Source organism: Coregonus lavaretus (genome assembly GCF_964263955.1).
Source record: "Coregonus lavaretus genome assembly, chromosome: 14".
NCBI lineage: Eukaryota > Metazoa > Chordata > Actinopteri > Salmoniformes > Salmonidae > Coregonus > Coregonus lavaretus.
Genome location: NC_140001.1, coordinates 48,130,172 through 48,274,350, shown reverse-complemented (window position 1 = coordinate 48,274,350; position 144,179 = coordinate 48,130,172). Strand labels below are relative to the sequence as shown.

The window sequence follows — 144,179 nt, the reverse complement described above, 5'->3', positions numbered from 1 at the left end:
TTCTTGGTTGAGATGGAGATGTGAATCCAACATATAAATGATTAATTTGTACCCAAACTGAAATTTGTTGACAACCAAACAAATTCAATGTCACAGTATTTTGCGATACAGTAAAATTCAATGTATTTTGCGATACAGTAAATAGCCTATTAAATTGTCGACAAGTTAACAAATGATATTTTGGATTCCCGTCTCCAACTAAACCAAAATTACAAGTTAAATAATAGGATTAAGCCAGTGGCTCAGATGAAACTATCCAAACATTAGATATCCTTTAAATGTAGATATTTGGTTGCGTTGTCAACCAAACACAATTTAATAATATTTTTGTAATACAGTAAACAGCCTAAAGTTAAGGCTATCTTACAAACTAATGTAACAGTATTTATTCAACCTTAAAATGCGTAACACATCCTTGGCCACATTGAGGTTAGCCTACTGTAACTATAAATGTCTATTTATGTAATCATAGAAAACATGCATGTTCAAGATAGCATGCAAAGGTCTGTGGAGATCTTCACATTGGTGTAATCATCTGTGCAGAATCTTGAACAGCAGTGATCACTTGCACTATGTCTTTTTAATGTAATCTCAACTGCAATACATTGGTTGTGCCATTAGATGAAGCACATTGATAATAGATTAAGTTGTATAAATACAAAATATCTGACATTCTATTCCCAGTTTAACTTTGTTGTGCTTTTAGATGGTTGAAAGCATAGTGATAACATATTGGGAATTCAACAAACTTTTGGCTGTCTTTTTGAGTGGGTAAATAAAGGTTGAAATCACATTAATAAACATCTCAGCCAAACATTAACCAAATTTCCATGTTGAAATGACGTGGTGTGCCCAGTGGGATGAGTGTCATGTCAACAAGGAAGTGGACAGCATCATGCTCCACTAGCTGCTCCAACACCCACTGACCTGGTACTTGATGAGCATGTTGAAGAAGTCGTCGGTGGGCTCCTGGGGGGTGCAAGCGGCACACTGGTGTCCCAGGTTGTTGTGGGTTATCCTCAGCCCTGGGAAGTTGCTGACACTGGCCCTCTGGTCATTCAACCTGTGACTCTGAGAGCTGGCGATCAGGTCAAAGAACTCCTCTGTCTGGGCTGAGGTGAGGGTGGAGTCAGGTGCTGAGGTGGTGGTGGCCCCTCTGTCCACTGATAGGGGAAGGGGGAACGGGCAGTGCTGGTCAGCCATGCCACTACTCTGGAACTGACTGGAGACGTCCAAAGGCCTGTCCTCATCAGAAGGGTTCGAACCTCTGAGAGGATGGAGATACCACAAGTTAGGGCATATCAATTGACTGACAGGCGGTAATGGGCCAGTAATTGGTGCGAGTTGAGTACACATGGAGCACAAATAAGAAACAAAATGGAAAAAAAAGTAGACCTTTTTTTAAACAGAGCTGGTTGACACATCTTTCATAATAACTTGAAAGCTTAAATTACACGTGTAAAAGTTCGAACATCCAGTCCTTATTATGTTACATCTGAACACCAAGTATGCATTCGGCTGACAATAGTAGCCACACTTGCTTGAAATACACTTTAACTATCCTGAAGTATGCTACTTTCTGTCATTTTTTTGGAAATAATTTTTATTCTGTAAATAAAAAAAGTGGTACACATCTAGATTTTAATTCTATCCACATAACAGCAACAGTGCAAACTAGGTCACTATGCACACAAAGAGGTCCAACATAATGTGAAAGACCAAATCCAGCTTCTATACAAAACAGATAGCGCAAGAATTCTACTTTGTTCACCACTAACTCAGAATCAAATGACTTCATAAAGTGAAACCTTATTTTAATTAACAATGTCTCTCCATCTCTTTCTCTCTCTCTCTAGCAACTGTCATTAAAATTATTAAAAGGTTTTTAAAACAATTATAATAAATGCAACATTTGGACAATTGATGAAGATACTCCAAACTTTTCAATTTTTTACAAATCTATCAGATATTGACTGAATCATAGCACATAACACATTTTACTGGCAGAGACAAATAATGAATGGAGTACAGGGATTTTGGTGGTAATTCAGATATTCAATTTATTGTAACATTTCAAGGGTATCAGGTATTTTTTAAATATTTTTTGTGAAAATACAGAACATTATATGTGCATCATTTGCATAAATACACTAGGTGTATTTGCGTATATTAATATATTTACATAACGGGGTGGAGCAGTGCTGCAACCACCAAAAACTTGCTCTGTCTAGGCCTAAATGCACTCACCTGCACTGTCTAGACTGCCTCATTAATTACTGTTGTTATCACATTCTGTTGCATAATTCAACAAGTGTGTCAATAGCAGGATACCCTCGGATTAAAAATCAACACGCTTGGCTTTAGATTATATCTATACATACTTTGCATTGTTTACGAAATCATACATAATATCACTATAATCCGAGTGTACACATTTTCGGAAGTTGCTTACATTTCACCGCATCTCATTTGTAAACATTTCAACTGTAAATTATTAATTTTTTTCAATTCCACAAAAAATGAACACCCATTAAAATCAATTTCTCTTTCTTCTGATGTAAGTGTCGAAACGATGTGTTAAATCCCCGACGAAGCTTTAGCGTTCTTATAGATGCAATGGAAAGAAAATGTATTCCATTGAGCCCATTTCAGCCATTACCAGGTGTGTTTGACAGGTCATTACAAACATTTCTGCGGTCGTAATATTAACGGGAAAAAACGACAGGTACAAGCAAGAGTATGAAAGAGCCGCAGGAGTACAATGAAAGCAATTAATCTAGTGAGGTTTAAGTGACAATTGGATTTTGCACCCCTCCAACACAGGAAATAAATAGCTATAAAAGACAGATCCTCAAGTGGGCCGGCCAATTCGCGTTGCTTCTCACTCTCTCTCTCTCTCTCTCTCTCTATCTCTGCAGGGACCATATTCCCCTGAGGCTGCAGGTTTCACGCTGTAAGAATTGGGACCTTCCCCCTGTGCAGGGTTCCTGCTAGCTCTGGTCCAGGACCAGAAGTAGTTTCTGCCTACCACAGGAACCAATGCACAAACACTGAATGAACGTCTACAACATAATCCGAGTAGACACATTTGTTACTGCACCTTGCACTCCAGAAACACAAATGTAGAAGTCCAACGCTCCTCCTCTTCGTAAAAGTAAAATCTTGTTGTCGTTCTTTACAACCTGTCTCTCATTCTCACACACCCCTGAGTTCCGGACACTGTTTCATTCAACCAAATGCAAGAGAGAGAGCGAGAGAGGCAGAGAAAAAAAGAAAGGGAGGGGGGGAAATTGCTTCAATCATGGTTACTATAGGAACAAGAAAGTGGCACACACACACACACACACACACATTCCTGCATTGTTAAGTCCCATTCACTGCCTCCGAGAGAATCAGTTGCCTCCCTCTATCAAGAGGCACACAAAAGGAACTGGTGCACTTTGCTGGAGTAATAGATCACAAATACATTTATTGCAATATTTATGCTGTTTGCGTGTGACAATACAGTCAATTTGAGTAGCTAGACGAAAGGACTCCAGTGAGAGGTTATGGTGAAAATAGTGTAGAAAGAATTCAAATAACTCCACGCTGCCTAGGATCCCAACCATGAATGACTCTCTGTTCCTGCATCATTATGTGGGAATCAAGCCATCTCTATTGGCACTCCCCAGTCAATGTGTCCGCCAGCAGCCAGGGGATAGTGCAGTCCTACGTGTGTTTTTTGTGTTCCCATAAAGCAGATTGTTAGTGTCCTCATTACCCTAACACACATATTGCTGTCGCCTTAGGACAAAATATTATTTATTTGGTGAAAAAGTGCACCGCTCTCTACAAACAAATACCGTAAACATCATAATCTGGCAGCATGATTTAATTTGAAATATCCAATTCAAATCACATTTATTACCTGCGAGGGAACTTCATATCTGCTGATGATTGCTATGTAAAAGACGCGTAACATACATACAGTGGGGAGAACAAGTATTTGATACACTGGCGATTTTGCAGGTTTTCCTACTTGCAAAGCATGTAGAGGTCTGTAATTTTTATCATAGGTACACTTCAACTGTGAGAGACGGAATCTAAAACAAAAATACAGAAAATCACATTGTATGATTTTTAAGTAAATAATTTGCATTTTATTGCATGACATAAGTATTTGATACATCAGAAAAGCAGAACTTAATATTTGGTACAGAAACCTTTGTTTGCAATTACAGAGATCATACGTTTCCTGTAGGTCTAGACCAGGTTTGCACACACTGCAGCAGGGATTTTGGCCCACTCCTCCATACAGACCTTCTCCAGATCCTTCAGGTTTCGGGGCTGTCGCTGTGCAATACGGACTTTCAGCTCCCTCCAAAGATTTTCTATTGGGTTCAGGTCTGGAGACTGGCTAGGCCACTCCAGGACCTTGATATGCTTCTTACGGAGCCACTCCTTAGTTGCCCTGGCTGTGTGTTTCAGGTCGTTGTCATGCAGGAAGACCCAGCCACGACCCATCTTCAATGCTCTTACTGAGGGAAGGAGGTTGTTGGCCAAGATCTCGCGATACATGGCCCCATCCATCCTCCCCTCAATACGGTGCAGTCGTCCTGTCCCCTTTGCAGAAAAGCATGCCCAAAGAATGATGTTTCCACCTCCATGCTTCACGGTTGGGATGGTGTTCTTGGGATGGTACTCATCCTTCTTCTTCCTCCAAACACGGCGAGTGGAGTTTAGACCAAAAAGCTCTATTTTTGTCTCATCAGACCACATGACCTTCTCCCATTCCTCCTCTGGATCATCCAGATGGTCATTGGCAAACTTCAGACGGGCCTGGACATGCGCTGGCTTGAGCAGGGGGACCTTGCGTGCGCTGCAGGATTTTAATCCATGACGGCGTAGTGTGTTACTGATGGTTTTCTTTGAGACTGTGGTCCCAGCTCTCTTCAGGTCATTGACCAGGTCTACAATTGTATCCCTGATGTCCTTACACAGCTCTCTGGTCTTGGCCATTGTGGAGAGGTTGGAGTCTGTTTGATTGAGTGTGTGGACAGGTGTCTTTTATACAGGTAACGAGTTCAAACAGGTTCAGTTAATACAGGTAATGAGTGGAGAACAGGAGACTGTATGTATGTTACGCGTCTTTTACATAGCAATCATCAGCAGATATGAAGTTCCCTCGCAGGTAATAAATGTGATTTGAATTGGATGTTTCAAATTAAATCATGCTGCCAGATTATGATGTTTACTGTATTTGTTTGTAGAGAGCGGTGCACTTTTTCACCAAATAAATAATATTTTGTCCTAAGGCGACAGCAATATGTGTGTTAGGGTAATGAGGACACTAACCATCTGCTTTATGGGAACACAAAAAACACACGTAGGACTCTGCACTATCCCCTGGCTGCTGGCGGACACATTGACTGGGGAGTGTCAATAGAGAGGGCTTGATTCCCACATAATGATGCAGGAACAGAGAGTCATACATGGTTGGTAGGTGATCAAATACTTATGTCATGCAATAAAATGCAAATTCATTACTTAAAAATCATACAATGTGATTTTCTGGATTTTTGTTTTAGATTCCGTCTCTCACAGTTGAAGTGTACCTATGATAAAAATTACAGACCTCTACATGCTTTGTAAGTAGGAAAACCTGCAAAATCAGCAGTGTATCAAAAACTTGTTCTCCCCACTGTATACAGAACAGTCAAAAGTTTGGACACACCTACTCATTCAAGGGTTTTCTTTATTTTTACTATTTTCTACATTGTAGAATAATAGTGAAAACATCAAAACTATGAAATAACACATATCGAATATTGTAGTAACCAAACAAGTGTTAAACAAATCAATATAGATTTTAGATTTTAGATTCTTCAAAGTATCCACCCTTTGCCTTGATGACAGCTTTGCACACTCTTGGCATTCTCTCAACCAGCTTCATGAGGTAGTCACCTGGAATGCATTTCAATTTCAATTTAATTTGTGGAAATTCTTTCCTTTGAATGTGTTTGAGCCAATCAGTTGTGTTGTGAAAAGGTAGGGTTGGTATACAGAAGATAGCCCTATTTGGCAACATTAAATCATGCTGCCAGATTATCATGCTGGCAGAGGTTTACGGTTGATAAAGAAATGTGTGAGTAAGATATGACTAAAATGTCACACCCTCAGTTAAATTAATAATGTATGACTAATTAGTAGACTAGAGCTTAGAGAGTTAATCAAATGTGTTTATATCCCAGCAACAGAGTGTTTGTGTCTTGTAATTAGGCAAGCAGAAGTGCAAAACGATTTAAACCAATAACATGAGACTGGTTCCGCCTAAAGCGGGGTGGGATTTTTCCTCTGACGTGTGGGTATAAAAAGATTGTATGACCATTTTGTTACAGAGCGCTCTCATGAATAAACATGCTGACCATTGCAGAATTGGGTCTTTGTTTAATTTATTCAAACTAAGAGATTTACAACCTTTTGGGAATTATTCAAAGATTTAAGAAGTGTTTGACTTCAACCATTGAGATAACAAAATTCTCGTGACAGCTTGGTCCTTCGAGCCGGATATCAATACCCGTCCTCTATCGTTCATGGGGACACTGAAAACCGTGCACGGGCGGATGATACATCCGTATAGACAAAGACCTGCCCTCTGAGATTGGGGGATCAATACAGGCCAGTGACAACCTGGAAACGACAGGAACAGTGACGATATCCAAACAAAATTGAGCTGCAAGAATAAGGTCAGTGATCTTTATTCATTGGATTTTTGGGGAATTGAATCTGTAACCTGCAGTAAGGATTTATGGAGTTTAAATATACTGTAGTGAGGTTCCGTCAATAATCCAAAACGGGATCGACATCCCGGTAGCCCGTTTTTAGACGTTTATCTAGAGAAAACCCAATGCGCCAGGGGCGAGTGTAAGATCAAAAAAGGAAGGAAGTGGGTCCGCAATTGACCCAAGGTAATAGGCCACTACCAATATAAACTAGGAAATATTGAGATTGTACAAGATACAGTCTTTACAATATAGCAGGAAGGAAGGAAGTGAACTTCAGCGTTTTTAGATGTTTATCTAGAGCAGGGGTGTCAAACTCATTTTAGCTCAGGGGCCACATGGAGGAAAATCTATTCCCAAGTGGGCCGGACCGGTAAAATCATGGTATATATATAACTTAAAAACAACAACTTCAGATTGTTTTCTTTGTTTTAATACGATCAACATACAACATAAAGCTGGAGCCTGAGGACAGTGTGTCCAAAATAGTACAAGCACAACATCACTATTAATCATAAAACACGTCAAGTTTATTTGAAAATTCTAAAGAAAAACACACAATGCCTCAGTGATTAACAGAACTGTTTCACAGATCACAGAACTATATCAGGGTGTCATTTCTCAGGCAGAAATGTAGATAAAAATAATGAAATCCTGTTCCCCAAACAAGTGCAAGAACCACAGAGTCAAGAATAGGTTAAATATACAAATAAAATAAAATCAATTAAAAACAATAGCACATCAACATAAAAACATATAAACATAAAGCTGGAGCCTGAGGACAGTGTCCAAAAGCACAACATCACTATTAATCATAAAACACCTCAAGTTATTTGAAAGTTCTGAGGACAAAGAACACACAAACACACAATGCCTCAGTGATTCACAGAAGTATATCACAGATCACAGAACTATATCAGGGTGTCATTTCTCTCAGGCAGGAATGTAGATAAAAATAATGAAATCCTGTTCCCCAAACAAGTGCAAGAACCACAGAGTCAAGAATAGGTTAAATATACAAATAAAATCAATTAAAAACAATAGCACATCAACATAAAAACATAAACATAAATCTGAAAGCGTTGCTCAAACTCCCGTAACAGTCCCGTTATTTTATCTTTGAACCGCTTCATGTCTGCCACATGTTGGGTCGCGCACACATTTTTCAGACAGGGGAAGTGAGCTGCATCACCACCGGCAAGTTGCGTCTCCCACAATGACAGCTTCAACTTGAAAGAACGTATGCTGTCATAATACTGTGTGACAACTTTGTTGCGCCCTTGCAGCTGTTTGTTCAAGTTATTCAGGTGCTCTGTAACATCCACCATAAATGCAAGGTCCTGCATCCATTCTGCGGAATGAAATTCTAACACTGCCCTTTTCTTCCATGAACTGTTCAATTTCTTCTCGTAAATCAAAGAAACACCTCAGCACAGCACCTCGGCTTAACCATCTTACCTCAGTGTGGTATGGCAGGCCATAGATGTGGTCTTTCTCTCTGAGAAGGCTGTCAAACTGACGGTGATTCAGGCTTCTGGATCGGATGAAATTAACAGTTTGGATGACCACCTTCATGACGTTATCCATCTTTAATGACTTGCAACACAAAGCCTCCTGGTGCAAAATACAGTGAAAAGTCAAAAAATCACGTCCTCCATTTGCAGATTGCACTTTCTCTCTGAACTTTGTCACAACACCTGCTTTTTTCCCGATCATTGAGGGCGCACCATCTGTAGCCAGGCTGACAGCGCGGGACCAGTCCACTCCGACCCTGTCCAGCGTGCCGACGAGTGCGGTAAAAATATCAGCTGCTGTCGTTGTATCTGTCATCGGCACCAACTCCACGAACTCCTCGGTGACGGTCAATGTGTCATCAACTCCGCGGATGAAAATGGCCAGTTGTGCAACATCTGTAATGTCCGTACTTTCATCAATTGCAACCGAAAACGCAATAAATGACTTTACTTTTTGCTTCAACTGGCTGTCCAAATCCACTGAAAGATCGGAAATCCTGTCTGCAACTGTGTTTCTTGTCAGGCTGATATTTGCAAAAGCCTGCCGCTTTTCAGGGCACACAATCTCCGCTGCCTTCATCATGCATGTTTTTACAAATTCACCCTCACTAAATGGTTTTGAAGCCACTGCGATTTCATTAGCAATGAGGTAGCTAGCTTTCACTGCAGCGTCACTGATGTCTCGGCTGTGAGTAAACACAGACTGCTGTTTCATCAGACCCGCCAACAGTTCATTCACCTTCTCTCATCTCTGCTGTCCTTGAAAGTTGTCATATTTGTCGGCATGAAGACTCACATAGTGGCGACAAAGGTTATATTCTTTCAGCACTGCAACATGCTCTGAACACACCAAACATACAGCTTTCCCATTCAATTCCGTGAATAAATAGGATGACCATTTTTCTTGGAACACTCTGCACTCTGCGTCCACTTTTCTCTTTTTTGACAGAGACATATTGGGGCAATGAGGGTGCCAAAGCACATAATGTTAAAAGTAGAAGCGGTAATAAATATCGCGGGCAAAACAAAGTAGCTCATTGGCTGCACGTGCTTGACCTACTTGCTCTGCCCCGGTATAAACAGTTTGCTTGCTTAACACAATTGCTATTGCGCCATCCAGTGGACGCAATTGGAACAGCAGTTTATTTTCTTGAAGAATTGCAGCGCATTTTTATACTTTACAAATATATATATATATATATATATATTTATTTTTTTTATTTTTTTTTTAAATCATCTCGCGGGCCGGATTAATCCCGTTTGCGGGCCTTATCTGGCCCGCGGGCCGTACGTTTGACACCCCTGATCTAGAGAAAACCCAATGCGCCAGTATTCTAGATAAACTTAAAACGGGGGTGAAACTTCAAGGAAGGAATAATTATTGACTTGTGAAATAGATATATTAATCGCGATAATTAATTGTTTCAAGGAAGGAATATACGATAAAACATATGATTCATTAAAAGTGGTAAAATAATTTGACACCAAATAATTCATTAAAAGTGATCAAATAATTATTTGAGATTCTAAGTATAAGTTATCTATAAACCATACTTAGGTGTTTGTAAGAACACTATTAAAACATTAGTGAGACCTAATAATCTATCAACAGTCATAATATAATTATTCGAGGGAGGGAGGATTTCTTCGTTTTCTATTATGGGAAGCAAACTCTCCAAGGAGGTCCCGGAGAAAACCGGGGATGAGAGATTTATGGAGTCAAGGTATAGGAGAAACCTCCATTATGTGACCAGGTGAAGGGAGAGATATGGTTTTGAGGGACGTCTGGACGCAGACAATCTCGAATCCATTGTAAAACAGATGCACAAGGTGTGTAAAGGCAGAGCAGTGAGAGAGTGAGTGGAAGGGCTAGATACGGCCAGGGTGTGGCTCTTGGAGTCTCGAAAGAGAGAGGAGGGTGAGAGACAGAAAAACGATGAAGTAGTGGTGGTGAGGGGAAGGGTGCCACAGCAGGCTGCCGCTGTGGAGCCTCCACCTCCTTACCAGAACCAAGGGGAAGCTGAGGCAGAAAAGGAAGAAAGTACAGTTGTGGTTCTTAAGAAACTTTTGGAACAACAGCAGCAAAACCAATTGGAATTGCAGAAATTAGAAATTGAGAGAGCAGTAAGACAGATAGTGGGAAAGGATTGGGCTGCCATTAGAGGGCAGTGGGTTCCAGGGAATGCCCAGAGGGCACTTTTGCCATGGGCCGATCACGGAGAGTATGTTGGGAAAATAACTGAATTGTGTAATAGCCTCAGGGAACATTACCATCGTCATGCAGACTTCTCTAAAGTACATGAGTGTAAACAAGAGGATAGTGAGACTGTCAGCCAGTACTTAGAGAGGCTTAAAGATGTGTTCAACGCAAACAGTGGCATACCCGAGCCAGACCAGGCACTGGGGAATGATACGCCCTACCATCAGCAGTTAAAGATAGCGTTCCTCAGTGGAATGAGACCAGAGATAAGCAGAACCATTAAAAATACTTTGGTGGGGTGGGGAACGGCACCGGTAGCTGAGGTTAAAAGATATGCAATCCATCATGAGCAGAATAACAGACAGGACCGAGCCAAGAGAGAGCAGAAGGGAGCAGAGTACCTAATTGCCACTCTAGGATAAATAATGGGTAGAAGTAGAAACCTAGGAGAGAGAGGAGATAGGGCAGGAAAGAGTGAAGGCCACAGGGGGGAGAATAGGTGCTTTAACTATAGCCTGGAAGGGCATTTTGCCAAACAGTGTGAGGCCCCATGCAAGTACTGTAAGAAAACAGGCCACAACCATCGAGACTGTAGATATAAAGGAAAGGGCAAGAAGGATGACCGGGGAGGAAAGAGAGAGAAGCCTTACAGACGGCTTTGATATTGAAGAAGAGGAAGATGAGGCATGACTAGCCCTGGAGGGAGGGGGAGTAGATTCTAGTGAGGAAAATTAAATTCTTGTGTGAAACAGGGCCTTGCAGGACAGCAATCTGTTCAGCAGACAAACCAGAGGGAGTGAGGATTGATGGGGAGAAAATCATAGTGTGATCTGCCTCTGGTCATCAATTTATTGAAAGGTTATCAGCCCCACTAACACTAAAACATGACCAATCAGGAGGAGAGGCAACCATACCCATCCTATCTAAACTGTGTCCGGTAAACTTACTAGGACGTGATGTAATGGCTAAATTGAATGTGGCCGTCATTTCCACTTAGAAGGGAATGAAAGCACACATAGTCAGAGACAATATGGTGATCTGTGGGGAGGGGGAACCATGTTATTGGTATACTTGTTAAGTGGGGGGGGGAGCCAATTCAATTCCTGTGGTACATTTAGAGGAGGATAGAGATTGTACAGGGTTTCCTGCGTAAAAAAAAAGGGTAATAGAAATTGGGTGATGAGAAATATTGAATCGCATTGTTTAAGCAAGAATGGTATTAAATTCATGCTTTCTAGTTACTGTGAGGGAAAAAAGCATTTGATCCCCTGCTGATTTTGTACGTTTGCCCACTGACAAAGACATGATCAGTCTATAATTTTAATGGTAGGTTTATTTGAACAGTGAGAGACAGAATAACAACAAAAAAATCCAGAAAAATGCATGTCAAAAATGTTATAAATTGATTTGCATTTTAATGAGGGAAATAAGTATTTGATCAGCAGGGGATCAAATACTTTTTTCCATCACTGTATGGGTATGCAAGTTGTATTCGTTTTTGGTGGTGTGTGGATAGAATTGACTAATGCCAGGATTTAGTAAACGAAGCAGAGGGTAATGTGAAGCGGATGTCTGAATAGTTTGTTTATACAACAGTGAGTTATGCAGACAGTTCACGCTGAACAATGGGAGATCGTTTTTACTATTTTACATTTACATTTTAGTCATTTAGCAGACGCTCTTATCCAGAGCGACTTACAGTTAGTGAGTGCATACATTATTTTTTTACCAATTTTTTTCATACTGGCCCCCCGAGGGAATCGAACCCACAACCCTGGCATTGCAAATGCCATGCTCTACCAACTGAGCTACATCCCTGCCGGCCATTCCCTCCCCTACCCTGGACGATGCTGGGCCAATTGTGCGCCGCCCCATGGGTCTCCTGGTCGCGGCCGGCTACGACAGAGCCTAGATTCGAACCAGGATCTCTAGTGGCACAGCTAGCACTGCGATGCAGTGCCTTAGACCACTGCGCCACTGCACTACTATTAGGCTGATGGCATAGTAAACATTTTTCGAAGGTTCTGAATTTGTTAAACAATAGGTTTATATTTTAGGTTTAAATCAGTAGATTACCGAAATGTGGTTATGGGTTTGTTATTTATAGGTTTAGTGAATTTAATGAAACGTGGAGTTATCTGATGTATTCTGAGGGGGAGTTATATTTTTTATTTTTAAATTCAGGATTGAGGGAAATCCCCTACAGTATATGTTAAGGGACAGTAGAAGACAACGTATCAAATGTTTTTTTAAATAGATGCCTGGGAACAAAATATCACTGCTTACTTATACGAAGTAAGGGATTATATTGGCAAATGAGTGAAATATCACATTAAGAAGGGTGACAGGAACAATATACGGGGAAACAGATATTTCCTATGTTCTTGATTACATTTTGCATTTTGGTCATTTAGCAGACGCTCTTATCCGGAGCGACATACAGTTAGTGAGTGCATACATTTTCATACTGTAAAGACAGGATAAAGAATTGAACATGTGGAAAAAGAAAGGGGCAATCCTACGAGATAATGTCTAGCATAAGGATAAATTATTAATTTTATTAAAGTCACCGTTTTGATATGCGGAAATATTGACACATGAGTAAAGTCATGTGTCAAATGGGGGGTTGGTAGTGCAGGTTAGAAAACACTTTGGTAGAGCAGGAACAGGTTAGGAAACACTTAGGAAACACTTTGTGGCCTAGGGTATAACGAATTACCAGATTCGTGTGTCATCTGTGCACAGAATAATCACCAAGGTAGAGAGAGCACCCCAGGGGGAATATCCCCTGGCAAAATATCCAGTCCAGCAATTGGAAATTGATTTTATAGAGTTATCACGGAGTGAAGGGAAGCAATTGGGTACAATGTCTACCGATAGTATTAATGACGATTAGGGTAACACCAGATAAATTGGGTTATCCCCCTTTGAAAAAGTGTTTGGGAGACCATATAGAATGCCCGAGTTAGGTAGACTAGAACAGACAGACATAGAGGCAGAAGACACATTGGCAGAGCATATGAGGAGACTGTTCGTTAACCAAACCCTATGTCAAAGATTTTGTGTCCCACAGGAGAACTAAAGGAGAAGGTAACCCACTCTATCCAACCAGGTGACTGGGTGTGGATCCAATCCTTAAAGAAGAAAGACTGGAAGCAGCCCCGCTGGGAGGGACCATACCAAGTCCTATTGGTAACTGCCTTCGCTGTAAGAATAGTTGAGAGAGCCACTTGGGTCCACGTTACCCAAAAGTTACGCCCACATACCAGCACCGTTGAACACACACAGAGTTAAAGAGAAGAACTGCACCACTAGGGTTCGGGGGTAAACTCTGTTAACGAAGAAACCCTACCCCGACCTTTCATCACTGTGGGGTGTTCCTAGAGGTGTGGGTATAGGGATGTACCAGGCAGGTGGGTCAGGGACAGGATTGGGATGGCGGTTTTGGGGATTTTGGGGGACTCTGAGCTGCATCATCGTGTTAACCATATTATGGATTAATCCAAGTCAACCTAAACAGGGAAATGATGAACCAAATAATACCAAGGCACTGATTCGATCTCGGAGAAATACTGAAACCAAGAAAGACTATTGGGGAAATTATTATTTTATAGTTAAAGTCAGGTTATGACAAGATGGGGGATTCAAAGTACTATTCGACTTCTCCCATGAAGAGTTAGGAGGTTTTGGGGGCATTGGTAAGAGGGAGGCGTGTACAAGAAAGGAAGGTCCTAGAAGGTATGGTAAATACATTTGCACTGGGGATAGCATATGTCCTTGGGCAAAGGTGTTTAAACATACCTGGGGAACATACTATGAGAATGGGATGGACGCAGCACACCAATGAGGAATTAAACAAACCCATGATAAATGTAAAACGGAACTGGTGATAACGGTAAAGTCAATTATGCAAGATGACATAGCAAGGAACTATTGAGTCTGTGTTGATGATGTCGGGGAAGATACATGTGTGAAGCTCATTTTTCAGGAGAGAAATGAATCTTCCACCCCTGAGACAGAACAGCAGGTAGATCCAATGTTATCACTAGAGGTATCAAAAACTAGTCTAACACCCTTTGGAAGGCCCTCAGTGTCACGATCGTTAGAGGAAGCGGACCAAGGCGCAGCGTGATATGCGTACATCTTTTAATGAGTACTTTCTACAATACAACAAAACAACAAAACGATACGTGAAGTCCTAGGTAATAAACACACAAACCTACACGGAACAAGATCCCACAAATGACAAGTGCACAAAAGGCTGCCTAAGTATGGTTCCCAATCAGAGACAACAAGCAACAGCTGATTCACATTGCCTCTGATTGGGAACCACCCCGGCCAACACAGAAAACACATGAACTAGAAACTGAACATAGAACACAAAACATAGACCCTACACACCCTGGCTCAACATATGAGTCCCCAGAGCCAGGGCGTGACAGTACCCCCCCCCCCCCAAAGTCGCGGACTGCGACCGCGCCAACTAAACCCAACAGGGGAGGGGCCGGGTGGGCATTCCGCCTAGGAGGCGGATCCGGCTCCGGGCGTGACCACCACCCTCTAACTACCCCCCCATAGCGCCCCTGGTCTGGTCCCGCTGGCTGGAGCTGGACTGGACATCGGTGGAGCGGATTGCTTAGGCTCCGGTGTGGAGCAGCTGACCAGGCACCGGTGAAACAGGCACGGGCTGTGCCGGACTGACGACACGCACCACAGGCTTGGTGCGGGGAGCAGGAATGGGCCGGACCGGGCTGACGACGCGCACCACTGGCTTGGTGCGGGGAGCAGGAACGGGCCGGACCGGGCTGACGACGCGCACCACTGGCTTGGTGCGGGGAGCAGGAACGGGCCGGACCGGGCTGACGACGCGCACCACAGGCTTGGTGCGAGGGGCAGGAACAGGCCGGGCCGGACTGGGAACACGCACCACTAACTTAGTGCGGGGAGCAGGAACGGGTTGGGCCGTACTGGGAACACGCACCACTAACTTAGTGCGGGGAGCAGGCACGGGTTGGGCCGTACTGGGAACACGCACCACTAACTTAGTGCGGGGAGCAGGAACGGGTTGGGCCGTACTGGGAACACGCACCACTAACTTAGTGTGGGGAGCAGAGACGGGTCGGGCCGGACTGGGAACACGCACCACTAACTTAGTGCGGGGATCAGGAACGGGCCGGATGGACTGGTGACACACACCACTTGCTTGGTGCGAGGAGCGGGACTGGGTTTCCTCATAAACCTCCGCTCCCTCTGCTGCCTACTCAGTTCCTCTCACCGTGCCTCTACTCTCTCCTTCTCCCTTATCGCCTCCAGTAGCTCCTCCCTCTGACCAACTAACTCCTGCTCCCTCATGACCAATATCCCCCGTAACCTGGTGGCCTCCTCTCCTATTCTGCAGATACGCCCTGTAGCTGCCTCCAGCAGCCCCGTCGTCCATGCCGTGTGCCCCCCCCAAAAAATGTATTGGGGGTGCCTCTCGCCTGTCCGACGACACTGTAGGCGCCGTACCTCCTCTCTCGCCAGGGCTTTAACCTTTGCCCATGGCCCTTTGCCCGCGAACATGTCCTCCCAGGACCACCATTGGCCCACCTGGGCCATCGCCAACTTCTCCAGCTCCTTACCCGGCGTTTGCTCCGAAACACGCTGCTTGGTCCTGTTTTGGTGGGATCTTCTGTCATGATCGTTAGAGGAAGCGGACCAAGGCGCAGCGTGATATGCGTACATCTTTTAATGAGTACTTTCTACAATACAACAAAACAACAAAACGATACGTGAAGTCCTAGGTAATAAACACACAAACCTACACGGAACAAAGATCCCACAAATGACAAGTGCACAAAAGGCTGCCTAAGTATGGTTCCCAATCAGAGACAACAAGCAACAGCTGATTCACGTTGCCTCTGATTGGGAACCACCCCGGCCAACATAGAAAACACATGAACTAGAAACTGAACATAGAACACAAAACATAGACCCTACACACCCTGGCTCAACATATAAGAGTCCCCAGAGCCAGGGCGTGACACTCAGAAGGAATCCTAAATAGCACTAAACCTCCAAGGGTAGAAGATTTCCTCATGCAGGAAATGAACCAAGGAGAAGTAGAAGGAATTTCAAAAGAGAACTTCTGGGTAAAGTGGATGAACTACACAGCTAGGGCGTTGGGTCAAACTATGCCTTTTCAACAGGTAGGCCAACCCTTTTAACTGCACCTATGCCTCAGACCATGTTCTCTTGTATGATAGATTTGGGATCAAACAAAACCTCACCTAATTGTTCTGATATTAAAACATCCGCTTAAAAAAGAAGAGAATGTTAAACCACCCTAATTCACCATGACCCCCGGAGATTATCAATGTTATAGATACCAAAGTAATGCGAATCGCAGATCAAATTGGAGAAGGGTTTACAACAACGTTTTTCTGGTGGGTTACAATTAATAAAAATGTTGACTGGATTAATTACATCTATTACAATCAACAAAGGTTCATTAAAGGGAATCTCAGACCAACTATCCGCCACCTCACTCATGACCTGGCAGAATAGGTTGGCTCTCGATATGCTTTTAGCAGAGAAGGGCGGAATTTGCAAGATGGTGGGAGGTCATTGTACGTTTATCCCCAACAATACAGCCCCAGATGGTACAGTAACTAGAGCACTGGCAGGTCTCACTGCATTGAGTGAAGAATGGGCTGAGAACTGGGGGGTGAATACATAATTGACTGGATGGGCTGATGAAATGTTTGGTAAATGGAAAACTATTGTTGCAACTATTCTGGGTGCAGCTATAGCTTGTATGGGTATGCTTGTTCTTTGTGGATGTTGTCTTATTCCCTGTGTTAGAGGGTTGGTGAGCAAGGCGTTGGACGAAGCAGTAGCCCTGCAGATTGTGACCTATGGGCCCATTCCCTACTCAGACCGATGGAACGACAACCTATATCCTCCCTCTCTAGTGGACGATGCAGAAGATTTTAACCCTGATTCAACTAAATTAAATGAGACAATTTTTAATGTTTAGTATACTATCTTTTCAAATGAAGACCATAACGAAAATCTAAACAAGAAGTGTTATGGTTGGAAGTAAAATTTGGTAGCATGCCAGGAAAATTGTGTTATTATAGTGTGTTTTGTACTAGTGATTCATTTTATATGCAAATCAAGTTTTATGCTTCGATGTGTGTGTTTAATTTCATAACAATGTATATTTTGAGTGTTTCGTTTTATAAGAATGTATTTTAAATGTTTGTGTGAAATTTAGTCAAAGGGTGGATTGATTAAGAAATGTGTGAGTAAGATATGACTAAAATGTCACACCCTCTGTTAAACTAATAATGTATGACTAATTAGTAGACTAGAGCTTAGAGAGTTAATCAAATGTGTTTATATCCCAGCAACAGAGTATTTGTGTCTTGTAATTAGGCAAGCAGAAGTGCAAAACGATTGAAACCAATAACAGGAGACTGATTCCAAAAACACACAGGGAAAGGGGAGTGAAAAGGCTTGCAGGATATTGTGAGGACGGCGATAACTAAAGAATGCAGCCTGCCCGAGCAAGGAGTAGACTATGATAAGAACGTGTGTGTGTGTGTGTATGTATGTGTGTGTGTGTGTGTGTGTGTGTGTGTGTGTGTGTGTGTGTGTGTGTGTGACCTGATGGTCAGGAGAGCAGAGGAAAATCACATGAGCTAAACCCAGGTGTGAGCTTACAAGATGTGTACAGTGGAAAAATACAGCCCGCCTAAAGAGGGGTGGGATTTTTCCTCTGACGTGTGGGTATAAAAATATTGTACGACCATTTTATTACAGAGCGCTCTCATGAATAAACATGCTGACCATTGCAGAATTGGGTCTTTGTTTAATTTATTCAAACTAAGAGATTTACAATCTTTTGGGAATTATTCAAAGATTTAAGAAGTGTTTGACTTCAACCATTGAGATAACAAAATTCTCGTGACAACGGCACTGTGCTTTTTTAGCACCACAAAATGTGCCCCAAAGGGACACATTTACTAAGTGTTTGCATCAGGTGTTTAGGTATAAAACAAAGCTAAAATATTTTCATTTACAGTTGAAGTCGGAAGTTTACATACACTTAGGTTGGAGTCATTAAAACTCGTTTTTCAACCACTCCACACATTTTTTGATACAAACTATAGTTTTGCCAAGTCGGATAGGACATCTACTTTGTGCATGACAAAAGTAATTTTTCCAACAATTGTTTACAGACAGATTATTTCACTTATAATTCACTGTATCAAAATTCCAGTGGGTCAGAAGTTTACATACCCTAAATTGACTGTGCGTTTAAACAGCTTGGAAAATTCCAGAAAATTATGTCATGGCTTTAGAAGCTTCTGGTAGGCTAATTGACATAATTTGAGTCAATTGGAGGTGTACCTGTGTATGTATTTCAAGGCCTACCTTCAAACTCAGTGCCTCTTTGCTTGACATCATGGGTAAATCAAAAGAAATCAGCCAAGACCTCAGAAAAAAAATGGTAGACCTCCACAAGTCTGGTTCATCCTTGGGAGCAATTTCCAAACGCCGGAAGGTACCACATTCATCTGTACAAACAATAGTATGCAAGTATAAACACCATGGGACCACGCAACGTCACACCACTCAGGAAGGAGACGCGTTCTATCTCCTGGAGATGAACGTACTTTGGTGCGAAAAGTACAAATCAATCCCAGAACAACAGCAAAGGACCTTGTGAAGATGCTGGAGGAAACAGGTACAAACGAATCTATATCCACAATAAAATGAGTCCTATATCGACATAACCTGAAAAGCCGCTCAGCAAGGAAGAAGCCATGCTCCAAAACCACCATAGAAAAGCCAGACTACGGTTTGCAACTGCACAAAGATCGTACTTTTTGGAGAAATGTCCTCTGGTCTGATGAAACAAAAATTGAACTGTTTGGCCATAATGACCATTGTTATGTTTGGAGGAAAAGGGTGTGCTTGCAAGCCAAAGAACACCATCCCAACCGTGAAGCACGGGGGTGGCAGCATCATGCTGTGGGGGTGCTTTGCTGCAGGAGGGACTGGTGCACTTCACAAAATAGATGGCATTATGAGGAAGGAAAATTATGTGGATATATTGAAGCAACATCTCAAGACATCAATCAGGAAGTTAAAGCTTGGTCGCAAATGGGTCTTCCAAATGGACAATGACCCCAAGCATACTTTCAAAGTTGTGGCAAAATGGCTTAAGGACAACAAAGTCAAGGTATTGGAGTGGCCATCACAAAACCCTGACCTCAATCCTATAGAACACTTGTGGGCAGAACTGAAAAAGCGTTTGCGAGCAAGGAGGCCTACAAACCTGACTCATATACACCAGCTCTGTCAGGAGGAACGGGCCAAAATTCACCCAACTTATTGTGGGAAGCTTGTGGAAGGCTACCCGAAACGATTGACCCAAGTTAAACAATTTAAAGGCAATGCTACCAAATACTAATTGAGTGTATGTAAACCTCTGACCCACTGGGAATGTGATGAAAGAAATATAAGCTGAAAATAAATAATTATTTCTACTATTATTCTGACATTTCACATTCTTAAAATAAAGTGGTGATCCTAACTGACCTAAGACAGGGAATTTTTACTAGGATTAAATGTCAGGAATTGTGAAAAACTGAGTTTAAATGTATTTGGCTAAGGAAAATGTAAACTTCCGACTTCAACTGTATACTTAAAGGAAATATTCACCCATTTTGAATGTTATTGTTTTTGTGCTCTGAGCGATGTTCTATTGATTCCCGGGGTAGTTTCAAGTTTTCATGTGTGTCTGAGCTGTTGCAATTCAAGCAGGCAGAAATTTGGCCACTATGACGTAGCATTGCAATAAAACCGCTCTCACTATACTGGAAGTTAATAGGAATACAACTTTTAGATAGCAAAAACGTCTATCATACAGGTCAGATTTCAATACTGGCTGCTGTCATAACACGTGAGGTTGTCTTCTCTTGAACGAGCCATTGATAATATTTTTGCGATATTCCTACCTCGAGAAATGTGTAATTTAACAGATGGTCCACCACATTTCTCCTATTTGTCTGCCCTTTCAGTCCAGGGTGCATTGCATGGTGCCGTTGCGAATGTCAGACTCCACTCTGCGAGGCACATCGATCTTCAGGTTGAACATAGTGAGATTGTAGACTACTAAATAGATAATGCAGTTTGTTTAGGCGATTTTACAGATTACTAGCTACTTCACATGCTGATATTGACTTTGGTATTATTCAGTGGTGTAAAGTACTTAAGTAAAAATACTACTTAAGTAGTTTTTTGGGTATCTGTACTTTACTTTACTATTTATATTTTTTGACAAATTTTACTTTTATCTCACTACATTCCTAAATAGAATTATGTAGTTTTTACTCAATACATTTTCCCTGACGCCCCCAAAGGTACTCGCTACATTTTGAATGCTTAGCAGGACAGGAAATTTGCCTAATTCACACACTTATCAAGAAAACATCCCTGGTCATCCCTGCCGCCTCTGATGTGGCAGACTCACTAAACACATGCTTCATTTGTAAATGATGTGTTGGAGCATACCCCCGGCAATTCGTAAAGAAAATTAAACAAGAAAATGATGCCGTCTGGTTTGCTTTATAAATGGATTTTGAAATTATTTATACTTTTACTTTTACTTATGATACTTAAGTATATTTTAGCAATTACATTTACTTTTTATACTTAAGTATATTTAAACCCAAATACTTTTAGACTTTTACTCAAGTAAAGTTTTACTGGGTGACTTTCACTTTTACTTTAGTCATTTTCTATTAAGGTATCTTTACTTTTACTCAAGTATGACAATTGGGTACTTTTTCCACCACTGGTATTATTGTGTAGCTACATGTGCTAGCCAGCCCACAGAGAGAGCATTGGATTGTGGGTTTTGTAGTTGATTTGAGCTGCAACTGCTTTCCACAACGATTTTCACGTTGCTAGCAACCTTATTAAATGACAAAATGAAACATTTGTTCACAAAAAAATATTGTTCTCACATATTAGTGTTATTTAACACTGTAAATTATAGGCATTTGTGATTTTGGGTGGATTTTTCCTTTAACCTCATGCACCGGTATTTTATGTTTTTGTTCTGTCCTCAATCTTTATTTCCTTTTGGAAAAACTGGTGCAAATTCTGTACCTGGTGCAAAGGCTGGGTTAGTAAATCTAACCCTTAGTCTTAGCCATGAAATAATAAATACATTATGAACAATAGAGTGAGACAGTCCCATGTCCCATATGTCCTCATATTATGACATGGATCATGAAAAGCTCTCCAAATGGCCCTCGATATGAACAAAAACATTGTTGGACAATTGCTGTTAATGATACACCCACTCAAAGCGATTTGAAACAATTTACAAAAGCCTCCAACTTTTCCTTACTCACATGAGAAGAGGACTACAGATGTAGTTCTTCATTTGAGCCAGTTTGCTACAGCAGGAAAATAATCCTGCAGCAACAGGAAATGTGAATTATTATGTGGATTGTAATTAATGGAAATGTTTTGTAGGTGTTGATAAATGTTTTGTTTGGGCAAATCAAGTCTGACATTTTAAAGTGGAAATTACAAACTTTAGAAGCCTTTTAAAACCTAGAATACACTACAAGTTTGCATTTCCTGCTATGCAGGAAAATTCTCAGCAACATAAGAATGATCAAATTAAGATCCTACATCTGTATGTTCACCATGTTCCTGTAGCATCCATCAGGTGCTCTACATGATGCAATTAACTCACACGTGCCTTGTTGAGCCCTTATCTGTGGACGCCAGAGAATGCCAGGATTAAAGGTCCGTACTCCACTGGCTGCAGATTGGCCTCTTTGTGCTGTCATTTTCCTATTACTACCCATCCATGGTGCCCTTTGCGTTTCTAAGCTGAACACAGACAGAAAGTACAGTTCAAGCGATGGAAAGATCACTACAGTAATTCGATATCTTTGCAAATGGTGTGGGTCCATAATTATAACATGTGTGTTCCTGTTCTCTGGGCCCTTGATGAGTGCAAGGGCTTGTGAGAGGCATCAGCGCTGACAGGGAAGCGATTGGGACAGTGTGACTAGGATCAGATCAGTCAGCCATGGAATTTCCTGATGAGGCAATTGCCTTTGTGCCTTTGTGATACCCCAACAATACATATCCACGCTGGAATTGAGAGTGAACGTGACACAGGAAGAAGGATAAGGGATAAAAAGAGGGCGGCTGGTTTAGCCATTTTGTGTTTAGCAAATACAATGTGACCTCATTGTGAAGTATTAATGTCTTTAGCTTGAAATAACTTGCATTGAAAGAGCCCACTGTCAAGAGGTGAGGTGTATGTGTGGTGGAAGTCAGGCGCAGGACACCGAGGCTCAGTCCAACAGAGTTTACTCAAAAATTCCAAAAGGAAACGGTAAACAAACGACCTCCAAACATAAGAGGCGAGCATTTACGCAAAAAGCGTAAAACACTAGAATAACAAAACAAGAAACAAAACACGCAGCACAAAGACAGGCGAACAACAACACACAATCCTACCAAGCAAAAAGACGGAACTTATAGGACAGGTGATGAATACACAATAGGACACAGGTGTGACAGACAGACAAAAGCAATCACACACAGAAACATAGATCGGTGGCAGCTAGTACTCCGGGGACGGCGACCGCCGACGCCTGCTCGTACCAGGAGGGGGAGCAGCCTCGGCAGAATCCGTGACAGTACCCCCCCCTTGACGCGCGGCTCCAGCCGTGCGCCGACCCCGGCCTCGGGGACGGCCAGGAGGACGCGGACCCGGGCGCGTGGGATGCCCACGGTGGAAATCAGTCAGGAGGGATGGATCGAGGATGTCCCTCCTGGGCACCCAGCACCGTTCCTCCGGACCGTACCCCTCCCACTCCACGAGATACTGGAGACCACTCATCCGGCGCCTCGAGTCCAAGATGGTCCGGACTCTATACGCCGGGGCCCCCTCGATGTCCAAAGGGGGCGGAGGGGTCTCTCCTATCTCATTATCCTGGAGTGGACCAGCTACCACCGGCCTGAGAAGAGACACATGGAACGAGGGGTTAATATTTTTGTACTCTATAGGCAGTTGTAACCTGTAACACACCTCGTTCAACCTTCTCAGGACTTTAAAGGGCCCCACAAACCGCCGACCCAGCTTCCGGCAGGGCAGGCGGAGGGGCAGGTTTCGAGTCGAGAGCCAGACTCGATCTCCCGGTGCGTACACCGGCCCCTCACTGCGGTGGCGATCGGCGCTCGCCTTTTGTTGACGGATGGCACGCTGCAGATGGACATGGGCAGCGTCCCACGTCTCCTCCGAGCGCCGAATCCACTCGTCCACCGCAGGGGCCTCGGTCTGGCTCTCGTGCCACGGTGCCAGGACCGGCTGATACCCTAAAATACACTGGAAAGGTGTTAATCCGGTGGAGGAGTGGCGGAGAGAGTTCTGGGCCATCTCTGCCCAGGGGATATACCTCGACCACTCCTCCGGCCGGTCCCGGCAATAGGACCTCAAAAACCTACCCACATCCTGGTTCACACGTTCAACCTGCCCATTTCTCTCTGGGTGGTACCCCGAGGTAAGGCTAACCGAGACCCCCAGGCGTTCCATGAAAGCCCCCCAGACTCTGGAGGTGAACTGGGGACCTCGGTCGGACACAATATCCTCGGGGACCCCATAGTGCCGGAACACGTGGGTAAAGAGGGCCTCGGCGGTCTGTAGGGCAGTAGGGAGACCCGGCAGTGGGAGGAGACGACAGGCCTTAGAAAACCGATCCACAACGACCAAAATGGTGGTATTACTCTGGGAAGGGGGTAGATCGGTCACAAAATCTACCGAGAGGTGGGACCATGGTCGTTGTGGAACGGGCAGAGGATGTAACTTACCTCTGGGCAAATGTCTAGGTGCCTTACACTGGGCACATACCGAGCAGGAGGAGACATAAACCCTCACATCCCTGGCTAACGTTGGCCACCAGTATTTTACGCTAAGGCAGTGCACCGTCCGACCAATACCAGGATGTCCAGAGGAGGGTGATGTATGAGCCCAAGAAATAAGCCGATCACGAACCTCGAGCGGAACGTACGTCCGCCCCACAGGACACTCGGGGGGAGTAGGGTCGGTACGCAGCGCCCGCTCGATTTCCGCATCGCCCTCCCATACTACCGGAGCCACCAGACAAGACTCCGGCAGTATGGAAATAGGCTCAATGGACCTCTCCTCTGTGTCATACTGCCGGGACAGGGCGTCTGCCTTACCGTTCTGGGACCCAGGGATGTAGGTGATCTTAAAAACAAACCGGGTCAGGAACATGTTCCACCTAGCCTGACGAGGGTTCAATCTCCTAGCTGCCCGGATGTACTCCAGGTTACGGTGATCAGTCAGAATGAGGAAAGGGTGTTGAGCCCCCTCAAGCCAATGCCTCCACACCTTTAGGGCCTGGACTACAGCTAACAGCTCCCTGTCCCCAACGTCATAATTGCGCTCCGCCGAGCTGAGCTTCTTAGAGTAGAATGCACAGGGGCGGAGCTTAGGTGGCGTGCCGGACCGTTGTGACAGGACTGCCCCAATACCGGTCTCGGACGCGTCCACCTCTACTTGGAAAGGCAAAGAGGGATCCGGATGCGCCAGCACCGGGGCCGAGGCGAACAGGTTCTTCAGCTTGACAAATGCCCTGTCCGCCTCAGCTGACCACTGCAAGCGCACCGGACCCCCCTTTAGCAGGGACGTAATGGGAACTGCAACCTGTCCAAAGCCCCGGATAAACCTCCGGTAGTAATTAGCAAAACCCAAGAACCGCTGCACCTCTTTTACGGTGGTTGGAGTTTGCCAATTACGCACAGCCGATACCCGATCTACCTCTATCTCCACGCCAGACGCGGACAAACGATAACCCAAAAAGGAGACGGACTCCTGGAAGAACAGGCATTTCTCTGCCTTGACATACAAGTCATGCTCCAACAGTCGTCTCAATACTCGGCGCACCTGGGCTACATGCTCGGCTCGTGTAGAAGAGTACACCAGGATGTCGTCGATGTAAACTACTACACCCTGCCCATGCATGTCCCGGAAAATCTCGTCAACAAAGGATTGGAAGACTGAAGGAGCATTCATTAACCCGTATGGCATGACGAGATACTCGTAATGACCCGAGGTGGTACTAAATGCTGTCTTCCATTCATCCCCCCCCCTTAATGCGCACCAGATTGTACGCGCTCCTGAGATCTAACTTTGTGAAGAATCGCGCTCCGCGTAATGATTCCGTCATCGTCGCAATCAGTGGCAGTGGGTAGCTGTATTTAACTGTAATCTGATTGAGACTACGATAATCAATACACGGGCGCAATCCCCCGTCCTTCTTCTTAACAAAGAAGAAACTCGAGGAGACTGGGGAAGTAGAGGGCCGTATGTATCCCTGTGCCAAGGACTCGGCTATGTATGTCTCCATAGCCGCTGTCTCCTCTTGAGACAGGGGATACACATGACTCCTGGGAAGAGCTGCTCCAGTCTGGATATTTATCGCACAGTCCCCCTGTCTATGAGGAGGTAGCCTTGCTGCCCTCGATTTACTAAATACCAGTGCTAAATCCTCATACTCGGGGGGAATGCGCAGTGCGGGCACTTGGTTCGGACTCTCTACCGAGGTCGCCCCTATGGAAACACCTAGACATCTCCCTACACACTGGGCAGACCACTCTATAAGAGCCCTCTGTTGCCACGCTATGGTAGGATCGTGGGTACTTAACCAGGGAAGCCCCAACACCACTGGGTACGCAGGAGAGTCAATCAGATAGAACTGAATGATCTCCTCATGACCCCCCTGCGTAGTCATCGTCAGTGGTGCTGTGACATCCCTGATCAGACCCGACCCCAACGGCCGGCTGTCTAATGCATGGACAGGGAATGGAACTTCTACCGGCCGAAGGGGAATTCCTAACCTAGCACAAAATTTACGATCAATAAAGTTCCCAGCTGCGCCTGAATCTACTAGCGCCTTATGCTGGGAATGAGGTGCCACCTGTGGAAAACGCACAGGAATACTCATGTGACCAACAGAGAGCTCTGGGTAAGTGGGGCGCCTACTCACCTGAAATGACTCCCCAGTGCGTGACCTGTTGTCCCCTCTCACAGAAGACCCTCCCCAGCACCTGACCGTGGTGTGTCCTCCACGGCCACAGTTGGTGCAGGGGTTGGCCCTCCTCGGGTTCTCCCTCCTCCTCTCTCTAGCGCCAGCACCCCCGAGCTCCATAGGAATAGGCTCGGAGGTGCTGGAGGATGGAATGGACGACCCCCACTCGGGACGTCCGCGGGTAGCCAGCAGGGTGTCTAGACTGATGGAGATGTCCACCAGCTGGTCGAACGACAGGTTGGTGTCCCTGCAGGCCATCTCACGACGGACGTCCTCTCGTAGGCTACACCGATAGTGGTCAATGAGGGCCCTCTCATTCCATCCCGCATCCGCTGCTAGTGTCCGGAACTCCAGTGCGAACTCCTGTGCGCTCCTCCTCCCCTGTCGGAGGTGGAATAGACGCTCTCCCGCCGCTTTCCCCTCAGGTGGATGATCGAAGACAGTCCTGAAGCGGCGGGAAAACTCCGCGTAGGTGATGGTGGCGGCGTCTATTCCCCTCCATTCGGCGTTGGCCCACTCCAACGCCTTCCCGGAGAGACAGGAGATGAGGGCGGAGACGCTCTCGTATCCCGAGGGCGCCGGGTGTATGGTGGCAAGGTAAAGTTCTACCTGTAGGAGAAAGCCCTGACACCCGGCTGCAGAACCGTCATATGCCCTCGGGAGCGAGAGCCGAATGCCACTGGGTTCCGGTGCTGAGAGAGGAGGACTGGCCGTTGGTGCTGGGATGGTGTGAGACGGCGTGGGCACCTCCCGATTCATCAACCGGCGCAGTCTGTTGGACACCTCGTCCATGGCGACCCCAAGTTGCCGGATCATGGCGTCCTGGTAATTAATCCGGTCCTCCAGGGAATCGGGTATTGCTGCTGTTCCTGCTGACTCCATGGAGATGGTGTGTTGTTCTGTCAAGAGGTGAGGTGTATGTGTGGTGGAAGTCAGGATAAGGACACCGAGGCTCAGTCCAACAGAGTTTACTCAAAAATTCCAAAAGGAAACGGTAAACAAACGACCTCCAAACATAAGAGGCGAGCATTTACGCAAAAAGCGTAAAACACTAGAATAACAAAACAAGAAACAAAACACGCAGCACAAAGACAGGCGAACAACAACACACAATCCTACCAAGCAAAAAGACGGAACTTATAGGACAGGTGATGAATACACAATAGGACACAGGTGTGACAGACAGACAAAAGCAATCACACACAGAAACATAGATCGGTGGCAGCTAGTACTCCGGGGACGGCGACCGCCGACGCCTGCTCGTACCAGGAGGGGGAGCAGCCTCGGCAGAATCCGTGACACCCACATACAAAAAAGTAACTAACAATTGTGTTTATTCAAGTAAAAATCTACCATTTAAACAGCCTGACCCTGCTATTTGGTAAGCTATTGGTTACTATTCAACCTGGTCTCAGAATAAAATGTATTATATTTTACAAATATCCATGCCACTCCATTTAGTATGATATGTTACTTTACCTTAGGTTACATTGGCCTACCAATGTAATAGCGGTTGTTCAATATAATACAAATTGTAGGACGTATAGTATCCTACGTCTTGATCCATTTAGTATGATATTTAATGCTTGACTGCTTTAGTATGATATATTACATTCGACTGCATTAGTATGATATACAGTGCATTCAGAAAGTATTCAGACCCCTTGACTTTTTCCACATTTTGTTACGTTACAGCCTTGTTCTAAAATGGATTAAATAGTTCCCCCCTCCCCCCCCCCCCCTCAATCTACACATAATGCCCCATAATGACAAAGCAAAAACAGGTGTGTAGATCTTTTTGCAAATGTCAAAAAAAATTACTGAAATATCACATCTACATAAGTATTCAGACCCTGTACTCAGTACTTTGTTAAAGCACCTTTGTCAGCGATTACAGCCTCGAGTCTTCTTGGGTACGATGCTACAAACTTGGCACACCTGTATTTGGGGAGTTTCTCCCATTCTTCTCTGCAGATCCTCTCAAGCGCTGTCAGGTTGGATGGGGAGCGTCGCTGCACAGCAATTTTCAAGTCTCTCCAGAGATGTAAGATCGGGTTCAAGTCCGGGCTCTGGCTGGGCCTTTCAAGGCAATTCAGAGACTTGTCCCGAAGCCAGTCCTGCGTTGTCTTGGCTGTGTGCTTAGGGTCGTTGTCCTGTTGGCAGGTGAACCTTCGCCCCAGTCTGAGGTCCTGAGCGTTCTGGAGCAAGTTTTCATCAAGGATCTCTCTGTACTTTGCTCCGTTCAGCTTTCCCTCGTTCCTGACTAGTCTCCCAGTCTCTGTCGCTGAAAAATATCCCCACAACATAATGCTGCCACCACCATGCTTCACTATAGGGATGGTGCCAGGTTTCCTCCAGGCGTGACACTTGGCATTCAGGCCAAGGAGTTCAATCTCGGTTTCATCAGACCAGTCGACATTTAGGTGCACTGAGCCCGGTCCGGAGTCAAAGTATTCCCTGGTCCTCCACACATACACCTTCTCAAACATCTGACACCTAGAGGGAACAGAAAAATAAAACATTCCTGTGAGATCACACAGAACAGCGCCATGGAGCCATGCGCAGGACGTTCTTGACTACATGGTTGGACAAATGAGTGAGAGGAGGCAAAGGGAGTTAGTGAGGAGGCAAGAGGCTTAAAGCGAGCAGGAGAAAAAGAAGGAGGTGCAGAGGGCAGCCCTGCACAGAGCCACCAGGAAGGAGTTGCAAAACCCAACACAGGTGAATAACACATAGAATACCTGTCAGCAACACATCAAGGCGACTTATAGCCAAACTACACTTCATTGTCTGTAGGAATCACTGATTCAAAAAATAAATAAGATAATCCCCTCACAATAAAATACAATGCAAAACAACTTGGACATTTGTCTTTTTGCTGTCTTATTCGTTCCAACCCCCCGGGCACCACACAAACCCACACACGAGAGGCTGGAAGCAGCACAGGTTCAGCCTCAGTACCCCAGGAATACAGTATGATTTTGTATGTTTGCTCTGTGTATCAGGATGTAAAGTCTTTTCAGGGAACAACATGCTCTCCAAAAGGGTGCTTGGCTCACATGCAACCTGACAAATCAGATTATGATATTATTTCTGGCAATTGTACATAATTAACCATACAGGTGGGGGGGAAACACTTTGGGTGCATTGCAACCAACAGGCGGAATGTAGTGCTGTGCTATGCATTACTGCTGGATTTCTTAAAACGCTACAAACAGGAGATTATATGTACCTGCGTGCAAACTGGCTTGCAACCAAAACCCCACAAGAATAAATCAGCAGATCAGTTGGGATCTCTCGTTGTTACCGTGTCAAGTGGTTATAATACCAGAAAACTGAGTCTAGGTTCTCTACTCCCGCCCCAGCGAAATATCGGAGCACCGGAAAATAAGGTAAGGTAAAATAAAAATACTTATTAGAGTATATGATTATAGAAGTAGTAGGCCTATATTCATTCCAATGTTTCACCTTCGATGGCAAAATAATATATGCCATTTCAAATAACTATATTAGCCTACATATTAATTTCCAGCGCTCTGGAGCAGGTTTTCATCAAGGATCTCTCTGTACTTTTCTCCGTTCATCTTTCCCTCGATCCTGATTAATCTCCTGTCCCTGCCGCTGAAAAACATCCCCACAGCATGATGTTGCCACCACCATGCTTCACCAGGTTTCCTCCAGACGTGACGCTTGGCATTCAAGCCAAAGAGTTCAATCTTGGTTTCATCAGACCAGAGAATCTTGTTTCTCATTGTCTGAGAGTCCATTTAAGAATGATGGAGGCCACTGTGTTCTTGGGGACCTTCAATGCTGCAGATAATTTCCCAGATCTGTGCCTTGACACAATCCTGTCTCGGAGCTCTACGGACAATTCCTTCGACCCCAGTGGCGGCTCCTGAAAAAATTCTCAGGAGGGGCAATTTTTTTCTGATGATTTAGGTGACCTACACACATTTAAAAAAAGATATGTCCAGCAACAACATGAAGACAGGGGCAGCATATAAGTCAATACCAGAAGCATTTATTGACTGATCTGGGGAGATGGATTTCAGTTTCTGTGACAGATTATAAATAATCTCTGATGCCTTTGTTATATTAGCTTTTGGTTGAATGTACTGTCGTAGTAAATATATAATGTTATAGCTTGGTCTGACTAAAATCTTGTGCATGACCCATTTTGTGTTGGGCGTTTGTTTTCAATCAATGCTGTTCCTATCCTATAACAATGGACAAAAGAGTCCTATCTTGTCAGCCTTGTCAGCAGGTGGCCAAGGACAACACCCACGCCATAGGTCTCTCAGTTCTTCCAACTCACGAGTTCTTGCTCTGAGGACACACACACACACACACACACACACACACATCATCACTGATAGCACACACACACACACACATCATCACTGTTAAACACACATACACACACACATCATCACTGTTAAACACACACACACAAAAAAATCCCCTCTCTTTAGGCTGAACATTTGAAGACAGAGAACCCGACTCAGAGCCAATGCAACAGTGGAGGGGACCTCGCCCAACTCATCAGGACCAATCAGAAGATCAGAACTACTAGATTCAACCTACATCATTTATTGTATAAAATGTCAGCACACAATGTTTTCGGGGCTCTCTTCAGATAGCTCCCTAAGAGTTTGACGAACGAGTCCGTGCACGCGATTCCAGATATCTTTACCTCTGAATAAACTGCCTTTATTATACCATATCCACCCTGTCCAAAGTCTCTACTTGGTCTCAGTTCTCCAGTAAACTTGTGATTATCAACAGTACACAACGGTAACAAACAATTGGGGGAACTCACGGGGCAGATAGTAAGGTCACAGTGACACAGAAAGCAGTTCAATGTCGGGGCTCGGGGGTACAGAGTCGCTCTCTTACCAGGATCGATTTTCCCTGTGACTGTCAGATCGAGGTCCGCTCCGACCAGGGTGAAGCCGGCCGGCTCCACTTCTCTGTCCGGGACTCTGTCATCCAGCCAAGTCTCCCAGCTGTATTGGATTCCGCTGCCAGCAACGTTTTCATTATTTAGTCCGTTCGTAGCGGGTATGTACACGATCAACAAGATCAGTCCAAAACCCACCACTCGAAATCCATGGTTGGCAGAATGTTTGTAAACTAAGTGTACAAATTAAAAACATAAAATAACGCCACTAAGTGTACAAATTAAAAACATAAAATAACGCCACACTGCAGGTTGCAAAGAGACGCTGCTAGCCGCTATTTGCTTAGTTACGTTCATGGTTACGTCACGTATGACGAAAGCGCGTAAGTGCAAGCCCACAGACACCCATAGAGAATGTATTGAAAGCTTTGAAATTTGAAAAAAATAGATTTTACATGACAGGCTATGAGAGACTTCTGGGCGATTTTCAACCTGACTGAAATCGCCCAAAAACGGGCGGGGCCATTTGAAGCACGACTTTAGCCTGATTTGACATTTAGTGGCAGTCAGATCAGATTACAACACTGATAACTACTGTTGCCGTGATATAATTGATTAGAAAAAAAATCCCTTCCTTTTCCCGTTTGGCAGTGCGTCGCCCATATCGCCCTATTGAACAGGCCGTCCCTGTTCGACCCCATGGCTTGGTTTTTGGTCTGACATGCACTGTTAACTGTGGGACCTTATACAGACAGATGTGTGCCTTTCCAAATCATAGCCAATCAGTTGAATTTACCACAGGTGGACTACAATCAAGTTGTAGAAACATCTCAAGGATGATCAATGGAAACATGATTCCTCTGAGCTCAATTTCGAGTCTCATACCAAAGGGTCTGAATACTTATGTAAATAAGGTATTTCTGTTTTTTATTTTATATACATTTGCAAAAATGTCTAAAAACCAGTTTTTGCTTTGTCATTATGGGGTATTGTGTGTGGATTGCTGAAAAATAAAAAGATGTTATACATTTTAGAATAAGGCTGTAACGTAACAAAATGTGGAAAAAGTGAAAGGGTCTGAATACTTTCCGAATGCACTGTTTATGAGGTTCATGTTTTGGGGGGTCTGCCCTTATAGTCTATAGCTGGATACTCAACCATGTGCCAAAGCAGGAAGGTCTCCATTGAAAGGTCATTACACATGACCATGTACAACCTTGTGTTATGTAAATGAGGTTAATGTCTCGAGGGTCTAACCTTATTGTCTACACCTGGACAGCCATTCTCATCCATTTACCATATCAGGAAAGTTCTCATTGGAACGTCACTACACAAAACACAAGGTTAGGTAAGTGTCTTGAGGGTCTAGCCTCCCCAAAAATATATGAAAAACTAAAACAAGGATGAAGTGACTGTCATTATAGTAGTCTTTATTGTGGTTTGTAAAGTGTGAATAAGAAAAACAGCAAAATCCAAACAGAAAAACCAAGGGTGTAGCTCACAACATGACAGAAACAGTCATCATCCAGAAGAAGAGAACGAATGTGTGCACATGTTTTCCAAACCACACTCCCAACATTTACTGTAGGGTGCCACGTGTGATAGCAGCAACCTGGAAAGACACTTGCCCTGCTGGTGTGAGGAAGTAGTAATTGAGGTTGTTGCGCACGTCTATAGCAATTCTGGTTGACCTGTCTGCCGACATGTTTCTTAGGTCCAGGAAGCTGGTGTCCCCTTGTACCGCCTGTCTCCACTCTCCTGGAAGCAGGTCACCAGTGGGTGTGGAGTGGTCAACAAATGTGGGGTGGATGTACTGTGTTGATGAATCTGTGTTGTCAGTGTCTGTGGTGCAAAGGTAGTTGTGGAGGGCCACGCAGGCCTTCACAATGGTCTCAGCTTTCTCTGGGGCAACCTCAAGGGCTTATCCCAGGATCCTCCATCTTGCAGCAAGGATCCCAAAACAGTTCTCGGAAACAGAAGCAGCACGTGAGTTTCAAGTTTGGGGAAGATAATTTTCACCATAAAAATGCACCTTTATAATAAAAGCATTACATGCATAATTGCATATGCGGCCACTTTTGATAATGGTGTTTTCCCGCTAATGGAACATTCAAGCTTATAGCCTACTGCCGGGTGCGCATTGCTGCACTTATAATGTGAATAAATAGCCTAATAGTTTATACACATTTTAAGCTAAATTTTCTGATCTGTTGCGTCAGCCTCATTGCATAAAACAATGTTTTTGATGCTAGTGGTTGTATTCATTTGGGATCTATCACATCCCACAACTGTCCCAGACTATGTTTTGAATATTTATTTCTCGCACAGAATAGAAAAGGTCAACTTTTGTACTATGGGGGATAGTAGATTGACATAGGCAAGTGCTTTTGCTGTTCGTTAGGCCTACTCACCTTGTTGGCTGGCGAAAAGTAAATGTGGACAGTTCCTTCCAATATCTTCAATATGCACCTCGGAATTCTATAAGGACCCGCGCAGTTGCGACCCCAATGTGTCTGTCTTCCCTTGTAGCTGGTGAGAAAGACCCAATCACGTGATGGAGAGCCATGTGAGTGAGAGGTGCTTCGGAGCACCCAGCACTCAGGGAGAAGGGAAATATAATTATTATATTTAGGCCAAAGGCACAACAACCACTAGCCGCAAAAGGCATAGATTTTTTAAGGGGGCATTACGGCCAGACAAAGGGGATGCCGTTGGAAAATTCAAGGCATTATCAAGTGCTTGTCAAATTGTGAATGAAAGAGTTACTTTTTTCAAATCATCATTAGAGTCGCATCATGCAGTCTTACAATGTATTAAAAATCAAAACATATAGCCCAACGTTTGTAGAACAACTAAAGTTACATTAATAACACTCAATTAAGCATATAGGAGTACCTATTTCTTTGTTAACCGCTCAACACAGAATAGCCGCATGTGCTCAAATCGTTCGAGAAAATATCCTTTCTATTTTATTCAGCTTTGTTCAATTGTATTCTTCATACTATAAAATAATGCCACGGAATTCTAAGCAAATCTTGTCTGCTAAATGAACCAGTGTAGCCCACAGCCATATGGCATAGCCAGATCAGGACCTAACATAAGGACAACTCAGAGTATGCTATTCTGTTCTTCTGAAATAAACTACATTTTATTAATATCGTGTTTCTTTAGACCTGTCTAAAATAAATAATGGATGTATTGTGAAGGTGTAGGTTATATTACATTGATGTATTAGACTTTTTAAAATGTAGATGTTCCAAAGGTCTGCATCAGTGGCTTGTGGGCTATGTGTGGAAGCCAGTAGATGCTAAATGTGTTTATGTTAATTATTTGCTTGACAATCACCGGCTGACAAAATTTCGTGACCGCCACAGCCCTAATTAGAAGCCAACTTCTAGCCAGGCATAATCGCCCAACATCAGTGCCCGACCTCACTAATGCTCTTGTGGCTGAATGGAAGAAAGTCCCCGCAGCAATGTTCCAACATCTAGTGGAAAGCCTTCCCAGAAGAGTGGAGGCTGTTATAGCAGCAAAGGGGGGACCAACTCCATATTAATGCCCATGATTTTGGAATGGGAGATGTTTGACGAGCAGGCCGTGTAGTGTATATTATAGGCTACAGTAGGCTACTAAATAAAATGTCCAGTGGCACACTAACTCGCCTAATGATGAAGATGAAGCCATAGGCTACTACTCACGGTGATGGCAGATAAGCTTGTGTTGGCAATAGCCTATCTCAAGATGAGCTACTAAAAATGGGGAGTTGTTGAGAAAAAAAATTGTGTTGTCTTTTCAGCAGTAGGCATTTGATTTCCAAACTGTATGTTTTTCCAGCGATTGTATTTTGAAATTGGCAAAAGGCAAACAGACAGCCGCAACCAACCATATAAATATAATCCATAGATGGGAGTTTCCATTCAAGTCAGAAGTGCCAGCCATTGCTAGTGTGCCCATGCAGTGGTGATTTTAGCATGTACATATTGGTGGGGCAAACTCAACCAATTTTCTTCCGTGCAAGGAAAGCCACTACACAACATAACACTAAACAATACATTAATTGCACAATAAGGGTGACAAACGTTGCCCAAAAACTGTTAGGGCCTACATAAAGCTGTCCTGGAGCTTTCCTTTCAGCACCATGGAGTGACTCCTTATCACCACTACACCTGGCTATCAGTGGAGCCTCGTCTGGCAGCCTTTTAAAAAACCATAGCTGATATGGCTGACTTGCTTAAACAAATATGGTTTCTACTAGTTTCTACTGACTCCTTGTGGATTTGTGTAAGTCGATAAGAACCACATTCTCCAATAATAATTCATGCCAACGTGAGTTTAGACTTTTTAACCATACACAAACATTATTACATTTATGTTCAGTAAATTCATCATGTTTGTTCTAATATCATTCACACTTAGCGCTAAGTATAAGCAAGTGCAAGCAGGCCTTAACTTTACTCTTCTTTAAGTCACCACAAAGAGAGAAAGAGGGTGAGAGAGAGACGCAGTTAGCCTACCATTGGAAGTGCTCAGAACATTGGCCGTTCATACAGTATTCTCCCTGTACACCAAGTCAGACAATGAAAGTTCTTACAATATTCAATGATGACATTTCTCTATAACAGGCTATAGGCTACATGTGCACCACCAAGTCAGAACAGTAGGCTAAGTTCTGAGGGGGAGAGGGATACAATTCTTAGGGTGAGGGCTACTAAAAGCTTACTACACAACATACACTTAGTATTACTTTCTTAGCTACAGTATACATATCTCCCTGGCATATTACATCATACAGGAGGTGGGATCGGCGGTCCTTCTTGTGGGCAAACTTTGTCATCAAAGTCTGGCATTCTCTGGATTTATGATGCTTTCAAGACAACTGGGAACTCAGAAAAAAACTAGGTCAAATCATGACGTCCGTGATCTTCAGGTCGGAGCTCTAGAAAGAGGCTAAAATTCCTGACTTGGAATTACGAGTTGGATGACCTTTGAAAACGTAATTTCCCAGTCCGAGCTCGTTTTCTTTTGAATCAGCTAGCCACCGATTCCTTCCAAACCACTCATTGTTGAATTTGTGATTTCCGACTTGTTGTGTAATGTTTATGACCAATGGCCGATGAGCACCGATATGTTTTTATCTATAATTTTTCTTCATATCACAAGGATTGAAAAGGATTTGCCAGTAGATTGTCGATGTGATTCATGATAATGACTGCTTGTCTAACTAGTTGACATGATCAATCCAATCAAAGCTACGTTAGATATAATGTGATTTGATGTCATTTTATCTGTGGCCAATGACCTTGAGCCTTCTTGGACGGGCACTTATAATGTAAATCTATGGGGGCTTGAACTGCCTAGCTCTCCCTGTAGATTCTGTAGTGACATAGTGTCCCCATGTCAGTGACAGAACACTGAGCAAATCACGGCGCAACTAGAGCAGCTTGCCTACGCTTTGTATTTTCGCTGGCTGCCACTTCACCACAGAAAGCACTGAGCGAGGCTGAAACACCTGCATTTTTTAGCTGACTTACTCAAGAAAGAGACCATAGCTAACCTTTTAGTTTGGATCCCGCAACGCAGTTGGCATCAGTTGCTGGGAATGCTACTCTCTGTCCAGTGATCCTATCAAGCTAGCAGGGTTTCTTGAGGGCTTGAATGCAGCCTGCAACGCAGTTAGCCATTGTGGCTGGGACCGCGGATTGTCCCGGGTTTGTGGCTGTCTAGATCCCTGCTGTTTGTTGTGTTCAATCTTCCCTGTGACTTGCCCTGTCTGGAACTGCGAGGAGTAACAGCATAACCTACGTTGCTAGCTACCATGACAAAGACCAAAGCCGGTGGGAGTACCGTTGAGGACAGTGGTGTCTCTCTATCACAGGTGAAGGATCTTTTAAACAAACAAAAATATTTCTACAAGCAGTTGTTACAACAACAAGAAAATAGCTTCAAGTTTTTTGTCAAAATACTGGTGGTTTCAACTAATAAAATAATGGACTTCCTGACCAGAGAGGTCCAGGACCTGGAGAACAGATGACAGCAATCTGTAAGTCATTGAGAGGACATCAGTTCTGTGTGTGAATCCATGATAACAATGACGGATAGATCAGACTCGAGGGACAATCAAAGCGGAATAACATGGTTGTGGACGGAATTGCAGAATCTCCACATGGACGGAGTCTGAGGACAAATTGAGGGAAATTATCTGAGAAATTGAAGATGGACCACAAGAAGATTGAGGTGGAGCGCGACCACAGGACTGGAAAACCCACCACCGGCCCAGGTGATACTTTGTTTATATACCCTTTGTTGGCAATGACACAGGTCAAACGTTTTCTGTAAGTCTTCACAAGGTTTTCACACACTGTTGCTGGTATTTTGGCCCATTCCTCCATGCATATCTCCTCTAGAGCAGTGATGTTTTGGGGCTGTCGCTGGGCAACACGGACTTTCAACTCCCTCCAAAGATTTTCTATGGGGTTGAGATCTGGAGACTGGCTAGGCCACTCCAGGACCTTGAAATGCTTCTTACGAAGCCACTCCTTCGTTGCCCGTGCGGTGTGTTTGGGATCATTGTCATGCTGAAAGACCCAGCCACGTTTAATCTTCAATGCCCTTGCTGATGGAAGGAGGTTTTCACTCAAAATCTCACGATACATGGCCCCATTCATTCTTTCCTTTACACAGATCAGTCGTCCTGGTCCCTTTGCAGAAAAACAGCCCCAAAGCATGATGTTTCCACCCCCATGCTTCACAGTAGGTATGGTGTTCTTTGGATGCAACTCAGCATTCTTTGTCCTCCAAACACGACGAGTTGAGTTTTTACCAAAAAGTTATATTTTGGTTTCAACTGACCATATGACATTCTCCCAATCCTCTTCTGGATCATCCAAATGCACTCTAGCAAACTTCAGACGGGCCTGGACATGTACTGGCTTAAGCAGGGGGACACGTCTGGCACTGCAGGATTTGAGTCCCTGGCGGCGTAGTGTGTTACTGATGGTAGGCTTTGTTACTTTGGTCCCAGCTCTCTGCAGGTCATTCACTAGGTCCCCCCGTGTGGTTCTGGGATTTTTGCTCACCGTTCTTGTGATCATTTTGACCCCACGGGGTGAGATCTTGCATGGAGCCCCAGATCGAGGGAGATTATCAGTGGTCTTGTATGTCTTCCATTTCCTAATAATTGCTCCCACAGTTGATTTTTTCAAACCAAGCTGCTTACCTATTGCAGATTCAGTCTTCCCAGCCTGGTGCAGGTCTACAATATTGTTTCTGGTGTCCTTTGACAGCTCTTTGGTCTTCGCCATAGTGGAGTTTGGAGTGTGACTGTTTGAGGTTGTGGACAGGTGTCTTTTATACTGATAACAAGTTCAAACAGGTGCCATTAATACAGGTAACGAGTGGAGGACAGAGGAGACTCTTAAAGAAGAAGTTACAGGTCTGTGAGAGCCAGAAATCTTGCTTGTTTGTAGGTGACCAAATACTTATTTTCCACCATAATCTGCAAATAAATTCATAAAAAATCCTACAAGGTGATTTTATGGAGAAAAACATTCTCAATTTGTCTGTCATAGTTGACGTGTACCTATGATGAAAATTACAGGCCTCTCTCATCTTTTTAAGTGGGAGAACTTGCACAATTGGTGGCTGACTAAATACTTTTTTCCCCACTGTACTCTGGTCAGATGAGATATTTGGCCATCAAGGAAAACGCTATTTCTGATGTAAACCCAACAACTCTCATCACCCAGAGAACACCATCCCCACAGTGAAGCATGGTGGTGGCAGCATCATGCTGTGGGGATGTTTTTCATCGGCAGGGACTGGGAAACTGATCAGAATTAAAGGATGGTGCTAAATACAGGGAAATTCTTGAGGGAAACCTTTTTCAGTCTTCCAGAGATTTGAGACTGGGGCGGAGGTTCATCTTCCAGCAGGACAATGACCCTAAGCATACTGCTAAAGCAACACTCGAGTGGTTTAAGGGGAAACATTTAAATGTCTTGGAATGGCCTAGTCAAAGCCCAGACCTCAATGCAATTGAGAATCTGTGGTATGACTTCTACATTGCTGTACACAAGCGGAACCCATCCAACTTGAAGGAGCTGGAGCAGTTTTCCCTTAAGAATGGGCAAAAATTCCAGTGGCTAGATGTGCCAAGCTTATAGAGACATAGCCCAAGAGACTTGCAGCTATAATTGCTGCAAAAGGTGGCTCTGCAAAGTATTGACTTTGGGGGGGGGGGTGAATAGTTATGCACGTTCAAGTTTTGTTTTGTATTATTTCTTGTATGTTTCACAAAAAAAAAATGTTGCATCTTCAAAGTGGTAGGCATGTTGTGTAAATCAAATGATACAAACCCACCAAAAGTCCATTTTAATTCCAGGTTGTAAGGCAACAAAATAGGAAAAATACCAAGGGGGGTGAATACTTTTGCAAACCACTGTACATAGCCCGTGGCCTCCCAAGTGGCGCAGCGGTCTAAGGTGTCACTACAGACCCGGGTTCGATCCCAGGCTGTGTCACAACCGGCCGTGACCAGGAGTCCCTTAAGGCGGCGCACAATTGGCCCAGCGTCGTCCGGGTTAGGGGAGGGTTTGGCCGGGGGGGGTTTACTTGGTTCATCACACTCTAGCGACTCCTTGTGGCAGGCCGGGCGCATGCAGGCTGACTTCGGTCGTCAGTTGAACAGTGTTTCCTCCGACACATTGGTGCAGCTGGCTTCCGGGTTAAGCGGGCGGATGTTGAGAAGAGTGGTTTGGCGGGTCATGTTTCAAAGGATGCATGACTTGACCGTAGCCTCTCCTGAGCCCGTTGGGGAGTTGCAGCAGTTTGGACACACCTACTCATTCCAGGGATTTTCTTTATTTTTACTATTTTCTACATTGTAGAATAATAGTGAAGACATCAAAACTATGAAATAACACATATGGAATCATGTAGTAACCCAAAAAGGGGGTTTATATTTTATATTTGAGATTCTTCAAAGTAGCCACCCTTTGCCTTGACAGCTTTGCACACTCTTGGCACTCTCTCAACCAGCTTCATGAGGTAGTCACTTGGAATGCATTTCAATTAACAGGTGTGCCTTGTTAAAAGTTAATTTGTGGAATTTCTTTCCTTCTTAATGCGTTTGAGCAAATCAGTTGTGTTGTGACAAGGTAGGGGTGGTATCCAGAAGATGGTATTTTACCAAATAGGGCTACGTCCATATTATGGCAAGAACAGCTCAAATAAGCAAAGAGAAACAACAGTCCAGCATTACTTTAAGACATGAAGGTCAGTCAATCCGGAAAATGTCAAGAACTTTAAAAGTTTCTTCAAGTGCAGTCGCAAAAACCATCAGGCGCTATGATGAAAGTGGCTCTCATGAGGACCGCCACAGGAAAGGAAGACCAAGAGTTACCTCTGCTGCAGAGGATAAGTTAATTAAAGTTAACTGCACCTCAGATTGCAGCCAAAATAAATGCTTCACAGAGTTCAAGTAACAGACACATCTCAACATCAACTGTTCAGAGGAGACTGCGTAAATCAGGCATTCATGGTCGAATTGCTGCAAAGAAACCACTACTAAAGGACACCAAAAATAAGAAGAGACTTGCTTGGGCCAATAAACACGAGCAATGGACATTAGACCGGTGGAAATCTGTCCTATTGGTCTGATGAGTCAAAATTTGAGATTGTTGGTTCCAACCATTGTGTCTTTGTGAGACGCAGAGTAGGTGAACAGATTATCTCCGCATGTGTGGTTCCCACCATGAAGCATGGAGGAGGAGGTGGGATGGTGTGGGGGTGCTTTGCTGGTGACACTGTGTGATTTATTTAGAATTCAAGGCACACTTAACCAGCATGGCTACCACAGCATTCTGCAGCGATATGCCATCCTATCTGGTTTGCGCTTAGTGGGACTATCATTTGTTTTTCAACAGGAAAATGACCCAAAACACACCTCCAGGCTGTGTAAGGGCTATTTGACCAAGAAGGAGAGTGATGGAGTGCTGCATCAGATGACCTGGCCTCCACAATCAACCCAATTGAGATGGTTTTGGACGAGTTGGACAGCAGAGTGAAGGAAAAGCAGCAACAAGTGCTCAGCATATGTGGGAACTCCTTCAAGACTGTTGGAAAAACATTCCTCATGAAGCTGGTTGAAAGAATGCCAAGAGTGTGCAAAGCTGTCAAGGCAAAGGGTGGCTACTTTGAAGAATCTCAAATATAAAATATAAACCCCCTTTTTGGGTTACCACATGATTCCATATGTGTTATTTCATAGTTTTGATGTCTTCACTATTATTCTACAATGTAGAAAATAGTAAAAATAAAGAAAAACCCTTGAATGAGTAGGTGTGTCCAAGGTTTTGACTGGTACTGTATATAGAAATACAAAACAAAAATAAAAAATCATAGCCTGGGAAGGGTGCTGGAGCACCGATGATAAATATAAATAAATTAGACAGTTATAGAATTACTGCTGTCTGTTCAGAAATAATTCAGAATAGCCTACTACACCATGAGTAGGGCTATAATTTAGCCACAGAGGATCAATAGCTTCTTACAAAAAATAGCCTAGCTGTGGATTGTGTGTAGCATGCAGACAAAACAGGCCTTTCACAATATTTCAAATATAATCCAAAACGGGTTGGAAAGCAAATGTATCCTGCTGAAAAGAACATACTCTTATCGGTCTGCTGTAGGCTACCAAAATATTTGATCAACTTCCAAATAGGCCTATTGAGGGAACATTGCTTTACAAAGTAAAACAAGAGAGAGGTAGGCTTGGCATGAGCGCAGCGGCCATCGCCGGCGAGTGAGATGCGTATCATTGTGTGAATCAGTGAAACTGGAAAGGGTTTTTAGGACTATCATTTCCTCCTCATATTGAAGAATATGTGGCTCTCCACACACCTAGGCTATTGATGGATTCAAGACAAGGTTGTTTTCAATGTTCAGATTCTCAGTTTGTCAGTGTCAAAGTAGCCTGTCATTTCGATCATTTGTTGAGTGTTCAAAAAGATTCTGCAAAATTCATGTAAAATGAAGTAGAATGGCATGAAATGCGTTTATAAAACAACATTTTTCACAGACCCTAGGCTACTAAAAATGGTCCCCATGTGTGCAACTTCTGTAAGTGCCTCTCTTCTACTGCTCTCTGCCACAACGCAAACACAATAAAATGCATGCAATGCTTTATTATAAAAGGTTAAAAAAATACATTCTCATGCATTCCGGTACCTCAGAGCTCCCCAGGTCATCCCCCCCTTGAGCTCACTTTCTGTTCCGGCACCTCCCGATTCACAAGAAAAAAAAAGCACCTGCCCCATGAAAAGTCTGTGCACAGCCCTTCTGTAAATCATCTGTCAATGCCATCTCCATGGGTCTAATTCAATATTGGTCAGTGAACCGAACACATGATAACCATGCAATATCAACCATGGAGATTGAAACTGAGCCAGACACAGACACATGTACTCTCAGTGTACTGTCTCCTTGCTTGCCTATACGTGGCTTATTGATTAGTGTCCTGGGGCTCAAAAGAGAACTGCCGATCTCACACAGATGCTCTCGTTTTAAAGGGGAAATATGTGATTGGTACACCCATTTTTTAAAAACTTTTACATTAATTATATACCCATTGATTCTTGAATTATGTAACTTATAAATGCCCCATGAGCGTAGTTCAACTGTCAAACCCCATCAGAACCCAAATTATAAGCTTTTTATACTCACTGTATAGCCTCAAAACATGGTAAAATCTATCATTTTGATCTCATGGATGGTCAGTCCTTGCATTTGTAGCTATGTCTATGAATTGAGTTACATTTGTTGTCACATTTCTCCAGCCCCATCCCTCAGCTATAAATGGTTTAAATTAATATTTTACTGCAGTGGGCTAAATCAGGATCACACAGTGTTTCTTGGTAGTCTTAAACAAATCTACTTTCAAACAAAAGTATACACCTCACACACATAACTCTCCCGAGTGGCGCAGTGGTCTAAGGCACTGCATCGCAGTGCTAGCTGTGCCACTAGAGATCTTGGATCGAATCCAGGCTCTGTCGTAGCCGGCCGTGACCGGGAGACCCACGGGGCGGCGCACAATTGGCCCAGGGGAGGGAATGGCCGGCAGGGATGTAGCTCAGTTGGTACAGCATGGCGTTTGCAACGCCAGGGTTGTGGGTTCGATTCCCACGGGGGGCCAGTATAAAAAAAAATGATGTATGCACTCACTAACTGTAAGTCGCTCTGGATAAGAGCGTCTGCTAAATGACTAAAATGTAAATGTAAAAAGAATACACCTGTACCATGTCAGATATAGAGTTGAAATGTATTCAATTTTGAGTTTGCTTCCCAATATTACACTTTATATACATCACAGAAGACTGAAATATAACAAAACCGTTTGACATACACTACATGGCCAAAGGTATGTGGACACCCCTTCAAAGCCACACCCGTTGCTGACAGGTGTATAAAATCGGGCACACAGCCGTGCAATCTCAACAGAAAAACATTGGCAGTAGAATGGCCAGTACTGAAGAGCCCAGTGACTTTCAACGTGGCACCGTCATAGGATGCCACCTTTCTAACAAGTCAGTTCGTCAAATTTCTGCCCTGCTAGAGCTGCCCCGGTCAACTGTAAGTGCTGTTATTGTGAAGTGAAACATCAAGGAGCAACAATGGCTCAGCCACGAAGTGATAGGCTACACAAGCGCACAGAGCAGGACCGCAGAGTGCTGAAGTGCACAGAGCGTAAAAATCTTCTCATCGGTTGCAACACTCACTACCGAGTTCCAAACTGCCTCTGGAAGCAACGTCAGCACAATAACTGTTCGTCGGGAGCTTCATGCAATGGGTTTCCATGGCCGAGCAGCCGCACACAAGATTAAGATCACCATGCGCAATGCCAAGCGTCGACTGGAGTGGTGTAAAGCTTGCCACCATTGGACTCTGGAGCAGTGGAAACAAGTTATCTGGAGTGATGAATCACACTTCACCATCTGACAGTCTGACGGAAGAATCTGGGTTTGGTGGATGCCAGGAAAACGCTACCTGCCCCAATTCATAGTGCCAACTTTAAAGTTTGGTGGAGGAGGAATAATGGTCTACGGCTGTTTTTCATGGTTCGGGCTAGGCCCCTTAATTCCAATGGAGGGGAATCTTAACGCTACAGCATACAATGACATTCTAGACGATTCTGCGCTTCCAACTTTGTGGTAACAGTTTGGGGAAGGCCCTTTCTTGTTTCAGCATGACAATGCCCCCGTGCTCATAGCGAGGTCTATACAGAAATGGTTTGTCGAGATTGGTGTGGAAGAACTTGACTCGCCTGCACAGAGCCCTAACCTCAACCCCATTGAACAGCTTTGGGATGTAAGGGGTGACTGAAAAAGTTATGACATTATTGCCACCAGCCAGCAGTCTAAAAATGGCAGCATTGCAACACTGTGTATAGCTTCATGAAATGTTAGACTTACCTAATGCAAAGCTATGCCCTGGCACCATAGAAAGCCTATCATTGATTCGATAGGCATGCGGGCGCATAGACGTTGCAATTTCAGCACCATGGACAGCGATCAGTAGTTTACTTTGAGAGTGGCTGTCTGGAATATGAGGTAAATGCATGGGGGCCGCAATCTTTAAGCACTTTTGCTATTATTATAGTATCCAGACACTTTTCTTTATGCGATTTCACTTGATTTTGAGAAACTTACCCCACCAGCGATCGACTTCCTCATGCTTGTTCTGCAGTTGCAGGGGTACAGATAAAACATGAACAAAGGTTCCAAAAACACCCAACTACGTCATTTTAGAAACGACAACGCTCTCCGTATAGTGATGCAGGTCTTTAGATCTTGTAAATATGAAATCTTGTCATTCCGAAAAAAATTGCTACGTTATATTTATATTTTGTTGGACTTGAACGATACTTTGTCTAGCCTGTGCATGCGCACACGGAAAACTATCGCTCGAGTCCAACAAAATGAATAGGTGAAATCTAGAATCTAAAAGGGTTATTCGGCTGTCCCCATAAGAGAACCCTTTGAGGAACTAGTTTTGGTTCCAGGTAAAAAACCTTTTGGTTCCAGGTAGAACCCTTTTCGGTTCCATGTAGAACCCTTTCCACAGAGGGTTCTACATGGAACCAAAAAAGGGTTATCCTATGGGGACAGCTGAAGAACCCTTTTGGAACCGCTTTTTTTCCTAAGAGTGTAGTTTGCCAAAACCTCTTCCCCCCGAAGTGGGAAAAAACACCAGTTGACCAGGAAACTCTGTGTCCTCCACGTCCTGACTTGAACTTGTTTCCACATCAGACCAGAGTGAAGGGTGCAGGCAGCGGAAACAACGTCTCAGGAAAATGGTTCGCTGGATGGATACTGGTCTGGAGGACACCCAATCCTCAGTTTGTGTGCTGTCTGCAAATAAAATTACTTGAACTTATTTCCACAAGTTCAGGTAACTGTATATTTAAACATCTAGTCGTTCCTGAACTTGTGGAAATACGTTCAAGTAACTGTTTTCAAGGGAATTGCACAGCTGGCCCTAAATTTGACATAAAACCTTTGGATTTGAAATGATACAATGTGTATTAAAGTAGTAAAAAGTTTAGTATTTGGTCCCATATTCATAGCACACAATGACTACATCAAGCTTGTGACTCTACACATTTGTTGGATGCATTTGCTGTTTGTTTTGGTTGTGTTTCCGATTATTTTGTGCCCAACAGAAAGTAATGGTAAATAATGTCTTGTCATTTTGGAGTCACTTTTATTGTAAATAAGAATGGAATATGTTTCTAAACACTTCTACAATAATGTGGATGCTACCATGATTATGGATAATCCTGAATGAATCGTAAATAATGATGAGTGAGAAAGTTACTGATGCACATTTATCCACTATCTTTGTTATAGTCCTTCCCATTGTAGGATTGTCACTGCCCTCTAGTGTTTTGTAGGTGACTGTACAAATAGTCTCGTCCACCAGCCGGCTCAATATGCGGTTGCAGTAGCAATTAGTAAGCCCCTTGTCCGGGCCAGATGGCCCATAGGGCAGGATGCTATCTCTTGTTTCTGTAGCACAAGGCAGCTTGATGTGTTCCCTGGACAGGACACTAGTCTAACGCAGAGACTTACCCTCAATCCATCTCCTTAATGCGAAGCAGAGAGGCATCAGGACCCATTTTTTAAGTATACCTCGACCAGGGATCGAACCATCCAATCTTAGTGTGGACATTCAAACCACAACTTTAGTGTCCTTTGGGCTATAGAATAGCTTGACAGTTTATGCAATTAAATTATATGAGGCCATGTTATACTTGATTTGATTGTATTGTGGTATTGATAAAAACAAGACTAGTCTGACATGACAATAAGAAGATTAGACTCGCATACATAAAAAAAAAAAACATGTCCAAAGCAACAGCCATTTCACAGAGTACTTTATTTTGCCTAATAATAGTGGAGAACAAAAGTAACATTGTGGTCATACTGCATAGAAGTTCATGTTAACAATACATGAAGAAATACAGTTAAATTATCAGTATATCTCTATTTTCTTCCATTGAATAGGAACTGACAATTAAAGTAATACAAGGTCAGAATCTACGATCACTGCACTTATCAGTCATTTTATTTCAATGTCTGGTCTAAGCCCTTGGTTTGCGATAGATTCTAAGCTAACATATGGAATTGTTTTAAGATGGTCATACCATGGATCATTTAGTCATTTGATTTGGAATTTTAGGACCCCTGTAGGTATAAAAACAAATATATAAAACAATTATTTGATAAAATATTGAATTTGGCTTTTACTGCTATAACCAATAGAAACACATTGATAACAGATTCATAAATGGCAAAACAGCCAAAAAATGTATCATAAGGAATAAGGTTTTGAAGTGTCTGTCCTATTGTCCGAGTACTTGTTTAGTATAGTAAGTTTGTAACTCCACTCACTACTTGTAGCTGTATAGTCAGTTTGTTTGTGTTGTTGGTCTTGGCTAGCTTAATGTTCTGGTCGGTAGCTAGCTAGCTAGCACACACACTCGCTCATGTGGCTGCTAGCATCGTCATGAAAAGGGGCATGAGGGAAGCCCTACAATATTACATTTTTCTAAGTAGTGAGAATGCTCGGGAGCAGTTAATGCTGAAAAGTAATCTTTACATGTTGTACTTTTCTTAAATGTAGTTTTGCAATTGACTAAAACAAGCAAACAACAAGAAAACTGTGTTTGAAAAAGGTCAAGTTTTTCCTGTGAGCCAATTGAGTAACCTAGGTTACCACAGGTTGTTTTCCCCACAGGTGGGCTGGGCCGGGCCGCGACGGTCCATCTAATACCGACTGGGTCTACATCTAGGAGATATAAGCTAACTCCTATTTGTATTTTATTTTTATTTATTTTTACATCTATACCCATATTTAGTCACTTTGTTTATGGCACTTTTTATACCTTCATTCATGTTGTGCCATTTTCACAGGTTACCTTCTGTGCGTCGTAGAGTAAAACAATTTAGTGCTAAATGTTTGTGAAAGTCTTGTGTCGATGTTGGTGACTATTAGTTTGTAGCTCAAACGGTTCGGACTGGACAGTTGGTTTTGTGAGAAGACATCTTTGATATTAGGACTTGGGTGTCAGAAAGTTCAGACGACTGCCATAAAGCTTGTGGGTGTCGTAGAGCAAAACAAACAACATTGTCATGTTCGTGAGTCTCCTCTTTGATGGGGTCGTATGAGTTGCTAGCTCAAACGGTTTGGGTTTTAAATCCAATTTTGTGACGATTTTCTTGTCCGGATCCTCTCATGTGTAGAAAAACACCGCTTCCACAAGACCCATCTTATGAAATAGGCCAAGCTTTATATCAGTGGAAAGAGGGGATTGAGCTGCAGCCACTGAAAGAAACGGTAAGTCTCTAGCCTAAACACTCAGGGAGCTAATGACGTCTCGTCTGACACGCACGTGTCAATTGACTATAGGTTGACTCCATGTGTTAAATTGTACATAGTGAATACACCAAAATACACTCTTTATAAGCAAAGCGTCTTTCTACATTTGCAGTATAGGTAACAAACCAGTTATTCTATAACTTCGATCTCTCTTTTTCATATGACCCATTTTGTTTGGTTAACGTGTTTATTTTTTCTCCTTGAAGATACATTTTTTTCTCCTTAGGGGTCTCTAAAAGTCAGATATGTGCTATAGATGTCATGAGATTAATTATTAATGACATACATTGCTTTTCCATGTTATCACTGTTTATGTTACTTTTATAAAGTATGTGAGCCTCCCTAAAACAATTACTATTATATAAGATACTATAATACAAAACCGTACAGGGTAATATACTATTTCTCCTTTATACAGTACCTTCAGAAAGTATTCACACCCTTTGACTTTTTCCACATTTTGTTGTGTTACAGCCTGAATTTAAAATGGATAAAATAGATTATTTTTTTTGTCACTGGCCTACACACAATACCCCATAATGTGAAGTGGAATTAAGTTTTTCAATAATTTCTGGAGTCAAGTGTTCAACCCCTAAATAAGTTAATGAGTAAAAGTTTAAGTAGTCACATAAATTGCATGGACTCACTCTGTGTGCAATAATAGTGTTTAAAAACAAAGAGAGTCTCTTTGTTTTTATAGCTTACAGTTTATTCACCGTTAGTCAGCACCTCTACACTAAATAATTTTCTCTGGGTGTGCGCCAGCTCATGCTTTTTATTAGACAATAATAGCGTTTAACATGATTTTTTGAATGACTACCTCATTTCTGTACCCAACACATATAGTTGAAGTCGGAAGTGTACATACACTTAGGTTGGAGTCATTAAAACTTGTTTTTCAACCACTCCACACATTTCTTGTTAACAAACTATAATTTTGGCAAGTCGGTTAGGACATCTACTTTGTGCATGACACAAGTAGTTTTTCCAACAATTGTTTACAGACAGATTATTTCACTTATAATTCACTGTATCACAATTCCAGTGGGTCAGAAGTTTACATACACTAAGTTGACTGTGCCTTTGAACAGCTTGGAAAAATCCAGAAAATTATGTCATGGCTTTAGAAGCTTCTGATAGGCTAATTGACATCATTTGAGTCAATTGGATGTGTACCTGTGGATGTATTTCAAGGCCTACCTTCAAACTCAGTGCCTCTTTGCTTGATGGGAAAATCAAAAGAAATCAGCCAAGATCTCAGAAAAAAAATTGCAGACCTCCACAAGTCTGGTTCATCCTTGGGAGCAATTTCCAAACGCCTGAAGGTACCACGTTCATCTGTACAAACAATAGTACGCAAGTATAAACACCATGGGACCACGCAGCCGTCATACCGCTCAGGAAGGAGACGTGTTCTGTCTCCTAGAGATGAACGTACTTTGGTGCGAAAAGAGCAAATCAATCCCAGAACAACAGCAAAGGACCTTGTGAAGATGCTGGAGGAAACAGGTACAAAAGTATCTATATCCACAGTAAAACGAGTCCTATATCATCAGCAAGAAAGAAGCCAGTGCTCCAAAACCGCCATAAAAAAGCCAGACTACGGTTTGCAACTGCACATGGGGACAAAGATCGTACCTTTTGGAGAAATGTCCTCTGGTCTGATGAAACAAAAATAGAACTGTTTGTCCATAATGACCATCGTTATGTTTGGAGGAAAAAGGGGGACGCTTGCAAGCCGAAGAACACCATCCCAACCGTGAAGCACGGGGGTGGCAGCATCATGCTGTGGGGGTGCTTTGCTGCAGGAGGGACTGGTGCGCTTCACAAAATAGATGGCATCATGAGGAAGGAAAGTTATGTGGATATATTGAAGCAACATTTCAAGACATCAGTCAGGAAGTTAAAGCTTGGTCGCAAATGTGTATTCCAAATGGACAATGACCCCAAGCATACTTACAAAGTTGTGGCAAAATGTCTTAAGGACAACAAAGTCAAGGTATTGGAGTGGCCATCACAAAGCCCTGACCTCAATCCTATAGAAAATGTGTGGGCAGAACTGAAAAACCGTGTGCGAGCAAGGAGGCCTACAAACCTGACTCAGCTACACCAGCTCTGTCAGGAGGAATGGGCCAAAATTCACCCAACTTATTGTGGGAAGCTTGTGGAAGGCTACCCAAAATGTTTGACCCAAGTTAAACAATTTAAAGGCAATGCTACCAAATACTAATTGAGTGTATGTAAACTTCTGACCCACTGGGAATGTGATGAAAGAAATAAAAGCTGAAATAAATCATTCTCTCTACAAGTATTCTGACATTTCACATTCTTAAAATAAAGTGTTGATCCTAACTGACCTAAGACAGGGAATTTTTACTAGGATTAAATGTCAGGAATTGTGAATAACTGAGTTTAAATATATTTGGCTAAGGTGTATGTAAACTTCTGACTTCAACTGTACAATGATCTGTAAGGTCCCTCAGTTGAGCAGTGAATTTCAAACACAGATTCAACCACAAAGACCAGGGAGGTTTTCCAATGCCTCGCAAAGAAGTGCACCTATTGGTAGATGGGTAAAAAAAAAAGCAGACATTGAATATCCCTTTGAGCAAGGTGAAGTTATTAATTACACTTTGGATGGTGTATCAATACACCCAGTCACTACAAAAGATACAGTAGTCCTTCCTAACTTAGTTGCTGGAGAGGAAGCAAACCGCTCAGGGATTTCACAATGAGGTCAATGGTGACTTAAAAAACAGTTACAGAGTTTAATGGCTGTGATATGAGAAAACTGAGGATGGATGAACAACATTGTAGTTACTCCACAATACTAACCTAAATGACAGTGTGAAAAGAAGGAAGCCTGTACAGAATAAAAAATATTCCAAAACATGCATCCTGTTTGCAACAAGGCACTGAAGTAATACTGCAAGAAAAGAGGCAGAGCAATTAACTTTTTGTCCTGAATACAAAGTGTTGGATTGGATTTGCCCCAAACATAACACATTACTGAGTACCACTCTCCATATTTTCAAGTATAGTGGTGGCTGCATCATGTTATGGGTATGCTTGTAATTGTTAAGGACTGGGTGGTTCAGTCTGTTTACCATCCAGCACTGGGAGATTAATTCACCTTTCAGCAGCACAATAACCTAAAACACAAGGCAAAATCTATACTGGAGTTGCTTACCAAGAAGACCGTGAATGTTCCTGAGTGGCTGAGTTACAGTTTTGACTTTAATCTACTTGAAAATCTATGTTAAGTCCTGAAAATGGTTGTCTAGCAATGATCAACCAACAATTTGACAGAGCTTGAATAATTTTGAAAAGAATAATGGGCAAATGTTGCACATTCCAGGTGTGGAAAGCTCTTAGAAAGACTCACAGCTGTAATCGCTGCCAAGGGTGTTTCTAACAAGTATTGACTCAGGGGGTCGAAATCTTATCTAATTAAGATATATTAGTGTTTTATTTTTATTTTTTACAAATGTTAGAATTTTTGTGTAAATCGTTGACAAAAAAATACAATTAAATACATTTTAATCTCACTTTGAAACAACCAAATGAGGAAAAAGTCAAGGGGTGTGAATACTTTCTGAAGGCACTGTACATAACACATTCATATTGCACTTAGAATCTGGACGCTGATGGTGAAGGTTTTCTGTAAGCAGGGGCAACCACCTTGTATTGCAGAGCTTCCAATGCTGAAATATTAAAAGATCATATAGGATTGCTTTTAGAATTTTGGGGGGGAATTTCATTGCACCATCAAGTTTGTGGAGTGCACAAAGGTTTGAATACACTGGATGGCCTCTTGGCTATGTTGAAGACCTCCTAGATCTAGCGTACAGCATCTTGGAGCCTTTGGAATAGTGAAGTGTCAGAAATCTGCCTGTGTTTCACACAGGAATAGAAGGCAGTGTAGGTTTGGACTATGCCACAAACAGGAAGGCCCATGAGGATATGGGAGCTGTATTTGTCCAAAAGGCTCAAAATTAAAACATGTAAACTTGTCAGAAATACTTGGTTGTACCAATGACCACAGAACCAGGTTGGGAAAATGCCCATGGAGAATAATGGAGAATCAGATGAGGTAAATATAACAGACAAAATAGTACCAAACCATTCTCTAAACCAATTTAGACAACAACGTGAATGTCACCTGGGAACAGCTCTCCAATGTCCATCCCTCAAATGAACACGATCCAGGGCTCCAAATTATCCGATGTCCTCGATCTCTCCTCCAACTCAGGGCAGATCTGGCACCATGGCGTTGAACCTCTTTTGGTTGGTCAAGTCCCTGTAGAGGTCCGAGCGCAGGAAGCGAGGGTACGGGTCCTTCTCCATGAGGCCGTAGATCCTGTTCTGGGCCAGGTCAAAGGTTGAGGCCGAGGTGCTCTGCAGGTTCTCCTTGGTGACCTCTCGGGTGTAGGAGTCCAGATTCACCTGTTATTGGAAGGAGGCTCTTAAAGGGGCAATCTGCAGTAGCTACATACATTTTTGGACTTATAAATTAATTATATGTACCCATTGATTCTTGAAGAATATAACATAAATGCCTCATGAGCTGAGTTCAACTGTTGTACTCCATCAGAACTCGAAATATAAGCTTGTTTTACTCTGTTTGTAAGCAAAGTAATGTAAACAAACACTGTATAGCCTCAAAGCATGGTTAAAACTATAATGTTGATATCATGGATGGTCAGTCCTTGCATCCATAGCTCTGTCTATGCATTTGAGAGAGGTTAAATTCCTCGAGCCCCATCCCTCAGCTTTTTAGCGAAACCATGGCGGGGATAACGCTTTGTTATTGTTTCAACTGTTGATTGCCACTTTAAATATCACACCCTGCTAATGTTTCATATACGCTGGGTTGAGGTTTCCCCTAGGCACATATCTAGGATCAGCTTCCCTTCCCCCAATCCTAACCTTAAAGCTAGTCCTTAATTGAAACAACAACCAATTAGTTACCCCGCCTCTGTTTTGGTAAAAAGCTGATGGAGAGGCCTGGAGAAATGTAACCACTCTCAAATTCATAGACAGAGCTATGGATGCAAAGACTTGACCATCCAGCATATCAAAGTTATAATTTTAACCATGTTTTGAGGATATACAGTGTTTGTTTACATGTACTTTGTTTACAAACATTGGAGTTTTAAAAAAAGTGTATATTTTGGGATCTGCTGGGGTACGACAATTGAACTAACCTCTTATATATCAATAATTTATACGTCCAAATGGATGGAGCAACTAAGGATTCTAGATTTAAAGGCTCAATGCAGCTGTTGTTATCTCATATCAAATAATTTCTGGGTAAAAGTTAAGTACTGTACCTTACTGTGATTGTTTTCATTCAACATGGTCAAGAAGAAACAAAAATAGCTTCTTAGCAAGAGCAATTTCTCAAGCAAGAACTGTCTGGGAGTGGTCTGAGTGGGGAGGGGAAAACTGGAAACTGTCCGTTATTGGCAGAGAGGTTTGGAACTCTTTCTTATTGGTCTATTAAAGGGAAAGTTTACCTAAAATCCAACATTTCCCAAGTGATTCCATACACTGAAACTAGGTAGGTGGCTTTTGCCTTTGTCTCCCTCTCTCTCCCTGCAGTCTAGAACAGGAAAGCGGCAAAAACGGCGTCACGTCACTTGTGATGTTTGTTTGTGCACTGCTAGCTCTGCTCCATTGTCAATCAAAGAGCAATTGAGAAATCTGCGAATTGTGGACAATTTTTTTTACTGAAAGCGTACTGCCGAATTAGCTATTTTTATCAAAAGTACTATCGGTTTGGAGTCAGAAAATTTGTAGTTTTCCACCTAAAACCCTTGCGATTATTTTATATCATTATTTTATGTGGCAGACTGCAACAGCAGAGATAGGTAACAACTGTGTATGTGCGCTCTCGTGGGGGAATCCCTTTACGTAAAAACTGCACGCAATGCCCTTATTCACAATCACAGAGGCTAGTTTTTTTTTTGGAGGAAAAGTGAAGACAGTAGCATAGCGTTACAGATGAGTTATACTAAGTAAACAACAACCTAGTGATGAAGAAAACTACTGGAGGGGCGCTGATGGTGTCGTTGAACGGTACTTTATATTTTGTTTATGAATTTTCTGTTTTACAGACAGATAATGACAGCAAACAATACATCGAGAATACCCCCCCCAACCCCAACAGAAGACAGAAAAACGAAAACAGAAAGAAAAAGCAGAACACAACAGGAATCGGCAACATGCTTCATTGATATTTGACATACTGTATAAGGATTATGCTCCATTAAAAATAATTACTTCGGATCAGGGTGGGTTGCAGGTTGTATGCTGTGTTATCCATCTTCACGTGACAGATAAGCCAAAAAGGGCTGCCATATCTTAAGGAATGTATTAGATCTGCCAGAGATATCATGGCGAATCCTTTCTATATGTAGCAAACTGGTGACTTCAGCTAACCAGGTTTTTTAAAACAGATATTCTCCTTATTCCAAAGGCTTAAAATATTTATTTTTGCAATAACCAAGCCATATTGCACAGTATTCTGTTCCCAGTGGGTTAAAGTCATTACATGCTGTAACCTGCCTAAAATAGCAGTGTCCAGGGCTGGTGTGAGGTTACAGCTGTATACTTCTGAGTAACACTTAAAAATATCCAGCCAGAATGTGTGCAGTTTGGGGCAGTTTGACCAGAAGAGGTGACCTAGGGCACCTTCAGCAGACTTGCACTTAGGGCATATGGGAGAGAATGATGTGTAAAATGAGTGTAATTTGGTACAGGAATAGTGGAGTCCGTGAATCACTTAGTGTTGAATAAGTTGGTGTCGGGAGTTTATCGAGCACAAGTGAATATCTCGAAGGTAATCAGCCCAACTGTTATCAGTAATCTCCATACCAAGGTCTTCCTCCCAGGTGTCCTTCAAATATTGTGTGGATACAGAGTAATATGCTGCAAAGAGATCTACAAATCTGGAGACGAGACTCTTGGAGTCAAGGTTCACGAAAATTTACAGGTCAGGTCAGGTCAGGTGTAATTGCCTCAATTTTGTATATTTAAGTGAACGTAATTTCTTATCGGAAGAAATTAGATGCGGGGAGTAGGTACACTTCCTTCAACTGTGTGAATGTGGCAAAAGTATTATTAATGTAAAGGACTGCAACAGTACTGCAACAGGGAAGCTTGGTTATGGCAAATAGGAGTAGAGACAGAGGTCTCCGGGAGACCGAATCTTTTCCAAATTTGATACAAAAAAAATAAAAATATGTTGTTTTGCATAAAGTTATTGCCAGTAATAACTTTAGGGGATTTAGTTGATGAAAAAATATGTGCTGGAAGAGAGGTGTTGTTTATATCTTGTTCAATAGCAAGTCATGAAGGGGTGGAGGGATCTACCACACCAGGATATGCATCCTGCCAATAAACCAGTGCTCTAGCATTTTATACCCAATAAGAATGTTGAAAATTTGGCAGGCTCAGGCCCCCTTACTCTTTGGGTTTGATTATGTGTTTTTTTAGAGATACGGTATACTTTGTATCCCCACACAAAAGGCAAGATGATAGAATCCAAGGATTTGAAAAAAGCTTTAGTAAGAAATATAGGCAGATGTCTGAAAGAGATAAAGGAATCTGGGGAGTGTACCCATTTTAATAGCGTTAACATGGCCTATCATAGATAGAGGCAACACTCTCCAGATCTCAATGTTGCGCTTCAACTTCTCGATCATGTCGAGATAGTTCAATTTATAAATCAAATGAGGATCTTTGGGGATGACAATGCCTAAATATTTAATTTTGTCTCTTGTGATTTTATTTTTAAGAAAGTCTGTTTAAGTCGCCTTTTTGAGGCATGAATTCACTTTTATCCCAGTTTCTGGTGTACCCAGAGACTTCTCCAAAATGATGATTCGATGAGCTACAACAGTGGTGGGAGTGACTCTTCAGGGCGTGAAAGGAACAAAATGATGTCATCCGCATAGAGTGAGCTGCGGTGATCAACCTTGTCCATGTTTAGCGGAGCAATGACAGGATGGCTTCTGATACTAATAGCTAGGGGTTCCATAGCAATGGCAAATAGCAACGGACTCAAGAGGCGAACTGTATTTATTTGAGCCGGAGTATTTTGATGCAGAATTTAGGCAAATTGAGCTTCAGATGGCCGCCACCGCTCTAGCTACCGAGACCACAGCCCCAGCCCAACCCAAGGATGAACGCAGATTGGTGGTGCATTTGTGTTAACTGTGCTCCAATGCAGACTCCAATTCCGACAGAGAATTTGATTACATGACAGGAACATATTCATGATGAGGAGCAGTTAGTTTGCTTTCGCGACCACAGGGATTTTGCTGCCCACATCAACTCTGGTGTCCTGGAAAAAGAAATCTGTTTCCCAAAAATAAATTTGAGACGCCACCCCAATCCAGCTGGGCCAAATGGACAGTTATCCAATGAGTAAGTAGCTGAACTTTACTTTATTGAATGACCACTTATCATAAACCTCTATAAGCTAGACCATTGTGGGTTTATGTTTTTACATTAGCCCAAACACTGTCCACATACAGTATGTTTTCACAATGTTTTTGGCCTCTTTTATTTTAGTAGGATATAGGAAATATAGGCCTATACATTGAACTTGAAATAACAGCAACATTTAAGAAGAGAAAATAAGAACCTGTTTTCATATTGTCAAAGATATGTACATGACTGTTGCTCCAGATTCTCAAATTCACTTTGCCCTTTGATCTATAATTGTCATTCCAGAGAGTCGAGACTGGTCTCATACTGCATGGTTGTACACACTGTATCTTGGTTTCCTCCGTGGTGAGACAATGGGTCCAGGAGTCCGGATTCCTCTTCCATCCTGCGTAGTAAATGCCATCCAAGCCAAATATCTAAATCGCCTACACTAGTTTTCAGGAAGTGGAAGACTCCAAGGACTTGTGAATACTCAAAGTTACAGCTACAGTGCATTCGGAAAGTATTCAGACCCCTTGACATTTTCCACATTTTATTACGTTACAGCCTTATTCTAAAATTGATTAAATTGTTTTGTTCATCTATCTACACACAATACCCCATAATGACAAAGTAAAAACTGGTTTTTAGAAATGTTTGCAAATGCATTCAAAATAAACTGAAATAATACATTTACATAAGTATTCAGCCCATTTACTCAATACTTTGTTGAAGCACCTTTGGCAGCGATTACAGCCTCAAGTCTTCTTTGGTATGACGCTACAAGCTTGGCACACCTGTATTTGGGGAGTTTCTTCCATTCTTCGCTGCAGATCCTCTCAAGCTCTGTCAGGTTTGATGGGGAGCGTCGCTGCATTGCTATTTTCAGGTCTCTCCAGAGATGTTCGGTCGGGTTCAAGTCCGGGATTTGGCTGGGCCACTCAAGGACATTCAGAGACTTGTCCCGAAGCCACTCCTGCGTTATCTTGGCTGTATGCTTAGGGTCGTTGTCCTGTTGGAAGGTGAACCTTCGCCCCCAGTCTGAGGTCCTGAACGCTCTGGAGCAGGATTTATTAATTTATTAATCCATTTTTGAATAAGGTTGTAACGTAACAAAATGTGGAAAAAGACAACAGGTCTGAATACTTTCCGAAGGCACTGTGTGTGTGTGTATATATATATATATATATATATATATATATATATATATATATATATATATATATATATATATATACATACATACACATATACATACACACACACACACACATATATAGAGTGAGGGAAAAAAGTATTTGATCCCCTGCTGATTTTGTACGTTTGCCCACTGACAAAGACATGATCAGTCTATCATTTTAATGGTAGGTTTATTTGAACAGTGAGAGACTCAAATAACAACAAAAAAATCCAGAAAAATGCATGTCAAATATGTTATAAATTGAGGGAAATAAGTATTTGACCCCTCTGCAAAACATGACTTAGTACTTGGTGGCAAAACCCTTGTTGGCAATCACAGAGGTCAGACGTTTCTTGTAGTTGGCCACCAGGTTTGCACACATCTCAGGAGGGATTTGTCCCACTCCTCTTTGCAGATCTTCTCCAAGTCATTAAGGTTTCGAGGCTGACGTTTGGCAACTCGAACCTTCAGCTCCCTCCACAGATTTTCTATGGGATTAAGGTCTGGAGACTGGCTAGGCCACTCCAGGACCTTAATGTGCTTCTTCTTGAGCTACTCCTTTGTTGCCTTGGCCGTGTGTTTTGGGTCATTGTCATGCTGGAATACAAAAATCCAGAAAATCACATTGTATGATTTTTAAGTAATTAATTTGCATTTTATTGCATGACATAAGTATTTGATACATCAGAAAAGCAGAACTTAATATTTGGTACAGAAACCTTTGTTTGCAATTACAGAGATCATACGTTTCCTGTAGGACTTGACCAGGTTTGCACACACTGCAGCAGGGATTTTGGCCCACTCCTCCATACAGACCTTCTCCAGATCCTTCAGGTTTCGGGGCTGTCGCTGGGCAATACGGACTTTCAGCTCCCTCCAAAGATTTTCTATTGGGTTCAGGTCTGGAGACTGGCTAGGCCACTCCAGGACCTTGAGATGCTTCTTACGGAGCCACTCCTTAGTTGCCCTGGCTGTGTGTTTCGGGTCGTTGTCATGCTGGAAGACCCAGCCATGACCCATCTTCAATGCTCTTACTGAGGGAAGGAGGTTGTTGGCCAAGATCTCACGATACATGGCCCCATCCATCCTCCCCTCAATACGGTGCAGTCGTCCTGTCCCCTTTGCAGAAAAGCATCCCCAAAGAATGATGTTTCCACCTCCATGCTTCACGGTTGGGATGGTGTTCTTGGGGTTGTACTCATCCTTCTTCTTCCTCCAAACACGGCGAGTGGAGTTTAGACCAAAAAGCTCAATTTTTGTTTCATCAGACCACATGACCTTCTCCCATTCCTCCTCTGGATCATCCAGATGGTCATTGGCAAACTTCAGACGGGCCTGGACATGCGCTGGCTTGAGCAGGGGGACCTTGCGTGCGCTGCAGGATTTTAATCCATGACGGCGTAGTGTGTTACTAATGGTTTTCTTTGAGACTGTGGTCCCAGCTCTCTTCAGGTCATTGGCCAGGTCCTGCCATGTAGTTCTGGGCTGATCCCTCACCTTCCTCATGATCATTGATGCCCCACGAGGTGAGATTTTGCATGGAGCCCCAGACCGAGGGTGATTGACCGTCATCTTGAACTTCTTCCATTTTCTAATAATTGCGCCAACAGTTGTTGCCTTCTCACCAAGCTGCCTGCCTATTGTCCTGTAGCCCACCCCAGCCTTGTGCAGGTCTACAATTGTATCCCTGATGTCCTTACACAGCTCTCTGGTCTTGGCCATTGTGGAGAGGTTGGAGTCTGTTTGAGTGTGTGGACAGGTGTCTTTTATACAGGTAACGAGTTCAAACAGGTGCAGTTCATACAGGTAATGAGTGGAGAACAGGAGGGCTTCTTCAAGAAAAACTAACAGGTCTGTGAGAGCCGGAATTCTTACTGGTTGGTAGGTGATGTAATACTTATGTCATGCAATAAAATGCAAATTAATTACTTAAAAATCATACAATGTGATTTTCTGGATTTTTGTTTTAGATTCCGTCTCTCACAGTTGAAGTGTACCTATGATAAAAATTACAGACCTCTACATGCTTTGTAAGTAGGAAAACCTGCAAAATCGGCAGTGTATCAAATACTTGGTCTCCCCACTGTATGTATGTATATATATATATATATATACACACACAGTTAAAGTCGGAAGTTTACATACACTTAGGTTCGAGTCATTAAAACTTGTTTTTCAACCACTCCACACATTTCTTGTTAACAAACTATAGTTTTGGCAAGTCGGTTAGGACATCGACTTTGTGCATGACACGTAATTTTTCCAACAATTGTTTACAGACAGATTATTTCACTTATAATTCACTGTATCACAATTCCAGTGGGTCAGAAGTTTACATACACTAAATTGACTGTGCCTTTAAACAGCTTGGAAAATTCCATAAAACGATGTAATGGCTTTAGAAGCTTCTGATAGGCTAATTGTCATCATTTGAGTCAATTGGCGGTGTACCTGTGGATGTATTTCAAGGCCTACCTTCAAACTCAGTGCCTCTTTGCTTGACATCATGGGAAAATCAAAAAAAATCTGCCAAGACCTCAGAAAAAAAATTATAGTCCTCCACAAGTCTGGTTCATCCTTGGGAGCAATTTCCAAACGTCTGAAGGTACCACGTTCATCTGTACAAACAATAGTACGCAAGTATAAACACCATGGGACCACGCAGCCATCATACCGCTCAGGAAGGAGACGTGTTCTGTCTCCTAGAGATGAAAGTACTTTGGTGCGAAAAGTGCAAATCAATCCCAGAACAACAGCAAAGGACCTTGTGAAGATGCTGGAGGAAACAGGTACAAAAGTATATATATCCACAGTAAAACTAGTCTTATATCGACATAACCTGAAAGGCCGCTCAGCAAGGAAGAAGCCACTGCTCCAAAACCGCCATAAAAAAGCCAGACTACGGTTTGCAACTGCACATGGGGACAAAGATCATACTTTTTGGAGAAATGTCCTCTGGTCTGATAAATCAAAAATAGAACTGTTTGGCTATAATGACCATCATCATGTTTGGAGGAAAAAGGGGGACGCTTGCAAGCCGAAGAACACCATCCCAACCGTGAAGCACAGGGGTGGCAGCATTATGCATGGGGGTGCTTTGCTGCAGGAGGGACTGGTGTGCTTCACAAAATAGATGGCATCATGAGGAAGGAAAATTATGTGGATATATTGAAGCAACATCTCAAGACAACAGTCAGGAAGTTAAAGCTTGGTCGCACCCCTTCTCAAAAAACCAACACTCGATCCCTCTGATGTCAACAACTACAGACCAGTATCCCTTCTTTCTTTTCTCTCCAAAACTATTGAGCGTGCCGTCTTTAGCCAACTCTCTTGCTATCTCTCTCAGAATTACCTTCTTGATCCAAACCAGTCAGGTTTCAAGACTGGTCATTCAACTGAGACTGCTCTTTTCTGTGTCACGGAGGCTCTCCGCACTGCTAAAGCTAACTCTCTCTCCTCTGCTCTTGTCCTTCTAGACCTGTCTGCTGCCTTTGATACTGTGAACCATCAAATCCTCCTCTCCACCCTCTCCGAGCTGGGCATCTCCGGCGCGGCTCACACTTGGATTGCATCCTACCTGACCGGTCGCTCCTACCAAGTGGCGTGGCAAGAAGCTGTCTCCGCACCACGTGCTCTCACCACTGGTGTCCCCCAGGGCTCAGTTCTAGGCCCTCTCCTATTCTCGCTATACACCAAGTCACTTGGCTCTGTCATATCCTCACATGGCCTCTCCTATCATTGCTACGCAGACGACACACAACTAATCTTCTCCTTTCCCCCTTCTGGCAGACATATCAGTATGGATGACGGATCACCACCTCAAGCTGAACCTTGGCAAGACGGAGCTGCTCTTCCTCCCGGGGAAGGACTGCCCGTTCCATGATCTCGCCATCACGGTTGACAACTCCGTTGTGTCCTCCTCTCAGAGTGCGAAGAGCCTTGGCGTGACCCTGGACAACACCCTGTCGTTCTCCGCTAACATCAAGGCGGTGACCCGATCCTGTAGGTTCATGCTCTACAACATTCGGAGAGTACGACCCTGCCTTACACAGGAAGCGTCACAGGTCCTAATCCAGGCACTTGTCATCTCCCGTCTGGATTACTGCAACTCGCTGTTGGCTGGGCTCCCTGCCTGTGCCATTAAACCCCTACAACTCATCCAGAATGCCGCAGCCCGTCTGGTGTTCAACCTTCCCAAGTTCTCTCACGTCACCCCGCTCTTCCGCACACTACACTGGCTTCCAGTTGAAGCTCGCATCTGCTACAAGACCATGGTGCTTGCCTACGGAGCTGTGAGGGGAACGGCACCTCCATACCTTCAGGCTCTGATCAGTCCCTACACCCAAACAAGGGCATTGCGTTCATCCACCTCTGGCCTGCTGGCTCCCCTACCTCTGCTGAAGCACAGTTCCCGCTCAGCCCAGTCAAAACTGTTCACTGCTCTGGCACCCCAATGGTGGAACAAGCTCCCTCACGACGCCAGGACAGCGGAGTCACTCACCACCTTCCGGAGACATTTGAAACCCCACCTCTTTAAGGAACACCTGGGATAGGATAAAGTAATCCTTCTAACCCCCCCCTTACCCCACCCCCCCAAAAAATAAAAAATACAATAATAATAATAATTGTAAAGTGGTTTTCCCACTGGCTATAAGGTGAATGCACCAATTTGTAAGTCGCTCTCGATAAGAGCGTCTGCTAAATGACGTAAATGTAAATGTAAATGGGTCTTCCAAATGGACAATGACCCCAAGCACACTTCCAAAGTTGTGGCAAAATGGCTTAAGGACAACAAAGTCAAGGTATTGGCGTGGCCATCACAAAGCCCTGACCTCAATCCTATAGAACATTTGTGGGCAGAACTGAAAAGGCATGTGCGAGCAAGGAGGCCTACAAACCTGACTCATTTACACCAGCTCTATCAGGAGGAATGGGCCAGAATTCACCCAACTTATTGTGGGAAGCTTGTAGAAGGCTACCCGAAACGTTTGACCCAAGTTAAACAATTTAAAGGCAATGCTACCAAATACTAATTGAGTGTATGTAAACTTCTGACCCACTGGGAATGTGATGAAAGAAAGAAAACCTGAGATAAATAATTCTCTCTACTATTATTCTGACATTTCACATTCTTAAAATAAATTGGTGATCCTAACTGACCTATAAACAGGGAATTTTTACTAGGATTAAATGTCAGGAATTGTGAAAAACGGAGTTTAAATGTATTTGGCTAAGGTGTTTTGGCTAAGGTTTTCACACACTGTTGCTGGTATTTTGGCGCAGATCTCCTCTAGAGCAATGATGTTTTGGGACTGTCGCTGGGCAACACGGACTTTCAACTCCCTCCAAAGATTTTCTATGGGGTTGAGATCTGGAGACTGGCTAGGCCACTCCAGGACCTTGAAATGCTTCTTACGAAGCCACTCCTTTGTTGCCCGGGCGGTGTGTTTGGGATCATTGTCATGCTGAAAGACCCAGCCACGTTTCATCTTCAATGCCCTTGCTGATGGAAGGAGGTTTTCACTCAAAATCTCACGATACATGGCCCCATTCATTCTTTCCTTTACACGGATCAGTCGTCCTGGTCCCTTTGCAGAAAAACAGCCCCAAAGCATGATATTTCCACCCCCATGCTTCACAGTAGGTATGGTGTTCTTTGGATGCAACTCAGCATTCTTTGTCCTCCAAACACGACGAGTTGAGTTTTTACCAAAAGGTTATATTTTGGTTTCATCTGACCATATGACATTCTCCCAATCCTCTTCTGGATCATCCAAATGCACTCTAGCAAACTTCAGACGGGCCTGGACATGTACTGGCTTAAGCAGGGGGACACGTCTTGCACTGCAGGATTTGAGTCCCTGGCGGCGTAGTGTGTTACTGATGGTAGGCTTTGTTACTTTGGTCCCAGCTCTCTGCAGGTCATTCACTAGGTCCCCCGTGTGGTTCTGGGATTTTTGCTCACCGTTCTTGTGATCATTTTGACCCCACGGGGTGAGATCTTGCGTGGAGCCCCAGATCGAGGGAGATTATCAGTGGTCTTGTATGTCTTCCATTTCCTAATAATTGCTCCCACAGTTGATTTCTTCAAACCAAGCTGCTTACCTATTGCAGATTCAGTCTTCCCAGCCTGGTGCAGGTCTACAATTTTGTTTCTGGTGTCCTTTGACAGCTCTTTGGTCTTGGCCATAGTGGAGTTTGGAGTGTGACTGTTTGAGGTTGTGGACAGGTGTCTTTTATACTGACAACAAGTTCAAACAGGTGCCATTAATACAGGTAACGAGTGGAGGACAGATGAGCCTCTTAAAGAAGAAGTTACAGGTCTGTGAGAGCCAGAAATCTTGCTTGTTTGTAGGTGACCAAATACTTATTTTCCACCATAATTAGCAAATAAATTCATTAAAAATCCTACAATGTGATTTTCTGGAAAAATAAATCTCAATTTGTCTGTCATAGTTGACGTGTACCTATGATGAAAATTACAGGCCTCTCTCATCTTTTTAAGTGGGAGAACTTGCACAATTGGTGGCTGACTAAATACTTTTTTCCCCCACTGTATACATACACTGAACAAAAACATAAACGCAACATGTTGGTCCCATTTTTCATGAGCTGAAATAAAAGTTCTCAAATGATAGTCCCACTAAGCCCAAACCAGATGGGATGGCGTATCCCTGCAGAATTCTGTGGTAGCCATGCTGGTTCAGTGTGCCTTGAATTCTAAATGAATCACAGACAGTGTCACCAGCAAAGCACCCCCACACCATAACATCTCCTCCTCCATGCTTTACGGAGGGAACTACACATGCAGAGATAGTCCGTTCACCTACTCTGCGTCTCACAATGACAGCGGTTGGAACCAAAAATCTCAAATTTGGACTCATCAGACCAAAGGATAGATTTCCACCGGATAGATTGTCCATTGCTCGTGTTTCTTGGCCCAAGCAAGTCTCTTCTTCTTATTGCTGTCCTTTAGTAGTGGTTTCATTGCAGCAATTCAACCATGAAGGCCTGATTCACGCATTCTCCTCTGAACAGTTGATGTTGAGATGTGTCTGTTACTTGAACTCTGTGAAACATTGATTTGGGCTGCAATCTGAGGTGAAGTTAACTCTAATTAACTTATTCTCTGCAGCAGAGGTAACTCTGGGTCTTCTTTTCCTGTGGCAGTCCTCATGAGAGTCAGTTTCATCATTGCGCTTTATGGTTTTTGCGACTGCACTTGAAGAAACTTTCAAAGTTCTTTACATTTTCCGGATTGACTGACCATCTATTAAAATAATGATGGACTGTCATTTCTCTTTGCTTATTTGAGCTGTTCTTGCCATAATATGGACTTGGTATTTTACCAAATGGGGCTATCTTCTGTATACCACCCCTACCTTGTCACAACACAACTGATAGGCTCAAACGCATTAAGAAGGAAAGAAATTCCACAAATTACCTTTTAGCAAGGTACACCTGTTAATTGAAATAAATTGAGAGAAGGCCATTAATTTTCATCATAGGTACACGTCAACTATGACAGACAAATTGAGAAACTTTTTTCCAGAAAATTACATTGTAGGATTTTTTATGAATTTATTTGCAAATGATGGTGGAAAATAAGTATTTGGTCACCTACAAACAAGCAAGATTTCTGGCTCTCACAGACCTGTAACTTCTTCTTTAAGAGGCTCCTCAGTCCTCCACTCGTTACCTGTATTAATGGCACCGGTTTGAACTTGTTATCAGTATAAAAGACACCTGTCCACAACCTCAAACAGTCACACTCCAAACTCCACTATGGCCAAGACCAAAGAGCTGTCAAAGGACACCAGAAACAAAATTGTAGACCTGCACCAGGCTGGGAAGACTGAATCTGCAATAGGTAAGCAGCTTGGTTTGAAGAAATCAACTGTGGGAGCAATTATTAGGAAATGGAAGACATACAAGACCACTGATAATCTCCCTCGATCTTGGGCTCCACGCAAGATCTCACCCCGTGGGATCAAAATGATCACACGAACGGTGAGCAAAAATCCCAGAACCACACGGGGGGACCTAGTGAATGACCTGCAGAGAGCTGGGACCAAAGTAACAAAGCTTACCATCAGTAACACACTACGCCGCCAGGGACTCAAATCCTGCAGTGCCAGACGTGTCCCCCTGCTTAAGCCAGTACATGTCCAGGCCCATCTCAAGTTTGCTAGAGTGCATTAGGATGATCCAGAAGAGGATTGGGAGAATGTCATATGGTCAGATGAAACCAAAATAGAACTTTTTGGTAAAAACTCAACTCGTCGTGTTTGGAGGACAAAGAATGCTGAGTTGCATCCAAAGAACACCATACCTACTGTGAAGCATGGGGGTGGAAACATTATGCTTTGGGGCTGTTTTTCTGCAAAGGGACCAGGACGACTGATCCGTGTAAAGGAAAGAATGAATGGGGCCATGTATCGTGAGATTTTGAGTGAAAACCTCCTTCCATCAGCAAGGGCATTGAAGATGAAACGTGGCTGGGTCTTTCAGCATGACAATGATCCCAAACACACCGCCCGGGCAACGAAGGAGTGGCTTCGTAAGAAGCATTTCAAGGTCCTGGAGTGGCCTAGCCAGTCTCCAGATCTAAACCCCATAGAAAATCTTTGGAGGGAGTTGAAAGTCCGTGTTGCCCAGCGACAGCCCCAAAACATCACTGCTCTAGAGGAGATCTGCATGGAGGAATGGGCCAAAATACCAGCAACAGTGTGTGAAAACCTTGTGAAGACTTACAGAAAACGTTTGACCTGTGTCATTGCCAACAAAGGGTATATAACAAAGTATTGAGAAACTTTTGTTATTGACCAAATACTTATTTTCCACCATAATTTGCAAATAAATTCATTAAAAATCCTACAATGTGATTTTCTGGATTTTTCTCATTTTGTCTGTCATAGTTGACGTGTACCTATGATGAAAATTACAGGCCTCTCTCATCTTTTTAAGTGGGAGAACTTGCACAATTGGTGGCTGACTAAATACTTTTTTTCCCCACTGTGTGACCAACCGGCTCAAAATTGGTCTTATGTGGCAAAATTTTAAATTGTGTTTTTTACATTTGATAAAAGTAGAGACTCAGAGCTACAAAATGGTATATCATACACTACGTTTGAGTAACAATGGGAAAGTAAATTTTCTTTGAAAGTTGATAAACTTGTAAACTCACCTTTGAGAAAATGGCCTTTGAATCTTTTGGTACTACTACTGGAGAGCCCTTCTTTGTGTACACCCATTCAGCATTGTTCACACCCTCTTAAGCTTTAGCCCCACCCATGTCTTTATGGGTTGATCCGAGCGTTCTGTACTAACAACAGTAGTCAAGCACTCAAGCTAACTTGCTCACTGAACATTACTCGCCCTAGCAGAGCTGGTTAGGCTGTTATGTTATCCAGATCGTTGGTGACTGCAACTGTGCTGTCAGATTGTCCGTTCGTAAATTCAAAACGTGTCGCACACCGGATGCTCTGGCCGATGAATAGGGTTGATCCGAACTTTCTGACCTCACAACGGCAGTCAAGCTAACTGGCTAACATTGGCTAGCTTGCTAGCTACTTCCAGACACATAATGAGAGAACACCCCACTCTGACCATTTTACTCGCCCTAGCAGAGCTGGTTAGGCTGTTTTCATGTTATCCAGAGCGTTGGTGACTGTAACTGTGCTGCTGGCAACAATTTAACAACGATTTTTTGCCAACGTTTACTGACACTGGCCATATTCAACGGAAGTTGAGCATTCAGAAATTCATCAGTTATTCTGCGCTCTGGCACACTCAGACGAGAGTGTTCTGAAATCGGAGTAGATGGCCAGACTGAATTTATGAACGCACCCGAAATGGTTACTTGCAAAGTCTTTTGTTAAGACATGTAGCTAGCTAGCTAGATAAACAATTAACCATAATCCCAACTCATGACGTTACTACCCTGCATGAATCTGCAGGTAGCCAACCAACCAGGTTCAATGTTAGCTAGCAAACATTAGGCTATAGCTAGCCAAGCAAATGGCTCTGATATACAAATAATTAAGGTCATACACGTAACGTTAGCTAGCGAGCCAGCCAGCTAACGTTAGCTAGCTAGCTAGGTAAACAATGAACCATAATCCCAAATTATGACGTTACTACCCTGCATGAATCTGCAGGTAGCTAACAACCAGGTTCAATGTTAGCTAGCTAACATTAGGCTATAGCTAGCCAAGCAAATGGCTCTCTGTCAAAATTCGAAACATGTAATATCTGAAAATGTAGCTAGCTAGACTATCTTACCCGTATACATCCTTCATGGATGGACGCGTCTCCTGTAAGATGCCATGGTTGCCCTTAGTTTGAAGATGTAATCCGGAGACAGGTGTTATCTCCATCTCCTTAGCTATCATACTCGAATTCCACTGATTTCAAAACTCTGTCCTCCAGAAAGTGGAGCACCATTTATGCCGTTTTAATACAAGATACATTTTTTTTTAAAGCCGCGTTAGACAGGATTACCTAGACATACTGACCAGCTCAAATTGACAGAAGCGTGCTATATGGTAGACCAATCCAAACTCATCTCTTGGCATGTCCAGCCCACTCATTATCTCAGCCAATCATGGCTAGCGGGAAAGTTGCTGTCTTTTTCTTTGGCTAAACCAACTAGGCTCGTAACTAAAAAAACATATTTGTATTTACAATTGGCATTCAAGTTTGTTATTATGGCACATGAAAGTTCACATGTTCGAAAAGGCATTTCTGCCAAAAGACGCATTTTGATTAATTTTTTTAAAGTTTGAGTTCAAACGGCTCTCCTGTGAAGTAGTGAACCGCGACATACGCCTAGTTTCCTGAAACGGGTCACATATATAAAAACACAGGACAATCATGTTTTTGACTGCACTGGGCCTTTAACCATTAGTGGGGGAAATGCAAAACTGACCCAAGATCAGCGCCTAGGGGCAACTTCACCCTACTCCGTTTCGTATCTCTAAACGGTATAAATAAGAACAATACATCTTATCTGTAACACGCTTTCTCACAAAAACTCACAAAGTGCTCAAATAGTAGCAGCATCACTAGAGTATCACTCTAAAGATGAACCATGGCGTGTGTACTGTGTATTAGGCTTTACCTCTTTACAGGACTGTATGGACATGTACTCTGAGAAGATTTGTTTTGCTCGGGAGGCCATTTTGGACTGGGATTTGATCTTCCTGTACTTCTCACAGGCCAGCCAGAAGTCCAAGTTCTCCTCACTGAACTCTGTCTGCAGGAACCTTTGGAAGACTGCCACTCCATCTGTCCAGGACGATAATATCATATTATATAGTGTTTTTGTATTAAATATTGTGTTATTAAATAGTATACAGTGAGGGAAAAAAGTATTTGATCCCATGCTGATTTTGTACGTTTGCCCACTGACAAAGACATTATCAGTCTATAATTTTAATGGTAGGTTTATTTGAACAGTGAGAGACAGAATAACAACAAAAAAATCCAGAAAAATGCATGTCAAAGATGGTATAAATTGATTTGCATTTTAATGAGGGAAATAAGTATTTGACCCCTTTGCAAAACATGACTTAGTACTTGGTGGCAAAACCCTTGTTGGCAATCACAGAGGTCATACGTTTCTTGTAGTTGGCCACCAGGTTTGCACACATCTCAGGAGGGATTTTGTCCCACTCCTCTTTGCAGATTTTCTCCAAGTCATTAAGGTTTCGAGGCTGACGTTTGGCAACTCGAACCTTCAGCTCCCTCCACAGATTTTCTATGGGATTAAGGTCTGGAGACTGGCTAGGCCACTCCAGGACCTTAATGTGCTTCTTCTTGAGCCACTTCTTTGTTGCCTTGGCCGTGTGTTTTGGGTTGTCATGCTGGAATACCATCCACGACCCATTTTCAATGCCCTGGCTGAGGGAAGGAGGTTCTCACCCAAGATATGACGGTACATGGCCCAAAACACACGGCCAAGGCAACAAAGAAGTGGCTCAAAAAGAAGCACATTAAGGTCCTGGAGTGGCCTAGCCAGTCTCCAGACCTTAATCCCATAGAAAATCTGTGGAGGGAGCTGAAGGTTCGAGTTGCCAAACGTCAGCCTCGAAACCTTAATGACTTGGAGAAAATCTGCAAAGAGGAGTGGGACAAAATCCCTCCTGAGATGTGTGCAAACCTGGTGGCCAACTACAAGAAACGTATGACCTCTGTGATTGCCAACAAGGGTTTTGCCACCAAGTACTAAGTCATGTTTTGCAAAGGGGTCAAATACTTATTTCCCTCATTAAAATGCAAATCAATTTATAACATATTTGACATGCATTTTTCTGGATTTTTTGTTGTTGTTATTCTGTCTCTCACTGTTCAAATAAACCTACCATTAAAATTATAGACTGATAATGTCTTTGTCAGTGGGCAAACGTACAAAATAAGCAGGGGATCAAATACTTTTTTCCCTCACTGTATATAAAAATGTTGTGTTTTTAGATGTATCAACATACAGGACCACAATGGAAATAAGTATGTTGACTGTATTCTTATGCTTGCTGTATTCAATTAATTAATTTACAGTCATTTTGAGACCAAGGTATTTTTTGCATGGCTCCCTTGGAAAATATACAGTGGTCTCCCCTGCCTAAACAAAGGTTAAAGGTTTATTTTAATTTTTGCATTGTCATTTCAGAAAATGTCCATAATGTATCTGCCGCTAATAGTGGGATGATAGTGTTTCACAGTATTAATTACAGTTTTGTGATTGGCTGTGATATTCACCTATTGATGAGCGGCATCTGTTGTCAAAATGGGAAAATCGCTCATTTCCTGCTTGCTAAAATTCTACACTGTCTGCTCAATTTCAGTTTATTTGAGAAAACAAGCACTGAATAGTATAGGAAATCATTGTGCCATCTAAATCGCTGAGAAATCAGTTTAGAATTTTTGCAACCAGGAAATGACAGCGATTGCCACTAGATAACACAGCCACAAAGTCAGAACAGCTTTCCCATTGTGACAACAGATGCCGCTCTGGCGGGAGAAATCAATAGGCAAATATCACAGCCAATCACAACACTGGCGGGTAAGTAATACTGTGAAAATCTATCTTTCCACTATTAGCGGCATATATATTATGGACATTTTCTGAAATTACAATGAAAAATTAAAAATAAATCCTATGTGTAGCACCTTTAAATAAAAAAGAAATAAAGAGATTAGGATCTTTGCGTATGGAAAAACTTACATTTGTGAGCCAGCAGCGTATCAAAGCATTCCCCCCACTTTAGAGCCTCCTCTGGCGATGGCCTAAAAATGAAAGCACAGAAAGACAAATTACTAATACATCAAGTTTCTTATTGCGTGGGAGCCTTTCAAATAAATACCCTTCTCTCACACTGTGCCTCTTGTACTGTAAGTGTTTATCATTATACTCTGACTATGATTAAAAGTATTTCCTACTGTGAACAGCACGAAGTTGAGGTGATTGACGAAAACGGTAACAGTAACTATTCTCTCATAGCAAAAACATGACATGCTGATCACCAACATGACATGCTGATCACAAACTGAACGACACGTGTTGGTTGGTTTGTTGTTGTAATGCTTTTCATATAACTCTAGTGTATGAAGTCGGTTTGAGGTACAGTATCCTCTTCTAAGGTCATGGGACGCGCCAGTGGATGGAGTGTGCTTTACAGTGTAGGGTGAAGTTGCCCCTAGATGATGATCTTGGGTCAGTTTTGCATTTCCCTCACTAATGGTTAAGGTTAGGATTGGGGTAGGGGAAGCTGGTCCTAGATCTATACCTAGGACCAGCTTCCGGAGTGCTCTTTACAAGGAGGCTCTTACTTGACAGACTTCAGGACTTTCTCTAGCCCGTTTGTTGGGTTGCTGCCATAGAAATCATTCTTCCTCCTTAAGAAAGTCAAGCGATTTTTCATGTCCTTGGCCCTGTGGAAAACATATTTTTTTATTATGTCAATGCCAGAGTATAACCCATAGAGTCGATCCGCTGACTGATACAATCCACTAGCATTGCTACATGCACCCAAAATGCTAGCTAGGAGATTCTATGACGCTGCTAAATAACCAGCTTGAAGAAAATAAAAAAAGGTTTGGATGAAACAACACTCTAGGTAAATCAAAAATAAGATAAATCAGTTTTTTTTTTAAAGCAAATGTCTCTAGTCTCCAGTTCTTGTTCCAAAATGAGGAGAGAGAACTTTGGGAATGAAAATGAGAGTAGTTATATCATGATAGAAACATTTTGAGCATAGCAACATTTGATAATGATTGTGATTCAGTGACTGCTGAAGAACAGAGAAGAAACCAGAGGAGGAGGTCAAACAGGATAGCACCAACAATTCGTCATGTCACCCGATCTCTCTGTGTTGCAGCTGTCGATTTCAATATGAAAAGATGGGGGGAAAAGTTTTGACACATGCTTTGGTGAATTTGCAAAGCATGCAAGACAAGAGATACTGATTACCAAGACATATGCACACCCTCCTCTCTCCCTCGCGCTGGCAGCATGGCATTAGTGGAAACCAAGACAGTTTTCGGGGCAGGCCTGGTTGTCGCGTCATCAGGGACAATTTTAGCATTTTAGCTAACCCTAACAATTTCCTAACCTTAACCTAATTCTCCTAACCTGCCACGTTAATTATACTAACCTGCCACGTTAATTCTGCTAACCTGCTGTGTAAATTCTCCTAACCTGCTACGAAAAGTAACTTCTGCTAGTCAAAACTGGCAGACCTGCCCTGAGAACAGTCTTGGTTTCCACTTATGCGATACAGCTTCGCGCTGGCTCGCCTGCTCTTTCACGTCGCTAATGATGCGAGTGTGTGTTCAATCTTCGGTCTGTCCATACACTTTTTGGTCCAGACGGAGACTTGGATTACTCCAGCTGCTCTCTCGTCAATGGACTATGTGTTCTCTCAAAATCTGAGAGCATCTGGTCATCGCGGTGGTGGCACAGGGCTACAACTTTTTTCCTAAGTGAAGATGTTCTCTTTAATCCCTCTATCAGCTGTCTATCTCATTTGAATTCCATGCAGTCACTGTCACAACTATAAAACTTGGGTGAGCATCCACAATGGAGGAAGTTTATCATTCTACAGTTGGCCTACATCTGTCAATCAACTGATGGCCCAAATCAACTCATCAACTCAGCCAGGGAAACACAACCAGTAGCCTATTATCGCTTTTCACACCTTTCATTATGTGACAATGGCTAGGCTATTGGGTAGCCTACAGAATGCAGCCTATTGGAAAATAATCAAATAACATGGGGTTTGTTGCAACCATCGATGGCACTTGATAATTGCCAGCTGATGTCTCGTTAAACCATCAATATGCACTAAATTCACCCGCACAGCTGATCACAATTGCAACCATTATTGGTTACCTCATTATCGCTCCCTAAAAGATGATGTCGGTGTTACCTAGGTGTTGCCATTGGAACAACTTAGCCCTTTTCAACCAGACTAAGGGCTGTACAATAGAAAAAAGTATTAACTCGCTTAACATGCCAAATCTACTGTGGCAATTTACCCAACACTTTGTATGAATGGAAACTAATGTTGATGTAGCCTATAGATATTATTTTATTTGCTTCCTATTTATGTTATCCAAAAGTGTCTGGTATGGTAATTTCTTATCAAGATCATGGGGTAAAATATCCCTGCACCATCCATATTTGAAATGTGTAACTTAATCAAGTAAATCGGGGTAGATTGAGTTATTTGTGCCAGATGGCCATTGGCCGGAATCAAACCCACACCAACACGGTAGGACTATATGTGCACACTGAAGAGAGAATATTATTTTCATGATATGCCCTGATCCCAATGAAACGACGGCCCCCACATGGAGAGAAGGAGAACTGCTCATTTTCAGAGATTCACAAGGCTCATTTGAATTTCCTGATGCAGCAGGAAAATTCTCTGCAACAAAAGGGATCAAGTTAAGATCTGACATCTGTACCTTCTCTTCCCCTGTATCCGCTGATAAGCCCACTTTCTATCACTCTACATTTTAAGCTTCTGCCTCCAACCATGGGAAACTCTTCCCCACTTTTTCCTCCCTCCTTATTCCTCCCTCCTCCCTTTCTGCGGACGACTTTGTCAACCACTTTGAAAAAAAGGATGACGACATCCGCTCCTCATTCACTCAGCCTTCTGAGTCCATTGGTCCCACTCACACAGAACTACCTTACGGCTTAACCTATTTCTCCCCTCTCTCTCCAGATGATATCCTGTGACTAGTGATGTCCACCCGCCCAACAACCTGCCCACTTGACCCCATCCCCTCCTCCCATCTCCAGACCATCTCTGGAGACTTTCTCCCTTTCCTCACCTCCCTCCAACTAATCCTTGACCACGGGCTGCGTCCTCTGACTTCGAGGGCCAGAGTCACTCCCCTCCTCAGGAAACCAACACTTGACTCCGCTGATGTCAAAAACTACAGACCGGTATCCCTTCTTTCTTTTCTTTCCAAAACACATGAGCGTGCAGGTTCTGACCAACTCTCTCGCTATCTCGCTCAGAACGATCTTCATGACCCTAACCAGTCAGGCTTCAAGGCGACTCACTCAACTGAGATCGCTTTCCTCTGTATCACAGAGGCGCTCTACTAAAACTGACTCTCTCTCCTCTGTTCTCTAAAGCTGACTGCCTCCTCTGTTCTCATCCTCCTAAATCTATCTGCTGCTTTCGACACTGTGAACCATCAGATCCTCTTTTCCACCCTCTCAGGGTTGGGCGTCTCAGGCTCTGCACACTCCTGGATTGCATCCTACGAGGCAGGTCGCTCCTACTAGGTGGCATGGAGAGGATCTGTGTTTGCACCACGTGCTCTCACTACTGGTGTCCCTCAGGGCACGGTATTAGGCCCTCTTTTCTCTCAAGTTACTCAGCTCTGTCAAATCCTCACATGGTCTCACTTATCATTGCTATGCGGATGACACTCAACTACTCTTCCCCCCCCTTCTGACACCCAGGTGGCAACACGCATCTCTGCGTGCCTGGCAGACATCTCAGCTTGGATGTCGGCCCACCACCTCAAGATCAACCTCCCAGGGAAGGCCTGCCCGCTCCAAGACCTCTCCATCACGGTTGATAACTCCACAATGTCCCCCTCCCAGAGTGCAAAGAATCTTGGCGTGACCCTGGACAACACCCTGTCGTTCTCTGTAAACATCAAAGCAGTGACTCGCTTCTGCAGGTTCACGCTCTACAACATCTACAGAGTATGAAGTGGCGCACACTCAAAAATGCTGGGTTAAAAACACCCAATTTGGGTAAATCTTAGAACACAAGTTGGGTTATTTTGACCCATTGTTTTCTTTAAGTTGGGTTGTTGAGCTATCCACAGGGTCAGATCAGAAGACTGGAGGCGTGGCCTAGTAGAGGTAGTGTTTTCATATAGTTATTTTTGGCCACCTGTGAGAATAAATGTCATTCCGGTTCATACGTTCTGTTGTATTGTCAACACATGTTAAGGTTGAACACTGACACTTTTATAGCTTTAATAAGGCTTACACAGGAGTATAAGTTATTTAAGTGCCTATGCATATCCCAATGTTGGGATAGTTACCACTTTGTTATGTTTAAATAATAATGTTATACATTTTACATTCCAATATGTAATGTGAAAAAATATTGAAGGGAAATTTATATTTACAGTGTACAAATATAACATGAACAGGAATTACATTTACCTCGACTGGTGAGCTCGTCTGAGTCGGTGTCTGCGGAGTCGCTGATGGAGATGCTCTCTGGTGTCAAAAAGTAGTCGCCACTGATCATCTGAACCAGCTCCCACCACAACATTACTATTTCTCTCTCCTGGGAATCCATTGATGCAGTAGAAAGCTAAGCTAGCTAGCTAAGATGTAGGCAGTAGTGACAGTGTGACTATGTATGATGGGGTTTTGACAGATCTGAAGAGCGAGAGAGAGAGACTGTGTAGCCTGAGGTAAAGTTTTTGTTTTACTGCGGATGATACGATATAGCAGCTATGGTTGGGCAAACAGGAAAATCATCCAATTGAATAGCCTATTGCAGTTTGATTGAAAATATATAGCTAACTAGCTAGTTTGCAATTCATTCCTGATTTTGGGTTTTGATAGAGCAGATAAGATAGTACCGCAAAAGCCTGATGTGATGTGTTACAAGCTAGCATCCACCGAACCGATGTGAAAGTGCTCCGTTTCATTCTACGTTTATAATATTAAAAACTATATTTATACTCTGAATTTGGCAATAAGACATACAGATTATGAAAGCAAAGACATTTTGTTAAAATCAGATGAAACTCCCAAACAGCGAAAAATCTAAATGGACAAAAACACAATTTATATGCAAATTAGCCATAACGACTTCAGACTGATTATGATAAAGTGCGTCACATATCATAAAGTGGTAACTATCCCAACCTTGGGATACGCATAGGCACTTAAGGAACTCAAATTGCGTAAGCCTTATTAAGCTACAAAAGTGTCAGTGCTCAACCTTAACATGTGTTGACAATACAACAGAATAGATGAAGCGGAATTACATTTACTTTCACGGCTGGCCAAAAAGAACCAACTGAAAGCCACGCCCCTTCTAAGCCATGCCTCCAGTTCTGATCTGACCCAGTGGACCATAGCTCAGTGACCCAACTGGCTGGGTCAAAAATAACCCAACGTGTGTTCTGTTTTTAATCCAGCATTTTTTGGAGTGTGGTGCTTGCATAAGGAGCAGCAAGGGGAACAGCCCCTCCTTACCTTCAGGCTATGCTCAAACCATACATCCCAACCAGAGCACTCCGTTCCGCCACCTCTGGTCTCTTGGCCCTCCCACCCCTACGGGAGGGCAGCTCCAGCTCAGCCCCGTCAAAGCTGTTCTCTGTCCTGGTACCCCAATGGTGGAACAAGCTTCCCCCTAAAGTCAGGACAGCGGAGTCCCTGCCCATCTCTCAAAAATGTCTGAAACCCTGTCTCTTTGAAGAGCATCTTAAATAACTCTCACGGCGCACCCCTCCCCACAAAAAAAATAAATGCACTTCTCTTTTCCCACTAGCACTGACTTTGCTGATAAATACTTTGTTGAGGGAAAATGTACTTAATACAATTGTGATCTGTTGTCTCACCTAGCTATCTTAAGATGAATGTACTAATTGTAAATTGCTCTGGATAAGACTAAAATGTAAAATGTGTGTAGAATATCCTAGCCTATTCATTGATCATAGGCCCTGCTTTACAGAAATTCTGAGATACAGCATTCTATTGCAAGATACAGCTTTGAATTGCAGATAGATAGGCCTAGTGCACAGTTCTTACTCTGTCTGCTTGGTGCCCCTCCCATCTCTCAACGTCCCTCGCTAACTCGCTATGAAAGATGCAAGTGTTCTTGGAAGTACGGCAACGAATCAGTCTCTTCCGTTCCAGAAATACTGAATCTTAGGAGTCGATTCTGCTATCTTGACACTCTCCACCACTACGGCATCGTCGTTAACAGTTGGAAAAATTGCAGAAAAAGGCAAGCGAGAGCAGGGAAGTTCTGTATGGCAATACTTTGAGAAGTTAAATGAGAACGAAATGTAAACTTGGCGGGGTGGAATTGAGGTACAGTAATGGTAGTACAGGTGCAATGTGTAACCATCTGAAAGGGACACACCGTGAGACACAAACCATTGCTGTGAATCACGTGGAATTTTATGAATTTTTCTTATAATTTAATGAAAAAACAACAAAAAATGTGCTGTTTAAACGTTAAGAAAAAATAATCATGGTCAAATGTAGGGAATAGGGTGCCATTCGGGATGCAACCAATTACATAAATAAAAGTAACACAGTCGGCCACATCGGCTTCAGGGGTTTAGATACGGCAGCAGCTATAAGATAACATGAGGTAGCTACTTCTCTGTCGTGACTCGTAAATGTCCTACTGGTAAAATCGTTTCAGACACTGATGTGTCAGTGTAGTACCTGGGTATGTTTGATACGTCCTGGGGACAAAACTCATAGGGACTCAATGGAGAAAGCTGTTATATCATTCAGTGTAGTCCTTCTATTATGCTCCTCATCTCGTCACTGTATTCACAGCTTCCTGTCAAGACTGCTAGAGATTTTTAGCCAATGTCCAAATGTATCAGGACTTACAGGTTCATGGATTTCTTCTTTTTCGTGTGGCAATGTTCAAACTCACAGTTACAGTCAGATTCACTGCATACCTTTGGGGAAAGAAAGGAACACAAAGAGAGAGAGTTAGAACAAGAGAAAGACAGAACAATTTGGAAGAGAGCAAGTTTGTGTTTGCGATGTATTCTTTGTCGAAATCCTATATGAATCAAGTGTTTCCCTAACTGCTGTATGGCATTTTAGGAGGGGATACAATTCAAGTGATGCTCAACGCCGGGGGAAAAATGGTCTGCCATTAAATTAATGTGGAAGTCATTGGATCTGAGTTCAAATAGTATTGGTTTCCCTTCAAATTGTGTGTTTGAGCCTGCCTGACATGCCAGATGGGGCGTGGTAGGGTTATATTTTGTTTGTTTTTAATCTTGTCCTTCCTCTACCCTCAACCTCTCCCATCTATTTCTGATCCAGTTTGATTTCTATTTGCCATTTATTTTTAACTGTGCTGTTTCACAAAAGTTCTGAACCTATGTACATTTTAAAGACAGTATATTTTACATTTGTTATCTTGTTGTTATTAGTCCCACCCTTCAGCTCCATTCAACCGCTCCCATCTATCTCTTAACACCATCCATATTGGATTGCTATTTGCCATATATATTTTCAACTGTGCTGTGATGCTTCACAAAAGTTCTGAACTTTTCTATTCTCATAGTTTCTACAGATTGTAAATTAAAGATGACATTTTTTAAAAGTATTATTATATTATTGATCGATTGACTATGACTTTTCAAATCACCCAGTATTGCTATCTGCAGCGTTAGCTCCAGGTAAATGTTGCAATTCTTCAGCCATTCCTGGACCTGTGACCAAAAACAAACTACAGATGGACAGTACCAAAATCAATGGTCTAATGATTCTGTATCTTCGCAGCAAAATCTGCAGAGCTGGGAAGGTTGTACCCCCCATATATACAGTGGGGAAAAAAAGTATTTAGTCAGCCACCAATTGTGCAAGTTCTCCCACTTAAAAAGATGAGAGAGGCCTGTAATTTTAATCATAGGTACCCGTCAACTATGACAGACAAATTGAGATTTTTTTCCCCAGAAAATCACATTGTAGGATTTTTAATGAATTTATTTGCAAATTATGATGGAAAATAAGTATTTGGTCAATAACAAAAGTTTCTCAATACTTTGTTATATACCCTTTGTTGGCAATGACACAGGTCAAACGTTTTCTGTAAGTCTTCACAAGGTTTTCACACACTGTTGCTGGTATTTTGGCCCATTCCTCCATGCAGATCTCCTCTAGAGCAGTGATGTTTTGGGGATGTCGCTGGGCAACACGGACTTTCAACTCCCTCCAAAGATTTTCTATGGGGTTGAGATCTGGAGACTGGCTAGGCCACTCCAGGACCTTGAAATGCTTCTTACATTACCCGGGCGGTGTGTTTGGGATCATTGTCATGCTGAAAGACCCAGCCACGTTTCATCTTCAATGCCCTTGCTGATGGAAGGAGGTTTTCACTCAAAATCTCACGATACATGGCCCCATTCATTCTTTCTTTTACACGGATCAGTCGTCCTGGTCCCTTTGCAGAAAAACAGCCCCAAAGCATGATGTTTCTACCCCCATGCTTCACAGTAGGTATGGTGTTCTTTGGATGCAACTCAGCATTCTTTGTCCTCCAAACACGGCGAGTTGAGTTTTTACCAAAAAGTTCTATTTTGGTTTTATCTGACCATATGACATTCTCCCAATCCTCTTCTGGATCATCCAAATGCACTTCAGACGGGCCTGGACATGTACTGGCTTAAGCAGGGGGACACGTCTCGCACTGCAGGATTTGAGTCCCTGGCGGCGTAGTGTGTTACTGATGGTAGGCTTTGTTACTTTGGTCCCAGCTCTCTGCAGGTCATTCACTAGGTCCCCCCGTGTGGTTCTGGGATTTTTGCTCACCGTTCTTGTGATCATTTTGACCCCACGGGGTGAGATCTTGCGTGGAGCCCCAGATCGAGGGAGATTATCAGTGGTCTTGTATGTCTTCCATTTCCTAATAATTGCTCCCACAGTTGATTTCTTCAAACCAAGCTGCTTACCTATTGCAGATTCAGTCTTCCCAGCCTGGTGCAGGTCTACAATTTTGTTTCTGGTGTCCGTTGACAGCTCTTTGGTCTTGGCCATAGTGGAGTTTGGAGTATGACTGTTTGAGGTTGTGGACAGGTGTCTTTTATACTGATAACAAGTTCAAACAGGTGCCATTAATACAGGTAACGAGTGGAGGACAGAGGAGCCTCTTAAAGAAGAAGTTACAGGTCTGTGAGAGCCAGAAATCTTTCTTGTTTGTAGGTGACCAAATACTTATTTTCCACCATCATTTGCAAATAAATTCATTAAAAATCCTACAATGTGATTTTCTGGATTTTTTTTTCTCAATTTGTCTGTCATAGTTGACGTGTACCTATGATGAAAATTACAGGCCTCTCTCATCTTTTTAAGTGGGAGAACTTGCACAATTGGTGGCTGACTAAATACTTTTTTCCCCCACTATATAACATTATATTGGTTGCAAATTTTTTTTATAATAATTTAAATTGAAAAATGTAAAGTTTTGAATCCGGCGTCGTTTTGCGTATCACTTCATAAACCATGTACCATGGAATCGGTACATCAAATATCTCTTCCAAAATATTTTGCAATCTATATGGCACAGCTGTAAATTTTTTGGTCCTTAAATGAAAACTGGAATATTTGTTTAATTTGTCACAATGTTTTTTAACCAATTTTGGTCTTTAATGAAGGGCCGACAGACAAGTTCCTAATTGCAGCATTACCGCAAAAAATTGAAGAGGCAACTGGACGGGGGAAAAATCCCTTCCACTTGCCCTCTTCCATTTTTTTGTGGTAATGCTGCAATTAGTTGGTTGTAATTTTGGGTAGAGCAGACATTTCCATATTTTGTTGTTAGCTCCATGTGTGACATAACTCCACCAGTCCTATTTATGATATAATTTACAAAGATTAAACTTTAAAAAACTTAAACTGAAATCAATTAGTATATTTTAGTTTAACCACAATAGTTGTTGTATTATTTGTTCTGTCTTTTCTGGTGGATTAAACTGAAATTGCAACCAACCTTCTATGGCTTGATTTCCTTTTCAAAAACCTGAAAGTGAGGGGTTGTAATCTGAATAAAGGGAAAAAGTCCCTTCTTGAACATTGGGTGAGACAATCTTACTAGTTTGCTAGAGAACCAGTTCGGATTTAAGTATACTTTTTGTATGACTGAAGCTTTTAGTGATAGGTCTAATGCTTTAATATTTAATTATTTCTGTCCTCCGAATTCATATTCATTATATAAATAGGCCCGTTTAATTTTGTCTGGCTTGCCGTTTCAAATAAAGTGGAATCTTTTTTTCTCATATAATTAAAAAAACTGTTTGCTAGGCGTAGGCAAGACCATAAGCAAATAGGTAAACTGGGATAATGCTAAAGAGTTAATCAGGGTGATTTTTCCACAAATTGACAGGTATTTGCCTTTTCATGGTAGCAAGATCTTATCTATTTTTGCTAACTTTCTATTAACATTTATTGGAGTGAAATCATTTAATTCATTTGGGATATGTATTCCGAGTATATCCACATCACCATCAGACCATTTTATTAGTAAACTACAAGGTAATGTAAAAATTGTATTTTTTAGTGATCCAATACGTAATATAGTACATTTATCATAATTTGGTTGTAATCCAGAGAGATTTGAAAACGTATCTAGATCCTCTATGAGGCTGTGGAGGGATTCAAGTTGTGGATTTAAAAGAAAACATGAATCATCAGCGTACAATGACACCTTTGTTTTTAAGCCCTGGATTTCTAATCCCTTGATATTATTGTTGGATCTGATTTTAATAGCTAACATCTCGATGGAAATAATAAATAGATAAGCCGATAGTGGACAACCTTGTTTCACTCCTCTTGACAGTTTCAAACTTTCTGAGAAATAGCCATTATTTACTATTTTACACCTAGGGTTACTATACATGATTTTAACCCAATTTATAAGAGATTGACCAAAATTGAAATGCTCCAGGCATTTATATATAAACCCCAGTTGTACTTTATCAAATGCCTTTTCGAAGTCTGCTATGAATAGTAGGCCTGGTTTCCCAGATTTTCCATAGTGTTCTATTGTTTCCAGTACTTGCCTTATATTATATCTTACATGGATTTATTAGACTTTTTAAAATGTAGATGTTCCAAAGGTCTGCATCAGTGGCTTGTAGGCTATGTGTGGAAGCCAGGAGATGCTAAATGTGTTTATGTTAATTAACGGTCAATTACCGTGAGACCGACAGTTATTTGCTTGACAATCACCGGCTGATGAAATTTCGTGACCGCCACAGCCCTACATATAGGTTAATGAGACATATATGTTTATGGTCCAATAACATATTTAAAATCATCCATCTACCTTGAGGATCTGTTTGGACAATTTGCACATTCGGATCAAAGTTACTGTTAATTGGCTTCCGGTTGAGCGATGTAGAAAGAAGTCGCACGAGGTCTCTCCTCCGACAACTTTTTGTAAATAATCTTCAATTTAGCCTAAATTCATACTTCTCATGGCCTCAAAAGTTATTTTAATTACCCAGTAATAGAGTATCTAAGTTAGCATGAGCAAACCAGTCACACGCTTTGGGAAATCGACTTCACTACACCAAATCAACTTCAGCTAAAATGGCTACCATCCCACCTTCATAGCCACTCCGGGCGATACGGCTAACCCGATAACACCGGAGATCCTTGTCAGAGAGCTGGAGAAATCACGTGAAAGTTTGGCAGCAGAAGTCACCGAATTGCTGAATAACTCACTGATGGCTGCTCTGGCTCCAATTCAGGCAACCGTGGAAACCATCCGTGGTTCTGTGGCATGTCACACTACCACACTGGCCGAAGTTGAGGCCAGGCGACCAACTCACTATGCTGGAAACCAGGCTTGACGATGTGGACGCTGCCAACAAGTCGATGCAGCTACAACTGGAAGATTTGATTTCACGTTCAAAACGCCAAAATATCAGCGTGATTTCAGCGTGATTAGACTGCCAGAGGACTATCATACAGGATCTCCAACCCAGTTCATGGCAGAGCTGTTCAATGAGGTTTTGGGCGATGACGCTTTTCCCAATCTTCCTGAACTCACTCAGGCGGCCGACCGCATCCCATCATAGTGCGGTTCCATTGATACAAAGAAAAGGAGCTCGTCCTTCGGTGGACAAGGGAACACGGCGATATCACTTTCCAAGGCCACAAGATCAAGTTCTACCAGGATTTCAGTTCTAGCCTGGCGAAGAAACGGGCCGCATTCAACAACATCAAGTCCACTCTGTACAAGAAGGGAATCTGCTTTGGGCTGATTTATCCTGCCTATCTCACCTGTAACGGCGAGGTCAATTTCTTCGGAACTCCTGAAGAAGCTGAGTTCTTCTACCGACAGCGCATACATGCCTGGATTGGGATGATTTCGCACCTGCCTGTATTATGTGAGTAACGTTAGTCCTAGTGACCGTGTGGACACTAGGCTACATACATCTATGGCTATCTATCGATCCGTTTCTCGTTAAATAATCCTATGCTAAAGCTTGCTGGCATCGCATAACTAGTTTGTGTTGTTGACAATGACATACTATGCTGTCTCACTGCTCTTTATACTTTCATTTGATCTTGTTTAGTTTCTTAAATCAAAGACAATCGCTGTTAAAAGCGCAGCATTTGTATTTATTTATTTTTACTAAGGTTTTGAACTTGCTGCTCCCACTTATGGCAATCTATAGCCCATATCCAAATGAAATAAATGAAAAAAAGTTAGCAAAAATAGATAAGATCTTGCTACCAATTTGTGGAAAATTCACCCTGATTTAACTTTTTAGTATTATCCCAGTTTACCTATTTGCTTATGGTCTTGCCTATGCCTAGCGAACAGTTTTTTTTTAAATTATATGATGAAAAAATATTCAATTTTATTTGGAACGGCAAGCCAGACAAAATTAAACGGGCCTATTTATATTATGAATATGAATTCGGAGGACAGAAATTATTAAATATTCAACCTATCACTAAAAGCTTCAGTCATACAAAAATTATACTTAAATCCGAACTGGTTCTCTAGCAAACTAGTAAGATTGTTCAAGAATGGCCTTTTTCCCTTTATTCAGATTACAACAGCTCACTTTCAGTTATTTGAAAAGGAAATCATCTCCCAAATATCACTATTTCTAAAACAAGCCATAGAAAGTTGGTTGCAATTTCAATTTAATCCTCCAGAAACGACAGAACAAATAATGGAACAAATATTGTGGTTAAACTCAAATATACTAATTGATAAAAAACTATTATTTTTTGACCCAAAAAAAAAAAAAAGGTATAATCTTCGTAAATTATATCATAGGTAGGACTGGTGGAGTTATGTCGCACATGTAGCTAACAAAAACATATGGAAATGTCTGCTCTACCCAATATTACAACCAAATAATTGCAGCATTACTGCAAAAATGGAAGAAGAAAGTGGAAGGGAAAAAAGTAAGGAACTTGTCTGTCGGCCCTGCATTAAAGAACATAATTGGTTAAAGAAAATTGTAATAAATAAAAAAGTATACCAGTTTCATTTAAGGACCAAAGGATTGACAGCCGTCCCATATAGATTGCAAAATATTTGGAAATAGATTTTTGACGTACCAATTCCATGGCATAGTGTTTATGAACTGATACGCAAAACGACGCCGGATTCAAAACTTAGAATCTTTCAATTTAAATTATTATATAAAATTCTTGCTACCAATATAATGTTATTTATATGGGGGATACAATCTTCCCAGCTCTGCAGATTTTACTGTGAAGAGTCATTAGATCATTTGTTTTGGTACTGTCCATTTGTAGCTTGTTTTTGGACACAGGTCCAGGAATGGCTATAGGAATGCAATATTTACCTGGAGATAACCCTGCAGATAGCACTACTGGGTGATCTGAAAAGTCATAGTCAATCAATCAATAATATACCTTTAGCAAAAATGTTTATTTTCAATTTACAATCTGTAAAAATAATGAGAATAGAAAGGTTCAGAACTTTTGTAAAACATCACAGTACAGTTGAAAAATATATGGCAAATAGAAATCCAATATGGATGGTGTTAAGAGATAGATGGGTGGTGTTGAATGGAGTTGAAGGATGGGACTAATAACAACTAACAACAACTAATAACAACAAGATAACTAATGTAAAGCATACTGTGTCCATAATAAGTATATAGGTTATAGGTTGAGAGCTTTTGTGAAAGAGCACAGTTAGAAAGATATGGCATATAGAAGCAAACCGGATGGACACCATGAAAATGATTGGAGAGGTTGAGGGTAGAGGAAGTTCAGGAGTAAAAACAAATGAAATAGAATTATTGTAAAATTGACTGTGTCCATAAAATGTATATAGAATGTATAAGCTGGAAATAGAGGACTAAGCATTGTTGTTCACTAGTTTACTCCAATTAGAGAGAAAAAAAAACATATGGGGGATTGGAAGTGATGCAGACAATTACATTGATGGAAGTTACAATCTATCTGCAATATTAAAGCTGATCCCCCCCCCCGAATTTAAAAAAAAGATCTATAGCCCACATGGTAGTTTGGCCGCCTTTAGGTCGTTTCGGATACTAATGTTACTCGCTAGTTAGACACCGATCCTGTCTACCGATATTTGTGTTTACAGTGCCTTCGGAAAGTATTCAGACCCCTTCCCTTTTTCCACATTTTGTTACGTTTCAGCCTTATTCTAAAAAGGATACAATTATTATTTTCCCTCATCAGTCTACACATAATACCCCATAATGACAAAGCGAAAACAAAAATACCTTGTTTACATAAGTATTCAGACCCTTTAGGTGCCTTTTGGCAAACTACAAGTGGGTTGTCATGTGCCTTTTACTGAGGAGTGACTTCCGTCTGGCCACTCTACCATAAAGGCCTGATTGGCGGAGTGCTGCAGAGATGATTGTCTTTCTGGAAGGTTCTCCCATCTCCACAGAGGAACTCTAGAGCTCTGTCAGAGTGTCCATCGGGTTCTTGGTCACCTCCCTGACCAAGGCCCTTCTCTCTCGATTGCTCAGTTTGGCCAGATCTATGCTTTGACACAATCCTGTCTCTGAGCTCTACGGACAATTCCTTCAACCTCATTGCTTTGTTTTTTGCTCTGACATGCACTGTCAACTGTGGGACCTTCTATAGACAGGGGTGTGCCTTTCCAAATCATGTCCAATCAATTGAATTTACCACAGGTGGACTCCAATCAAGTTCAAGAAACATCTCAAGGATGATCAATGGAAACAGGATTCACCGGAGCTCAATTTCTAGTCTCATAGCAAAGTGTCTGAATACTTACTGTATGTCAATATGGTATTTCTGTTGTATATTTGTAATACATTTGTCAAAATTTCTAAAAATATATTTTCGCTTTGTCATTATGGGGTAATGTGTGTAGATTGCTGAGGATTTGTATTAATATAATCCATTATAGAATAAGGCTGTAACGTAACAAAATGTGGAAAACGTCAAGGGGTCTGAATACTTTCCGAAGGCACTGTATATATATTTTTATTACAATCCCTACCATGGCTAGTATTGGGTGTTCCTTTATTCGACTCCTCTATGGGAACTTTGTAATATTTAGAATAGCCATGGAGTAGTCTTTGTGTCTCGGAACATCCGGTTAGTTTATCGACTACGAGAGCTACTCATTTCCCTTTTCATATTTTCTCCTTGAAGATTGGGTACATAACTTTGTTTCCTTCGGGAACTGAACATTCATGCCTATTTTCGTGCCAGCAAGTCTATAACCCAGGCTTTTAACCATTATTTTATCTTTAAAGAAAGCACATTTGGCAATGATTTGGTGCTCATATCTCTGTCCGAAACGGTGTACACGTTCAACTTGGATTTTGTCGACAGCTTCGCGTGGGATCTGAAGCGCTGTAAGGAGGAACTCCCTCACTACACCCTCAGGAACTTCTCCTTCTTTCTCATGGATACCAGTAAGTACCACATTTTCTCTCATAGATCTAGTCTGTATGTCAAGTAAGGCTTCTCTCAGAAAGATGTTCTTCTTTTTAAGTTCATTAACGTCCGTTTCAACCTTATTGACTGTCCCTTTTAGCTTGTTTGTTTCTTTCTCTATTGTCGCAGCTTTTTCGTCACTCATCTTGAGGCTCGCCTTCAACTCCTTTATGTCTTTACTGACTAGTTCAAGTATGCCCAGTTTGTCATTAATTGATTTTAACAGATCGGTTACCACCATTACCATTCCTGGTGGTGAAAAGCTTAAATCGCCTGTGTCCGTCGAGGAGTTGTGTTTTCTTTTGGAGATTGGTTCTCCTTGTTTACTCTCGGTCATGTTTGGGTGTTGCTTGTTTTCCTAATATTTGTCGATACATTTCTCTAGCCTTATGATTTGTTTTGTGTTGTTTTCCAGATTGAAGGTTATTACCCACCAGTATGTGAAGTGCTAATATTTAGTCTAACTTACGTTTTTATCTTGAGGTGATCTGCACCTGCTGTCTTCAGTCCGCCATCTTACTTGCAGTGGTACTTGCAGAGACTTACCTTCCTCCCTGAGAGGAGCATGTAGAGCTGGTGCACCGAGCCTCCGTTCCTGGTCAACTCCTTCCTCAGGGTCTTGGGGGAGGGTCGCGTCCAGCCGCCCGGCAGGGGAGCGTGGCCTCTGTCCAGGCGGTGGATGGTGCTGTCGGAGATGAAACGTGGCGAGCGCGGCTCCTGCAGCAGACTGCCCTCGCTGAGAGTGCGTCTGTGGAGGGCCCTCGGCTCGCCACCACCGCTCACGCCCGCTCCCCGCTTCCTAAAGGGAGAGCACTCCCCGATGCTCCGACGTTCCAGGTCGTCTTCGTCACTGTCCTCCTCATCCTCCTCTTCTTCTTCTTCACCCACCTCCTCGGGAGAGGACGTGGGTTCTGTGTTGAAGGAGCGATCGAGGAAGCGCACGTCTGGCACCGTGACGGGGGAGGACGGAGAGGGGGATAGAGGTATGGCACCAATGCATGCGGTCTCCGACGTCTCGGAGGCGCTCTCCCCCTCGCCCTGCTGCCTCTCCTCGTCTCCCTCCTCCCTCTCCTTCCAGATGCCCATTCTCTCCAGGCTCATGCTTTTGCAGGTTTTACCCATGGTACACGGTGGGGGCGTGAGGGGCAACTTCTGTCCAAGGTCCTCTGTGCTGCGCACCACCAGTGGGGTGAGGTTCAGAGTCTTGGCTGGCAGGCTGCTCATGCTGTAGGGTTCGGGGGAACGGCCATGTGAGGAGGGCTCTTCGGTGGCTTGACGGCCCAGACTTAGGATACCGAGCTCACAATGGACATCAGCCATTGGTTCCAACATCTGTCAACACACATCGGGGCAACACTCAGCTATTCAATCATTGGTTAATTGCTTTAGCTTTGCAGGCGATCTAGAATGTAGTTAATGTGCCTTTGAGATCAACTACATTGCAGTGGGATTGTGCAGAATCCCTGAACTACAAATCACCTCGCATCCAAATAACTACTCATATCATTATGTGATCAAGATTAGACATTCTGCACCTTGCCTTGCTCAAATGGATATCCTCAGACAAAGGTTTTTAAAGTTAGAATGGACTTGATAAGAAACAAACATATTCACAATTCTATGTCTGAAGAGTCAGATACGCAGACAGTAGAAAAATTTCAAAAGTTGAAAAATGTCGGTAACTTTCCAAAATGTCCCTAGTTTTCCAGAAATCCTGGTTGAAAGATTCCTGGAATCAGGAGGGCATAAGCAGGAAATATGGAATTCTCCAACCTGAATTTCTGTAAGACCTGGGAATTTGGGGAAAGTTGGAAAGATTTTACCCTAGTAGGCAGTGTACCTGATCATGTACAAGTGTATCTCTCTGCTCCAGCTGCTTGTCGATGTTCTCCCGCAGGCACTGATGTACCCGCTTCTTCTGCTCCACCGTGTACGCCTCCAGACTGAACAGGCACTCACTCCTCTACAATAGACAACACAGAGAAATAGGGGTTGTATTTACTAGGACACACCGTAGCTAAACATTTTGAAACCTTTTGAGGCATGACACCGCCTTTTTCGAGGTGGTCCATTGTAAACAACAGCTAGTCGTGAATTGAATGCGGCATTCAACGTGTCAAAGCAAGGCTTTAGTAGACAGTGTACACATTTTATTTGAATTACATGTACACAGTTACCTCCAAAATGACCATTGATAAAGATTAGCAAAAATATAATATAAAATAAATAATAAAAATAGTATTGTCCTTCCAAATAGCCTATTTGCATGGAGGTGGCGTCTAATTGTAAATTTGGAGACTTGGTGACCCCAAGATGCAACCAAGTTCTGTAATTCTCCTGCGGCCCTTGGACTTTTCATTCCCTCCTGAACCATCCTTCTCACTGTGCGTGGGGACAAGATACACATTGTTCACAGCTACATAATCTGATTACAAAAAAACATACTGTAATCAGTAACATTACAAGCTAAAATGTCAGATGATTACCTCTTGGATTACTTTTAAAGGGCGACTGCACTTCCTGATTTGGCTTCGTTTTTCATCAATGCTCATAAAAAAATGATAACGGCCATAACTGAAGGCAAACAACAGTTGTCTTGGGGGTGTGGTTTGATGTGGGTGTTTCTTTGCTATTCAATCACAACAAACAAGTCAGTACAGTAGTGAGTACAGCGAGGTAAACTAAGCTAGCTTTGCTATGGAGAGAAAAACGTTTTCAAGTTGAGGACTTCTCCCCTCATGACTGACTTGCCATCTCTAGATGGTCAGCTAATTCAGTTCTATGTGTAGGCTAAAGCCTGCGCTGACCTTGTGTTTAGCCAAGCTGACAGCAGCTAGCTAGCATAGTTTGGTGATAGCTGCAGCTGGCTATCCTATCAACTGATATTTCTCTGTCGCATCAGTTATGGCAAGATAGCAAGAGCCAGTGTCGGGAATGTGTTTCATAAGACAGTCGTTCTACAATGCCTTGCTACGAAAGTAGCTTGCAACTAAAAGTTTCAACGTTTAATCACGTCAAGTAATTACGTTATCGTGGAAACGATATAAACTACTGCGAGTTGAATGCCCGCGGTCTTCAGTAACTCAGCTGTCCTACAACACAATATTCTAGAACTGGCTTGTTTTGTCTCGTCTCTCCTCATATGCGCTGTTAGATCTTTCCTGGGAGACAAATCCCAAAACTAACATCCCTACAGGTGTAGGCTACATGTGGACATTGCACAAACATCACGCACCTTGAGTGTAGATACATCAACTACAAATCGATGGTTGTGTTCGTGTTACAAAGACAAAACAGTTCAAGTCTCCAGTGGGTGATAAAGTCCCTTCTATCTACAGTTTGTAATGTATTAGAAGTTATGGACATGTGCAGTCAAGTGGCAGGAGGGGTGGAGTGCATGACACTCCATCCTGGATATGACAGATTTTGCCTCATGGGTCCAGCAGGCTGTTTAATAATAACTACAGGCAGATGTGAGATGCAGGGGGATGGCACTCTTCTCATACTGAGAACCCCACAGAGTAATACAGTGGCTTGCGAAAGTCTTGGCATTTTTCCTATTTTGTTGCCTTACAACCTGGAATTAAAATTGTTTTTTGGGGGGGGGGGTTGTATCATTTGATTTACACAACATGCCTACCACTTTGAAGATGCAAAGTATTTTTTTTATTGTGAAACAAAGAAGAAAGAAGAAATAAGACAAAAGAACAGAAAACTTGAGCATGCATAACTATTCACCCCCCCTATTATTATCCTATTTACACTTTGTAGTCAATTCTGTGAGTAGAATTAATGTTTCTGACTCATATCGATGCGACTTAAGTAATTTAAAACCAGAGAAATTGGCTCTTAAGCGGCAGTTGACCTTTAAATTCAGAAAGGAAAGTTTGTGAAAAAATACATTATGAAACCTTTCTGTTTTCCCTTCTGACATTCAATTCAGCATTGAAAAAAGCATGCCTCATAAACGTATAGTAACAAAGTAATCAGATTACGTTACTGAGTTTGGGTAATCCAAAAGTTACGTTACTGATTACAATTTTGGAAAGGTAACTAGTAACGGATGCATTTAGAAAGTAACTTACCGAACAACTGTACACATGCGTCCTTTACCAGGCAAGTTTACCACTGCACCAGTGGTTTTAAACTTCTTAATTGTTGCCCTAATAGTGGTAAGTGGTATATTAGATTGTTCTATTGTTGTACCCATTGCCTGATTTATGAAAGTCAACAACCATTAGTCTTTTTATTTGTGAGTTCTTTGCCTTTCCCCATGCTGATGGATGTCAAGGGGATTTGACATGCGTGTTAACTCATTTATTTACCCCAGTGAAACAGGAAGCCATGGAAGGCCATAATACAGTTCCTTAGACTGAGATTAACTTTAAAAAGTACAGTGTTGTGGTCTAGCGTGGGTTCGAATCCGCCCCACTGCTATTTCAGCACACTCCTGTCTCTCTCTTTCATCTCCATCTCTCTCTATCCAATAAACATACAACGACATATTTAAAAAGTAGAATGTTAACGCAGATTTAATTTTGTTTTAATTTATTTATACGAATCTTTAGGGGTGGCAATCATTTTTTTGATTTTTTGTTTTTTACTTGTTAAACAAAATCTCTTTCTCTAAACGATTGTATTTTTTTATCATACAATATAGCTCAGTATTTGTATTATTCATTTTACAGTCTTTTTTGTTTATCTTTATCAAGGGTGCCAATCATTTTGGAGGTGACTGTATATATCCCCAGTCCCCTGCAATGGGGAGTAACAACAAATTTTTTTTTTTAAATTGCATGGAATATATTTGTATACAATACAAATGTATCATCCAATCGGAAATGTGTCTTTTTGCTTTCTTATTCAAAACCCCCCTGACACCAGTCACACATATTGTATTGTTGGATTTGTATCTAATAAGTCAAATAATTCAAAACAAAAAATACAAATGCTCATTCATGTTTACCTCTGTCCAGTGGACGATGTACAACCTCAAAACATCAGCAGGAACTGTACAGGATGAGAAAAAAAAACAGACGTCTCACACAGCATAGAGAAACGGACCGCGAATCCCACAATCCTCAAATAGACATTGTTTATCCTTTGATCGCCACATCCAAAAATTCATCCTTCTATCACTTCCATCCGAGTACAGACGAGTACATTTGAGACTTCAGCCCTATAGGACATTCCCACGTAGGTCCCCCAGCTGTTGAGTGCTGCTATGGGGTGTAACAAGAAGGTCAAGGATACACAGCCCCCCCCCTTGTCCACCCAACCACCCCGCCTGCCTCTGTACTCCTCGGAGCCGGAGACAAGTCCATTGTTCGAAGCAGACACGGCATCAATGGGGCATCAGCTGAGCTCTAGTTACAAAGTGACTGAGGTCTCCACAGTCCCCAAATCCCCCCAGCCCCATCCCTCCAGCACAAAGAGGCCCCTTCAGCCAACAAAAACACAACACAGCGTGTGTGTACGCCTTTGTGCGTGTGTAAGTGTGTGCACATTGGTGTGCACTATGTGCATCTATGTCTAGCTCTCTGTGTGTGTGTGTGTGTGCTCACCATCCCGCAGGCGGAGGTGGTGGAGGTACAGGGGGCTCTGCAGCACATTACAGTGGCCTGCCTCGTCCTCCCTGGTCAGCAGCATCAGGTCTGTGTAGATGAGCAATGTCACCTGCAGGGGGAGACAGAGGGAAAGGCACTGAGTAAAGGAGCGTAGTACACGGAACAAAAATATAAACGCAGTTACAGTTCATATAACGAAATCAGTCATTAGGCCCTAATCTATGGATTTCACATGATTGGGAATACAGATATGCATCCGTTGGTCACAGATACCTTGAAAAAAAGGTAGGGGTGTTAATCATAAAACCAGTAATTTGCCTCATGCAGCGTGACACATCTCCTTCGCATAGAGTTGATCAGGATGTTGATTATGGAATGTTGTCCCACTTCTTTTCAATGGCTGTGCGAAGTTGCTGGATATTGGCAGGAACTGGAACATGTTGTCATACACGTCAATCCAGAGCATCACAAACATGCTCAATGGGTGACATGTCTGGTGAGTATGCAGGCCATGGAAGAACTGGGTCATTTTCAACATCCAGGAATTGTGTATAGATCCTTGCAACATGGGGCTGTGCATTATCATGCTCAAACATGAGGTGATGGCAGCAGATGAATGGCAGGACAATGGGCCTCAGGATCTCGTCTCTGTACATTCAAATTGCCATCAATAAAATGCAATTGTGTTCGTTGTCCATAGCTTATGCCTGCCCATACCATATCCCCACCACGGGGCACCTCTGTTCACAACGGTGACATTAGCAAACCGCTCGCCCACACAACGCCATACTGCCATCTGCCCGGTACAGGGATTCATCCGTGCCTACTGAAGATGGTTATGACGTCTAACTGTCTCAGAGTTCTACGGACAATTCCTTGGCTTGGTTTTTGCTCTGACATGCACTGTCAACTGTGGGACCTTATATAGACAGGTGTGTGCCATTCAAAATGATGTCCAATCAATTGAATTTACCACAGGTGGACTCCAATCAAATTGTAGAAAAATCTCAAGGATGATCAATGGAAACAGTATGCACCTGAGCTCAATTTCCAGCCTCATAGCAAAGGGTCTGAATATGTTTTATTTTTAATACATTTGCAAAAATAAAATAAAAAACTGCTTTCACTTTGTCATTATCGGGTATCGTGCGTAGATTGATGAGGATTTTTTTAAAATCCATTTTAGAATAAGGCTGTAAAGTAACAAGATGTTGAAAAAGTCAAGGGTCTGAATACTTTCCGAATGCACTGTAAATGAGATTTCTGTATTTCATTTTTAATACATTTACAAAACTTTCGCAAAACATGTTTTCACTTTGTCATTATGGGGTATTGTGTATAGATGGGTGAGAGAAATATATTGTTGTAACAACAATATGTGGAATAGGTCAAGGGGTATGAATACTTTCTGAGTACAGCGAGGACCGGATCTCTGTAATTTTTTCGAATTATTTTGGAAGTCAGTCGGGGTCTCAACTTACTTTTGAGAGTTAGAATATACAAGGTGCAATTTCGAAACTTGGTTGTGCATCAGTAGTTTTTTCCTCTTGTTATATGTCACTCACTGAAATTCACTCAATTAGCCCATGTCAGTTAAATGTTTTTAGATTGGTAAATTAGTCTATTTAGTCTAGCCACCTATCTAAACTTGTAATTAATCATGGCTGAATTACCGACCGGGCACGTGCCCAGGGTCCCTGACCTCTAGGGAGCCCCAATTGATTTTGTTACTCACTCTCACTCAGATATCATATTAAGGTGGCTTAAGACATGGCAAAATGTGTAGAATTGCAGGAAATTAGCTGTAAAACAGCAACAACAGGGGCGCTGGTGAGCAGCAACATGTGAAGACGCGTTTTCTCGGTGCTCCTGTCCAGGTCGAAAAATGTACTATGAATATTTCACCAACACCTCCCCTACCGCGTTAGTTTTGCAACATTTTATTAGGAATCAAACCCAATTCACTAATTTTGCCATTTTTCCTGACATTTTTGGCCTTTTCATCGTAAAATGTCAAAACAACGGCCACGAGTCACAAAAGAGCAGGCCTCTACTAAAGCCTCAGGCTCACCGGACACTGACACGGACTCTGACCCCCCGACCTAGCCAAGGTAATGGCGGCTATCACCAAGTCTGAACAGACTGTGCTGGCTAAGGTGGAGTCACTATCCACTTACCTATCCGCACAAATAGCCACTCTCGCCACCGATGTCAATACAAAGATCGACTCCGTTAAAGAAGATTAGGCGAAACAGGACACCCGTCTGAATAGCCTGGAGGGCGTCGCAAATACTTAATCAGACAAAGTGGTGACACTGGAAGAGCAAGTCACCCGGCTATCATCAGATGTCGTCAAACTTACTTCCAAGGTCAAGGACCTCGAGAACAGACAGCGCGGGGGAACGGTCGCATTTTTGGCGTGAGAGAGGGACTCGAGATTGTAGGCGGATTGCGGCCTACCATGTTCATAGCTAAACTACTACAGGAAATCCTAGGCCTCGATTACACCCCCACCCTTGACCGTGCGCACAGAAGCTTACAGTCCGCACTGAAGAATGTGGAGCCGCCCAGACACATCGTAGTAAAATTCCACTACTTTCAGGAGAAAGAGCCGCTCGTAAGGCATCACGAGCAGCTCAAATCACCCACGACGGCCAGAAGATTCACATTTACCCGGAATACACGGCGGCAGTCATGAAGAAGAGGTTGGCCTTCAACGAGGTGAGGGGGCTCCTACATCGCTGTCGGGACACCAAGTTTGGCATTCTCTACCCAGCAGTGCTGAAGATCACTACTCCCTCCGGCGAGCAGAAGACATTTGTGGACTCAACCAGGGCCAAAGAATACATTGTCGCGCACCTACATCCACTGGTGGCATACGACTAACTAGCCATTGTAGGCCCGTACTCTGACCCTGACCTTACACTACTAGCCATGCTACCGCGACTAAGGACCAACTACAGAACTCCTCTCTTGATTAGAAACGTGCCTCCACCATGCTGCCAAAAAGGACAATTATTCTTCCAGTAATTGAACATTATGAACAATGATGGTATGTACAGTAGGGAGAACAAGTATTTGATACGCTGCCGATTTTGTAGGTTTTCCTACTTACAAAGCATGTATAGGTCTGTAATTTTTATCATAGGTACACTTCAACTGTGAGAGACGGAATCTAAAACAAAAATCCAGAAAATCACATTGTATTCTAAGTAATTAATTTGTATTTTTTGCATGACATAAGTATTTGATCACCTACCAACCAGTAAGAATTCCGGCTGTCACAGACCTGTTAGTTTGTCTTTAAGAAGCCCTCCTGTTCTCCACTCATTACCTGTATTAACTGCACCTGTTTGAACTTGTTACCTGTATAAAAGACACCTGTCCACACACTCAATCAAACAGACTCCAACCTCTCCACAATGGCCAAGACCAGACAGCTGTGTAAGGACATCAGGGATAAAATTGTAGACCTGCACAAGGCTGGGATGGGCTACAGGACAATAGGCAAGCAGCTTGGTGAGAAGGCAACAACTGTTGGCGCAATTATTAGAAAATGGAAGAAGTTCAAGATGACGGTCTATCACCCTCGGTCTGGGGCTCCTTGCAAGATCTCACCTCGTAGGCATCAATGATCATGAGGAAGGTGAGGGATCAGCCCAGAACTACACGGCAGGACCTGGTCAATGACCTGAAGAGAGCTGGGACCACAGTCTCAAATAAAACCATTAGTAACACACTACGCCGTCATGGATTAAGATACTGCAGCGCACGCAAGGGCCCCCTGCTCAAGCTAGCGCATGTCCAGGCCCGTCTGAAGTTTGCCAATGACCATCTGGATGATCCAGAGGAGGAATGGGAGAAGGTCATCTGGTCTGATGAGACAAAAATAGAGCTTTTTGGTCTAAACTCCACTCGCCGTGTTTGGAGGAAGAAGAAGGATGAGTACAACCTCAAGAACACCATCCCAACCGTGAAGCATGGAGGTGGAAACATCAATCTTTGGGGATGCTTTTCTGCAAAGGGGACAGGACGACTGCACCGTATTGAGGGGAGGATGGATCCATGTATCGCGAGATCTTGGCCAACAACCTCCTTCTCTCAGTAAGAGCATTGAAGATGGGTCGTGGCTGGGTCTTCCAGCATGACAACGACCCGAAACACACAGCCAGGGCAACTAAGGAGTGGCTCCGTAAGAAGCATCTCAAGGTCCTGGAGTGGCCTAGCCAGTCTCCAGACCTGAACCCAATCGAAAATCTTTGGAGGGAGCTGAAAGTCCGTATTGCCCAGCGACAGCCCCGAAACCTGAAGGATCTGGAGAAGGTCTGTATGGAGGAGTGGGCCAAAATCCCTGCTGCAGTGTGTGCAAACCTGGTCAAGACCTACAGGAAACGTATGATCTCTGTAATTGCAAACAAAGGTTTCTGTATCAAATATTAAGTTCTGCTTTTCTGATGTATCAAATACTTATGTCATGCAATAAAATGTTTTAGATTCCGTCTCTCACAGTTGAAGTGTACCTATGATAAAAATGACAGACCTCTACATGCTTTGTAAGTAGGAAAACCTGCAAAATCGGCAGTGTATCAAATACTTGTTCTCCCCACTGTATATAGTGACATGTTCTCACAAGGACAATATAGTTTGAATAGTATTTTATTTACAGTAAATTACACAATTAGCTTTTACCAACTAGCTGCGGCTTGACAGCCTTGGTGGGTGCTAGGTGGCGCGAAACTAATTAGCCTAGTCGCTACATAAGGCTAGCCACTGAGATCTCTATTTCCATGCCTTAATAGGATACCCTGCCATTATACTGTGGGCATGTTTAATACCTAAAGTTAAAAGTTTGTACTCCCAAAGGACCACGTGTATTATTCTTTCCTATTTGACTGGTTGGCCCGCTTTGGTGCTTAGTGGCTGCTGGCACAGGACCGCAGGTTGTCCAGCCGAGCGAACACTGCAGGACGAGTATTAATTACCAAGTGTTTGCCATTAACTTTTCTGTGTTCTGGCTTGTTAGGATGTTCAATCGAGGGTTACATTTAAACAAATGTTGAATTATACTGCGTTTGTTTTCCTTTATTTAAAAAATAAAATAATTTAAGGCATCCCAATTGGATGGGGTTGGACACACCTACTCATTCAAGGGTTTTTCTTTATTTTTACTATTTTCTACATTGTAGAATTTCATAGTTTTGATGTCTTCACTATTATTCTACAATGTAAAAAACCCTTGAATGAGTAGGTGTCCAAACTTTTGACTGGTACTGTATATATTTTTTATTATCCTTCAAATATGCATATTGCATAAGATACATTAGAGAACTGAGGTGGTTCCCTCTAGAATCCCTTCCCTATGTGTAAACTTCATTATGTTTGCCCTGGATAGAGCTCTACTGAAGTTTGGTTTAACATAGTAGTATCTTGCTCTAGTCTAGGAGAGGTAGATCCAACAGGGGGAAAGCCAGCATAGGGGTCCAAGGTTTTCTTCTGGGTATTTTTTTTTTCTGAGAGTCACCAGCAGCAAGAGCGACATCATTGATATACACAGAGAATAGAGTCGGTCCGAGAATTGAACCCTGTGGCACCCCCATAGAGACTGCCAGAGGTCCAGACAACAGGCCCTCCGATTTGACACATTGAACTCTATCTGAGAAGTAGTTGGTGAACCAGGCGAGGCAGTCATTTGAGAAACTAAGGCTACTTAGTCTGCCAATCATTCTACTGTGGGAGTCGTTAAAAGCATATCTAAGGGGCCAAATTATTTCATACACAGCATATGACAACGAACAGTGCACTAAACACTTATTGGAGCCATCTCAACTCATTCTAGATGTGGACAACAGATATGCCTCTTCTCCGACTCCTGAACTCTACACCAATCGGAATTTGACAAGCTTTCCACTAAACAAATGGAGCAGCTTCTGTTTAAGTCGAGGCAGACATTTTATGAACACTGAGAGAAAGCTGGCAAGTTGTTCTCACCTGCTTTGACAATCCGCTGCTAGTAGCACCATACCTGAAATCTGTGATGCAGCTGATTTAACTTCTACCAATCCCAAAGAAATCAACAATCAATTTAAGCAATTCTGCTCTGCTCTTTACTCATCAGAGGCTCTTCCTGACACATCTCGTATGCATGCATTTCTAGACAACCTGGACATCCCATGTCTAACATGGGTACCTCAATAAGTGATGAGGAAGCTACTCTGGCAAGCCAGTCCATGCAGAGCGGTAAAGCCCCTGGGCCTGATGGCTTCCCTGTTGAATTTTAGAAAGCATTATCCTCTAAACTATCCCCCATCCTCAGCTCAATGTACAATGAAATCCTTTCTAATCAGAAACTGCCCCAAACACTTACCCAGGTGACTATTACGGTTTTGCTTAAAAAGGACAAGAATCCCATAGACTGTGGCTCATACCACCCTATAAGCTTCTTGTGTTGCGATGATAAAATTCTCACTAAGGTCCTCTCGCGCCGTTTAGAGACAGTGATGCCTAATACACTGCTCAAAAAAATAAAGGGAACACTTAAACAACACAATGTAACTCCAAGTCAATCACACTTCTGTGAAATCAAACTGTCCACTTAGGAAGCAACACTGATTGACAATAAATGTCACATGCTGTTGTGCAAATGGAATAGACAACAGGTGGAAATTATAGGCAATTAGCAAGACACCCCCAATAAAGGACTGGTTTTGCAGGTGGTGACCACAGACCACTTCTCAGTTCCTATGCTTCCTGGCTGATGTTTTGGTCACTTTTGAATGCTGGCGGTGCTTTCACTCTAGTGGTAGCATGAGACGGAGTCTACAACCCACACAAGTGGCTCAGGTATTGCAGCTCATCCAGGATGGTACATCAATGCGAGCTGTGGCAAAAAGGTTTGCTGTGTCTGTCAGCGTAGTGTCCATAGCATGGAGGCGCTACCAGGAGACAGGCCAGTACATCAGGAGACGTGGAGGAGGCTGTAGGAGGGCAACAACCCAGCAGCAGGACTGCTACCTCCGCCTTTGTGCAAGGAGGAGCAGGAGGAGCACTGCCAGAGCCCTACAAAATGACCTCCAGCAGGCCACAAATATGCATGTGTCTACTCAAACGTGCTTACAGCCCAACACCGTGCAGGACGTTTGGCATTTGCCAGAGAACACCAAGATTGGCAAATTCGCCACTGGCGCCCTGTGCTCTTCACAGATGAAAGCAGGTTCACACTGAGCACATGTGACAGACGTGACAGAGTCTGGAGACGCCGTGGAGAACGTTCTGCTGCCTGCAACATTCTCCAGCATGACCGGTTTGGCGGTGGGTCAGTCATGGTGTGGGGTGGCATTTCTTTGGGGGGCCGCACAGCCCTCCATGTGCTCGCCAGAGGCAGCCTGACTGCCATTAGGTACCGAGATGAGATCCTCAGACACCTTGTGAGACCATATGCTGGTGCGGTTGGCCCTGGGTTCCTCCTAATGCAAGACAATGCTAGACCTCATGTGGCTGGAGTGTGTCAGCAGTTCCTGCAAGAGGAAGGCATTGATGCTATGGACTGGCCCGCCCGTTCCCCAGACCTGAATCCAATTGAGCACATCTGGGACATCATGTCTCGCTCCATCCACCAACGCCACGTTGCACCACAGACTGTCCAGGAGTTGGCGGATGCTTTAGTCCAGGTCTGGGAGTAGATCCCCCAGGAGACCATCCGCCACCTCATAAGGAGCATGCCCAGGTGTTGTAGGGAGGTCATACAGGCGCATGGAGGCCACACACACTACTGAGCCTCCTTTTGACTTGTTTTAAGGACATTACATCAAAGTTGGATCAGCCTGTAGTGTGGCTTTCCACATTAATTTTGAGGGTGACTCCAAATCCAGACCTCCATGGGTTGATAAATTTGATTTCCATTGATAATTTTTGGGTGATTTTGTTGTCAGCACATTCAACTATGTAAAGAAAAAAGTATTTAATAAGATTATTTCATTCATTCAGATCTAGGATGTGTTATTTTAGTGTTCTTTATTTTTTTGAGCAGTGTATAATTAACTTTGACCAAACCGGCTTTATCTCAGGTAGGCAATCTTTCTATAATATGCTCCGGCTATTTAATGTTCTTTATTCTGCCCTCTCAACTCAACAGCCAGAGGTCGTCATCGCTCTTGATGCTGAGAAAGCTTTTGACCTGGTTGAGTGGGATTATCTATTTACAGTACAAGAAAGATTGGCCCGTCGTTCCTTTCCTGGATTAATATTTTGTAGTCGTCCCCAGTGGCTTCTTTTCGCACCAACAATGTTACCTCCAGCTACTTCCCTCCCCTTTCCCATTTGATATGGCTATTGAGCCTCTTGCTATCGCCCTGCGGGCGGAGGAGAGACAATCTTATTTTATTCTTCTCTAACCCTGTGAAGTCTATACCCTCTCTTGGACATGCTACAAGGTTTTGGGACATTCTCTGGTTATAAGTTGAACCTAACAAAAAGTGTGATCCTCCCAATTAATCAGTTAGCAGAAGGTATTGGGTATGCCAATTTCCCGTTTAAAGTGGAGCATCAGGTCTTTACTTATTTGGGGATAAAGGTCAGATGCGCATTTAAGGCTCTGTATGAACATAACTTCAAAACCCTCCTGGAGCGCACTAACCAGGATTTCATAAGGTGGTCGTCTCTTCCCATTTCATTAGCAGGTCGCATTAATTCTGTCAAGATGACTGTACTACCTAGGTTTTTGTACTTATTCCAAATTATTCCCACTTTTCTGCCAAAGTCGATGTTCAAACAACTGGACAGCTGCATTTCCAACTTCATTTGGATCTAGAGAGACCTAAGCCCGCAGGCTGGCCTTCCCAATGTTTTACACTACTACTGGTCAGCAAATATATCTAAATGTGTTTATTGGGTTTCTACATTTGAAAACAAGGATGGTCCAACTTGGAGTTACAGTCAAGCCTTCCAACTTCTGCTGTCTGGCTCCTGTGCTCCCCACTGCCCATGAACCTTGGCACTCATGTTTTGAATCCCATTGTCAAGAACTCCCTTAAAATCTGGTCCCAATTTCCGAAATCACTTTAGCCTTAAACAAGCAAGCAGCTTCTCTCCATTAACATCTAATCATCTCTTCCCAGCATCGCAGATTGACACAAGCATTCCAGTTCTGGCATAGGAAATGGTCTGGTGTTTTTTGGTGACCTATTTGTTGATAACACATTTGTCTCATTCGATACTCCATAATATTGACCATAATATTCCCAATAACCCGTATCTGAAGGGCACAATCTCCAGATTATACTACATAATAAAGAATATTAATCCGCCTTCCTTGGCAAATACAAAATCTGCATGGGAGCAAGACATGGGTGGCAAGCTACCTGATGTCATATGGCAACATAGTATTGATCGTATCCACACCTCATCATTTTGCATAAGGCATGGGCTCATTCAGTTCAAAGTTTTGCACCGTTTCCATTACTCAAATGACAAATTGGCAAAAATATATCCAAATGTTGACCACCAGAGTCCAGCGACTGTGGGACACATGTTTTGGTCATGACAATCTTTGAGTGGCTTCTGGGACCCCATTTATGAGGCATTCTCACAGATGTGTAATACAACTATTAACCCCAACCCGTTCACTGCCATTTTTGTGTACAGAATGTTACTACGCTGCTAGCTCGCCGCCTTGTCCTCTTTCACTGGAAGTCTGCAAAGCAGACTTCCTTTAAGTTCGACTTAACCTGGTCCCCATTCATACAATACGTGGAGAGCCTGTCTTTTACTTAATGTAACTTGCATATTTTGCTAAGCAGTCATATCTGTTCTAGTGGCCATATATTGTGCTGATAAGACTCAACTATAATTATGATACCGATATATATTTTTATTTAACTTTTTCCATTGTTTTTGTTTCTATTACTGTTTATGTTTTTGTCCTATTTAATTTACTTTTCTGTGATATCCTTGTATGATGCCTTGGGGTGGAGGGACGGATGGATGGGAGGGATGTAGGGATGGGTGGGTGGGGGAATGAGGGGTTGGGGTTGTACTGTTTTTCTGTTCTCATATCTGAAAATCTATGAATAAAGTCCCCCCCCCAAAAAAAAAAAAGTTTAACAAACACACTCTATATACAAAAAAGTATGTGGACACCCCTTCAAATTAGTGGATTTGGCTGTTTCAGCCACCCGTTGCTGACAGGTGTGTAAAATCGAGCACACAGCCATGCCATCTCTATAGACAAACATTGGCAGTAGAATGGCCTTACTGAAGAGCTCAGTGAGTGAAGTGGAAACGTCTAGGAGCAACAACAGCTCAGCCGCGAAGTGGTAGGCCAAACAAGCTCAAAGAACGGGCTCGCCGAGTGCTGAAGCGCGTTGCGTGCAAAAATGTCCTCGGTTGTAACACTCACTACCGAGTTCCAAACTGCCTCTGGAAGCAACCTCTGCACAATAGCTGTTCGTCGGTAGTTTCATGAAATGGTTTTCCATGGCCGAGCAGCCGCACACAAGCCTAAGATCACCATGCGCAATGCCAAGCATCGGCTGGAGATGTGTAAAGCTCGCCGCCATTGGACTCTGGAGCAGTGGAAACGCGTTCTCTGGAGTGAAGAATCACACTTCACCATCCGGCAGTCCGACGGTCAAATCTGGCTTTTGCAGATGCCAGGAGAACGCTACCTGCCCCAATGCATAGTGCCAACTGTAAAGTGCCACTGTGCCACTAGAGATCCTGGTTCGAATCCAGGCTCTGTCGTAGCTGGCCGCGACCGGGAGACCCATGGGGCGGCGCACAATTGGTCCAGCGTCGTCTAGGGTAGGGGAGGGAATGGCCGGCAGGGGATGTAGCTCAGTTGGTAGAGCATGGCGTTTGCAACGCCAGGGTTGTGGGTTTGATTCCCACAGGGGGTATGAAAAATAAAAATAATAATAATAATCAAATAATGTATGTAAGTCGCTCTGGATAAGAGCGTCTGCTAAATGACTAAACATTTTAAAATCTAGAAAGACTCTGTATAGAGTGTTCTCCAATCTTATAAAACACTTTAGAAAAAGGTTCAGCGTCGTCAGGGTGCTGTAGTACTGACAACAGGGTTGCCAATAATTTTGACCCCTATATTTTTTAGATTTTTATTTTACCACACAAAATCTGTCTCTAAGCAATTGTATTAGTATAAAATAATATCATTTTTTCTTTGTTTTCAGTATTTGTATTATTTCTTTTATACAGTCTTTTTTGCTCATCTTTATCAAGGGTGTCAATAATTATGGACCTGAATGTAGTAATGTATAGTATAGTATAAAAGAAAATAAAGCGAACAAAAAATAACAACCATGAAATATGTACATTTGTGCACTGTTGAAGAGAAGCAAAGCTAAGCTGAGACAATATGCCAAACTTAAAATACTCTTCCAGGACTGCCTGGAAAACAGTGGAAAGTGTTACTCAGTAGGCTATCCTGGCTAATAAAAAGTTATTATGAACTAAATCAATAAGGACCATAAAATGTACTATTAGACACATCAAATCCAGCCATCTCCTCTCTACTTCATGAAAAGTCAGCACACATTTGTATTACTTTATCATAAACCGGTAGTCTGTATCTGAGAAGTAACTATATCAAGTTCTGTGTATCCTACATCACCATTAAGAGACCCATAGCATTCCATCCAAAATGGGACCATATTCCCTTTATAGTGCACTACTTTTGACCAGTGACTTGGTCAAAAGTAGTGCACTACATAGGGAATAGGATGGCATTTGGGACACACCCATAGCGTTCCATTTCTCATGCATTGTTCAGTGATATGGATCTGGCTTTTACCAGGTAATGTTTCATCCATCCTAATAATACTGTATGGTTGTGCATCTCTCTATGGGGTGTCACTGGAGCAAACTAGAAACCTGACAGAACATTTCAATTTGTGCTGAAAAACGACTCTGGTGCAAAAAGCACAGAGGTGACCTTTAAGGCAGGAAATATGACTATTCGACAAATTCCAAGTATTTGTAGGAAATGTCAATGTTAATTGTTGTGCATACCTTAAGTGGTCATTATTATAACATTAAGTTACTGTGTTTTACAATGGTTATTCAGTAATTGTGTTATAATTTAATAGTAACGGAGTTGAACTTTTTATGTTGTTGTAATTGCATAAGAAGAACAGGGACTGTTCCTTATTCCACTGGTGTAAAAACAAGAACCACTCAACTTCATCACTGTGCAATTACAAAGCTACTGCTACACTATTTTGTAATACTCTAACAACTATGTCATTACAGTGAAATTACACAGGTAGAATGGCAACAATGTGAAGTGTCAGCGTAAATAACAAAACAAAAGAGAAAGGACGTTGTACCTTGATAGACATGTACTGGCTCTCATGCAGGATAATCTCCTCTGAGAGAAGAAGTGTTCGCTCGCTACACAGTTCCAGGGGCTACAAGAGAGAACACACCAGTAAACACCACTGTGCTAATAATGCATGATTTTATATCATATATACTGAATATGTCATTTAGTACACTCTTTTATCCAAAGCGACATACATTTTTTTGTATGGTTTGCCCCAGCGGGAATCAACCCACTATCCTTGGTGTTGCAAGCGCCATGCTCTACCAACTTAGCCATACAGGATATGATTTTGTCTATCTTTCTCTCTCTCTGAAATCAAACCTCTTAGGTCGAGTTTAAATCGGATGCCAAATAAAGTTACAGCATCACAATCATGAATCTCACTAATGCTGAGTCATGTTCACTAGGCACGAAAAGGAAGAAAACAGTCAAATGGGGAGGTACTGTTAATCATTTGAAATGTTTTGCTACAACGTCACCTCAAACACTACCCTGCTGTCAGTTTGATAGTCTTCTACTTGCTTCTCATCCAAACACCCCAATCATGCATCTGATCAGGTCAGCCAAGGGACAAATATGACTGACAGCAACAACACCAACAGACGCAAGAAAAACACGATGATGTAATAACACAAATTAATTAAACAAAAGAGCCAACCTGAACAAAGACAGGGAAGATGAGGGTTTTGGGAGCCAGCGTGACGTAGGTGCCGTAATTGGAGTAGGGCAGATGAGACTGGACAATGGTGCAGTTCTGGTAATTGCCATAGCTGGGTTGGTAGCCAGATGGGGGCAGCATGGTAGCCATCTTGGCGTTGCTGGAGCGTCGAGAAGATAAGCCCCTGGCCTGTAGCCCGCCTGCAGTGTCCTGTAGAAAGCCATTGCCCTGCTGAAGCCCACCGCTTGGGTGAGTTTGATAGATCCCCCCTGTTTTGGTGAAACATGAATGCAACAATATCCTCTCTGGAAAATATACATAGAAAGTTAACATACTGTACACTCCCCTACGTATTTATTTAGACAGTGAAGCTAAAAAGTTTAATTTGGCTCTAAACTCCAGCATTTTGGATTTGAGATCAAATGTTTAATATGAGGCGACAATATAGAATGTCACCTTTTATTTGAGGGTATTTACATACATATCTGTTTCACCATTGAGAAATGAAAGCCCTTTATGTATCTAGTCCCCCCATTTGAAGGTGTGAAGTATTTTGACAAATTCATATACAGCTGCGGAAAAAATTAAGAGACCACTGCAAAATTATCAGTTTCTCTGGTTTTACTATTTATAGGTATGTGTTTGGGTAAAAATAACATTTTTGTTTTATTCTATAAACTACAGACAACATTTCTCCCAAATTCCAAATAAAAATATTGTCAATTAGAGCATTTATTTGTAGAAAATGACAACTGGTCAAAATAACAAAAAAGATGCAGTGTTGTCAGACCTCGAATAATGCAAAGAAAATAAGTTCATGTTCATTTTTAAACAACACAATAGTAATGTTTTAACTTAGGAAGGGTTCAGAAATCAATATTTGGTGGAATAACCCTGATTTTCAATCACAGCTTTCATGCGTCTTGGCATGCTCTCCACCAGTCTTTCACATTGATGTTGGGTGACTTTATGCCACTCCTGGTGCAAAAATTCAAGCAGCTCGGCTTTGTTTGATGGCTTGTGACCATCCATCTTCCTCTTGATCACATTCCAGAAGTTTTCAAATGGGGTTCAGGTCTGGCGATTGGGCTGGCCATGACAGGGTCTTGATCTGGTGGTCCTCCATCCACAACTTCATTGACCTGGCTGTGTGGCATGGTGCATTGTCCTGCTGGAAAAACCAATCCTCAGAGTTGGGGAACAATGTCTGAGCAAAAGGAAGCAAGTTTTCTTCCAGGACAACCTTGTACGTGGCTTGATTCATGCGTCCTTCACAAAGACAAATCTGCCCGATTCCAGCCTTGCTGAAGCACCCCCAGATCATCACCGATCCTCCACCAAATGTCACAGTGGGTGCGAGACACTGTGGCTTGTAGGCCTCTCCAGGTCTCCGTCTAACCATTAGACGACCAGGTGTTGGGCAAAGCTGAAAATTGGACTCATCAGAGAAGATGACCTTACTCCAGTCCTCTACGGTCCAATCCTTATGGTCTTTTGCAAACCTCAGCCTGGCTCTTCTTTGATTATCTTTGATGAAGGGCTTTTTTCTAGCTTTGCACGACTTCAGCCCTGCCCCTAGGAGCCTGTTTCGAACCGTCCTCGCCGTGCACTTCAACCCAGCTGCCGTTTGCCATTCTTTTTGTAGATCACTTGATGTCATCCTACGGTTGTTGAGTGACATTCAAATGAGTTGGCGGTCATCCCGGTCAGTAGAGTCGTTTTCGCCTTCTGCCAGTCTGTAGCTTTGTTGTCCCCAATGTCTGCTGCTTGACCTTGTTCTTATGAACCGCCGTCTTTGAAATTTTAAGGATGGAAGCAACCTGACGCTCACTGTATCCCTCTGCCAGTAAAGCCAGAATTGAACCTTTCTTTTCCTCACTCAAAACTTTCCTTTTCAACTCTTTTGGCATGGTCAATAGTTATTTTTTGATTAATATTACTTTTGAGGTACTATTAGCACTGTTTTTGCCATCCAGCTGGTCCTATAGCAAGAGGATAGTGATGACCACAGCAGTGGTTTTTATACTTTTCGCCATTAAATAAGATTTGGTTCAGGTGATCACCTAATCAGTACCTAATTCAGTATAATGAGGTGTGTCTGTGTTGGAATTCAACAGACACTGGAATGGAATGACTGTCATACATGTAGAGATGCTGATTTAAGAGAAATTTGCAGTGGTCTCTTAATTTTTTCCAGCGCTATATATGTTTTGTTTTTTTGTCATTTAGCAGATGCTCTTATACAGAGCGACTTACAGGAGCAATTAGGGTTAAGTGCCTTGCTTAAGGGCACATCGACAGATTTTTCACCTAGTCGGCTCGGGGATTAGAACCAGCAACCTTTCGGTTACTGGCACAACGCTCTTACCCACTAAGCTACCTGCCGCCCATATATGTGTATTAAAGGGCGACTGCACCTCCTGATTTGGCCTCTTTTTAGATTTGGTTTATTAAGAAATGCTAGCAGCCATGACTGAATTCAAACATTAGTTGTTTCGGGGTGTGGTTTAATGTGGGTGTCTCTTGTGTTTGTTTGCAGGTGGGAAGAGTTAGCCAAATCATTTTGCCAATTAGCTTCAGTCAGCTGGTGTGCAACTGTGGCAAAGTTGGTTTGACTTTGGATAGCCTATCTCTGGGGATAGTTAAGGTCCGACAAATTACACAATGTAAATGAGACAATATTTTCATGTTTCACATATTTTAGTTGTCTCATTAAATGCTTTCAATATTTGTACATTTTATTTCAACAATTTACAGTATGGTTGGTTTAAGGTTTTTAAGTCATTGAAATTTGGAGCTATTGACATTAAAAAATATTGTCCCATGTACATTTAATGATGGTCCCTAACCAGCCCCATAGGGATATCGAATGCCAAACCAAATTGACCATGGGCATTACGATGGGGTCGTGTGCATCTGCGCTCTGAATTGATGATTACTTGGGTGATGCCGGCTGTGTAAGGCAGGATTGAAATGAACCCAACCCAAGGAAAACCGTTATGGTACCCTTTTTCCTATTATCTCGCAAATCCCAGTTTTGGACGAGACTGACTTTATGACCAGAATTATTCTATTTACTGTACACTTTGTAGTAAATTTTGACATCAGAATAAATGTTTCTGTCTCATATCGAAGCCACATAGGTCATTTTCAAAACGAGAAGTTGCTTTTTAGGGGCAGTCGGTCTTTAGAGTAGTCAAAGGTTTAGTAATTGGTCTCATATTCCTAGCACGCAATGACTACATCAAGCTTGTGGCTCTACAAACTTGTTGGATACATTTGTTCGTAACATTTTAAGCAATTTTCTGACCGATGCATGCTGCATTTGGATAGTTTTTTGGGGGTCCCGCGGTCCAATTCACTCGTATCTTAAACATTTGAACTGGGGGCCCATGCGTATCCGTAATCATGGGAGCATCCACATTAATGTAGACGTGTTCAGAAACATATTCTATTCTTACAAAATTCTTATAAAAGTGACTCCAACGCATTATTTACCATTAATATTGGGCACAACATAATCTCAAACACAACCAAAACAAACTGCAAATGCATCCAATAAATTTGTAGAGTCACAAGCTTGATGTAGTCATTGATGTGATCCAAATACTACACTTTTGACTACTTTAATCCTCATGTGAATTTGTCCAAATGCTTATGACACCTTCAAAATGGGGGGACTAGATACCTACAGACAAGTGCTTTCATTTCTAAATGGTAAAACAGTTTATACAGTTTAAATACCCTAAAATAAAAAGATGACATTCTATACGGTCGCCTCACATTTGATCTCAAACCAAAATGCTGGAGTATAGAGCCAAATTAAAAATTGCAGCTTCACTACCCAAACAAATAGTTATTATAAGGCTCATACATGCTTTTAACAAGTTACAAAGCATTATACCTGCAAGCTTACGTTTTTACCAAAATATACTGACTGGTTAGTTAATCTTATGAAAGTTGCTTACCAAGTGTACCATTCCTGTCTTGATAAATGGGCTGCAAGATCTGAAAGGTAAAAAAGCATTAAAATGGACAAGGGGGGAAAGGTCTACAGTTTACAGTATGGTCGGTGATGCATGCAGACCCCAAATGTTTGAGTGACATGTATAATTGAGTAAACGTAAGCTGAATGATCAAGAGAGGCACAGTCAGCCCTAAACCTAAGCCTGCATTCAAAATGGCACCCTATTCCCTAATTAGTGCACTACTTTTGACCAGGCAACATCTCAAGACATTAGTCAGGAAGTTAAAGCTTGGTCGCAAATGGGTCTTCTAAATGGACAATGACCCCAAGCATACTTCCAAAGTTGTGGCAAAATGGCTTAAGGACAACAAAGTCAAGGTATTGGAGTGGCCATCACAAAGCCCTGACCTCAATCCTATAGGGCAGAACTGCAAAAGCGTGTGCGAGCAAGGAGGCCTACAAACCTTCCTCAGTTACACCAGCTCTGTCAGGAGGAATGAGCCAAAATTCACCCAATTTATTGTGGGAAGCTTGTGGAAGGCTACCTGAAACGTTTGACCCAAGTAAAACAATTTCTAGGCAATGCAAATTGAGCGTATGTAAACTTCTGACCCACTGGGAATGTGATGAAAGAAATAAAAGCTGAAATAAATCCTTTTATTCTAACATTTCACATTCTTAAAATAAAGTGGTGATCCTAACTGACCTAAGGCAGGGGATTTTTACTTGGATTAAATGTCAGGAATTATGAAAAACTGAGTTTTTAAATGTATTTGGCTAAGGTGTATGTAAACTTCCAACTTCAACTGTATATAGGGAATAGGGTGCCATTTGGGAATGCAGCCTTTGAGTCACAGGATTAGACAAGGCACTATGTTTCCCCTAAATATGCATGTACTCTGTAAGTGGCTTGGATAAGTGACTGTCTCCAACTATCCATCACTTTAGGCAAGCAACAGTATATCAACTGTAAACCCCTGACGAGAGCCCTCTCTCTCTTTCGTGTTATCTTAGAGGAAAGCTCTTAACATTAAAACACAAAAAAAAGATTTGCTGAGCCCCATGGATAATGTAGTCTATGCAATCACCTGGCTTCCTGGGTCCACAGGGGAGAGGATAATGTAGTTGTCACCATTGGATGAGGTCACCCGGGTGCCTTTGAGGGTCCGAGTCCTGACCTTAGCAGTCCCGTAGTCTGGCTCCTGCCCCTTGTCTTCTCGCTTGTCCCTCCACAAAGATCCGAGGCCGCCCTTGCCCACTGACCCCAGCCCTTGCTTACGTCCACTCCGTCTGCCATGGGCGGGGTGGGTCAGCAAAGGGGGGGTCTTGTCTCGTTTCTTCTCCACTGGGGACACCACAGTGTCGTAGGCAGATGCCTTATAAGACGGCCTGTGGATCAGGCCCTCAAAATACGGCTTCATGACAGGTACGGTCCTCCATACCACTACAGTGATCTCATTGTGGCAGTTTCTGTGAAGGGAGAGGACAGTTGATTCAGACACATTTGATAGGAGAGAACTTGTTGCACTGTATGTACTGTAGGGCTGACCCTGACAAAAAACTATCTTGGTCGACCGAGAGTCGTCCTGTTCTTTCGACCAATTGATTGGTCTAAATGTTTAAACTCATTTTTCCATATACAGACACACCCTATGTGTTTGAATAAAATCAACCACATATGCACTGAGCTTGTCTGATGCTTTAAGCACACTGTTTGATAAAATAATAAAGACACACAAATGACTCAAGGAAGAGCCCGATGGTCACACTGTGCTAAAAAAAAAATTACAGCGAGTGCCTGTGTGACTGGCACACCTTGTCTCGCTCTCCTCCCTACTGCAGCCAAAAGGCACCACAGCACAGCACATCATTTCTTACTTGTTTCTGACTGAAAAGTTGTTACCGAAAAACATTCCCTATTCCCTCAGCCCTTGCTCTCTTTACGTGAAACATGTAAGCATCGCATGCATGTGACCAACAGGGCCGGACCTATTGCCTATCATAATCACATCAATAAATTGGTTATAACAAACTCCGAACTCAGTAACACGTGACAGCAAAATGAATGCTGAGGATGTGAAAAATAAACTCGAAATGGGCTAATGTTTACTGGTTGCTCAAGAGGGAAGGGGAAGACATTTGACTTAGTTGTGGAAACTACTGGAGATCAAGAAAAAGGAGGGTATAGGAGCAAGCGTTGCGTGAGTATTATGTGTGCCAAACAGTTACTGTTACACTTAAAAAAAAAAAAAAAATCTGACCATTTGGAACAGTGTAAACAACACTAAATAAATAAGTCTACCAGAGAGTCTGTTCTAACAAAACATTTTTTATAAATAAAGCCAGCAGACTAAAAACTGTTACGCATTCGTAAATTGCGGTTTATTTATTGTTTAGGCTAATTATTCAAAGCTCCCTTTGTTATTTAATTTTAAAACTAAAATGCTTGATTTGATTTCAAAGCATGAATGTTTCGTATGCTGTGTCATGGGCTTAAACTAATTAATGATTGATTGATTTATGCGGTAGCCTATATTTAAATATAGGCCTAAGTAAGTTATGGTATTAAGACTAAACAGGACGCGCTCTTAGGCCTTCAGCTCGATGGTGGTTATTCAAGGCTACTATACAAAGCCTACTAATGATAACGAAATTAATTATGATTATAATGATGATCATAATAATAATTGTAATCATAACAAGAAAAAGGAGGGTATAGGAATGAGACAAACAGGTGCTGTTAGATTACAATATAATTTTTCTGCCTGTTTGGTACAGTGTAAACAACACTACATAAATTATAAGTAATACCAGTTTGTTCTAAATATAGATATTTTTAAAGCCTTTATTACAACATAGAAAATATTAAAAACAGCAGAATCTGTGAAATTGCTTTATCCAACATTTTGCCATTGCATGAGGCTTGGTGCTCACGGAATCAGTAGGTTATTAAACAAACACTCAAACAGGCAAGAGAAGCTAGATGTCTTATTTCTGTAGATATACAGTGTATTCAGACCCTTTGTTATGAGACTCAAAATGTAGCTCAGGTGCAGCCTGTTTCCATTGATCATCCTTGAGATGTTTCTACAAATTCAATTGATTGGACATGATTTGGAAAGGCACACACCTGTCTATATAAGGTCTCACAGTTGACACTGCATGTCAGGGCAAAAACCTAGTCATGGAGGTAGAAGGAGTTGTCTGTAGAGCTCTGAGACAGGATTGTGTCGAGGCACAGATCTGGGGAAGGGTACCAAAACATTTATGCAGCATTGAAGGTCCCCAAGAACACAGTGGCCTCCATCATTCTTAAATGGAAGAAGTTTGGAACCACCAAGATTCTTCCTAGAGCTGGGCCTGGCCAAACTGAGCAATCGGGGGAGAAGGGCCTTGGTCAAGGAGGTGACCAAGAACCCGATGGTCACTCTGAAAAAGCTCCAGAGTTCCTCTGTGGAGATGGGAGAACCTTCCAGAAAGACAACCATCTCTGCAGCACTCCACCAGTCAGGCCTTTATGGTAGAGTGGCCAGACGGAAGCCACTCCTCAGTAAAGAAAAGACAAGACAGCCCGCTTGGAGTTTGTCAAAAGGCACCTAAAGACTCTTAGACCATGAGAAACAAGATTCTCTGGTCTGATGAAACTAAGATTGAACTCTTTGGCCTGAATGCCAAGCGTCACATCTGGAAGAAACTTGGCACCATCCCTACGGTGAAGCATGGTGGTGGCAGCATCATGCTGTGGGGATGTTTTTCAGCGGCAGGGACTGGGAGACTAGTCAGGATCGAGGGAAAGATGAGCAAAGTATAGAGAGATCCTTGTTGAAAACCTGCTCCAGAGCACTCAGGAACTCAGACTGGGGCGAAGGTTCACCTTCCAACAGGACAACGACCCTAAGCACACAGCCAAGACAACACAGGAGTGGCTTCGGGACAAGTCTTTGAATCCAACCTGACAGAGCTTGAGAGGATCTGCAGAGAAGAATGGGAGAAACTCCAAAATACAGGTGTGCCAAGCTTGTAGAGTCATACCCAAGAAGACTTGAGACTGTAATCACTGCCAAAGGTGCTTCAACAAAGTACTGAGTAAAGGGTCTGAATACTTCAAACCTGTTTTTGCTTTTGTATGACTGTATATAGATGATTTATAAAGCCAGGCACATTTAACAGTTAGGCTATTGATTATAGACCTAATTAAGTCAGGGTTTCCTCTCTCAATTTTAGACAATTAGGCTAAGGAAGGGCTGTTTCCTCATCTCTGCTGCTGCTGCCTCCCCTGCATTGTTCTCAATCCCAATATGCTGGTTAACTTTGCTATTATGCACATAGCAACAAAGGGAAAGGCGCAAATTATACGGCACACTGAATATTATGTTTCAGGGAGATCGGACAGTGTAGGACTGTAGGCTACCTGAAGGCATGAGCAAGGTCCACACACTTCCATTGCTCCACTGGTAGGCCATTGAGCTGCAGCACAGTGTCCATCTGCTGTAAGCCAGCCTGGTGCGCTGGACCCCCTGAGACACACACACGCACACACACACACAATAACACAATGACTCATAACGAAAACAGGAAGTATAAATGAAAATGCAACCAATATATCAATATACTGTAATTCTACACAGTATGCTAGTAACAGAAGACACACTCTTCCAGTAACTCCATGAACAACCACTAATGTATAATCTCGCCAACCTAAAACCAAATCTTGCGTGAGCATTGGCCTGCGGAGAGCTGGCGGATCCATGGCGGGGTAGCAGACAAGTCCACACCCTTTCCTCTGAGACACTCTCGGGCCAAGTCTCTGGGCCAATGAACACTTCCCCTTACGAAATTCAAAAGATGGCACGTGTAGGTGCACCCCCTCAAAATCTTGATTCATCCAAATAATCAGTGATGTAAAAACCAGAGCACTAGAATGTTCTGCATAACCTTCCTATCCCATACCCTCCTGACCAAGGCTTTTTCATTGTCACGAGAGACTAATGTATAGACAATACCATTCAATCAAATGATTGTTTGGGCATAAAACAGGTGGATGAATTGGCAAAAGTTAACTCTCAGACTCCTCATTGAACAGATATTCTCATATTATTACACCTTACCTCTCGTGGACAGACTTACGTAACCTAAATGGTATCGTTACATCTGTCACCAGACTGTGGGATGTGACGAATAACGAGGAACTATTGCTCCTGTGTGCTGGTTTTGTGTCACTGGTTATTTGGACAAATCACAATTCACCTGCACCTAGCATGTTTTGAGTTTTGGAAGAGGAGATGACATTTGGCTCATAGACTTGTGGGAAGAGGGGGGTGGAGCTACTGAAGAGGTTCTGGCACTTCCGCTAGTTTTGTATCTCATACCTCTCCGCCCAGAACCGAATTGTTAAATTAGTGAAATGTAAGGTTCTAGGTGGCCGAGATTATATTACCACTTACCTGACAATAATAATAAATAACAATAATAATAATTTGGTGGGTGCCTTTATTTGTCCTATTTCACACATGTACAAGTGGAAATGTGTTTTTTTGCATATCCCAACTGAGACACCCTCGGAGTGTGGGGTCACGGCCAGGGTCTGCCATTTGAGCAATTCCAAGATAACAGAGGGGTATTCCAGAAAGATTCTTTAACAAATTCAGGATTTCCTGAACATAACCGCCTTGTCTTAACCAGATGAGGGACTCAAGGATTTATTGGTTCCAGAACGGCTGCTTCTCGTTTAAGTTATTAGGTGAAGCGCAGATTGGTTGATCTGACAACTGGCGTGTGCATGCAACATTCAAAAAGGTCCTCATGTCGATGACAGAAAATACAATAGATATGGAGTCAAAAGACAGAGCCAAATATTTCACAAGTCTAGAACAAGAAACAATTGTAACGTCATACAATGAATATGTTCACATATTTACCTAAAGAGTAATACAGTCCCCGCCGCAAAAGCCAGAGGGGGAGCCTGGCAGAAAATTGCTGACAGAGTAAATGCACAGGTGAAGTAGCACGATTCCAATATCTAATAAGCCTATCTTACACACATGGGCAATTAGTAATAATGCTTTCACTTTATAGAGCACTTTTATTACAACGCTGGTGATATTAAGTGTCAAGGCTATGGCCTAATATGGAAGTTGTCGTAGCATATGTCACAATTGCAATGGTAGGATCATTCCATAGCCTATGTAGGATGAATAATAATTAATTAAATTCCTAGAGTGCTTTTCATGACAACACGGGCAACAATGTGTTTGGTCTATGTTTAGTTGTAACCCCATGGTAGTCACAGATCATCTGACAAAAGAAGTAAAGGAGAACACTGAATTGAATGACTGTTTCTGAAAATGATTTGGTTTGGAGAAAGTTTAGGCTACAGTATTCAATAGCTACCTGTTGACGCTGTGAAAATATTTTCTATTCACATACAGTGAGGGAAAAAAGTATTTGATCCCCTGCTGATTTTGTATGTTTGCCCACTGACAAAGAAATGATCAGTCTATAATTTTAATGGTAGGTTTATTTGAACAGTGAGAGACAGAATAACAACAAAACAATCCAGAAAAATGCATGTCAAAAATATTATAAATTGATTTGCATTTTAATGAGAGAAATAAGTATTTGACCCCCTCTCAAATCAGAAAGATTTCTGGCTCCCAGGTGTCTTTTATACAGGTAATGAGCTGAGATTAGGAGCACACTCTTAAAGGGAGTGCTCCTAATCTCAGCTTGTTACCTGTATAAATGACACCTGTCCACAGAAGCAATCAATCAATCAGATTCCAAACTCTCCACCATGGCCAAGACCAAAGAGCTCTCCAAGGATATCAGGGACAAGATTGTAGACCTACACAAGGCTGGAATGGTCTACAAGACCATCGCCAAGCAGCTTGGTGAGAAGGTGACAACAGTTGGTGCAATTATTCGCAAATGGAAGAAACACAAAATAACTGTCAATCTCCCTCGGCCTGGGGCTCCATGCAAGATCTCAGCTTGTGGAGTTGCAATGATCATGAGAATGGTGAGGAATCAGCCCAGAACTACACGGGAGGATCTTGTCAATGATCTCAAGGCAGCTGGGACCATAGTCACCAAGAAAACAATTGGTAACACACTACGCCGTGAAGGACTGAAATCCTACAGCGCCCGCAAGGTCCCCCTGCTCAAGAAAGCACATATACAGGGCCGTCTGAAGTTTGCCAATGAACATCTGAATGATTAAGAGGAGAGATGGGTGAAAGTGTTGTGGTCAGATGAGACCAAAATCGAGCTCTTTGGCATCAACTCAACTCGCCGTGTTTGGAGGAGGAGGAATGCTGCCTATGACCCCAAGAACACCATCCCCACCGTCAACCATGGAGGTGGAAACAATATGCTTTGGGGGTGTTTTTCTGCTAAGGGCACAGGACAACTTCACCGCATTGAAGGGATGATGGATGGGGCCATGTACCGTCAAATCTTGGGTGAGAACCTCCTTCCCTCAGCCAGGGCATTGAAAATGGGTCGTGGATGGGTATTCCAGCATGACAATGACCCAAAACACACGGCCAAGGCAACAAAGGAGTGGCTCAAGAAGAAGCACATTAAGGTCCTGGAGTGGCCTAGCCAATCTCCAGACCTTAATCCCATAGAAAATCTGTGGAGGGAGCTGAAGGTTCGAGTTGCCAAACGTCAGCCTCGAAACCTTAATGACTTGGAGAAGATCTGCAAAGAGGACTGGAACAAAATCCCTCCTGAGATGTGTGCAAACCTGGTGACCAACTACAAGAAACGTCTGACCTCTGTGATTGCCAACAAGGGTTTTGCCACCAAGTACTAAGTCATGTTTTGCAGAGGGGTCAAATACTTATTTCCCTCATTAAAATGCAAATCAATTTATAACATTTTTGACATGCGTTTTTCTTTCTTTTTTTGTTATTCTGTCTCTCACTGTTCAAATAAACCTACCATTAAAATTATAGACTGATCATGTCTTTGTCAGTGGGCAAACGTACAAAATCAGTAGGGGATCAAATACTTTTTTTCCTTCACTGTAGTCTCCATTTGGTCTAGAGGGTCTTTGAATGGGGAATGTGTGTCCCATCTATAGCTTCAATGACGTTAGCAGTGGGGATTTTATCATGTCAATCTTGGAGGGGCAAAACCACCCCAAAAATGTTTTGATGCATGCCAGCAAAGCCACTACACAACACTAAACAATACATTAATTGCACTATAACGGTGACAAACAGTGCCAACAAACTGTTAGGGCCTACATAAAGCTGTCCCAACAGCAGTCCCAACATCTTACCACTGCTACACCTGGCTATCAGCGGAGCCTTGTCTGGCAGCGAAACAGTTTATTCATTTACTGCATAAAAAAAAAAAAAAACATGGCTGACTTGCTTAAACAAATGTGGTTTCTACTGACAATTGAGATGTACAAACTATGGCATAAGTGGACGACGTGCGGAAAAGAGGCAATCTGTAATTTCGATTAAGACATTAATGAGCGAGCTAGGACGAACGTAGTCAATATAACTATTTGTTCAGCTCTTTTGAAATGTACAGTGACATAATTCAGAACATGGGCTGTTCTTACAGTATTCTCCCTGTACACCAAGTCAGAATAAATAAAGGGGGCATATAAGCAGACAATGAAAGCTCTTACAATATTCGATGATTACATTTCTCTAAAACAGGCTATAGGTTACATGTGCACCACTAAGTCAGAACAGTAGGCAAAAATAAGAGGGGAAAACGTACCAAATTATTAGGGTGAGGCACATCGGCTACTAACAGTTTACTACACAACATACACTTAGTTTTACTTTCTTAGCTACAGTATACATATCTCCCTGGCATATTACATAATTTATGCAGCAGCATACAATTGGACTCACCTTGTTGTGCTGTGCTTACTTGAACAGGAAGGTGGCGCGGCGGTCCTTCGTGGGAAACTTTTGTCATTAAAGTCTGGCATTCTCTGGATTTATGGTGCTTTCAAGATAACTCGGAACTCGGAAAAAAACAAGGCGAGTCATGATGACGTCAGTGATCTTCATGTTGGAGCTCTAGAAAGAGGCCTGAGTTCCCGACTTGCAATTCCAACTTGGATGACCGTTCAAAACGTATTTTCCCAGTCAGAGCTCGTTTTTTTCAGAGTTCCCAGTTGTCTTGAACTCACTGATGTCAGATTTACCAGTTCCGAGTTTCCAGTTGTTTTGAGCGCGGCAGAGGTCATGCTGGATTGGCAGCATGGCCAATGTTGAATGTTTATTATTTTAAGCTTGGAAAAGAGACCTTTAAACCCAGACTTGGACCACACACCCTCTCCACTGAATAGCAGGCTAGTGATTGCTTTGCAATGATTCCAGTTAGCCACTGATTCCTTCCAAACAAATCATTGTTGAATTTGCGATTTCCAACTTTTTGTGTAATGTTTATGTCCAATGGCCGATGAGCACCGATATGTTTTATCTATAATTTCTCTTCATTATTTATCTTCATATGACAAGGATTAAAAAGCATTTGCTAGTAGATTGTCGACTTGGTTCATGATGATGACTGCTAGCTTGCTAAGATTTTGAAAGAATGATGTTGACAATCAATGATGTTGACAATCAAAGCTACTGTAGATACGTGATTTTATGTCATTTTATCTGTGGCCAATGACCTTGAGCCTTTGTGGATGGGCACTTCTAATGTAAGTCTATGGCAGCACCCAAGGGGCTTGAATTTTCGATCTCTACTCTTAGATTTGGCGGTGAAGTAGTGTCCCCATGAGTGACAGAACACTGAGCCAATCACGGCGCAACTAGAGAACATTACCAACACCTACGCTCCGTATTTTCCACTGGCTGCCCCACCACCACAGAAAGCACTGAGGTAGGCTGAAACAACTGCATTTTGGAGCTGCCTTACTCAAGACAGCAAAAAAAGAGACCATGTTTGTATGCGGCATTATTAACGCAATACATTTTTTTAATTATTTTTTGTTACATTGTTTATAGCCTTAATATGCTTGTACTGGACATTGTTGATTAAATACAAACGCTATAGGCTAATAGGTGTGTTGGAAAAATTACAAGCTCGCAACCCGCATCTGATTATTCATTATGAATAGGATTTATTTTATTTCATTCATTTAAATTCTTCATTGTAACCACAATGTCACAAATAATTGAACACACACACGAGCAGATTAACTTGGTCAAAATTTGTATTCATTAAAGACGATCTTATTTATTTTGAACCAAGGCCACGAACGAATGAGTCTGAGTGCCTGGCTGAGTGGAGGAGCTGAACTCTTCAGAAACCAACGGCAAAATTACTATTGAAGGCTTGGCCTATTTAGAAAGATATTTTGCAGCATAAAGCTATATTATTGTAACGTTTTGTCACTCAAGTTGTGGATTTCTCTATTGACAGCCAGAGACAATAGCCACAACATTTCTCGAATTTGACAATTTACTTATGAAGCTTGCATTTGAAGTTCTTAAAATTAATTGAACATGCAGTGGGGAGAAGAAGTATTTGATACACTGCCGATTTTGCAGGTTTTCCTACTTCCAAAGCATGTAGAGGTCTGTCATTTTTTCATAGGTACACTTCAACTGTGAGAGACAAAAATCCAGAAAATCACATTGTATGATTTTTAAGTAATTAATTTGCATTCTATTGCATGACATAAGTATTTGATCACCTACCAACCAGTAAGAATTCCGGCTCTCACAGACCTGTTAGTTTTTCTTTAAGAAGCCCTCCTGTTCGCCACTCATTACCTGTATTAACTGCACCTGTTTGAACTCGTTACCTGTATAAAAGACACCTGTCCACACACTCAATCAAACAGACTCCAACCTCTCCACAATGGCCAAGACCAGAGAGCTGTGTAAGGACATCAGGGATACAATTGTAGACCTGCACAAGGCTGGGATGGGCTACAGGACAATAGGCAAGCAGCTTGGTGAGAAGGCAACAACTGTTGGCGCAATTATTAGAAAATGGAAGAAGTTCAAGATGACGGTCAATCAACCTCGGTCTGGGGCTCCATGCAAGATCTCACCTCGTGGGGCATCAATGATCATGAGGAAGGTGAGGGTTCAGCCCAGAACTACACGGCAGGACCTGGTCAATGACCTGAAGAGAGCTGGGACCACAGTCTCAAAGAAAACCATTAGTAACACACTACGCCGTCATTGATTAAAATCCTGCAGCGCACGCAAGGTCCCCTTGCTCAAGCCAGCGCATGTCCAGGCCCGTCTGAAGTTTGCCAATGACCATCTGGATGATCCAGAGGAGGAATGGGAGAAGGTCATGTGGTCTGATGAAACAAAAATAGAGCTTTTTGGTCTAAACTCCACTCGCCGTGTTTGGAGGAAGAAGGACGAGTACAACCCCAAGAACACCATCCCAACCGTGAAGCATGGAGGTGGAAACATCATTCTTTGGGGATGCTTTTCTGCAAAAGGGACAGGACGACTGCACCGTATTGAGGGGAGGATGGATGGGGCCATGTATCGCAAGATCTTGGCCTTCCCTCAGTAAGAGCATTGAAGATGGGTCGTGGCTAGTTCTTCCAGCATGACAACGACCCGAAACACACAGCCAGGGCAACTAAGGAGTGGCTCCGTAAGAAGCATCTCAAGGTCCTGGAGTGGCCTAGCCAGTCTCCAGACCTGAACCCAATAGAAAATCTTTGGAGGGAGCTGAAAGTCCGTATTGCCCAGCGACAGCCCCGAAACCTGAAGGATCTGGAGAAGGTCTGTATGAAGGAGTGGGCCAAAATCCCTGCTGCAGTGTGTGCAAACCTGGTCAAGACCTACAGGAAACGTATGATCTCTGTAATTGCAAACAAAGGTTTCTGTACCAAATATTAAGTTCTGCTTTTCTGATGTATCAAATGCTTATGTCATGCAATAAAATGCAAATTAATTACTTGAAAATCATACAATGTGATTTTCTGAATGTTTGTTTTAGATTCCGTCTCACACAGTTGAAGTGTACCTATGATAAAAATTACAGACCTCTACATGCTTTGTAAGTAGGAAAACCTGCAAAATCGGCAGTGTATCAAATACTTGTTCTCCCCACTGTATATACATACATACATACACACACAAAAAAGTATGTGGACACCCCTTCAAATTAGTGGATTTGGCTATTTCTGCCACACCCGTTGCTGACAGGTGTATAAAATCGAGCACACAGCCATGCAATCTCCACAGACAAACATTGGCTGTAGAATGGCCTTACTGAAAAGCTCCGTGACTTTCAACGTGGCACCGTCATAGGATGCCATCTTTCCATCAAGTCAGTTCGGCAAATTTCTGCCCTGCTAGAGCTGCCCCGGTCAACTGTAAGTGCTGTTATTGTGAAATTGAAGCGTCTAGGAGCAACAATGAATCAGCCGCGAAGTGGTAGACCATATAAGCTCACAGAACGGGACCGCCGATTTCTGAAATAGGTAGTGCGTAAAAATCATCTATCCTCGGTTTGTACACTCACTACCGAGTTCCAAACTGCCACTAGAAGCAACGTCAGCACAAGAACTGTTCGTCGGGAGCTTCATTAAATGGGTTTGCATGGCTGAGCAGCCGCACACAAGCCTAAGATCATCATGCGCAATGCAATGCATCGGCTGGAGTGGTGTAAAGCTCTCCGCCATTGGACTCTTGAGCAGTGGAAACGCGTTCTCTGGAGTGATGAATCACGCTTCACCATCTGGCAGTCAGACGGACGTATCTGGGTTTGGCGGATGCCAGGAGGACGCTACCTGCCCGAATGCATTGTGCCAACTGTAAAGTTTGTTGGAGGAGGAATAATGGTCTGGGGCTGTTTGCCATGGTTCAGGCTAGGCCCCTTAGTTCCAGTGAAGGGAAATCTTAACACTACAGCCTACAATTACATTCTACACGATTCAGTGCTTCCAGCTTTGTGGCAACAGTTTGGGGAAGGCCCTTTCCTGTTTCAGCATGACAATGCCCCTGTGCACAAAGCGAAGTCCATACAGAAATGGTTTGTCGATCGGTGTGGAAGAAATTGACTGGCTTGCACAGAGCCCTGACCTCAACCCCATCGAACACCTTTGGGATGAATTGGAATGCCGACTGCAAGCCAGGTCTAATCGCCCAACATCAGTGCCCGACCTCACAAATGCTTTTGTGGCGGAATGGAAACAAGTCCCAACATCTAGTGGCAATGTTCCAACATCTAGTGGAAAGCCTTCTCAGAAGAGTGGAGGCTGTTATAGCAGCAAAGGGGGGGACCAACTCCATATTAATGCCCATGATTTTGGAATGAGATGTTCAACAAGCAGGTGTCCAAATACTGTCGGTCATGTAGTGTACATTACTTTGATGTAGGCCAGGGATCATCAACTAGATTCAGCCGCGGGCCGATTTCAAACCTTGCATACGTTCACGTGTCTCTATTATACGTGGGAATACTTAGGAACAGATTTCTTGAATAAAAATCACTCAGAGCTGAGTTCCTGGTGTTTTTCAAGTATCTTATGTCCAAATTCTTATTTTATTTACTCAGGAAACTTGAGGTGCCAAATAAAATCACCCGCGGGCCGCCAGTTGGTGAACCCTGATTTAGGCTATGTTTGCTAGGCTTAGGTGCCTGGCTGAGTGGAGAGACTCTTGGACAGAAACAAATGAAGTTCTGTAGTGTTTCACACCCTCCATTAAATCCTGCAAAAGACTAATTAGTATGGTATGTGTGATTTTTTTAAAATCTGTATTTAGTAGCCGAGGCTATATGGCTGCGCCATCAATTCGTTCATTTAGCAGATATCACTTTCGTATTTTCAGTGAACACATTTACACAGAGTGTACAAAACATTAGGAACACCTGTACTTTCCATGACATAGACTGACCAGGTGAATCCAGGTGAAAGCTATGATCCCTTATTGATGTCACTTGTTAAATCCACTTCAAATCAGTGTATATGAAGGGGAGGAGACAGGTTCAAAAGAAGGATTTTTAAGCCTTGAAACAATTGAGACATTGATTGTGTATGTGTGCCATTCAGAGGGTGAATGGGAAATTAAATATTTAAGTGCCTTTGAACGGGGTATGGTAGTAGTTGCCAGGCTCACCGGTTTGAGTGTGTCAAGAACTGCAACGCTGCTGGGTTTTTCACACTCAACAGTTTCCCTTGTGTATCAAGAATGGTCCACCACCCAAAGGACATCCAGACAACTTGACAAAACTGTGGGAAGCATTGGAGTCAACATGGGCCAGCATCCCTGTGGAACGCTTTTGACACCTTGTAGAGTCCATGCCCCAACGAATTGAGGCTGTTCTGAGGACAAAAGGCGGTGCAACTCAATATTAGGAAGGTGTTCCTAATGTTTTGTATTTTACAGTAAGAATATAATAACAGAACATTTTTGTTTCTCTTACAATAAAAATAATTGTGTAACAAGTTATAGTAAGTAAGTAATAGGCTACAGTCCAGTTACAGCTTCTTCTGACAAAGTAGTAACAAAAAACAGGTATTTTTCCGGGTGTGAGCTGTTGTTCATGAGGAAGAGCAAATCTTTTATTTATCATTATTGTTTACCCCCTTTTTCTCCCCAATTTCGATCTTCTCATCGCTGCAACTCCCCAACGGGCTCGGGAGGTGAAGGTCGAGTCATGCGTCCTCTGAAACACGACCCGCCAAACCGCGCTTCTTAACACCTGCCCAATTAACCCGGAAGCCAGCCGCACCAATGTGTCGGAGGAAACACTGTTCAACTGACGACCGAGGTCAGCCTGCAGGCGCCCGGCCCGCCACAAGGAGTCACTAGTGTGTGATGAGCCAAGTAAAGCCCCCCCCCCTCTAACCCGGACAACAACCAATAGTGCGCCGCCCTATGGGACTCCCGATCACGGCCGGTTGAGATACAGCCTGGGATCGAACCCAGGTCTGCAGTGCCTTAGACCGCTGCGCCACTCGGGAGGGCCAGAGGAAGAGCAATTCTTACACGATTGTTCAAAATTCAAAAATCACCCTCTTCTTCTTTATCCTCATTATTCACTTCATTCAAATTCAATTGTGAAGCCATGTGCACAATTATCAGTTTCTATCCGGTTTCCATCATTCATCAATTGACGTCATTCATTCAGTGAGGAGAGAGACACATTAGCGCCTGTGTACCAACACTTTACACTGAACCCAAAAGCATGATCAGAATACTAACTCCCCCTTGCGGTGACGCAATATACCGTACTATACCATAATGTACCTCAATGCACCGCAGCTAAACTTCAAAACTTTTTAATTGAGGAACCACTGTAGCAATTAAGGATTCTCGCCTTTAAACTAACCATACTATGCACAAGGACGACTTAACAATTTCAACTGAATATGTTGTAAAGAAAGATTTATTTGAAGAGCAGTGCAGATGCAAAGTTTGGTAACAAAATGATGGCAAAAACAGCACAAACTGTCATTCTGCTACCAAACTTTGCATCTACACTGTTCTTCAAGTAAATGTGTTTTTATGAAATATTCAGCAGAAACTGTTAAGTCATCCTTGTGCATAGAGTTGTATGGTTTTTAAAACTTTGCAATCATTGGTTTTTGTTTGACATACATTTTAAAGTAAAAAAAAAATTCAGATTCAGCATCATTCTGTTACTCTGGAATTTCCCCGTTATCTACACGACCCTGGAGCAATTAGGATCAAGTGCCTTGCTCAAGACATCCTTACCATAGTGCTGGCAAGAGAGCACAATGAGATCTGGGACCAGGCTACAACTTACCTGGATCGACAGCCTGAACACGCACAGGTGAGTCCGAGCAGATTGTGAAGCCGAAGCCATCTTTGCCCCGAAGGATAGTCACCTGCCAGAGCAAAAAAGAGATCGTATTACTTTGAATGACCTTTGAACTTGCTGCCTTCCAAGCCATGTAAGAAAGTGAAGCTAGATCAGGGTGCAAATTCATAAAGTGTGTCAGAGTAGAACTGCTGGTGTCGGATGAGGCTCCCCCTCCATGTAATTGTATTCATCATAATCTAAAAGGAAAATCGGACACTTTGTGAATACGGGCCCTGAATAGTAGAATTAATCAATCACTGTCAAAGTGTACAAACATTGAGAAATAATGCCTTTTTACACTGCATTGTTCTTAGCCCGGGCTGAAATCTCTCTTAACCCAGGGCTAAGAAGGCTGTTAACCCTGGGATACGTGCAGTGTGAACAGTACAGTATGAGAATCAGTTTCTCATGAAAATCCCAAGGCCAGAAGTAAACTTTACAAACATGACATCTTCCATTGGCATACAGCCACTAGTAGCAACAGCAGCAGTGCAGGTTCCTTTGTAACCAGGTCAGGAAAGAAGAAAAAGTTTGGCTCCATGGGAGCTTTCCCAGGACAAAAGCTTTAATGCCACGGCCTCAAGCAGTCAGCGATATTAAAAACACTAAAGAGCGGAGAAGCCGGAGAAACAGCCGTGGAGCACGCCGTTGCTGGGAGATCTGACTAAGGAGACCTTTGCTGGCAAACATGGGAACTGTTGCGAACATCCTTAAGGGTTGTTCCATGTCATTTCAGATTGTTGTGAAATCATTTCTGCAGTTAAAAACAGATAAGATTAGCATTCCTGCAACATTATTTTGTTTAAATATAATTTGATCTCTGAGAAATTAAGCTAATTGATTGCACCCAAATTGGCTATTTTAATTTATAGGATTCATATAATATTCAATAGTACCTAACATCCAATTTGGACTAAACTTTGAGGGATTCAAAGAAAGTCAAAAGCCACCCACGGACCCCCCACGCCAATCCCACCCAAACAATGAATCTACAGTATCAGTTCTCTATGTCTGACAAGTAGTACGGAGATGTGGTTTATGTCCCATACTACATCCTGAAATGACCAGGTTATGACCACTAGATGGTGCTGTTGCTGCTATTAGGTGATTTTCTTTTTTTAAATGTTAAAGGGATATTTCCCCCAAATTACAAAATGACATATTGGTGTAAACAGTTTATGGACAAAGTATGACAGCAACCCATGATTTGGTTTTGTTTACCTGGCCACTGTTTCAAATGCTAACTTTTTAGCATTTGTGGCACATATCCAATGCAAGTCAATGGTCCCTATATTAGCATTTTTATAAGTAACATCATTGAGTTACACATTCAATTTGTAGATACTTTAGGATGATTTGGACATGAAGCGTGAAAATGCTAATATAGGTACCACTGACTTGCATTGGATTTGTGCCAGAAATGCTAAAAAGTTAGCATTTGAAACAGTGGACAACAAAACCAAAGCATGGATTGTTGTCACACCTTGTCCATAGACTGCTTACAGGAAACCAATATTTCATTTTGTAATTTGTAATTAACATGAATAGCAGGAACAGCACCATCTAGTGGTCAGAACCATTTGTATGGATTATTCTGGTCTAACTCATTGTTAGAAGAAAGTGTGATCCAAATCAGATTGTTAGATAATATATTTATTGAATAATATATGAATCCTATAAATTAAAATGGGTTTGGGTGTCCCAAATTAGCTTGATTTCTCAGAGATCAAATTATATTTCAACAAAAGAATGTTGCAGGAATGCTAGTCGTATCTGTTTCTAACACCAGAAAAATGTCGGAACAATCTGAGATGGTGGGTGTCGAAATCCTCTTGCTTGTGGTTTTTGAGGTGGAACGACCCATAACTTACTAACCACGGCCTAGACTAACAGTAAAGACAGTGACAGTATTTGGATAGTCCCAATCCAAATGCCTGTCTAGAGGCACCAGTTCAAACAGAAATGGGGAAATAAAGCATCTCAGCTCTGGTTGTGTGGACTTAGGTCCACAACACCCAAGCTACTCTGGTGTGCTTGGTTGGCACAGTTATTCTGAAATGATTCAACTAGCATTCCAATGAATTCCCTTAGCTTAGTATGGGTTGGTGCCAAGAAAGCAGTCCTTGTTGGGGATGATAAACAGGTTTTCAACACAATGTGTATCACGGATGTTGACTGGCTTTACAGATGTCGGATCTTAACTTGATCACTCTTTTGTCGCAGAGAATTTTCCTGAAAAATCCCTGAGTCCCTGAAAAAGAGCAGCTTTCTTTCTCTCCATGCAGGGGCAGTCAAATTCATTGGGATCAGGGCTTGCTATCAAAATAAATGTCTCTCGCTTGCTCAAATGCTAGTCCTACGTCCTATTACTGCAACATTCAAATGTACAAAAATGTATCTGAAATGCAGCCATAAACATCAACAAACATCGTTATATATAGTTTAATAACACAAGATAGATATTGGTTTCCACTAGGCTACGACATACAAGTGTATCCTACGGTCAACATTTTGTTCAAACATGGCATGTGGTGGTCTAGCGGTTAGGGCCACTACCTTCAGTGTCCACATATAGGCCTACCAGGTCGGCGTGGGTTCCATTCTGGCCCACACCCTTCTACACAAAGAACTCAATCCCCCTGAATGACTTGATGTATTTACACATTTCAAATATGGACAGTCCAGGGATATTTTACACCCGATTTTGATAGGAAAATACCATACAAGACACTTTTGGATAACATAAGACAGGAAACAAATAAAGTAATAACTATAGGCTACATCAACATTAGTTTCCAATCAAACAAAGTGTCGGGTAAATTGTCACAGTAGATTTTCCGTGGTAAATGCTTAAATACTTTATTTATATTGTACGGAATACTTGTCAAATAGATAAATCGTCCTTAGTCGTTTTGATGGTTGCAATAGGCCCCATATTTAATTATATTCCAATAGGCTACATTCTGTAGGCTACCCGTTAGCCTATCCACAACCATAAGACCCACTAATAATGATATTATTTTATCAAAATAGTTTAACCTGCACTTTTTGCAATAAATCACTGATCTGGCTTTCAAGTCTGTCTATGAAAATGCAATTTTTGTTACAAATTTAACCAGAAACATGCATAATGCACATTCACTAATAATGTAGCAGGTATTATAGAGAATAAGCACAGGTCTCATAAACAATCAAGCACAAGCTCACGTGCTAGTGAGTTGCCAGCTAATCTTTATATTTCAAGTTTAGCCAATTTGGATGTATTTGCTAGCTAACAATGTAGAACAGTTTAATTGTTTTGAACACACCCTTCTGTCAGTCTCCTACTGTTTGAACAGCATGCTAGCCTGTACACTTTGTTCAGATGTTGAAATCAAGTGGCCTACCTTATTTCTTAGAATGAGAACGCATTGCCAATTCCTTATATAATTGTGTTTTATGCTTACTCACTCAGAAACGTATTACAGTGTCTGCCTGCAAGCTGAAAAGGCTACCTGCTCATCCCCCCTCCGAAGCATAGGCTACTGTACTAACCATACAATCGTGATTCAGAAGATCGGGCTAGAGATTTGTTATTCAATATGTTTTTATATAGCTGAAGGGGTCCTACAATTCAACATCAAATAGCTAAAAGATCCATGGTATGACCCCCTCCCCCAACGGCTTAGACTTTGAGGTTACGTATGTATACAAACATACAGTTTGAAGTTCTTGTTGACTACTTGCCTATCTCCGAGATACATAGGAACTCAACTATGCAGCTCAGATGAAATCCCTGAAGCTTGAAGTATGAACAACATTCCTCCAGTCTTTGCTCGACTGGTTGAACATACAAACTACAGTACCATCCAGAATATTGACATGACTAGAACTAACTAGAAGCTATCAATACAATCCCCTAGGTACAGATCTCGGATCAGCTTCCCCGACCAATCCTAACCTTAACCATTAGGAAAATGCCAAGATCAGTGTCTAGGGTCAATTTCCCCCCGCACCTATACAGTATAATGGAAGAGGCAGTCTAATGAGAGCGCTGCTAATATAAATATGATACATCAGCACTGTTGTAAGTCTCCCAGTGCACACTACCACTGTGTGCAGTCTAATCTGAAGTTCCCCAGTCCTTCTCTACCCCCTCCAACTGTGTCAGACCTGAAGATAGTAGTGTGACAAACCTGTGGCAGATTCCGTCCGATGCAGACCCTGCACAGCCCGTGGATGGTATGCATAGCTTCAGCAAATTAAATTATACTATACACGCGGCAGATCGCATATTATTCAGTAGGATCTCAGATAGAGCAAGTGCTATGTGAAGTGGGACCTGTAGCCTGCTTTGCTGGACTCTAATGCTGTGAACCAAGCATATCCACTCATGGGAACCCAGCTCAGCAGAAGAATAGCAGGAAACCACCTTCCACCCCCCAACCTGTGGCCAAGCAGTATGTCTGTGCTTGATAAGCCAACGTGTTTCCTGAACTAAAACCGGCAAAGTGGTGTCCCTCCACTCTAGGCACATTTACCGTCACATTTACCGTCTCGTGTGAATCATGTTAACCTACACACACATTTCCAATAAATTGACTTCTTGTCACCTTCCTAGGAATCATGGCTTGTGAAAAAAAGTGTAAAGTACTTTGAAGTGCCTTCATGGAAGGACTAGGAAGGATGGTTGTACTAGAAAAGGTTATCGTATTATCTATTTTTTATTTATTTCCAAATATGATCTTTGTGTTGTTTTTATTGTTTTATTGTGTTACGATTAAATGACTCAACATAACTTATTTTTAATTTCCACCACAGAATAACAGAAATACTTTGGGTAGCAGACAATACAACAAAGAAAAAATTATTTGTAAAGAGATTAAAACATTATTCAAAAAGTGAGGGTTTGTGAATCCCTGATTCTGAGGCGAAGGAAAGGAAGGGTATAGGCTACTACACATGATTAGTTATTTGTTTGACCAGCTTCCACTGTGGGCTGAAAAGGCCCCTCTACAGGAGGGAAAACACAGTGTGCTTCCGAAATGGCACCCTATTCCCTATATACTGTAGTGCACTACTTTTGACCAGAGCTTCATAGGGCTATTCTCATAGGCTCTGGTCAAAAGTAGTGCACTAGGCTACATAGGGAATAGGGTGCCATTTTGGACGCAACCACAGTACTTGTAAGTGGAATCAAACAGCAGATAAATCATAAACACTGTGTGGCCCCAGCTTCCTATTACAGCCACTATGTTGGCTTTTGCTACTTCCCATCTTTGTCTGTGGGACTGGGAAAAGTAGCTACTGCCAAGCGGACCGGGGGAAGCTGGAGTGAGAGAGGGCAGGACAATGAAGTGCTATTTGAAAGACACCAACATCAGTAGCCTACACTTCCCTGTTATTATTTTGCCTCTTTCTATTATCAGCATAAGCACTTTTAACCTATTACAGTAAGAGTGGGGGGCAGGGGAGAAGGTCCACCACTGACATGATTGGTTTGTGGATGTTGTTGTTAGGCCATTCATTTCCATTAAAACTCTGCTAGAGAAATGCTGATGTGGGCAAAACCTAAAAGCAGAAGTAAATTGGACATTACAATTGTAAAGGTTATCTATCTATATATATTCATTAATACAAATCTATAAAAAGGAACAAAAAAATACATGTAATAGCTAGCTAGTAGGGTAATGGTTACAAAGCCAAACCCTATGCACATCATCCATGCATCTTCAATTTGAACGCATAGTATTAGTAATGTCTGGTTCATGTTTGGAAAATTAAAAGCACCATTTCAATATGCGTACAAAAATCTGCCTTCTGTAATGACAGAGTCAAAACAGAAACATTGAGCACAGGTGTGACCAACATGCAATCAGCTAATTCAACGGTGTGAATGCACATCAATTCATAATTTATCACGTACGAATGTTTGATAACTTCTGAACAAATGTTTCCTACCACAAACTCAATTAACCTAAGTTAAAGCCACAATCCTGAGTTTGTGTTTTAGCCCAATGGTAGCCCCACCACTGGGTTTACAAAAAAGCTGAGGGATGGGGCTAGAGAAATGTAACCACATAGATGGTGCTATGGATGCAAGGACTGACCATCCATGACATCAACTTGCAATCATATTTTGAAGCTATACATTGTTTGTTTACAAAGACTCAATTACAACAAAAACATTAACAATGGAGTACACCAACCTTCTATTTTGGGTTATGATAGGGTAAAGACAGTTAGTTGTACTAAGCTCATGAGCCATAAAGGTATACTTAAGGTATGACGGTACTATATAAATATCTGGGCATCTGGACTGATGAAAAGATCTCTTTCAAAAAGCATGTTTATGATTTAGTTAAGAATGTTTTTATAGGAATAGGTCATGCCTTTCGTTAAACAGTAGAAAACAAATAATTCAGTCGACATTCATTCCGGCTTTAGACTATGGCGATATCGTCTATATGAATGCAGCTGCCACTGTATTGAAGCCATTGGACATAGTTTATCATTATATCACTACACTTTATTACAGGCGATAGGTTCAGTACACATCACTGCATTCTGTATCAGAAAGTAGGATGGCCCTCTCTTAAGTCTTATAGATCAATGCACTGCTCTCTTTCTGTTTATAAAGCCCTCTTGTGCAAACTTCCGCCATACCTCATTGTTAAATTACAGACATACGAGCCACAAGACCAGATCACAGGGATGGCTAACTCTAGAGGTCCCGTTGATCACTACAGAATTAGGTACAGTAAATCTGCATTCAGTTTCTTTGCGCCCCATATATGGAATGATCTGCAGAGCTCTCTGCACCTTAATGCTCTGGTGCCTCTAGGGCAATTCAAGTTGAGGAATGTGTTTGCTTTTTAAATTGCTTGTAGTATTGTATACTTGTATTACTTTGTATGTTTGAATGTTGTAAATGTAATAAATTGTGTTCATGCAGGGCTCCCTTGAAAAAGAGCCCTTGGTCTCAATGGGACTCCCTGCTAAAATAAAGGTTAAATAAAAACAAATATAAAGGTGAAAATCCCTAATTGTGCCTTTATAGCTTTGAGAGGCCAAACACTGCCGATATCCATGAATCAATATAAATTTTTCCAACACATGCTTTGGCAATCACATGCATGTCAAACACACATTCATTTATACTGTACTGTACTCTCTAGAACTAGAAAGGAGGAGAGATGGAGTGGTACTCACCGTTAAACATTGCATATTCTCTGGGCTTGGAGGCAGCACCGTCTCGGATGCTGGAGCACCATGGTCGGACAAGACAGCTTCTGAAACATAGTCCAAAGAATCCCAAGCTGAAGCACTGCTCTTCCAAAACATCTCCGCTCCAAAAGAAGCAGCCACTTTGCAATGAAAGAAACAGCGGCCGGACTAGCTCTCTGCGCTCCGAGTGCACAGCTTTACAGTAGCAACAAGGCTCTAGAGAGAGTAGTGCGCCGAGAGCACTGGGCTGTGGAGATCACTCTGGATTGCGGTTACATAGACTTCTGTTCACAGAGACACAGAGAAAAAGGGACGGGTCCTATAGCATGACCCCTACCCACTATCCCGTCACTAGGGCTTCTTCAGTGTAACCACGATGATTACAACGCCCTCAAGTAACACTGTCTCCTAAAACATCCTGGATGAAAGGGAGCCATTCAACAGAGACACAATACCATTGGCTGCTTTCGCACATTCTACACAGCTCCATGTCAGAGAGAGCCTCCTCCTCCCTCTCCTCCTCCTCTCCCACCTTCCCTCCTTCCTCTCGGAGGAATCAAACGTAATCGCCTGCATGTCAAGGTGGATGAGAAAAATGGATGCGAAAAGAGCACGTTGAGGTATATGTCATGCATCCCATTGAGCAGCATGCCTTTCCAATTGAGTCGTTTCCCTGATACGGAATCACTCAGGACAATCCAATGTGAAACACTTCAATTAATCCGTTTACAGGACATATCGGTTTCACTAAAGGCATAATAACGTTCGAAAAGCCATAAAATGTTATTGGATGTACAGTAGCCACGCAGCACTTTGCTTTTTCACAGTTGCAAGCAGGAAAAATAATGAGAGACAAAAACATCTGATATTTGGGAATCTGTCCAACTGGAGCCATTTTCCCTGCCCCTCATTATCCGGTGAATCCCACCTACCCCGTGGCTTGGAGGCCAGAGGCGCCCGTCTCAATTCACCAGCAGAGTCCTGCCTGCCTGTGAGGTGTCTCGAAGCCACTTTCAGATGCTTGCTTCTCCCCAGCTCTTCACCCAGGAGATAATACCAGCCACTGATCACCTAGCAGACACAGTATAATATGGTCAGTCAAAAGTAAAATGAGCCTCTGATGGTGGGGGGTATCAAAATGAACAAAATTAAACAAAACCTGTCTGATGATTGGTCACACTAGTGTTAACCTTTATATGTTTATGTGGGTTAATGTGTGTGTTGTTGTGAAATGGGAGGAATAAGAGAACGAGAGTAGGGCATGAAAGAGAGAGAGGAGAGAATGAATGAAGAGAGAGATAGGAGAGAGAAAATGAAGAAAGACAGGAGGGGAGAGAGAATAAAACAGAGGTTCAAATAACAGCGACTGCATTGAGGTTGATATTTTTGATTCTACTGTGTAACTTGTCAATGCCTTCCATGACGAGGGCGTGTAGCATCGCCCTAAGCCCTGCCCCACTAACTTCATCTCTCTCCCGACCATCACCATCCTCCCTCAGGGTTGCATGCACAGTAACTTTGAGGTTCACTGCACTCCAGCAGCTGATGCCCAACCGAAGGCCAGCCCAGAGCCCACAGATGGCTGTGTGTGTGTGTGTGTGTGTGTGTGTGTGTGTGTGTGTGTGTGTGTGTGTGTGTGTGTGTGTGTGTGTGTGTGTGTGTGTGTGTGTGTGTGTTATATAAAGCGGTGTAGCGTTAAGCAGAGGATGAGATTAAAATAGCAGTTTATCCTGCAGAAATAATTGCCTCGACAGCACAAGCATGTGATCAGGTCACTTAATGATGTTTGCATGCCGTTTTGCCCACTTTGTGTGTATATGCTGTATTCTAGTCATGGTTCTCATCCTATACAACTACAGCTGAACCTACCTTTTTTAATTTAATTTTTAATATTAATATTAATACCTTTTCTATTCATATACTGTCTATGCACACACCATTCACATACAGTGCATTCGGAAAGTATTCAGCCGCCTTGACCTTTTCCACATTTTGTTCCTTATTCCTTATTAATTTCATCCTTATTCTAAAATTGATTAAATTGTTATTTTTCCTCATCAATCTACACATAACACCTCATAATGACAAAGAAAAAACTGGTTGTTTCTAGACATTTTTCAAAATTTATTAAAAAGAGAAAACTTAAATATTACATTTACATAAGTATTCAGACCCTTTACTCAGTACTTTGTTGAAGCACCTTTGGCAGCGATAACAGCCTTGAGTCATCCTGGGTATGAAGCTACAAGCTTGGCACACCTGTATTTGGGGAGTTTCTCCCATTCTTCCCAGCAGATAATTTCATGCTCTGTCAGGTTGGATGAGGAAAGTCACTGCACAGCTATTTTAAGGTCACTTAAAATGTTTGATCGGGTTCTGGCTGGGCCAATCAAGGACATTGAGAGACTTGTCCCGAAGCCACTCCTGAGTTGTTTTGGCTGTGTGCTTAGGGACGTTGTCTGTTGGAAGGTGAACCGTCGCCCCAGTCTGAGGTCCTGAGCGCTCTGGAGCAGGTTTTCATCAACGATCTCTCTGTACTTTGCTCCGTTCATCTTTCCCTCGATCCTGACTAGTCTCCCAGTCCCTGCCGCTGAAAAACATCCCCACAGCAGGATGCTGCCATCACCATGCTTCACCGTAGGGATGGTGCCAGGTTTCCTCCAGACGTGACGCTTGACGTTGAGGACAAAGAGTTCAATCTTGGTTTCATCAGATCAGAGAATCTTGTTTCTCATGGTCGGAGAGTCCTTTTGGTGCCTTTTGGCAAACTCCAAGCGGGCTGTCGTGCATTTTAGTGAGGAGTGGTTTCCGTCTGGCCACTCTACCATAAAGGCCTGATTGGTGGAGTGCTGCAGAGATGGTTGTCCTTCTGGAAGGTTCTCCCATCTCCACAGAGGAGGACAACTCTAAAGCTGTCAGGTTCTTGGTCACCTCCCTGACCAAGGTCCTTCTCCCCCAATTGCTCTGTTTGGCCGGGCGGCCAGCTCTAGGAAGAGTCTTGGTGGTTCCAAACTTCTTCCATTTAAGAATGATGGAGGCCACTGTGTTCTCGGGGACCTTCAATGCTGCAGAATTTTTTGGTACCCTTCCCCAGATCTGTGCCTCGACACAATCCTGTCTCGGAGGTTTACGGACAGCTTGGTTTTTGCTCTGACATGCACTGTCAACTGTGGGACCATATATAGACAGGTTTGTGCCTTTCCAAATCATGTCCAATCAATTTAATTTACCACAGGTGGACTCCAATCAAGTTGTAGAAACATCTCAAGGATGATCAATGGAAACAGGATGCACCTGAGCTCAATTTCGAGTCTCATAGCAAAGGGTCTGAATACTTATGTAATTACAGTATTTCAGTTCTTTATTTTTAAAAATGTGCAAACATTTCAAAAAAACTGTTTTCGCTTTGTCATTATGGGGTATTGTGTGTAGGTTGATGAGGGGGAAAAAGTAATTTAATCAATTTTAGAATAAGGCTGTAACGTAACAAAATGTGGAAAAAGGGAAGAGGTCTGAATACTTTCCGAATGCACTGTACCATATACACTACATTATCAAAAGTATGTGGACAACTGCTCGTCGAACATCTCATTCAAAAATCATAGGCATTAATATGGAGTTGGTCCCCCTTTTGCTGCTATAACAGCCTCCACTCTTCTGGGAAGGCTTTCCACTAGATGTTGGAACATTGCTGTGGGGACTTGCTTCAATTCAGCCAAAAGAGCATTAGTGAGGTCGGGCACTGATGTTGGACGATTAGGCGTTCCAATTCATCCCAAAGGTGTGCGATGGGGTTGAGGTCAGCGCTCTGTGCAGGCGAGTCAAGTTCTTCCACACCAATTTTGACAAACCATTTCCGGACCTTGCTTTGTGCACGGGGGCATGGTCATGCTAAAACAGGGAAGGGCCTTCCCCAAACTGTTGCCACAAAGTTGGAAGCACAGAATCGTGTAGAATGTCATTGTATGCTGTAGCGTTTTGATTTCCCTTCACTGGAACTAATGGGCCTAGCCCGAACCATGTAAAACAGCCCCAGACCATTATTCCTCCTCCACCAAACTTTACATTTGGCACTATGCATTGGGGCAGGTAGCGTTCTCCTGGCATCTGCCCAACCCAGATTCGTCTGTCGGACTGCCAGTTGGTGAAGCGTGATTCATCACTCCAGAAAACACGTTTCCACTGCTCCAGAGTCCAATGGCGGCAAGCTTTACACCACTCCAGCCGACACTTGGCATTGCACATGGTGATCTTAGGCTTGTGTGCGGCTGCTCGGCCATGGAAAACCATTTCATGAAACTACCGACGAACAGCTATTGTGCAGAGGTTGCTTCCAGAGGCAGTTTGGAACTCGGTAGTGAGTGCTGCAACCGAGGACAGATTATTTTTACGCACTACGCGCTTCAGCACTCGGCGGTTCCGTTCTGTGAGCTTGTGTGGCCTACCACTTCGCAGCTGAGCCGTGTTTGCTCCTCGACGTTTCCACTTCACAATAACTGCACCTACAGTTGATCGGGGCAGCTCTAGCAGGGCAGGCATATTATTATTATTACTACATTTTATTAACTGACTTGTTGGAAAGGTGGTATCCTATGACGGTGCCACATTGAAAGTCACTGAGCTCTTCAGTAAGGCCATTCTACTACCAATGTTTGTCTATGGATATTGCATGGCTCTGTGCTCGATTTTATACACCTGTCAGCAACGGTTGTGGCTGAAATAGCCGAATACACTAATTTGAAGGGGTGTCCACATACTTTTGTATATATAGTGTATATTTATATTCAGCACTCTGACGTTGCTCGTTCTGATATTGCTCATTCTGCTATGTCTTAATTTCTTGTTATTTTTATTGATATTGTATTGCAAGATATTGCTGCACTGTTGGCACTAGAAACATAAGCATTTCACTACACCTGCGATAACATCTGCAAAACTGTGTACGCGACCAATAAACTTTTAGTTCGTTTTTTTTTCTCAAACACACAACAAAAAAAACAGCAGTCCCAACCTGTAGTATTAGAAGATAACCCCCACGGATTATAGTCACCTTTGATGAAGTGATGAGCGAGTGTGTTCCAAAACTCATGCAGCCCAGGAACTCACTCCTCCTGTAGACACAAGAGCTCCGGAGTTAAGTTTCCCTTAGGTAAAGATATAGGATTGGCTTCCCCTCCCCATTCCTAACCTTAATCAATTAATGGAGAAAATGCTAAACTGACCCAAGATATAGGGGCAAATATACCCTACATCCACAGTTCCAAAGGGAAACGGCACTAGAAATATGACCCTTGTTCCTCTCATTTTCCCAGTCAATGAAAATGTCATCCGAGGCCTCCTTCCTCCATATATAGTCCCCTGTAGCTCAGTTGGTAGAGCATGGCCCTTGCAACGCCAGGGTTGTGGGTTCGTTTCCCACAGGGGGCCAGTATGAAAATGTATGCACTCACTAACTGTAAATTGCTCTGGATAAGAGCGTCTGCTAAATGACAAAAAATTAAATAAAAAATATCATAAATGGTAATCTGCCCAATACTGTAACAGCTGACAACCCTCACAGCTAACAGGAGAGGGCTTGAAGGAGATGCTTGCCAGGAAATGTGAAATCTAGATCACAGTGAGGGACCGGCAAGCTATAGTTTATCCTCTTTAGGGGGCTGCTTACATTAAAACTAGCACTGTAGAACTGATCAAATTAGGGTCAGTTAACCATCTCAGGGACCAGCCAGCAACATCCATTGGACCGGAGGTTGATAAACTTCATCAGACACATAATAATATATTCAAATGAACCATATAATAATACCATATACTCAATGAACAAAGCTATATAAAACTAATAATAAGAATCCTCATCATCATCATCATCGTCAAAAACAAAATAATACTGGAAATAATGAAAAATATGAAAGACCAAATACCTGGAGGATGGGTTGCGATTCCATACAGTGACCAGCAGTCTCTTCTGATAATCCTCCACACTAATAGCCCTGAGTAACAGAGATATATAATACCTTAGCTTATCAAAAATCTTCAGGTATAATGCTTTATAACTTGTTGGAAGCATGCAAGAGCTCTCATAATATCTTATAAAAAGGCTTAAAATACATCTCTCTATGTATCAGACATTTCAACAGACTGAATGGGATTTCACAAGAATGAAAAAAACACCACTCACAGCAAAAAGGTCTCATGGAAGAGAGGATTCTTGCAGTCTAGTACAGTTTCTGTCTTCCGATTAGTACTGTGATTCAGGTCTGGGATAATCGCTAGCTGAAATTGACAATTATTGTACTCATCTAATCCACAAACAGACCAGCAGACAAGACATTTAAAGCTACAATCTGGGATTCTTTTTTCAGCAAAACTGCAGGCCTGCCACTTGGTGAGGAAATGTAACGCTAGAAGGTGACATCCATACGGTAGTTGAATTTTCAGAGCTATGCATTTTTTGTTTATGTTCTTGTTGTTTGTAAAGAATGGACTAATTGTTTGAACACCTAGGCCGGGATTTAATCCAATTACGCATTGTAGAGCAATGTCGATAATGCGCCTTTTAAAGGCAATGTTCCCGCTTTCACGGAGATCGCACTCATAGTAAACACTGCATATGTCGGCTCAATCAAAAATGTACCAATGTCAAGCGCGCTACAACGCACGATCAGATTGAATCCCGGTCTTAGTTTCAACTGTAAACAAACTACGGGAAGCAAAAATGTACCTTGACATAAGAATCGCATGTCCTATTTTTTTTCCCCAGGAGTCCTCTGGCTTCAATGACTGTGAATGAAGAGTTGTGACAAGGACACAAGAGATTACACATCCAACAGTCTACTGTAGACCAAATAGCATTGGAATACAGGACACTTATGCTAACACTTATTTAATGTCAATAAAACAATGTGTGTTTAATGGGGCAAACAACTTGAGCCCGGGTTAGTTGTCCAAACGGTTTATTCATCAATCACAGACCCTTACTATCATTAATAATTTCATTAACTTTATCACACGTTCAAGATTCAACCACAACCAGTGGCCGTATCTAGTGACTCGAGTACTAGTGCTGATCTAGGATCAGGTCACCCTTGTCCAAGTAATCTTACTGATTATGATCTAAAATACCAAACTGATCCTAAATCAGCACTCGTACTCTGAGACCCTTTATGAATATGGGCTCTGATCTTCAGTATACTGCATAACATACTTACTCTGAATTTCAAGGCAGCCATTTTCTGGCCTTATTGACACTCTCAGCTGACCTATATGTGAAAGAAGAAACATTCAGTAGGGTGTACAGTAGAAAACAGGAGCAAGGCACAGGAAGGGCTGTCCTTCTCGATCATATGATGACAGTATGTTATTAAATGTGACAGTTTGCCACATAAATAACGTATTAATGAGATCATTATGGCCTCGGTACGGATGATTAGGCATGTTTGGTCACATAAAGGCCATAATGACTCATTGCCAGCAGAACTAACCAAGGACTGATCCTTCTAATTATTTTAACTAATTAGATTCCACAATTAAAACTGTAATTTTCAAATGACACCCTGTTCCCTATATAGTGCACTACTTTTGACAAGAGCCTGGTTAAAAGTAGTGCACTAAATAGGGAATAGAGTGCCAATTGGGACGCAGACAGGGTTGGGTGTAGTGGTATCGCTGCCAAATAAAGACTACACACAGTCGAACCCCAGGTTGGCCACTTTCCCGTCATGTCCCTCTACTCTCTATTAAGCTTCCTACTGTTGTGTCAAACATTAATTATTAAATACGAAGGCGGTTTGGAATTCCAATCTCCTTTTAGAAAAAAAAAATGCTACGCCTCCAAAAGGCCCCTGAAAGAACACCATAAAAATGTGTACATAAATAGGATGAAAAACAACCAAAATAAGATATATATTTTGGGGTTGATTCAACGTTTCAAAATCAAAACAAACAAAGGCATATTAGGTCATTAGGTTACTAAAACAGTAACAATGTAGTGTGCAGAAACAGACAAACCCATAAAGAAAGTTGAAACAGAAAAACTCACCAAAGGTTTGTAAAAGGGTTGAGGACGTCTGTAACGTGACTTTGCCTGCACTTATCACTGCAACTTGACAGTCCTCCATATCATAATGATGCTCAATAGTAAACAAAGACTGAAGACTGCTAGCCTAAATAAAACCCTCCTCCACGTTACTTGGCTCAATCCATGCTCCAAATGAATCCTCAATGACCCAAATAAATCAGTTTGTCAGTGAACATGTGGCCAGTCGGAGAGAAAAAGACAAGTGTGTGCTCATAATTCTTAATCTCCTTTTGGTTTTGAACAGAGATTGGAAAATGGGGGCCCTCTGATTGGTTGGGGACTCATTTGAATGAGGGGAGCAGAGGGAGGGGCCAGTCCACCTGCTGCTATGGCTAGAAACAATTGAGTGACTTCTTTGCTGCGTCCGTGCTCCAGATTGCCTTTTCACACCAGAGCATCATGACGGGACTGCACCCCGGAGCCAGCCACACTCAAAACATGGACCAGACCACTCATGGGCCCCTGGAATGCTCTGAGGGACCTCCTGAGCCCTTCCCAACCCCTCCAATCTATCTCCGGGGTAAAGTTTCCCACTAGGCACAGATCTAGGATCAGCTTACCCTCTCCCAATCCTAACCTTAAAGTAACTGTCCAGTGAAAATCTCACTTAAAGTTCATATTCTGCTACCTCATACCCAAACAATGTTGTTGTATTATACTCGTATGTGACCAAATAATATATTGGAGAAAAAAACACTTCAAAAACCCCACCTCAAACAGACCATTTCAAAAATGCTTGCCATTTCCTCATAGAGGAGGATGTCATCCTCCTGAGGAGAATGAGCTGGCCAATCAGCGGTCTACTATCATTAATATTTTTTATGACCGGTATACGCCCACACCATTCTGTTGTTGAGGTACACCCACACTATTACAACACAGAAAAATTGCTTTTTTACATACTTAATTGACTTTTTTTGGAAGGAAAACTATTTCAATCATATTGTAATTAATTATAGGTCATATTTAATAGAAATCTGGAAAGACTGGACAGTTACTTGAACCATTAGTGGGGGAAATAATAAACTGACCCAAGATCAGTGTCTAGGGGGCAACCTTACCCTACACCATGTTCTACTGTTGCCAGTTCAGGTGAGCTCTAAGATCCCAGCTGTCCAAGCAGTGGTCTGTTGTCTGTTAATGGACTTTCATCTTTATAAGTTACTCATTCTCACCAGCCAAGCAGCACCTTAAAGCCACACTAAGATGGTGATGAATGCCAACAAAGAGTGCGTCACAGACAACAAAAGGTGAACAGTGCATCCCAAGGTTCATTCCATGGCATTTTTACAAAGCAAACAGCACTTGGGTTATGGTATATCAGTAGTGCTAAACTAGTAGACAGTTTTTGGTAGACCGACTGGTATGATTGTCTTCTAATATGTTTTAGTGTCAATGCTTTTCAAGATTTCTAAAGAGTAAAGAAACCACTGTTGCCTCACATGACAGGAATACAACATGACGTCTGGCAACGCAAGACCACAACAGCTCTACGCAAGGCTAATGCTGATAGCAATGCAAGCAATCAAGCAACAGTGCATGACTGTAGTTTTATATAACGCCACTTCATATTTTTCTGTCACTGAAGATACACGGCATATACTTTTTTATCAGGGGTCACTTCCCTTTTCAATGGAGCAATGGACTTTACCTAGTAGCACGAGGGAGGGGAGGATAGGAGAGTGCATGCATAGAACTATGAAAAAGTACATCCGGTAGGATAGATCATATACAATACATGACACAAATAACAAAAGAGACAACACATGCTTGATTACTACTGAGAACATTTATTTTCAATCAATTGTAGGAATTCCTGAATACAACAATGTGCCTCTATAGGAGGTTATAAATGGCAATTGCCAGGGACATCACGATACGATATTACCATGATACTTAGGTGCCGATATGATAAGTATTGTGATTCTACACTGAGTATACAAAACATTAAAGGGGAATTTCACCCTGGCTCTGCCATGGTATATAGTCATTACTTATTAACGACATTACATTTTTATCGTAAACATCACAATTATCCAAACCACAAGTTAGAACTAGCACATTTTCATTTCACTGGTAGGATCGGGAAGTTTCGCCTCCCTGTGTATTGATCTGCTCATAGTGCACCACAAAGTCCGGCATTCATAGCGAACGCTGATACCGCCGGCTAGGTAGAGGGGGCATGCCCACAAACTTGAATCATGTTCACCCCGATTCTACCAGTGGCTTGCGGCTATTGATGCTGTGACTAACCGGTGTCCCCGCACATTGACTCTGTACCGGTACCCCCTGTATATAACCTCCCTACTGTTATTTTATTTTACTGCTGCTCTTTAATTTTTTGCAATTTTTATTTTCTTCTTAAACTGCATTGTTGGTTAAGGGCTTGTAAGTAAGCATTTCACTGTAAAGTCTACACCTGTTGTATTCGGCTCATGTTGCAAATAAAATGTGATTTGATTATCAGAGGGATTTTCAGGCTGAACTGATGGGGAATCCATTTCGACAACAGCTGAGAAGTGATGCGATACCAGCTAATTTTTTTTCTTCTTAAAAACAAAAAACGGAAGATTTGCAATTAGAGGTAACCTAACATTAGCTAGCTTGCTAGCCTAGCTGGATAAGTTAACTAGCTAACGTTACGGTCCTGTATTGAACTCTGAAAGCCATCAGCTAAATCATATAGTTACCTTTTGGTATACACACCGTTAATCAATTTCGCCTATGCCATGTTAGTCACTGCTAGACTGGTAACTACCTTCAGTAGAGTAAACATGTTTGTTTGTTCTATCTTTGACTGATGTTAGCTAACGTAAACTAGTTAATGTTACCAGATAAAGAGTATCTCAATTTGGTTGCCATGTATTCCACCCTTGTCTGGAAAACACTCCATTAGTAAAAATAGAATTGTCGATATAGCTAACTCACTCTGTGTGTTGGTAACAATGATGAATTTGTATAAATCGTCTATGGTTGCTTCTCAGCCAGTCTCAACTGGCTAGTAATCTTGCTGCCAATTTATTGACACTAGTTAGCTCACAGCAAGGGAAAGGCCATCGGCGCCTGGGGAACAGTTGGGTAACTGCCTTGCTCGGGGGCAGAATGACATTTATACCTTGTCAGCTCTGGGATTCGATCCAGCAGCCTTTCAGTTACTGGCCCAACGCTCCTACCCGCCAGGCTACCTGCAAGCTCACAATATTGAAAATGTCCACGTTAGGTATGCTTAGCTAGCCAGTCTAATAGATATCAATACAATTAGTGGGGTGGGTAAATTGTGTATTGTTGGGTATTTTGT

At 42.5% G+C, this 144,179-nt stretch overlaps 1 protein-coding gene across 1 annotated transcript; it reads right to left on the bottom strand.

Moving 5' to 3' along the window:
- Positions 1-51,351: 51,351 nt before the first annotated feature.
- rgs3b (regulator of G protein signaling 3b) lies at positions 51,352-125,620 on the bottom strand. Its single transcript, XM_084177041.1, has 15 exons — positions 125,542-125,620; positions 114,215-114,320; positions 110,892-111,273; positions 109,805-109,844; positions 105,837-106,105; positions 105,183-105,263; positions 92,839-92,950; positions 92,241-92,284; positions 89,115-89,237; positions 87,821-88,606; positions 78,200-78,270; positions 71,899-72,000; positions 71,294-71,355; positions 69,191-69,357; positions 51,352-52,898 (listed from the first exon to the last, which is right to left on the bottom strand). The coding sequence occupies exons 2-15, from the start codon at positions 114,286-114,288 to the stop codon at positions 52,701-52,703; spliced, it is 2,511 nt and encodes an 836-aa protein (XP_084033167.1). The 5' UTR covers positions 114,289-114,320; positions 125,542-125,620; the 3' UTR covers positions 51,352-52,700.
- Positions 125,621-144,179: the final 18,559 nt, after the last annotated feature.

Coding starts and splice junctions, on each gene's coding strand:
- rgs3b (XM_084177041.1), bottom strand. CDS start 114,288: ATGGACACTGTGCTGCAGCTCAATGGCCTACCAGTGGAGCAATGGAAG. Junction 109,845..110,891: donor CTGTGGACCCAGGAAGCCAG/GTGATTGCATAG, acceptor TTTACCTTTCAG/ATCTTGCAGCCCATTTATCA. Junction 71,356..71,898: donor AAAGTCCTGAAGTCTGTCAA/GTAAGAGCCTCC, acceptor TTTCATTTTTAG/GCCATCGCCAGAGGAGGCTC.